Source organism: Armigeres subalbatus, chromosome 3 (assembly GCF_024139115.2).
Source record: "Armigeres subalbatus isolate Guangzhou_Male chromosome 3, GZ_Asu_2, whole genome shotgun sequence".
NCBI lineage: Eukaryota > Metazoa > Arthropoda > Insecta > Diptera > Culicidae > Armigeres > Armigeres subalbatus.
In genome coordinates this window covers 366,537,201-366,681,379 of record NC_085141.1, presented here as the reverse complement: position 1 = coordinate 366,681,379, position 144,179 = coordinate 366,537,201, and the positions used below count along the sequence as shown (strand labels likewise).

Sequence of the window (144,179 nt, the reverse complement as noted above, 5' to 3'; positions counted from 1 at the left end):
AAAAATATTGAAATTATTGAGATTCATTTTGGTAGAACCCTTTTTGCAAGACAATTGAAAAACGCACTCTTACCCCACCGGTGGGGTAAAAGTGCGCATCGGGTGGGGTAAGAGTACACATTTATCCAATCATGTGCTTTCAGTATATATTAACACAAATAAGAGCTAATACCATTTAATTGATGTTTAATGAGCATATATTAGGGAATGTTTAAAGTTTACGTAACTCTTAAAGGGGGAGGGGGTCCTAAAAATGTGCACTTTCATTCGAACCATTGTTTTTTATATATACAAAAAACTACAGAGGTAAAATTTATATGAGGTTTCGCGTGGCGTATACAAAGGCATTTTCCTTAAAGAAAGTCCACCAATCACGTAACGTAAAATTTGGTTATTTCATCACCCATTAACCCCCCCCCCCTCTCTTACACTATTTGTATGAATCCTCTAAAAATTATATGGATTGTCACATATCTCGCAACCCCTCCCAGCTAAACGTTCCGTAATTTATGAATGTTTCTTTTGATTAAATGAAATTATCATTTAGATATAATTGTGTTTTCGTACTATGTTTAGGTGTACAACAAGTCCTAATACAATTTCATTATTTCGCTTCAGTGCTTTGTTCGCTAATTCCTTTCTAACACCGAATTACTTCAACTTATCCTAAAAACTTGTGATAAATTCGAATTCTGTCCCTTTTTTCTTTGTTGTGAATCTTTACGCTTTGGAAGAAGTCTTATCTCGGTCGGAGATATGGGTTTGACATCATAAATTGAAGATTCATATGCGTACTCTTGCCTCACCGGTTCCTGCGTACTTTTACTCCACATTCAAGTAATGGTTTTGACTTCTTGGAAAACCAACCGGATTGGTGTTCTGTACCATAAAGTACTCTATACAATAGGTATTCGGCTTTCAAAGAAATACCTACTGGAATTTTTAAATAAACTTCTAGATTAATACAGGAATTCATTCGAAATTTTTTTCAGAAACATTTAGAAGTATTCCGTCAGGGACATCTGAAGGAATTCTTTAGGAAATTCTTGCGCAAATCCGGAAAGTAGAAAAATAATACCTTGTTTTTAATTTGGATTTAAGGCTATACCAAAAATTGTTGCTTTGGAAATTTGTTCAGAAATTTCTTAGAGTATTCATTCAGGTCATATTTCATGAATTAATACAAAAGTTCGTTCGGAATATAATCCAGATATTTTTTCGTAAAAAGAGTACCCCAAGAATTAATTCTATTAGTCATCCGGAAGATCTGTCATGCATACCTTCTCCTGCATTCCATCGTAAATTACTCTAAGTAATCCATCGGTAATTCCTCCAGTGATTCATTACTACATTCATCAAATAATTTATTAAAAAATTATCAGCAAATAAATCTAGAAACACCTTCTGAAATTCCTTTAGAAATTCTTTTGAAAATTTCTTTCAAAATTTGTCTATGAATTCTTTTGGAAAATCCTCCGGAATTTCCTTAAGGAATCCATTTAGCAATCCACCGTATTTACTTCCAGGAATTACCAAACCACAGCCGACTTCGTTGACGGCCGCTCGACAACGGACCAGATCGTACTTGCTACATGCGGAGTACATGCAGTGCTGGTAGAATCATGCTCAAATCTCACTCACCGAAACCTCATGCGCGAGCTGAGATACCCAATCGAAGCGTATTTTATGTTTACGTATTGATTTATTATCCATTACTTTAAGCAAAGAAAGTTATTCCGATGAATTTAACAAAGAAGAACACGCAAAAATCACGCAATAATGCAAATCGCGAGTCGAATCATGAACGATTCCCTGAGCCATGAGTCGGGTGAGGTTTGCCTCGCGCTTGATTTGAATCGTGGATGAGATTTGAGAATTTGAGTTTTTACCAACATTGAGTACATGCTTGTGGGCGGAACCGAGCGCGACAGGGCCCGCCTGGGACGCAGTGTTACGATAGATGGGGATACCTTCGAGGTGGTCGAGGAATTCGTCTACCTTGGATCTTTGCTAACGGCTGATAACAATGTTAGTCATGAGATATGAAGGCGCATCATCTATGGAAGTCGGGCCTACTACGGGCAACAGAAAAAACTACGATCAACAAGAATTTGCCACCGCACCAAATGTGTCATGTCATGTACAAGACGCTGATAAGACCGGTTGTCCTCTACGGACATTAAACATGGACAATGCTCCAGGAGGACTTGCAAGCACTCGGAGTATTCGAGAGACGGGTATGCTTAAGACCATCTTTGGCGGTGAGCATCTTTATAACTGTTTATGCACAGTACAAAGCAAAGAATTGCCTAGAATGAGTTTTACAATTGGCTTTCTTCAGTAGTGCGTTATGCATCATCCCCACCTAAAGGTAGCCTCACACCTCGGGAATTTGGTCCGCGGATTTTTTCCCCATGTATTTTTGCATATGCGATGTTTTCGGAATTTGGGCACGGAAAATCAAAATCCCCGCCCCCTTTAAAATACACGGGGACCAAATTCCGGCGGAAAATTTTCCCGAGGTGTAAGGCAGCCTTAAAGCATTGTTTACGTTTCGGAAAAAAGTTTCTTTGAGAGTATCGCGAGAGCGAGAGCAACACATCTGCCATGTTTTCAACTAGCAGTAAATCTCATAATTATGCGGCAGCCAATAATTAACGTATGCAATTTGTTTGGTTCAACATGAAGGCTAGAACATGTAGCCTTTTTGCATTTGCACTTTCTAATACAGTTCCCATTTTTCTAAACTTCTTCACTTGAAAATATGGTAAACATTTGGGAAATAAATGATTCATATAATAGTATTTTCGTTAGCATGTCCTTGGTAAGCGTGCTATTGGGGTAATCTAAAACGCACTCTCACAATCAGTGTGGTAGTATTTTACATTAGAATTCACGCTCAATAAGATGATTTGATTTTCTCCAATTTTCTCTATTTGTTTGCATGCTGTCTTTATTCAACGCAAGCAAAATGACTGGTACTATAAACAGCAACCCATCTTTATCTTTCGTATGTTCGAAATCAACAATCACTCGTCCCAAGTGGGCTGAAAAATTATCCACCTGATAGGGACAAGGATGCCGACATTTTGTCCATTTCTCTCGAGACTTTCGCTGGTTTTAATGAGATATTGCGGACATTCAACGTCGTTTTTTGCTTTTGGCGTCGGCTGGTGGAATAATTCTGGTTGGAAATGCAATATATGAAGATTTATAACGATAAATGTGCTCAACCGTAGCTTAATGGGCCAAGGTTTGAGCCGTTACCCCTACTCGATTGGGTCCACGACGTTAGGCATAAGTATGTTAAAGGCATAATGGACGTTTGGCATTATTCTGCCTGGGTCATTTTATGCCTAATTTTATGTCTTCCTTTAATTTCATTTTGATAGGGCAGATAACTCTTTTGTCTTCAAACTTTTTCAGTAATTCATCTATGCTTTATGTTGAAAATTGATATCACTGCTAACAAACTTTTCAAATTCTAGTGGGGCTATTTTTTCATAGGAGGGCTTACCCTTATTTATCCCCATGCATATGGGGTTGTTACAGTAAATATCTTAAAGCTATGCATATTTGCAAATCAGATCAATATTACGATCCGCTATTTCCAGGATTATCAAGTAGTGCTCCATAAATAATAGTTTTGTGTCATTAAGAACATCCAAATCTTTGACATTGGATGAAAGGTTGCTTCCATCTACCATATAAAACTACATTATTTGCATTTCTCTGCAGTTGTTGATTGATCTTACCTCATTCACTCACTCGGTCCTGAACTACAGGGGTTGGCCAACGTAAAAGTGGCTTATCCTGGGCTCCATCCATGACTGTACCAGGGGCGGATTTAGTCGGAGGGGGGCCCCGGGGCAGAAAGCCTGTGGGGGCCCTAAAATGTACAAAAATTGTTGGTTTTGGTACATAAAATTTGTGGGGCCCGGAGCCACCACCCCCGCCCCCAGAACCACCCCTAAATCCGGCTCTGACTGTACCATCAGTTTGTAATAACGGTGTAGTATAAGACAAACATTGTACAATAATATTAAAACGGATAAAATTTACTTCCCTGAGGTACTTTTGAAAAGTTTTGAGAAGAAGATGCGTAGGAAGTTTTACCTTCAATTGTCGACCAAGCTACGAACCATAACCTGTGCCATGATGCAGTACTGAAAGTGACTGACGAAACCAAGGTTCGTCGTGATGAACGTCAATTAACACAGGTAACTCAACGGACCTTTATTAGATTCACAGCACGCATGAAAATCTCTGCTTTTCGTTTAATTCCTCCCAAAGTGAAGTCAAACTACAGACACAAAAAGCCACCATAATGGTCAAGAATTCGATTCTCAGCCCCTCCACCAAATCCGGGGAACGCGCCTGATGACGGCTGACAAATCTGTTCTTCTCGGAGGCATTCCTCCAACGTACCTCGATAAATGGCAACCGAACAAAGCATCGATCATTGGATTCACAATATGGACAAAATGGACACAATAGACTCACGATGAGATGGACTGGCAACGACAACAATAACAAATTAAGGATAATCTTAAAATAGAAATAGTCGGACATTAGGGGAACTAGGTTTAAAATGCGCCAGTCAGCTAATACGAGCCATTGCATTTTCTGGGTTAATAGGCTAAATTAAGTTACATAACCGATGGCAGCTGGCGCCTAAACATGTTTTTAGATCAACAAATTAAAAATAATAGTCAAGACATTTATAATAAAATTTTTAAAAATAAATTTGTTTTTTTCCGCTTTTTGATAAAATTTAAGCTTCCGTTCCCTTAAGGATTTTCCACTAGATAAAAACATTTTTTTAAAAGTCTTTGCACATGTCTGGAAAAACAAATTAGTAAAGATTGTGCCAAGTTACTAAAAAGTTAACTTTACTACATTTTTCATAGAAAAACACACATTTTATTAAAACCTCTGCATGCAGGATAAAACGCGCCTATCTAATGTGCTTGACTATGGATGTCATAGTTTGAGAAGGGCGTGTGCCGATAATAATTTATTTTTAAAATATCATCAATTAAAAAGTAAAAAAGTAAAAATTGAAAAGTGATAAAATAAAAGTGAAAAGTGATGAGTGAGAAGTTATGAGTGATGAGAAGTGAGAAGTGAGAAACAACAAGTGAGAAGTAGGAATTCAGAATTCGACTAAAAATCCCTAAATAGTTTTATAATCAATCGTGAATTGTAAGCTGGATTTGGGATATGAGAACTGAGGAGTGAGGTGGGAGAAGCAAGAAAAAAGAATGAGAATTGAGAAGTGAGAAGCGAAAGGCAAGCAGTAAAAAGTGCGAAATAAGATGTGATCAGTGAAAAGCGAGAAGCAAGTAGTAGAAGGGGAGAAGTAGTAAGCGAGATACTTTGTGTGAGGAATGAGTAAAAAAGCATGAAGAGGAATATGACAATTGATAAATGGGATGTGAGAAGTGAGAAACGAGACGTGAGAGGTGTAAGGTACAAATTGAAGAATAGAGAAAAAAAGCAAGAATACAAACGAAGGGAGAGAAGTAAATAGTGTGGAGACAACATTTTTTCAGCATAGATTTTTAGGCATCCAATTAATCCTTTTGTACGTGGAGATGTAGAATATTATAAGTCAACGGCAGAGGTTTTCGGTCATCCAAGAAATCCATGGAGTTAGGTCCTCAGATCTACAAGCGTAACTAAAGATCAATCGGACTGTTTTAAATGTGGTACATGCCCTTTTGGATGTGAAGAATAGAATAAGTCAACGGCAGAGGTTTTCGGTCACCCAAGAAATCCCTGGAGTTAGGTCCTCTGATCTACACGCGTAACAAAAGTTCAGTTGGACTGTTTAAATTATGGCACATGTCCTTTTGGATGGTTAGAATAGAATGAGCCATCGTAAGAGATTCTGGGTCATTCAAGAAACCCCCGGAGTTAGGCCTTAAGATCTACACCCGTCACTTTAAGATTTATCGGACTATTTCAAATCTAGTACTGCAAAACCTCTTTTTGCGCCCAAAACGGGGGAGCGTAAATTGAATCAGAGCGTAAAAAGAGGGAGCGTTATTTCGAATTTAGGGCGTAAAATGAGGGAGCGTTATTTGTAATTTTGAGCGTAAAAGGAGGGAGCGCTGTTTGGAATTTGGAGCGTAAAAAAAGTTTGCAATCTTTAAAGTAAGCAAAGTTTGATATTTAACACACTTTTAGTCTGTGTGTGTGTCTTTTACCTATTTCGGTATTAGGGTCGTCCAAATTGTTTTCGTTATCATTATCGTCGTTATCATGGAGGGCTGAGGCCTTAAAATGTTCTTGGTACGCCAAGAAATCAAGAAGTCATAAGTGGTAAAGATCCTTGATGACGCACAGTAAGACGTTCATTATCATTTTCACGGCTTTAAAGTTTTTCGAGAACCTCCTGGAGCTTGGACCTTTGTTTTGCGATACATTGGATAGAATGCAACCATTGCATATGTTCATGGTCATCCAAGAAAACTCTGGAAAAGGCCTTAAGATATACACGCGTAACCAGAGCTCTTTCGGCTTGTTTCAAAAGTGGTACAACCCCTTTGTGGTACATAGAATAGAATGCGTCCATTGCATAGGTTCACGGTGATCCAAGAAAACTCTGAAAAAGGACTTAAGATCTACACGCGTAACCAGAGAACTTTCGTCTTGTGTAGAAAGTGATACAACCCCTTTGTGGTACATAGAATGGAATGCGTCCATTGCATAGGTTCATGGTCATCCAAGAAAACCCTGGAATAGGCCTTAATAGCTACACGCGTAACCAGATCTCTTTCGGCTTGTTTCAAAAGTGGTACAACCCCTTTGTGGTACATATAATAGAATGCGTCCGTTGCATAGGTTCACGGTGATCCAAGAAAACTCTGGAGTACGCCTTAAGATCTACACGCGTAACCAGAGCTCTTTCAGCTTGTTCTAAAAGTGGTCCAACCCCTTTGTGGTACATAGGATAGCATGCGTTCATTGCAAAGGTTCACGGTGATCCAAGAAAACTCTGGAATATGCCTTAAGATCTACACGCGTAACCAGAGCTCTTTCGGCTTGTTTCAAAATTGGTACAACCCCTTTGTGGCACATAGAATAGAATTCGTCCATTGCATAGGTTCATAGTCATCCAAGAAAACTTTGGAATACGCCTTAAGATCTACCGCGTAACCAGAGATCTTTCGACTTGTTTCAAAAGTGGTACAACTCCTTTGTGGTACATAGAATGAATGCGTCCATTGCATAGGTTCATGGTCATCCGAGAAAACCCTGAATAGGCCTTAAGATCTACACGCGTAACCAGAGCTCTTTCGGCTTTTTTCAAAATTGGTACAACCCCTTTGTGGCACATAGAATAGAATGCGTCCATTGCATAGGTTCATAGCCATCCAAGAAAACTTTTGAATACGCCTTAAGATCTACACGCGTAACCAGAGATCTTTCGACTTGTTTCAAAAGTGGTACAACTCCTTTGTGGTACATAGAATGAATGCGTCCATTGCATAGGTTCATAGCCATCCAAGAAAACTTTTGAATACGCCTTAAGATCTACCGCGTAACCAGAGATCTTTCGACTTGTTTCAAAAGTGGTACAACTCCTTTGTGGTACATAGAATGAATGCGTCCATTGCGTAGGTTCATGGTCATCCGAGAAAACCCTGGAATAGGCCTTAAGATCTACACGCGTAACCAGAGCTCTTTCGGCTTTTTTCAAAATTGGTACAACCCCTTTGTGGCACATAGAATAGAATGCGTCCATTGCATAGGTTCATAGCCATCCAAGAAAACTTTTGAATACGCCTTAAGATCTACACGCGTAACTAGAGATCTTTCGACTTGTTTCAAAAGTGGTACAACTCCTTTGTGGTACATAGAATGAATGCGTCCATTGCATAGGTTCACGGTGATCCAAGAAAACTCTGGAATAGACCTTTAGATCTACACGCGTAACCAGAGATCTTTCGACTTGTTTCAAAAGTGGTACAACCCCTTTGTGGTACAAATAATAGAATGCGTCCATTGCACATGTTCATAGTGATCCAAGAAAACTCTGGAATACGTCTTAAGATCTACACGCGTAGCCAGAGCTCTTTCGGCTTGTTTTAAAAGTGGTACAACCCTATTTTGGCACATATAACAGAATACGTCCATTGCATAGGTTCATAGTCTCCCAAAAAACACTGGAATAGACTTTAAGATCTACACGCGTAACCAGAGATCTTCCAACTTGTTTCAACAGTGGTGCAACTCCTTTGTGGTACATAGAATAGAATGCGTCCATTTAATAGATTCATGGTCATCCAAGAAAATTCGGGAATATGTCTTTAGATCTACACGCGTAACCAGAGATCTTTCGGATTGCTCAACAAGTGGTACAAGCCCTTTGTGGTAGGGGCCCTCCTTAGCCGTGCGGTAAGACGCGCGGCTACAAAGCAAGACCATGCTGAGGGTGGCTGGGTTCGATTCCCGGTGCTGGTCTACGCAGTTTTCGAATTGGAAATTGTCACGACTTCCCTGGGCATAAAAGTATCATCGTGTTAGCCTCATTGATATACGAATGCAAAAATGGTAACTTGGCTTAGAAACCTCGCAGTTAATAACTGTGGAAGTCCTGTCTCGTCAGAGGGCCGTCGTGTCAGGGCTGTTTAGCATCCAACCTAACACCAGGACTTGGGCTTGTGCGCTTTGAGCGGCACACGGTCGCTTTGGCGGAACCTACTTGCGGATTCATGCAGCTTTTTATAGAGGTTTACCAGGGCCCACTGTCAAACCCCACCACATCCTAGGCAGGCGCCACAACTCGCAGACGGCCTGGGGAGGGATAACTTGGGGAGGGCCTTTTAGACCTGGGGAGGGCCTTTTAGATCTACACGCGCAATCAGAGATCTTTTGGCTTGTTTCAAAAACGGTAAATGCTCTTCGTGGTATACAGAATAAAAAGCGTCCATTGCATAGATTGATGGTCATCCAAGAAAACCCTGGAAAAGGCCTGCACGCTTAACTAGAGATCTTTTGGCCTGTATGAAAAGTTGAACATGCCTTTTATGGTACGTAGAATAGAATGCGTTATTTCAAATTTCCATGGTCATCCAGGAAAACCCGGAAGTAAGACGTTAGGATCTACATGCTTAACCAGAGATATATCAATCTGTTTTAAATGTGGTACTTTTCCTTTGTGGTCCATAGAATAAAATGCGTTCATGGCATATGCTAATGGCCATCCTAGAAATTCATGGAGTAAGGCTTCTAGGCTTACACACGGTAACACGGTAGGGTAAGGTAAGGCGGTAACACGGTAAGGTAAGGTAAGGCGGTAACACGGTACATGATCTAATATAGCGCCGTTTTTTCCTTACGTTTTTATCGAAGTTATCTCGTTCCAATTTATTCACATTTTGCATTTCCAAGGAATAAACAGTTTCGTACGTGATATGAATGAAGTTAGTATACTACCTGGAACGCACGACAACAAGAACTACTTGGAATGCGAATATATCAAAATGAGGTTGCACACCTTGTCAATAACTGCCTAGAGCTAATGACAACAACTTGAACTATTTGGAATGCAAACATATACCAACAGCCTCCCGTTCGGGGTTAATCTGCAAATCATAACTGTATCGAGTTCATGCATAGTTCCTACTACCATGGAAACAACTAAAACTACTTGGAATGCATACATTCACTCAGGTGAGGTTGCACAGCTTGTTATTTTTTTCGATAAATGGCTTCATCACGGAGGTTAATCAGCGGCCCTAACTCTACGAATTTCGTAGATTACTTCGAACCCATGACAATAACATGCACCACATGGAATGCGAACATATACAGTATTTGCCCGATTTTGTCGACTCCGATTATACCACGTTTTCGACACGATTTTATCACCACAAAAGTTTTTAATTTTTTTTGTCGTTTCTATTGTTTTCAAATAATACCGAAAACAACAATAAATTTCATGAAATAACTTTCACCGCATGTGGTTTATTATGGATCATTACAGAGTGTTTAAAGTGTTTAATGCTCAATAACTACGTCCATTACGGAGCCCACGACAACAAAAAGAACTACTTTAAAGACAAACATATACCAAGAAGGGGCCACACAACTTATTTGTTTTCAAATAACTGCCTCCATTAAAGAGGTTGATACACCGACCTTGATTCTATGGAGTAGACTACCTGGAATTCACGACAACAACAAGAACTACTCGAAATACAAACATATATCAGGAAGAAGTCACACAATTTGTTTATTCTTCAATAACTGCCTCCGTTTGGAAAGGTGATCCACAGACTATGACTCTATGTAGTTTGAAGGCTACCTGGAGCCCACGACAACAACAAGAACTACTTGGAATACTAACATTTACAAAGAAGGGGTTACACAACTTGTTTATTTTTCAATAAATAACAATAAATAACTGCCTCCGTTACGGAGGTTGATCCACAGGCCTTGACTCAATGAAGTTCGTAGACTACCTGGCACCAATGACAAAAACAAAAACTACTTGGAGTACAAACATATACCAAAAAAGGGTCACACAACTTGTTTTTTCTTCAATAGCTGCCTCCATTACGGAGGTTGACCCATGGACCTTGATTCTATGGAGTTCGTAGACTACCTGAAGCCCACGACAACATCAAGAACTACTTGGAATACAAACATATACCAATAAGGGGTCACACAACTTGTTTATTTTTCAATAACTGCCTCCATTACGGAGGTTGATCCACAGGCCTTGACTCTATGGAGTTCGTAGACTACCTGGCACCAATGACAACAACAAAAACTACTTGGAGTACAAACATATACCAAAAAGGGGTCACACAACTTGTTTATTCTCCAATAGCTGCCTCCATTACGGAGGTTGACCCATGGACCTTGATTCTATGGAGTTCGTAGACTACCTGAAGCCCACGACAACATCAAGAACTACTTGGAATACAAACATATACCAATAAGGGGTCACACAACTTGTTTATTTTTCAATAACTGCCTCCATTACGGAGGTTGATCCACAGGCCTTGTCTCTATGGAGTTCGTAGACTACCTGGCACCAATGACAACAACACAAACTAGTTGGAGTACAAACATATACCAAAAAGGGGTCACACAACTTGTTTATTCTCCAATAGCTGCCTCCATTTCAGAGGTTGATCTACAAACCTTGACTCTATGGAGTTCGAACATTACCTGGAGCTCACGACAACAACTCGGAATACAAACATATACTAACTAGGAGTCACACAACTTGTTAATTTTTCAATAGCTGCCTTCATTACGGAGGTTGATCCACGGACCTTGAAAATATGGAGTTCGTAGACTACCTGGAGCCCACGACAACAACAAGAACTACTTGGAATACAAACATATACCAAGAAGAGGTCACACAACTTGTTTATTCTCCGATAATTGCCTCCATTACGGAGTTTGATCTATAGACCTTGACTCTATGGAGTTCGTAGACTACTTGAAGCCCACGAAAACAACAAGAACTACTTGCAATACAAACATATACCAAGAAGGGATCACACAACTTGTTTATTTTTCAATAACTGCCTCCATTACGTAGGTTGATCCCCATCTATGGATTTCGTAGACTACCTGGCATCAGTGACAACATCAAGAACTACTCGAAATACAAACATATACCTAGAAGGGGTCACACAACTTGTTTATTCTCCAATAGCTGCCTCCATTGCGGAGGTTGACCCATGGACCTTGACTCCATGGAGTTCATAGACTATCTGGAGCCCACGACAACAACAAGAACTATTTGAAATACAAACATATACTAGCTAGGGGTCACACAACTTGTTTATTTTTCAATAACTGCCTCCATTACGGAGATTGATCCACTGGCCTTGACTCTATGGAGTTCGTCGACTACCTGGCACTAATGACAACAACAAGAGCTACTTGGAATACTAACATATACCATGGAGGTTTCACACAACTTGTTTATTTTTCAATAACTGCCTCCATTATGTAGGTTGATCCCCAGGCCTTGAATCTATGGTGTTCGTAGACTACCTGGCTTCAGTGACAACATCAAGAACTACTTGGAATACAAACATATACCAAGAAGGGGTCACACAACTTGTTTATTCTTCAATATCTGCCTCCAATACGAAGGTTAATCATCAGACCTTGAATGTATGGAGTTCGTAGACTACCTACAACCCATGACAACAGGTAATACCACTTCGCATCCAAGTAATCTTTGGATCCCCATGTAAACCTAAAGGCCTATTCCAGGGATTTCTTGGATGGCCAAGAACTCATACTTTGATCACATTATATTCTGTGCATCACAAAGGGCAAGTCCCATATTTGAAACAATCTAAGAAATCTTTGGTTCCGCGTGTAGACCGAAAGGCCTATTCCAGGGATTTCTTGGATGACCAAGAACCTATGCTGGGTACGCATTCTATTCTATGTGTCATAAAGGGCATGTACCATGTTTAAAACCGTCCGATCGATTTTTTGTTGCTTCTATAGACTTTATAGCCTTAATCCAGAGATTTCTTGGACTATCAAGAACCTATGATGTGAACACGTTCTATTCTACGTATCACAAAGGGCATATATCACATTCGAAGCAGTCCGATAGATCGTTGGTTACTCATGTAGACCGTAAGATCTCACTTCTTGGAAGTGTGATACATGTACCATGCACAGAAAATCGTGATTTGGCTCCGTAATGAACAAGATCACATGCGCCCACCAAATAATTTAAAGAATAAACATATCTTGTATGCACACATCAACTAGTTACACGAAAATTTAGCAAAAAAAAATTAATTAACATTTCATTGCAGTAGAAACGAGAATAGGACTTTTCATAAATTGATACTTGATTGATTCTTCTGTCAGTTCACTGCTGTTTGTTTACATTTTTAGGCTGGCGCGTTTTAGCCTCGGGGTGGCGCGTTTCAACCCGCATGGTTTGAAATTGCACGAAAATGCAGCGCTTCAAAATAAAATCGTTTTCTCGGAATATAATTGGTTTTTCGTCCAAATTTTTATTCCGTATCATAGACGATAAGTTTATTTAGTGGTTAACACATTGGAAGTACATAATTTCCACCATTATCATCGTTAAATTCGAATATTTGCTTAAGGGGCGCATATTGAACGTCTCTCCCCTATATCAATTGTGCTAACTTTATGATGTTTAATTATTGTCACAATAAAAACAAACTATCGCAATAAAAGGACGAAGTTGCCTATCGTTGCTATATTCTTTTAAGGTCACTCCTATTGTTGGGGTATTGCCTGTATTTCTTATGGAGAGCGATACCACAACAATAGGACCTTAGCACTACCGCAATAATAGCATCAAAGGACTTAATTTTTTATGGAAAGATATTGATTTTTCATAATTTCGAATGGATTTTTTTTAAACAAAATGTGTTCTAGTGGTTTATTCAAAGAGCATTAACGGATCCACATTTGTTTTTGTTGCTTTAATACCCAGAATGGACTATTTTAACACTATCGCAATATTAGGACACACCACAACGATAGGACGTTTTACCATATGTGGAAGATTTGGCTTTCCTTCGATTTCAAACATACGAACATTCAGATCACAGAGAGAATTAAATGTAAATGCGCAAAATAAAAGGGAGAGCTTACCTATAACCGAAATTTTAAAAGTATATTGCAAATATGGTAAAACAGCAAGCAGATCAATAATTTTTTTACTAAACCTATATTATTTTTTAAAACAAAAACTCATTTCAGATGAAAAACGCAACATAGTTACCTAATATAAATAAAGACCTAGTAATACTCACCCATAAAGAATTGTATTCACTGTTGAATTGCGATAAATACACGATTGACGTAAATGTGACGAATAAAATATCGCTTAGAGCCAGTGAGAGCAAACACACCCGAAACAAATGACGTTGTTCCCTATTTTTAGAATAAATAATTAAATTCTTCGAAGAATTACAAAAAAAAAACAAATCAGAACTACAGCACCTTCGAATATTGGTTACGATCGTCAACACATTGCCGAAGATGGCCAATACCATCACCAGTATCACCAGCACTGTGAAAACTGTCCGCTGCTCGGTTGTAAGATTTTTCAGCGAGCTTTCCCAGTAGCCAAAGAACTGGTCCCGCTGTTGCACACCCAACTCCTGATAGCTTTCGGCAGTGAAATTACTCGTCGTGAGCCACTGAAGAGCATCGGTACTGAATTTGAACGCCATTTGCCGGGGTTTCGTTTTCCAAATGTTTAAACTGAAACTAAACACCGTCTCCAGACTTCATCTTTATACTGTTTCTCTCTCTCTCTGTACGGTTATGAAGCAAATCCAAAGCTCCGGGATCAACGTTCACACTTGAGAAGCTGAATTTATGACCAACTTTATTGGTAGGCTGCGTGTAAATGACACATTCGGTCGGTGGAAAATAGTTGCAAACGATTGGTTTTCCACGCCAATGAATCGGTTATCTGTTGGTTTTACGTTGGCTGATAAGCATCCTACCAGTGGAAATGGTGATTTTTACGGTTATCGACGGGATGTTATTGCCGATAAGCTGATTGACAATCGCTTGTACGAAGGAATAATTAATTCCTAGTGCGGGAGGAAAAAACAGCAGCATTATGTGTGGCAACATCGCGCAAGAAACCTTTTTCAAGGCTTTAGAACCTTAGCAGCATCGATCATGAAGCTCTTGTTGAGTCGGAACAATGAGCGATCTATTTAATCAAATTTTTGTTTGTTTTTGATTTAAAATAAGGTGAATTTACTGTAATCAAATCTAAAACTCGTAACGTTGAGTAGGGTTTCTTTTGATCTGAGATCACTGTATTTTGTCTTCGATGCATTAACTACCAGTCCAAGTTTTGTTGCTTCACGTTTCAGGCGTGTGTACATTTCTGCCACCCTAGGTACATCCGATTCTCCGAATGACACATTGTAGTGCATTGTTGTGCAACAGGCACGAAAGTCCATTCTCTTGTCTTAGTCCACGGCGCGACTCGAACGAAATGGAGTGTTCGCCCGAAATCTTCACACAGTTTTGCACACCATCCACCGCTGCTTTGTTCAGTCTGGTAAGCTTCCCAGGGAAGCTGTTCTCGTCCATAATTTTCCAGAGCTATACTGTCGTATGCCGCCTTGAAGTCGATGAAAAATGGTGCGTTGGGACTTAGTATTCTCATTATTTTTGGAGGATTTTCCGTACAGTAAAGATCTGGTCCGTTGGCGAGCGGCCGTCAACGAAGCCGGTTTGATGAATATCCAAGAACTCATTCACTATTGGTGACAGACGACGGAAGATGATCTGAGATATCGCTTTGTAGGTGGCATTAAAGATGGTAATTGTTCGAAAGTTCTCACACTCCAGCGTGTCCTCTTTCTTGTAGATGGGGCATATGACCCACCGGCGGAGCTAAACTGGGGCACGATGGTGCACGTGACCCACCAAAACGAATATTTTTCCTGAAATTTGATTCTATAAGCCAAAATTGCTCTGAAAAAATAAACTGATCTTCCTTGAACTTCTTAATGTTATTTCCGAACGCTCTACAACCCAAATATTTGTTTTCGCTCAAAATCACTATTTTGCTTTCTAAAATCGATCTAAATACGGTTTGGGCATAAAAAAATTTTAATTCGCGATTTTATCAATTTCGCACTTAAATTTTTTTTTTTTTTTATTTTCAAGTTTTTATCTAATCAAATAGTTCTTGAATCTATTGAACTTTTTTGATTTCTCAACATATCACGAGTTGGATAAATATTTTAGAGTGTAACATTCACCACTACAACCTTCTATTGAATGAGGTTAGTTATAGAAAAATACTAAACTAGAAATATTTTACTCTTCAATGATATACGAGCGAAAACACAGAAGAACAAAAAATTACTCAATTTTCAATAAGTTTTTATTAATGTGTAGAACTTTGAAAATTGACTTTAAACCACGTTTAAACATCCATTGAAGCCCAGAGGTGAACCAGCCAAGGGCTGAAAGCCTTTTCAATAAAGAAGAAAAAAATTGCATGGAAGTTTTTGCAAAGAAGAATTGCAAAGAAATTTTTTTTAAATCTGATCAATTGAAAATTTCAAAAAAAAAATCAAATTACCCTGTCTAAAGGCGGTCTTGGGCACTAGAGGGTTAAAGAATGCAATATAAAATTAAATGTCAATGGAATTTCTAGATGAAATTTCCGACGTAACGTAATTTCCGGAGGAATGTACGAAGGCATTCCTGAAGGAATTTTCAGAAGAATGAATTATTGGCAGTGGCTGATTTTCTACCCGCCGCTGTCACATCCAGGCGCTAAAATAGCCAGCATGAGTTAACCGCCAGAAGTTTGTATGGCGAAAGACATCTAACGCGGGTTTTCTCAACAGTAAGAACTTTTCACGAAAAACTTTTCGGTACCAGTCATGTAGGAAGGTGTCCGCTACTACGATGACCAAATATTTTTTCGATTAAGGAGCTTATTTTCGAGATATTAAACATTAGATGCCTTTCGCCATACTGATTTCCAAAAGTTAACTCCTAGTGTGCCGCTGTAAGCACACTCAAAGCAGGCGATTCATTCCTGAAGGAATTTTCAGAAGAATTCCTGGGTGTTATTTAGAATTTTTCCTAGAGTTTCGGAAAGGAAATGGAATTATTGGAGGAATTTGATTAAAGAATCCTGAAATAATTGCTTATGCAATTCAGTAAAAAAAAAGTTGAAGTGGTTCCTAATTCAATGTTAAGAAATTTTGGAAGGTTTCTTTGTAGCAATTTCCATGGGTATTCCCAAAGAAATTTTTGAAGTGTTTTCCGTAGGAATTCCAAACAATTTTCCAATGGAATATACAAAGGAATTACTAGAATATTTACCGAAGGTATTTCTAAAAGAACTTCGGAAGAAATTCTTTAAAAAATTCGTAAAGGAATTCTCGAAGGCATCTCTAGAAACATTTACAAGGGATCTTCTGAAGGACTTTTCCAAAAAAAAATCAAACGTGTTTCCGAACATAAGTTTTGCTTTCCAAGGAATTCCTGAAGAAATTTCTCAAAGATTTCTCCTTAAACAATTTCCGAAGCCATTCCTAAAATTATTCCGTAGGTATTTCTGAAGGGATTCCCGAAGGTTTATCCAAAGGTATTTCCTAAGAATATTCCAAAATAATTTTTAAGGAAATTTGCGACGGAATATCCAAAAGAATTCGTAAAGGAATTTCTGAACGAATTCCCAAAGTATAATCTGAAGGAATTTCCGACATGCCCAAATTTCTGCAAGAATTTCTTTGGACATTCCTTTAAGAATTCTTTTGAAATTTCTAAGGATTTTTTGTGAAAATCCTCCGGAAATTACTTCGGCGATAAATCCAGAAATTGCTTTGGAAATTCCTCATAATATTAGTTCGAAAATTCAAAGAAGGAATTATAGGAAAATTTCGAAAGATCCTTCTTTCAAATTTTTTTCAGTACCTACAACACCTACGGAAGTGGTTTTAGGATTCTCTCACTCACTCATGTATCCTGAGCACCCCTAGGGTACATAAAGTCAACGTATAAGCTCTGCATCCTGGGCGACTGCTCGCTTAAGCCTTGGTCAGATTCCTGTCGATTCCTTTTATTTCCTTGTTGAGGCTACACCGCCACGAGCCCCTAGGTCTGCCTGTGCTGCGATGCCCTACTACTGGATTCCAGTCCAGCGCATGCTTGCAAATTTCGTCTCCGCTCTTTCGTAATGTGTGGCCGACCCACCTCTATTCATGCTCCCTAGTTTCTGTCGATATCGGTTTTTGATGGCATCGTCGATGGAGCTCAGCATTTCGAGATCCAATTGTGAGGCCGCCAGGGCTGAATTATAAAACATGGACATCGGTTGATAAACACTTGCAGTTTCTACGTAATCTCTGCTGATTCACACTAAGTTCCACTGGCGAGATTTGGTGCGTTGATTTATCTGATTGGATCTCCATACATTTGATCCGTGCTCCTATGTCAATCTTGGTTCCACCCTCCAACGCCCAATATCCAGATATTGAACATTTTCGTCCTTCTCCACTGCATGCTCGGCTATCGTAAAATGGGAGCGATTGTTCGTATTGACATGCAACGATTTGGTCTTGTTTACGTTGATGGTGAGACCCGCCGTAGACGAGCATTCGGCCAGGTCATTCAACTTACTCTGCATATTAGAGCGCCGTTGTGTTAGTAGAGCCTCAGCAAATCGAAGTCGTTTAGATGCTCCATAGTAATTGGTTGCCAGAGCAGCCAACGGTTTAGTACACGGTCAATTGAACCCACCATGATCTATTCGATTACGATGAGGCACAGTAGCGGAGATAGAATACATCCTTGCAACTACCCGGATGGGGTCAGACCAAGCTCCGTTATGCAGGACTTTGCACGTAAACGCATCGTACTGCGCTTGGATGGGGCCGACGATTTTGTCCGGAATTACCTTGTGTCTAAAGGCGCCCCATAGATTTTCGTGGTTCAGACGATCAAATGTTTTTTCGTAGTCAATGAATACCATGCAGAGCGACTCTTGGATTTCGATGACTTTCTCCAGAATGAAACGGAGCGTAACAATATGGTCCACACAAGATCTTCCTGGGCGGAATCCTGCTTTCTGTCGTCGACGCAAATTGACGCACACAGCCAGATACCCCTTTTTTTGGGACCTTAACTAAGACGTCCTGCATTCAGTCAGCCGGAAAAGTTGCGGTTTTCAAGATATTGCGGAATAGTTGATGCAACATTTGCGCAAATAGCAAGGGCTCAGCTTTGAACATCTCTGCTGAAATGTGATTGACCCCAGGAGCTTTGTTGGATTTCATGCTTCGGATGGCTGCTTCAATCTCCTGCACCCTTTGTGGCTCATGCCTAAATGTTGATAATTGGGGCGTCGAAACATGAGAAAGTTGTTCGAAGTTCTCGAACCAACGTTTCAGCTGATCAGTTGGGTTGGTGAGTAACTGACCTGTCGCGTCTTTCACCGGCATCCTTGGATTCATCCTTGCTTCACTCAGACGTCGTGAGAGAAGGCGAATATGGCCAGTTGTTGCAGCTTTCTCCCCTTCGTCAGCCAGGGAGTCCACCCACGCTCGCTTGTCCCGTTTGCAGCAGCGTGTAACTTCCTATACCGTTGACGGGACTCGTACTTAGCTCTATCCGCCAGGTTGCATCCGTAATCCACTCCTTCCGCTGGGTGCGTAGCTCACCCAGGCAAGGATGTTATCGATCATTCAGTAATTTGCGTTCGATCATTTAGTAGTTTAACAATAACCCATTCCAGAATCTAAATTTCAAAGTGTGTTGTATGGTGGACTTCTAGTACGAAAATTTTTCTACAATTCCGCCAAATAGTTCGTTGTTTGAATTCCACTAGCAACGGAGTTATAGCTATAGTTTCAGTAACTTAGACTAAATGATAACAAAATTCCAATCATTATGTTAAAGCTACTGCAACTAGCGTAATAACTCTTGAATTCTAACAACAAACCATTAGGGGGCCATCCAGAAACCACGTGGTCATATTTTTTAAGATTTTCAACCCCCCCTCCCCCCATGTGGTCTATCGTGGTCATTTGGCAGACCCCCCCCTCCCCCCCCCCCTTTGACCACGTGGTTTTTTTCAAGTACAAAAAATTAAAAAAAAAACTCAATTAACTAAAACATATGGTTAATCCGATCAATTTTTAAGATAGACGATTTCAACTGATTCAAAATCAAACTAAACCCAGCATGGAAATTAATTTGTAATGGTTTAGAAATGTTCCAAAATATCCCCATATATAATTTTTTTTTTATTTGTTTTTGGTGATTTTTTTAAACTAGGTAATTATGAAGTTCATCACTGAATATCCCTATATTATAAAAAGAACTGAAAAGTCGTACTTTTTTCGGGTGTCATAGGCCAAACTTCTCTGAAGTACATATCCTCGAAAGTATCAAAAATCATGTCAAGAAACAAAATGTCGTAAGACATGGTATTACGGAGTTTTAGAACGACCCGATCAACCAAGTCCTGAACGATGTATCCGTGCATCGCTAAGCATCCAAGCAGGTCCATTGAGCCGATGCGATTTCATTTATTACTCAGCCTAAAAAAATTTAAAAAAATTCCATGACAATTAGGAAATTTCCAATAAAGAAATCATGGTATGAGAAATAAAAAAATATTAAATTTTCTACAAATAATGCAAAATTACAATAAACAATAAAGAATTTTTCACAAAACAAAAATAAATTAACACTTTTAAAACCAAAATTGCAAATATAGAAGAAGAATTTTCCATAAAGAAATCAAAATGTTCCACGGAAAATACAAACATTCCATAAATAAATCAATATTAGAAATAAATAATAACAAAATTTCCCACAAAATAAATATTTTTTTATTAAATTTTTATTAAATTATTAAATTTTATTAAATAATTAAAACCTTTCCACGAAGAAATCAATAAATAGCATTGAAAACTAAAGGAAATTTTTAATTAAAGAATATAAAAAAGCAATAAAATTGAGCATTTTCCATAGATTACCCTTCTTTAAAAGCGTTTGAAGTTCATGGAGAATTTTTATAAATTTAATTGCTTTGTAGTATTTTTTTAATTTTCTTAATTTTCATTGCTCTTCATTGATGTGAAAGAAACCCAGCATTGCTCAAGTGTTGCAATTGTCACAATGAACTATTTGCAGCACCGCACTCTAGATCAATTTCCGTGCGTTTGTTTTGTTTTCCTCAACAGCTGACCCAAAATTGTATTTAAATTACTTTTTTACATTTCCCCGTTAAATTCACCAACGTTTTGTATAAACAAACCTTGCGGATCCCAAAACGAATCGATTACTGGAAAATCTTATAAATCGGTCAACCCGTTCGCGAGTTAAATCGTAAGGAAGGAAATCTAATTTTTATTATATAGAGATTTTGTGGAAAAAAATATTTTTTTTGTTGAAAAAAATATTTATTTTGTGAAAATTTTTGTTATTGTTTATTGCTAATATTGATTTATTAATGAAAATTTTGTATTTTTTTCGTGGAACATATTGATTTATTTATGGAAAATTCTTATTTCATAATTGCAATTTTTGCTTGCTAGTTTATTATTGTTTTGTGGAAATTTTCCAACTATTTATGGAATTTTATATTTATTTAATACTCATACCCTGATTTCATATTGGCAATTTCCTATTTTGTTATGGAAAATTTCTATTTTTTCTTTATTAAAGAGATTTTCAGTCCAGAGCTGGCTCATCTCTCAAAATTTATAATTCTTCAATTTTATTTTGGTATCGACTACTACAGACACTTTAGGTTATACAAAACGTCCAGGAAGTCGTAATGTTTGAACTACTTAATCATTCAAGTCCGTGAACCCAGTGCTTATAAGGCCCTACAAAAGTTTGCGAACAAACCTCATTGTCATTGTGCAACTTGATGTTGACTCAAGATAATGTTGGGTACCTTGTCTCTTGGATCTCATGTAAATAGAAACTAGGATCATATGCTTATTGCATCGGATTGGGTATATACCGATGATGAGGACATTGCAAATGTCTTGATTGATCTGGTAGATATCGTGGGCTGAACTTGAGAACGTTTTGGAGTACCTTGAGCATCTCGTATGCCTGAATATTCATCACTGCCTTAACGTTCAGGATGACCCATATTATCTCAGTGCTCAGAATGATTCAAACATTTCAACTTCATTTGCATGCTCTTAGAATCGAAATCTTCCCAAGGTTTCAGATATCTGAGTTTTCAGGGTCAGTCAAATTTGAGCTCCTATATTTTTTCTGTAAAGCAAATATCTAGATGAATAATTTTGCTGAAGAAAATGGTGGCCTAGCTCTCTTTTGGGATTCTATAGACAATCAAAAACGCTGAGCATATATGACCCATCCGTCCTGGAAGGGTTGAGATTTGTTTTGGAATTCAATTTCAATCGTTATTATAACACTATTTTTTAACCTACATTGTTTTAGGAATTAGAGTGTTTTTTTTCTAGAACATTGCCACTTTTTTCATATCGTAGGAATCTCCTTAGTTCTAAGACCCTTTTATGAATTTAAAAAGCATTTTATTAAGAATTTCATGTTGATTTTTCAAATGCAAGCTTCTCTATGTCATAACCTTTTTCATACGCACTACTAGAATTTCGTGCATTTAGAAAATTTAGGTGCATAATTAAATATTTCGATCAGTTATCCCAATTGTTCAATATCATAAAAACTAGGCTTCTTAAGCCTAAATTATTGCCTACATTTATTGCTAGGATTAATTTTAAATTCCAATATCTTCTGAATTTTCAATAATAATTATTCTGAAGTTGCAAGGGAAACCCTTCGGAATATTGACGAGAAACTCTTCGGAGTCTCCACGGAAAAATCTTTAGAATTTCAACGAAATTTTTTCCGAAATTCTGTGGAAGAGTTCCGAAAAATGTCGATAGAAATTTTAAAGAACTTGAAGAATCCGTAGAAGGATCGTAAATGCATATTTACGATGAAAATTCCAATAAACATCAAATTCTGAAGAATTTCCAGTATAAATTAGAAAAAAATTCCAGCTCACTTGTTTTTAAAGAATCTCTAAACAAAATTTCAAAATCCTGGGCAAGATTTATTTTTTGAAAATCCAAAGATTCTTTTGGAGATAATCCATAGACTCTTCTGTGGAAATTTCAAATAATGCCTTTAAAAATATGGAAATGTTTTTAAAAATATGGAAATTTGAAAAAAAAAATATCCAAGAACTAAAAATCAACAGAAATATCAAAGTGTTTCATGTGGCATTGGCTGTTTAATATCCCTTGGAAATTCAGAAGAAGTTTTCTTGAAAAATGTAGAAGTCTTCTTCTTCTTCTTCTTCTTCTATGGCTCCACATTCCAACTGGAAGTTGGTCTACTTTATAACTTAGTATATTCTACTAGTTGACCCGGCAGACGTTGTCCTGCACAGTAGGCGAGAATGTGCGTTCCGAACTGCAAAGTTCGCATAGGAATCACAATTTTAGTTAATCACGGTTTGCTCAACTTTACTCGTAATTTTCGCATTAGGAAATATCATATAAACCCGTCGGAAACTATAGCGAATGTTTCTGCTGAAGAAATGGAAAAAATCCATCCAGCCGTTTTCGAGTTATGCGGATACGAACACAGACCATTTCATTTTTATATATAAGATTAGCATTTCCTCAGTTATAAATTGAATGCTTTAATATGCCAGACAGAATTCACATGGAATTTTTATCGGAGTTTTAAGGAAAATTTTTCGGAACTTACACTGGAGATGTTTTGTTTTTTTTTTTCATTAACAATTTGTAGCAAAATTGTTCATTCTGAATGCCAGCACTTTATCAGAATTGTATGAAGTAATGTCAAAGTTTTTACAGGAAATTTCTTTACTGGATTTTTCCTGAATATCCACAAGAAATTCTTTTGAAGTTTTTTTCTTAAGATTTTTTCTTGGATTATTGTAAAAACATGAACATTTTTCAAAATTGTAGTTGCAGTCCGCTGATGCAAAAGTGTCGGCGGCGTGATGCCAAAAACCATCTGCGGCGATTTTTTTTTTGTGGAAATTGAGACTGAATTGCAACCTATTTTTTCGTTTATTTTTCATGGAAATAGGATCTACGGCTAAGATGGTCAAATAACGCAGATATGCATCGGCGTTGCGACCGACGCTGCGCTACCGGTTGTTTTTCGATGCACACCTACGTCCTTTTAACGCTGAGTTGAAAAGGTGCTACGTGGCATCGGCCCTAAGATGCGGTTTGCGTTTATTGATTAAATCATTAAATTTTAATGATTTGTATTTTTTACACCGCTATTGTTATTCACCAAAAGTTTTTCGTGTAAAAAAAACCACGTGGTTCGAGGGCAACACCCCCCCTCCCCCCATGTGGCTTATCGTGGTCATTTTCCAAACCCCCCCCTCCCCCCATATATGACCACGTGGTTTCTGGACGGCCCCTAGGCAAAGTTGTAGATAAACCTTCACACTAGAAGTCTACCATACAACACATTTTGAAATTCAGCTTCTGGAATGAGTTATTGACAAACTACTAAATGATCGAACGCAAATTACTAAATGATCGATAACGTCCTTGTCACCCAGGTTGTTCTCGCTTGTTTCGATAAAGCCATTCTTGATGGCCGTCCACTGCTCTTCTACGCTGTCCCGTTCCGGAACATCCGCTGCCAGAGTTAAAAGTTTTTCAATGAGCGATTTTTTCATAGCTGGATCTTCTAGTTTGCGTATGTTAAATCGCATTACGAGTCTCTTCTCCTGCCGCTGAATCCGAGCAATACGTTATCGGATCTTGGAAGATAATGGTCAGACGCGATGTCAGCGCTGCTTTTATTCTGGACATCAGGAAGGCTTCGTCCCTTTTTTATGCTGATGCAAATGTGGTCGATTTGATTTTCAGTTTGTCCATCACGTGACTTTGTGCACTGGTCGATGGGAAAAGAGCGAACAACTTACCGTTTTCACTCATTTCTCCAAGCCCATATGACGTCCCATGACACGCTCATAGTCCGTGTTGTCAGAGTAGATCTTCGCATTGATGTCACCCATGTAAATCTTGATGTCACCTTTCGAAACTTCATCCACGACGGCATTCAGTTAACTTTAGAAATTGTCATTGTAGTGTAACTCGGCAACATCGTCGGCGCATAACATTGCTGGGGAGCGTTGTTCCCTCTAATATCGGAATATAACAATACCTGTTCCGATGGTTATTTGTGGTCTCCAAAGTTTGGCTAACGGACTTCACTCAGTCCCAGGATTCCGAGCTTCATGCGCCATGCCTCGCTGGCAAGTTGTGCCAGCTTACCTTGCTGAGCTAACGTTAAAATATTCCATGCATATCGTACTCAGCCGCTGGATGTCAGAACAGATGCTTTTGGAGCCGCACCTTTTTAGTGAAAAGACGCTCGATCAGTCGGGTCAAATTTGTTTAAAGTCCCACCCAACACCAGGACTAGGCTAGGATTACTTTTAAGAATTTCTTCGGAATAGATGTTTAAGAATTCTGCCAGTATTTTCTCACGAAATCCCTTTGGAAACTCTAGGAAGAAATTCTTGAAATTCCTTCGAAATTTCACTCAATTTCTCCAGTAATTGTTTCAAAAAATCTTTGAGGTATTCCTTCGGCCATTCTTCCGGACTTTACCAATTCTTGCAGAAAATTCTGTAGACCTTCGGAAATTCCATTTGAAATTTCTTCGAAATTTCCTTTGAACATTCTTTCTGGAATCTTTAGAAATTCTTTACGAAATTTATTTAGGAAATCCTGGAAGTTTTTTTAAGAGCTCCTAAAGAAATTTCTGGAAGATTTTCTAGAGAAATTTTAGAAGAAGAATTTCCAAATATATTTCAGGAGGAATTTCCAAAGAACAGCCTGAATAGATTCAGGACAAGAATTTCTAAACGAATTTCTGAAAGAATTTCCTGAAGAATTATTAAAAGAATCCTTGAAAGAATTTCCAAATAAATTCCCATTAGAATTTTCCTATATTTTTTTGGATTTCTACAGGATTTCCTTCAGGAACATCTGAAGAAAGTCAGTTTCGGACAGTAGTAAAACAAACAATTTTGTATCTATAATCCTATAATTAAGACTAGCCAAAAAAAAACAAAAATATCGGGATTGCTATCGATGCATCATCATACTTCTTCACGTGATTAAATGAAACAAAACCACCCTCAGATATAATACTTATGTATTTCTATTTTTAAAATACACTTCAAATCATGGTTAATGGTACAATTACATACGACTGAATGTTAAGTTACACAAGTAGAAAATATCATCGAATAAATATTCTTCCAAAGAATAGACATAATAATCGCGCTCATAAAACCAATCAATGGTACAAGCAGTGGAGATGTCGTGGGGCAACATCCCCCACTTGGGTCCTTACATGCTAAAGTAAAGTACGTGCGGCTTCCGCGACTGGGCGGGGGCAGCACCCAACCGTCCCGAAAGTCATCCTTAATGTCTACTATACAATTATTTAGTAACAACACTTTTGCCTATTTGGCGGCATGGCTCGAACCTACAATGTAATATTCATATTAGCATTTATATGGATCCGTTTATAAGAGTTTATGGCTACGATGCTGCTATCTGCTTGCACTGAGATCTCATTGGCTTTGTTACACTTGCTGCTATAATATGCGAACGCTCCAAGCTTCAGAAAACTGTATCCTTCCGGTGCGTGTCATAAATTTTACATCGTTTCTGTAATTTTATTTTCGAGAGAATTTCTTTTACTTTCGCTTCGGTTTGTGTCACAAGTGGCTGCCGGCGTCGCATCCCTAATTTATTAACGCAATACAATTTTTATTTCACTTTCTCCCGGACTCCCCGATCCAAGCTGAAAACGGTCATAGCACGTATTCTATATAGCAGGGAAATAAATCTCACACGAGTGACTGCATGTCTTAACTCCTAGCAACTAGACTGCCGTTTTGTTTTTTTTGGTTTGAACATGGAACAAAAATTTAACTGCCAATAAACGCCTTCCATGGGCAGCATGTATGTGTGATTGCATATGTGCGGTTGTGTGAGGAACGCGAAAGCTACATAAATCAGAGGACCTCCTCCTGCCTGGCTGATCTGCTGAGTCCCGGGTTCCATCGCATGGGGTGACTCAGGTTTGATCCTGTGCCAAATCAATTAGGAAGGATTTATATGCGTGCATTTTTTTTTCAACAACAATTCTACATTGTTGCTGCAGTCTGTCGCAAATCTGCTACATCCTACTTGTTATCTCGCTTTAGTCGGTTGTTTCTCCTCTCGATCAACTGCCGGTGCTGCTTGTTCTGGCCGCCGGATTTCAGCATGTTGATGCTACTGTTGCCGCGCGCATGGTTCTGCTGGTGTTGTTGGTGGTGCGGCTTCCTGATGACCGAGACATTCCGAATACGCTGCTGATGGGTGACACTGGGAGTTGCCAGATTGGAATCACCATCCCGACAGTATGGGTGGGTTTTAATCCTGGCAGATCGGTAGGGAATGCTTCGACCGTTTCCCAGGCTGGCCGTTACAAAGATCAGATAATAGTGGGCCGGTGCGAGGTTGGTGATGGACATCGATTTGGGCACAGGTTCGGTGTGGTTTCTGCAGGGAAACGAAAATGAACTGCATTTATTTTGTTTATTTTTGAAATCGAGTGTGAAACTTACATCTGGTCCGAGAAGATGCAATGCATTTGCTGCAGTTGAGGGTTGAAGTAGATGTCGCGACTTTCCAACTCACAATAGGATGGCATTTTTATGTTGCTGTAGTACTGATGTTTGGTATGTTGTTTGAATATGTAGGTGCAGTATCTAGATATGAAATGGAGAAGAAAAAACAATATTTCTAAAATGACCCAGATTATAATTTTATTTGTAATCATTACGATTATAAAAATCTATATAATCGAAACTTTCGATTATAGATTTTTTTAGAATCCAACGTGAAAACCCTAAAATAATTTTGCAACAGAATTGAATGGAAAAGTATAGAAAAATCGAAATAAAATATGAACACCTCCCAGTACCAGTTTTGGCCATGTTACTAATTTGGCCAGTTTCTCGAATAACTCCAAAAGTAAAACAATTTTCAAGGGTTTTATTAGCTCTAACAGAAGATATATCCCTTATTTTTCTTCGTTGGTGAAACTGATCGATATTTTTTGGAAAATATGTAAAATATGAAAAATTATTCGGCTGTTCGGCCACATTGAGAGTTGACGTACAGTCAATGTCAACTTCTCTCCCCGAAAAGCCAAGATAGCTGTGTGGTGTCGGCAGCCAGTTTTAATTTTTTTTTTACAAGGGAGAATGCATTTACACACTAACCCAGTACACGTGCATTGTAGTTGCCAAACTACCACACGGATCCAAGGATTTCCAAGTTGGCGAAATTCGCAAGCCAAATGGCGACTACACTTCTTCTGATGAAGAATCGTTAGAGCACTTATTTGATACGCACTTCCCTGGATGTGTCGATATAACATCTTCGGATGATCCTGATGTCTTTTCATGTAGCTATGGGTCTTGGGCTCAAGCACGTAGAATCATAACTACTGAATCGATTCAATGGGCACTTAACAGTTTTGCTCCCTACAAATCTCCAGGGGAGGATGGGATTTATCCCGTTCTACTTCAGAGAGGTTTTGAACATATCAAACATGTTTTGAAAAAGCTTTTAGTATGCAGTTTTGCTACTGGGTATACGCCGGTTGGCTCCACGCCGCCGAATTTCGTATTTTACGCCGATGTTTGGCCATCACAAAAATCACATTATGCAGTGCGTTTACATCTGCCGAACCAAGGCAACCTATCAAGCATTAATTAAATAGCTATTATACCTTTAGCAAATTTGTTTACTTCTATCCCTGTCACTTCAACTCGCTTTGGCGTGTTAAATGTTAGGTCATCCAAAAACTTCTTGGCTACAAATCTACAAATCAGTGAGCATGGCGATTAACTTCTAATCTCATATGTAGCTTCATGTGGAATAAACTCATTCTGGTCGCATTGGGTGGTTCATCATCTTTTTAAAGGTTGGAATGTTACAAATCTTAATTAGTCCAGTGCTTATACAATCAGTTTTTATGTATACAGCTCGGCAAATTCCACACAGCTGTTAGCCCAGCAAAATATAAACTGATATCCCGGCAAAAATAACGTTTGTTAGCTGGTTTTCGGCAAATAATTTGCTGATTTTCAGCAATTTTGACAGAAATCTCGGCAAAAAACACGTTTGCTGGGGCTCGGCTGATCGAATCTCGGTAAAAGTTCAACAAATTGCTGAGATCCCGGAAAAAAAATTAAATGTGTACAAACGCGGCTACAAATTAGCACCATAATGAATGTTGGATATGGATTCCCAGTCTGGTATGATTTTTTTGCTTCCCTAGGCATGGAGTATCATTGTGTTAGCCTCATGATATGCGAATGCAAAATTGATCTTTTGGCTTCTGGAGCTGGAGCACGACCAACAAATTGAACATTTCCTTCACTCTTCCTTGTAATTGCTAGAATTGTTTAAAAAAAATAGTTTCGATTTATTTCGATAAACAATTCCCAAAGAAATTTCTTGGTTTTCTTAAAATAATTTCCGGAAGTCCTGGAGGAAGTTCTGAAGGAATATCTGAGGAAAATTCGTAGTGCCTTGAGGAATTTCTGAATTTATCTCTGTTGTAATTTCTGGAGGATTTTCTGAAGGAATCTCTGTAGAAAATCATAAAAGAATTCTGCGAGGAATGTCCAAAGAAATTGTTTAAGAAATTTAAGTATGTCAGAAATTCCTTTAGGAGATCCCTTGGAAATTGCTCTAGAAATTCGTACGGAGATATCTTAAAATTCGTCCTACAGTTTTGGAAGGAAATGGTGTTGGAAATTCCGAAGGAATTACTAGATTAATTTCCGAGGGAATGGAATGTCTTATGAAATTTTGTAGAAATTTTTAAAAGTATGTATGTGTGTATGTGGTTATCCATCACCCTGGCTTGAGTCTTGCTCTGCATACGGCTCCACCCAATAGCACAATCGAATTTAATTACCATTCTGCTTTCAATGCACTTCTGTGCGAAGGGCAAGAAATGGAGGTGACGGACCCGTAGCCAGAGACACTTACGCGAAGCCCGCGGGATAGAGAGAATCTCCAACGTAATCCAACAGACTAATAAATAGATTCGCAATCCTTTTTGAGCTTTCTGAGGGATGGCTTCTTTGAAGATGGGCACGTCGAGTCCATTACAACTGTGGGGAAGTGTACCCATCTACATGAGTAGAAATTATTAAAAGTATTCCAAAAAATAATTTCTGAGGGAATTCTTTATGGAATGGTCAGTATGAATCTTACATGAATTTTTGATGGAATTTCCAGAAGAATTCCTTAAGAAATATCTAAGGGTCCTTAGAAGTTCCGAAGCAATTCCTAGGGAAATTTAAAAGAAAAACCTGGCTTCATTTGTGGAGTTTTTTTTAAATAACTTGTTGAAGAAATTCTTGATCGGATTGCTGTCGGAGTTTTTAAGGTATTTAAAAATGAGTTTCTTGATGACTTACCGAATTAACTCCTGAATATTTTTCCTAGGGAATCACTTAAGATATTTATGAACAAAAAATCTGTAGAAATTTTCTAAGGAACTCGTGCAGGAAATTCCCAAAGAATTCTTGAGAATATCCGAATATCTGTAATCTCGATATTTTGGGAGTTTTTCTTGGCAAGTATTCTTGATTCTAGACTGAGCCAAAACTGAGTTTGTTTTACTACTGTCCGGACTTTCGAAGAAATTTCTGGAGAACTATAGGAATTTCTTAGTACATACCAATAGCTATTTGTTCGGTAAATCTATTAAACATTTCTTCGTAAATTACTTTCAGAATTCTTTCGGATATTCCTTCAGAAATTCATTTATTTTATTTTTTTATTCTTTATTTTAGAGTTGATGTGATACTTTCGTGATACTTATATGACTGAAAGAGCCGATAATAGTCAAACAAAATTTATTATAGAGGTTTTCAGCCCTGGTTCACCTCTTTGAAATTCATTTAAAAATACAGTTAGAAAATCTTTTCAGGTTCTCGTTCGATTATTCTTTCAAGAATTGAATCGGAAATTCCTCCAGGAGTTAATTTTTTTCAGAAACTCCTCCAGGTGGTCCTTAGGAAACTCCTTTAATAAACTATACAAAATTCATACAAGAATAATTCCGGAAAGAATCCTCATTTGGAGGAGTTTATAAAGGAACTTTCGAAGAAATTTCCAAAGGTCTTTGAGCGTTAAACTTATTTTCAATTAAAAAAAAAACACTTAAACATAGGTTCAAAAAAAATAAAGGAACTTACAAACCAAATTTTAGAATATTTCCCAAAAGAATGTCTGAAGATATTCTCGAAAGAATTCTTAAAGGAATTTTAAAAGAAATTTTCGAAGTTCTACAGGAATTTCTGGAAGAGTTGCTAAAGGAATTTCCGGAAGAATGTTCGAAGGAATTCCTATAGGAAATTCAGAAAGCATTTCTGGAGAAAGTTCTAAATAAATTCCTCAGGGAAATTTCGAAAGAATACCAAAAATATCTTCTTAGAGTTTCCGAAGAAATTCTTTAAGATATTACTGGAAGAATTTCTATTAGAAACTCCTAAAAGAAATTCTTGAAGGAATTAAAAAAAACTAAATCAAATTCCGAAGGCTTTCTCCTAAAGGGATTTCCGGATGTATTCCTCAAACAGTGTCCGTAGGTATTCCGATGGAAATTCATGAAGGATTTTCCATGGGTATTTTCTAAAGAATTCTTAACCCTCGAGGCCTCGTGCCGTTGTAAAAAGTACAACACTACCTAAAAAAGCTCGCTTGTCGTACTCAACGGAGGCGAAACTACATGAGTGATTCAGGACTAAGCGGAAGGTTAAAGGAATTTCCGAAGATATTCTTAAAAAAGATTTCGAATGAATTTCCGAAGAAATTCCCAAAAGACTCCGTAAAGGAATTTCCGAAGCAATCCCTAAAGTAATTTCCAAGGAAATTCCTTAAGCGGCTTTTGAATAAATTTTGGAAAGAATTTCCGAAGCAATACCCAAATAAATTTTCAAGGGAATTCTTGGGGAAAGTTCTGAAGGAATTCATAGTTACTTACTTACTTATGGATCCTGTACACCTCCGGTGGTGCAAAGGGCCGACTTGAAAGATCTCCATCCTGAGCGATGCCCGGCTATCGCTTTAACCTGTTGCCAGGTTAGATTTCGGTCGACTTCTTTTATTTCTTTATTGAGGCTTCGCCGCCATGAGCCTCTGGGTCTGCCTCTGCTGCGATGTCCCGCTGGGTTCCAGTCTAATGCTTGCTTACAGATTTCGTGTCCGCCCCTACGTAGAGTGTGGCCGACCCAGCCCCACTTCCGATCCCGAATTTCTGTTGCTATTGGCCTCTGGTGACAACGACGATGGAGCTCGTTGTTTGAGATCCAGTTGTGAGGCCACCAGGCCCGAATTATATACCGCAGGCATCTGTTAATGAACACCTGCAGCCGTTGAGTGTTCTCCACTGATACACACCATGTTTCGCTAGCGTATAACAGCACAGATTTCACGTTAGAGTTAAAAATTCGTATTTTGGTGCGTTCACTTATCTGCCTGTTTTTCCAGATATTTCTTAAACTCGCAAAGGTAGCCCTTGCTTTCTTGATCCGTGCGCCTATGTCGATCTTGGTACCGCCGTCTGACGCCATTTGGCTACCAAGATATTGGAAGCTTTCAACATTCTCCACTGGTTGCCCGGCTACTGTGAAACTGGAAGGAGTCACCGTGTTTACATCCAACGATTTGGTTTTGTTGACGTTGATGACTAAACCTGCCGAGGAGGAGCGATCGGCAAGGTCGTTGAGCTTACTCTGCATATCAATGAATACCAAGTAAAGGGACTCTTGGAATTCGTTGACCTGCTCCAAAATGATGCGGAGCGTGACAATATGGTCCACACAGGATCTTCCGGCACGGAATCCGGCTTGCTGCCGCCGGAGAGTCGCATCGATCTTCTCCTGAATCCGGGCTAGGATAATTTTGCACAGAACTTTGAGAACGGTACACAGCAACATAATGCCTCGCCAGTTATCGCATACAGTCAGGTCACCCTTTTTGGGCACCTTCACTAAGATACCTTGCATCCAGTCGACCGGGAAAGTTGCGGTGTCCCAGATATTACAAAATAAACGATGCAGTAGTTGAGCGGATGTCATGGGGTCAGCTTTGAGCATCTCGGCTGATATGCGGTCGACCCCTGGGGCTTTATTCGATTTCATGCTTTGGATGGCTATTTGAATCTCTAGCAGTGATGGAGCTTTGGTATTGACACCGTTTATACGTCGGATCCTAGGCAGATCATGCTGAGGTGGTGATGGCCTGGTTGGCACTTGAAAAAGTTGTTCGAAGTGCTCGAACCAGGGTTTCAGCTGGTCTGTTGGGTCGGTCAATAACTGATCATTCGCGTCTTTCACAGGCATCGTTGCATGGTGATTAAGCGTCGTGAAATATCATAGAGGAGGCGAATGTCCCCGGTTGCGGCGGCTCTCTCTCCTTCGTCGCCCAGAGAGTCTGCCCACGCTCGCTTGTCCCGTCGACATGAGCGTTTTACTTCCTTCTCAAGAGCCGTGTATCGTTGACGGGCTAAGACTTTGGCTCCTCTGGTTTTCGATCGCTCTATCGCGGCTTTGGCTTCTCTTCGCTCCTCTATCTTCCTCCAGGTCTCATCGGTGATCCATTGTTTTCTCTGGGTGCGTAGTTCACCCAGATTGTTCTCGCTGGTGGCGATGAAGGCATTCTTGATGGCGGTCCATTGGTCTTCCACGCTGCCACCTTCCGGAATATCTGCAGCACGCGTCTCCAGTTCTTCAACGAAGGACCGTTTCACCGTGGCATCTTCCAGTCGGCGTGTGTTGAATCGTCGTCCAACTCTTTCCTCCTGCCGACGAATCCGCGCAATGCGCAGGCGTATTTCGCCGATGAGGAGGTGATGATCAGCACAGATAAAAATATGTTGTGATTTTAAATGTATTTTCATGCACATATTTGAAGCATGCAAATAAACGTAACATTCACTCGATCTTACTGTTCTTTTAAATCGAAATAAATTTAAACCGTGCTCGGTTGTAAAATTCAATCAAATTTAATTGAACATCGAGTGTTTTTATTCGTTTGTTGGGACTTGGTGCAATCTTACACGTCGTTGAATTTTCAAAACTATTTGCTGTGAGATGCGATATCGGCACTTCGTTTATTCCGTACATCAAGAAGGCTCCGTTTCCATTTTCGGCTGATGCAGATGTGGTCGATTTGATTTTCTGTAAAGCCGTCACGGGAGACCCACGTGACCTTGTGAACCGGTCGATGAGGGAAAAGCGATCGCCCGATCACCATGTCGTTATTACCACAAAATTCTGCGAACTGCTCTCCGTTTTCGCTCATTTCTCCGAGACCATGGCGTCCCATAATGCGCTCATGGTTCAAGTTGTCGGATCCGATCTTCGCATTGAAGTCGCCCGAACAGATCTTGATATCACCCTTCGGACGGCATTGAGTTGACTGTAGAAGGAATTCATAGGGTAATTCTAAATTAGTTCATCGAATTCCTTTTTCGAATTTTCTGAGGAATATCTTGAGGAATTTCTGGATTTATATCTGAAGTACTTTCCACTGAATTTATGTGCTGTTATGCGGCAATATCCTAGTGGAGGATGTAATGTAAACTTTTGCTGCGGAGATACAAGCTATAGCTATAAGCATGTTCACCCTATCAGTCTATCTGTAACTAGACCTAAACCTAAAATACAATAAAAGCATGATAGGCCTTGCTGCGTGATTTTTTTTCTCAGCTTAAAATCATTCACGCCGATTCACGCCGCCGCCGCCGCCGAACATTGCTCACGGCGTGACGCCGCCGACGCCGCCGCCGCCGGTGTAAAAATGGCCTAACGCCGCCGCCGTTCACAAATACTTCGGCGCACATGTCTAAAACCCAAATATATCAAATGGATTTACACAACAGTTGTACGACCAATTTTGGCTTATGGATGTCTTGTGTGGTGGCAAAAGGGGGAAGTGAGGACAATTCAGTCTGAACTATCACATGGCAAATATTCAACGCGTTGAATCATCTGTTTGTGATAGTTGTGAATCCGATTATGGAACTTCTTATCATCTAATATGTAACTGCCCAGTCTATGCACAATTGCGCTTCCAAATATTTGGTTAACACTTACTTAGTGAAATTTACTTCAGAATCCTGAACCTTTAGAGTATTTTGTTGTTCATAAATTTTCAAGGGTTTTATTAGCTCTAACAGAAGATATATCCCTTATTTTTCTTCGTTGGTGAAACTGATCGATATTTTTTGGAAAATATGTATTTTTCAGGGTTGGCCAAATTAGGAACTAAGGTGGCAAAAACCGGTACACTTCCCCTTGGGTAAATCCGGGTGAGATGCCACACATGTTTCAGATTCAATATTTCTTCAAAACAATCCGTTAAACTAAAACATTACATTAACAACATTATGTGAAGTGTAACATTATGTGAAGTGAAGTGTAAAATATTCACGTTACAAACAGAACGTAATCTGTTTTTTGAAAAAACAATTTCTTTAACCACCGCCGACGGCTATCACAGATATTACTTGGGCCGCTACCGGCGAAGATATCGTCCCAAGTCAATTCCGAAAGCTGCTTTACCGCGTGCGTTTGCTTTTGCTGGACATCATCGTGCGGTCGTCATCAGCATCGGCAACAGTCAACAGAATTTGTTCAAAAATCTTAGTACAGCATGTTTGTCGGCAACGAGTGAAAAATGAAAGAGAAAATTGCACTAGCACAATCCTGCTGTCACGGACGGCAGCCCATTGATTTTCCGCTTATTTGCTACAGATGCCATCTTTGTTAATAATTTTCTGCAGCAACCACCCGTCGTCGGCCGCAAGATTTTTTTATGTACAGGTTATCCGACTTGTCAATATCCCCAACTCAGCCATTTTGGATTTTTGTATGGAATTTATGCTTGTTTGTTTACGTTTTGCACTGAAAATGTAAGTTTCCCCCCCGCGCTGGTTATTCCCATCTATTGACGAAGTCGGATAACCTGTACATAAAAAAAAATCTTGGTCGGCCGCTCACTATTGGTACACACTTAAAATAGATTTCGCTGTTCGGTAATTTTTTTGACGAAAAACTTCGGTAAACATTAAAAATTACATTAAGGTTGTTTGGTTTGACTTATTTTACCGGATATTGGTAAAATATTACCGAACAAACTGTAAATCCAGATTTATTTGACTGAATTCGGTAACCGAAGTTACAGTTTGTTTGGTAAACTCAGGTTATTGCAGTCAGGGTTGTACATTTTCGGCAGCACTGGATGAAGGTGATGTTTTTTTATATCATGTTTTTATTTTCTTCCTGCTTTGAAATCAACCTCACATTCCCGGAGAGGCAGAAAAGTAAACAACAGAACTCACATCACCCACTGCGCCGCGAAGATGAAATTTACCACAGCAAAATGTACACATTCACCCAGCAAATTGAAAAAAATCACCACGCGTTTAAATGGGCCACTCACAGTCATACGGTAAGGGACGAACTGAGCAGCCTGTCAGAGCGACTTGTGAGTGGCTGAATGCGAAATTGAACCATCGGTGTTGGAAATGATTTTTCGGCTGCACCCAGTCGCACTCACCACGGCGGCGATGAAGGCGACTGCAGATTAGACTGAGATCCATGTTTTTCACTGCATTGACTGTGAAATATTGCTACCCTGATTGCAGTATATGGTAAAATAAGTACCGAACAAACAGTAGAATTATTTTTTTATTGCTGAACTACGGTAAACGAGGTTTAACTGTCAAATTGTTAAAGCCATTATTGATACGAATCCGAAAGTGTTTGCAGCTGGTGGGTGATTTATTTTTTGTAAGGAACGATCAACAATTGTCCCCTTTATGGAAAACCACGCTCGGCCGCCGATATTTTTGTTGACGATCAACTCGGTTTGTATTTCAACTCAATATTTTCTTTTCAGGATCGTCATTCAGTGAATTTTTTGTCTAAAAAATCATGCGTTCGGGATTCTTCAAAGCGGAGATCAAATGCCCCCAAAACACACGCGATGCGACTGTACTTAGGTCGCAAAGTTCTATTAACGTTTTCATAATATGTAATGGCGACAGAATTGCAGTTGCCCAGCAACGGAGACATCGCGTGTGGTTATAGAATCCTTTAGTGTGAAACAAGAATTGAAATGCGTTTTTTTACCCGTTGTGCCGTGTATGGGAAATGTGGAAGACAAATTGAATAAAATCATATTTTTAAAACCGCAACTGTATTTTGTTTCATTAAACTATAATTGAAAACATTGAACATTTATACTTTTATTCCCAAGTAACAATTTCAATGCTTCTTGGATTCATTTAATTCTTATAGCGGATTTATAATAGCAATCACCATAGCTAGTTGCTCAGTTTTATTGTCGATCTTATTGCTATCAATAAACCTCTCATAAATATGCTGAAAAAGCTTCAAACGTCAACCGCCTATTGACCTTATGAGCGGCTGTACAGTTGTGGTGGAGAGCGTACTTAATAAATCCTATTTTCATAGCTCGATCAAAACCAAAATTTCTGGTCGTAATGTGGTCAAATGAGTAACCCCAATAAGAATATTTGCATTGCTAGGGGTTTATAAAGGTGTTCAATAAGAGCAATATATTTCTAATCAAAATTTTTGATGGCCATATTGAAAATGGAGAAGCATTTTCAAGCCGGAAAAAATTATCAACGACATTCATGATAAGACAATGTTTTCACCGCGTAAAACACTTTTTTGGTCATTAATTTGTATTAGAAATATATTGGAAAGAAATATCAATATATTCAAGGGAGATTAGAGATATTGCTGTTACAATTATTTCAAATTTAGTGCCCAAAACTACATTATTTTGAGAGCGCGTGGTGTTTATCCTTATTGTTTTCCTAGCTTTCACCATGAAATTGAACGCGCACCTCATTTTGATGGAAGCACATTGTAAAACAATCCTAAAAAAATATGAATTAGTAGTCATCCTCATCATGATTTTAATCAACTCCTATGTTGTTATTATTTTTCTGCAGTTTTATTTCTTTTTTTTTTTTGAAGCTGTCAGAAAGGTGCCGCAGCCAAATTCCCTTTTTTGCAGGCGGTTTAAAAAGGTTTTCTAAATACTCTTATAACAGGTTTATAGTGGTTATCTAGAGAGGGCCATTTGACCATATCTCACACTTATAGTGGTCATCAAAAGGTTGTAGTGTAATATGGGGTTTTATTGTTATATCTTATAAATTTATCTTGAAAACCATCCCTAGAGCGAATAAAACTTGAAATGTTACTTGGGGAGTAGGCTCAGATGCCATTTCCTGACTTGCGCTGATCTGGCTCTGAACACGCAAGTGTCAACCCTCGTATGGCCTCCCTGCTTGCCGCAAGGCAGGCTTAGACAACCATGGGATCACTAAAGGCGACTACTCCAGTAGGATTCGGTGGCAAAAATCATTGGAGATGGAGGTGATGGACCCCTTTGCCAAAAGGGGTCTAGCGAGGTCCCCTATTAGAGAAGGGGAGAGTGGAGTGACGGTTGCTGTGGGGAGTAGCCCTGCTTGCACGCCTGATGAGCTACTACCAGGGATACGGGTGGTGGCCGAGCAACTCGATGAGATCATCGAGTTCATAAGCGGCAGACAGAATACCAACAAGGAGCTTGAGCAGAGCCTGTTGGTGCTTCGGCAAGCTGTTCGAGTCGCAAGACAAGAACAGGACGCTTATGTCAGGCGTGTAGCGGCAGCAGAGAAGATAGCCAAAGGTACGCAGACCAATGCCCTCTCCTCCCCTAGCGGTGTTACTGCGGCGAAAGAGGCGACCGCCCTTACGGCCCGTGAGGGTAAGAAAACGCCAAGTTCGAAGCGACCCAAACGCGCTACCATTAAGGCGAAGCGTAGCCTGGATGGTGCACCGGAGCCTGAAGGGCGTGTGCCCAAGAAGTTGAAATGCACTAGACAGGCACAAGTTGCTGAGTCACAAGCTGGCCCCAGCCAGCTATTGGTATCCGGCGAAGGGGATGCAAATCCTTGGCAGCTGATCAGTAGGGTGCGGAAATCGAACACCCCTCGACCTGCAGCTGGTCAGTAGGGTGCAGAAGTCGAACACTGTAACTCTTCGTGACGGTGTCTGTAGAGTGGACGTCCAAACGCCCTATGCCAGCTCAACCAACTTCTCAGGGTCGACTCTTTCCTGCTTAGGTGACTCACTGGTAAATCGAAGCGGAAACTAACAAAACCCAATGGACATGCATGCACTTGTAGAAATTAAAAGAGGAATTGGTACATTTTACTTAGAAATTTATTGTTTTTTTTTTCAATGGGAAGGTTTGGGGTTAGTTTTAGGATAAGGATCGTTGCGGCCGATCGGTGGGTTGGGGCCCATCATGCGAGGTGGCAATTGTGCACGACATACCTTTGGTGCTGGAGCAAACGTCGTCGCTGGTAGAAGCACCAGAGGAGGAGGAGATCGGAAAACGGTTCAGTTGGCAACTACGGTCCAACGGGTCGTCGTAATGTTGCGACGGATGCTTGATGGGACGACCTGCTCAGGCGCCGTGTGGGCCGGAAAGCTCTGCTGGCTCTGTATTGCTGGAAGTGGACCGGGTAACCTGGTAGCTGGAATGACTGGTATGGATTCCTCGTGCTGTCGATGAACCGGAACTCACGGCTGCGGCTCGATTGGACGGCCGGAGTGGCCGGAAGATTTTGATCCGGTTTGGTGGGGACGCCGCTTCGAGCCAAAACGTACGGCTGCTGGAGCACTGCAGGGGTTTGAAGGGCGACTGAGTGGCCGGGATTCACGGGCCTAGATCCACAAGCTGTCTATAGGCCAGAACACACTGCGGCGGCTTAGTCAGACGACCGGATGGCCGAAACACGGTGCGGCGACCTACCCTCCTGAGGCGCGATGGGAAATAACCCACGGCTGCGGATTGGTCGGGCGGCCAGAGTTCCCCGAATAAATAGCTTCGGCTTGCTTGGAATGCCGCGTGGGCCGGAATCTAAGACTGAATCCCTGTTGAGGCTTAAACAAGCGACTAGGTTTTCCTTTTTCTTTTTTTTAACACTTCCTAATTTTTTCCACGTCTGACTTTGTCCAACGACTAGCAACGACTCTCCACTATTTTCTGTCCCCAACTCTCTCCTCCTCAGTTTATCTCCTCCGTCTCCTTTTCTCTTTTTCGCCCGGATATGGCATTGCCCTCTCTGTTTTTTTGACAGTAGGAAGTGAACAGGATTGGGAAGATTTTACAAGGGGAGTATTTTGGGTAGTAGCGCATGCATGTTGGGTAATTATTATATACAAAATTCATTTTTGTTAACGTAAACGGTAACAACACCCCTCGACCTGCGACCTGTGAGAGACAGAGGGGAGGCCTTGCTGGTGAAAACCGACAAGGACAAATACACCGATGTCCTCAAATCGCTGCGAGCGGCCGATAGCCTATCGGCCCTGGGCCAGGATGTGCGCAGCGTCAGACGTACCAAGAACGGTGAAATGATCTTGGTACTGAAGCGTGGCGCGCAATCCAGCGGTGTAGCTTATAAAAAGCTTGCCCAGGAGGTCTTGGGTGAACGCGCTCAGGTCAGGTCGTTGGGTGCGGAAGTGACCCTCCAGTGTAAGCAACAGGACGAGGTCACGACCGCGGAAGACGTCGTCTCTACCGTCAAAGAGCAGTGCGGCACAGAGGTTGAGCGGTCCTCTGTACGTCTAAGAGGGGGATTCTTTGGTACGCAGGTAGCCTATCTCAGACTACCGGTGGCTGACGCCAAAAAGGTCACTGAGAAAGGGAAGCTGAAGATCGGCTGGTCAGTATGCCCAGTAAGCGTGCTCCAGCCACCTCCAGTGGACAGGTGCTACCAGTGCCTTGAGTCCGGCACAAGTCTTATGACTGCAAGGGCCCAGACCGAAGCAAGATGTACCGTCGCTGTGGCGAGGAGGGACACAAAGCGCAGGAATGCGACAAGGCACCTAGGTGCCTCATCTGCGCCAGTAAGAAGCAGGCCAGGAACCATGCTATGGGCGGGTCTGCGTATCCCTTCGGAGAAGCCAATCGGAAAAAGCCGTGCAAGTAACACAGCTGAACCTGAACCAGTGAGCACCTGCCCAGCAACTGCTGTGGCAGTCGGTCTCGGAGTCGAGGACCGATGTCGCCCTCCTGTCCGGCCCGTAAAACGTCCCTGCCGACAATGGCAACTGGGTGGCGGACGGGTCTAGGTCGGCGGCAATCTGCACAACGGGAAGGTACTCGGTTCAAGAGGTTGTACACTCCTCCGCGGAGGGTGTCGCGATAGCCAAGATCAATGGTGTGTTCTATTGTAGCTGCTACGCCCCACCAAGGTGACCAATGGAACAACTCAACCACAACAACTTCGCTTCAAGATCAATTATGGTGTGCAGCATCTGAGGGCGGGTGATCCCTGTCAGGTCCGTGGGTGGAAGTCCAATCACTTCGACAGCGAAGTTTTCACCACGGCCCTGGGACTGGAGGCCAACACCGACAGTCTAAGCGGGGATGCGCTGGTAGCTGTCCTATCACGCGCGTGCGACGCTACTGTGCCGAGGAAAGCCCTGCCAAGAAATGGCAGACGCCCGGCATACTGGTGGAGTGCCGAAATTGCGGCCCTACGATCAGCCTGCCTCAAGGCTAGACGTAGGACGCAACGAGCCCGCACCGAGGAGGAAAGAGCGGTCCGCCGGGAAGTGTTTCGAGCTGCAAGACTGGCCCTTAACAAGGCCATTAAGAGCAGCAAGAGAGCGTGCTTCGACAACCTGTGCGAGGGTGCCAACGCGAATTAGTGGGGTGACGCCTATAGGATCGTTATGACCAAGACCAAAGGGGGCTCTTCACCCCCCGAACGGTCACCGGACCGGTTGACGAGGATTATCGAAGTACTCTTCCCGTCCCGAGCCACAAGTCCTTGGCCTCCTCCTGCGCTGCAAGGCGCTGGGAGTGTGGCCGAAATGGTGGCTCCGGTGACGAAGGAAGAGTTACTCGCAGTGTCTAATACCCTTGCGATGAACAAAGCTCCAGGGCCTGATGGAGTTCCAAACAGTGCACTCAAGTCAGCGATCATAGCGAACCCGAACATGTTCAGGCTAGCTATGCAGAGATGCCTGGATGAGTGTCATTTCCCTGAGAGATGGAAAAGGCAGAAGTTGGTACTGCTGCCGAAGGCCGGGAAGTCTCCGGGCGACCCATCGGCGTACAGACCAATTTGCCTGATCGACACGACGGGTAAACTGCTCGAGAGGATCATCCTCAACAGGCTCACCCCGTACGCAGAGGGTACGGTTGGCCTGTCGAGTAACCAGTTTGGTTTTCGGAAGCGTAAGTCCACGGTGGACGCTATCAGCTCAGTGCTAAAGACTGCAGACGTAGTGATCCAACGGAAAAGGCAAGGAATTTGATACTGTGCGTTGGTGACACTGGACGTGAAGAACGCATTCAACAGCGCAAGCTGGAATGCTATCGCGCTCTCGTTACACTGGCTTAGACTGCCGGTGGTACTGTACCGGTCTTGCAAAGCTACTTTCAAAACCGTGTGCTGCTATACGAGACCGATGCCGGTCAGAAAAGTGTTCCTATTACCGCAGGAGTCCCGCAAGGGTCCATCCTGGGCCCGGTACTATGGAACCTGATGTATGACGGGGTTCTGAAGCTAAAGTTCCCTACTGGTGTGAAGATCGTCGGCTTTGCTGACGATGTAACCCTTGAGGTCTACGAGGACTCGATCCCCGAAGTAGAACTAACCGCAGAACACGCGATCAGCACTGTGGCGGACTGGATGAGTGCGAGAGGCCTTGAGCTCGCTCAACATAAGACGGAGGTGGTTATCGTCAGTAACCGTAAGTCGGCACAACATGCAGTTGTTCACGTGGGAGACGTCGCGATCACTTCAAAGCGGAGTCTGAAGATTCTTGGGGTCATCATAGACGACAAGCTTACCTTCGGTAGCCATGTCGAATATTCGTGCAAGAAGGCTTCGACTGCTGTAGCGGCATTATCGAGGATGATGTCCAACAGCTCAAGTTGCCTGCAGAAACTGGAGAGCACCTACCGCTTGATGTGTCTCAGGGTGATATCGGCCTATCGCACGGTATCGCACGACGCATCCTGCGTGATAGTGAGTATGATTCCAGTCGGGATGGTCATCCGGGAAGACGAGGAGTGTTTTGAGCGACGGGGCACCAGAGGAGCCCGCGAGCGTACCAGGGTGACTTCGGTTGCCAGATGGCAGTGGGATGAGTGGGATGACTCCTCGAAAGGTAGATGGACCCACCGGCTGATTCCTAACATATCAAGCTGGGTGGGGAGAGCCACTGGGGAAGTTCACTTCCATCTGACACAATTCCTGTCAGGCCATGGCTGTTTCCGACAGTACCACCACAGGTTTGGGCACGCGGAGGTCCCCGTCTGCCCTGACTGCCCAGGTGTTGACGAAACTGCAGAGTCGAGATGCCGAGATCGGCACCTCGGAGCATGGCAGAAGTGTGAATAAATAGGTGTATGTATGGACTGCACACGCCGCGCTTGGAGTAGCGCAGGAATGTTGGTTCCTATGACTACTGATACCCCGCGGCGTGGCAGAGGAGTGTGGGTGAGCATCCAAGTCAGTCTCACATGGTATTAAAGGAATGAGCACACAAATCAGTCTCACACGGTATGTTTGAGTTGAGCTAGTCTCATATGGAATGAGCGAGGTGAGCACCCAAGTCAGACTAACAAGGCATGTCAGAAGTGGGAACCTAAGTAAAACGTCCCACAAGGGATGCCAGAGCGAGAGTTAGGTCGAATGACTAGAGTAGTATGTGTTAGCGCGAACTGAATGAAAGAGATGAGCATCCAAGTCACACCCACATCTCATGATAGAGGTGAGCATACAAGTCAGACTCACAGGGTGCGACAGAGCATGCAGGGTGTGTTAGAGGATGCGATAGAGCGAGCACCCAAGTAAGACTCGCATGGGACGGGTGCCTGTGTGAGCGAGAATGAGCGAGTACGTTAAGTACTGCCATTCCCCAGAAGTAGTACTGGGAGGTAGTTACTGGGGGAAACGATGGCGGAGCCCAAGGGAGTTTAGTCTGTATTACCGGTATGGTCGACTTTGACACTCTAGCACACTTCCGTGTGGTAGTTTGGCAACTACAATGCACGTGTGTTGGGTTAGTGTGTAAATGCATTCTCCCTTGTAAAAAAACACGCACACAGACATCACCTCGATTCATCAAACTGAGTCGAATGGTATAAGAAACTTTACTATCAGATAATCCTGTAAAAAGTTCGTTTTCAGAGTGGAATGATAGCCTTTCGGTACAACTTTGTTGTGCGAGAAAGGCAAAAACACTTCGGTGATTGGCTATAACAATTTAACCCTCTAAAACGAGACGAGCCATCTTAGGGCCGAAAGTCTCGCTAATAAAGACAAAAACCCTCTACAACCCAAATATTTGTTTTCGCTCAAAATCACTATTATGCTATGAAATTTTTTAATTCGCGAAATTTTATCAATTGATTTTTTAGAATTTTATTTTTCAAGTTTTTTACCCGACCAAATATTGTTTTTGAAACTTTTAATCGTTTTTGATCTTTTAACATATTTAGAGTTTAAAAATTCCTATTAAATGCTGACTTATTGCAAATTTAAATTTTCAGAGTTAATGTTTTATTTTCCTTGTAACGAGGTAGATATATATAGGGTTTCTTACCCCATTCCCGGCCTAACATGCGTACGACTGCATTATTTAATTGATATTTATGACAGGAAGCAACCTTTTCTGAAATTTGTAGGCTGTATAATACTGCATTGGGGTTCACTTCTGCTTAAAAAATAGCTTTTCGTGCTAAATATCGTTCAAAGAAGCTTTTATTTGATTTAAATTAACGAGGTGCAGCACTCATTTCAGTCATAGCGATTCCCAATCCGGCATACAAAAAACCAGTTCCCGGCCTAAGCAAAATTTCACTCAATCTCTCAACATTTTACTCTCATTCTCTCTCGGGACGGTAGAAAATGCGATGTAAACAAAAATATGCACGTTCCACGACAACAAGATGCCAGATGGTATTATTCATAATCATTTTTATTTGGTTGAGAAGATATATAAACTCATCCGAATTTCTTCCAAATACTTTAAAACAATATTTATTTCACCTTTTAAAATCGAGAGAACTATAAATAACATGGTAACGTCAACATATTAGACAATTTTCCTATTAACGATGAAGGATCATTTTTATAATCCTGGCCTTTTGGCAGCACGGTGCGGCTAGAAGTTCTTGGGCCGAGGTGAATTTTTGTTCGGTTTGTGAATACATTCTAGAATGTATTCTAGTATGTTTAAATAAGTTCTAGTGAAACGAACAAATAAGAATAATTGAAGTGCGGGTGTTTAGAATTATGGTGTGGTGATTAACAGCTTCATGCAATGGTTGTATCGAGCACTGTGACGATTTTCAGGTAGGTGTTTATTCGATAATACCGTTTTGTAAAAGTGGAAAGAATCACTCCGGCTCAGTGGTGTGGCATCGGAGAGTGAAATTTTGAATTCTACATTTTTATTTTCTACAATTGAATCAATTAGGAGTAAAACAAGTGATAGAAAAATATTGAGTATTGTGAAAAATAAATGGGAGACTTTTAAAAATTATCAACCATAAACCTACGACTTCCAAACAGTTTAAATCATTAGTTTTCTGTGCAGTGAGCCGGGAACCGGGTCCATAGGCCCAAGTAGTGATTTACCCTATTTTAGAGTGTAACACACATCGCTGTAACGTTCTATTTGAATCAGGTTAGTTGTAAAAAAATACTAAACTACAAATAATTCACTCTTCAAAGGTATACGAGCAAAAACAAGGAGGAACAAAATATTATTCAATTTTCAATATTTTTTGATAAATGTGTAGAACATTGAAACTTAACTTCAAATCGCATTTAAACATGCATTGAAGTTTATATTATTGATCAAAATCAAAAACTTTTCGAAATCTGATCAATTAAAAATAACAAAGAATAATCAAAATACCCCGCCTAAAGGCGGTCTTGGGCATTAGAGGGTTAATTGAATGTAATTTGCATCGTTATACGTATGACCTTGGCTAATATATTTGTATAAACTTACCTTATTTTCCGTTTATCCGGTGAACTATACCAAGCAATTGTTGTAGCATGGCAGGTCCTCAGTTGTGTCAGCTCCGCCACCGTCGTATTCAGCGGCAGCTGCGGAAGATTTGCGAACTCGTCCTTGGTCGTCACCGCAATCTGTATGCGATTGGTGCGAAAGTGCTCGTCGGCTTCCGAAACCTGAAACAGATATCGTTCACCCGGAACGACACTACCGACCGTGATCACCCGCGGATAGTAGATGTCCAAGAACGGCTTCGTCACAAGTCGTTTCTTTTGATAGATTTCCAAATTGACTGTGCCGCTGCATGGCGTCACCAATAGCCTGAGGGTAACATTGCGAGGCGAACGCTTGGGCACTTTGAAACTGAAAAGCGACAAACCACCAAGCGTTGACAGTTTTCCTACAAACAGTTTACCTTCGAATAGCTGGGTAGGGCGAGATCGATTCACATGGACAGTGGCTGAACCCAACAGGTAGGATAAATTATTCTTCTGAGTGTGAACGGCAAAGACATCCAGAAAATAAGTTGAGTTCACCTTCAAACCCCTGAGAAGCTGTTTCGTGCGAACGCCAGTGCAGGCAATTGTCGTGCGTGCGTCTTGTGGAACTTTCTTCTCCTCTTCGACCGATATCCGTTGGAGCGTTTCCGCCATGGAAATGCCACATCTGGATCCATACTGAGAGTTTCCAAGCGCCTGGCAGAGGGTTCGCTGCGGATGGTCCAAGCTGATTGCCAAGCAATAGTGCATCGCGTGGATGTCGAATTTGCTCTTATCCCATTTGACTAGAAGTTGATGCCGGCGAGGGTGCTGGTGAAACTTGATGGGGGATAGTGACGTTCGGTTCAACAACGGCCACAGGTCGACGAGGCTTCGCGTGTTAAAGGAAATCTCCGCCTCACAGTACATGTCGGTGATTTCCACCCAAATGTGATACAAGCCTCGTGATGCGCATGGAAGGATGTAGTACGGTTTGCTCAGTGCATTATTGCTGGCGAGGATTTCTGGGGGTGGAAGAACGAAGTTGCGGAAAATATCGTAAAAGTTATAAGGTCAGTCACCAGCGCCAGAGCGGAGAGTAACTCACCGGTTTCGTTCTGAACGACCGTCCATCGAATTTCCCCACCCAGGCTGGGCGTGCAGGATGGCGCGATGACTATGGCAAGTGGGTTCGTTTCCGCAAGATGAATCGCATATCTGAATGTGGTGGTAAAAGACGGAAAAAGCAAAAAAGAGAACAATCAGTATATCTAATTTATACAGTTTTAATTACGGTGATTTGTCATCTTTATAGGTTTGAGGTTTTTCGGCATTGGTCGATCGTCTATTGGGGATTGGTCTGGCACAGTACGAGGAAAAGTGCAGACGATTTATCATCGCCGAGCGCAATTGCCATAAAGACGATTTTTATTTGTTTTTCTCCTTCCTTGAAAGGGTACATAACCCATTGAATTGCTTCGAGAGGGTTTATACAGAGTGTATGGGGTATCGAATTTCCGCTTGATTTTGGCAGATGCATCGGGGTAAAGGCCGCACAATTCAAGGGTGTCTCGTCTTAGTATTGGCCCTGAACTTCGAGCGTTCGGAAAATTTATTGGATAGTTTTAAACAATTTATTTAGATTTTTACATATTACAACGCTCAAGCAATGTATGGTGCATATATGCTGCATATAGATATGTGCAAGATCCAGGCACTCTTCGTTTGAAATTTGTTATCAACCTTGTCAGCAGTACAACCACTTTTGATAAGGCTCAAAACTATGTGTATATTGCAAATTTTGCGCCGTGCTCGACTCCCATGCAAAAAATATTGTACCACCAAAACATGTTTCCACCAGCTTCCCTATATATGAATGACGTCTCCACTGCAAGAAAGAGCTTTTATGGGTGTAGAAGAAGATGCAAGAATGATGTTTTGGATTGCGCTTCCGCTAATTCCTCTACAATTGGATGTGTGAGCTTTTCAGCATTTTGGTACTTGGACAAATTTGGTCCTAAAATGAAGAATCGATATGCGATTTTATATCAGGATACGATGAGGTTCATCATTCGAAACGAGTCAGTTTTTCTTCCGACTCAAAAGTCGAAAAGAACATTGTTTAATTTGAAATTCTCGCTTAACTTTTAAAAAGGACCTAAGTAACATTTTTTTTATGAATTAATTTGAATGGCGCAATCAATAGAAAAACATGAAAGTTTTTGATTGCAGTGCTCAAATTAATTCATGAAAAAAAATGTTACTCAGGTCCTTTTGAAAAGTTAAGCGAGAATTATTCAAATGCACTAGCAAAACACCACAGAGCATTTGACTCAACCTTTGACAGTTAATATATGGGCGTGACGTTTTAGGTTGATGGTTTATTCGTTCTGAAAAAGGCAATATATTCAGCAACATACGTTGCTCAGCCCAAAACATGTCTTAAAAAGTCTCAATCACAAAAATATAATTTTCACTAACTTATAGGGTAGAATACGGCATTGGCAGGGTGCGACAGTTGTTGGCACCCTCAACAATATTTGCGTTTTCCAGCAAACATACACTATTTATGAACATAATTTTGATTCAATCACACAATTTCAAGTCTAAGCTTTCATTTGAATAAGTTGTTTTTGTAAAAGTAGCAAGATTTGATGTGTTAATCACCGAAACAAATTTGCACCTACGAAATCCTTGCCATTATTGCATTGCCAAAGAAAGCAGCGCACGAAAAGCAAACTGTTACTTACTTTTTTAGATCGCCTGTTTCTCCTCTTAATTGCGTATTATGCATCTCGAGATAAAATAGAATACTGCGGTTTCCTGCTGGTTGCTTTTCAGGTAATCGCAACGGTCACTAAACACAACAGAGTCAATGAAAATCTCACCCACTGTATGCACTTGCCATGATAAACACTCTCCATGTACTCAGTGCCTCCGGTTGCCTCTCACTAATACAATCTAACACTGCTGTCATTTCGCGAAAAGCACGTGGTTTTGTTTTAAGTGGGAAAATTCTGCCTATCTTTTAACACGGCGGCTATCTTGACGTTTACCTTCGCAGTCGAGCCTGCGAGTGTAAGACCGCCGCAGCACTCTAGAAAAAGATAAGCGCGACAATATGACACGACAAATTAAGTACGTAAACTACTTTTTACACTTTATCACTACTTGATTATCACCACAAAGAGCAAATTTAAGCAATATTTGCCAGGAACAGAAAAAGTCAGTTCAACTACACTCAAACAGCTGACATCCAACACACAATCAAGTTGCTAGTCCTTCCCGAATTTGAATGTGCGAATGAATAGGACGGCATGTGCACGAACAGCAGCAAGCGTCGACCCTCGGTATCAGCGTTGTTTTGTGCGGTGTCAAAATGAATCTTCAGCTTGGCACATTGATATTCATTGATATTCAATTTGAAATCTCAAAATATGAATATCATTTCATACTGCGGTGCATGGATTCAACAATTTGAAGTCAGATTCCTAAAATATATGCATCTGTTTAGTATATAAAGTAAAATAATCATCATTTATCGGTGCAAATCAACCGCAATTCAAAATATTCATTTCAGCCCCGGTAGATATTCGTTTTTTACGCTCGATTATCAATCGGCTATTGAGGATCGGGTGGTAAATTTGGTATGGAAGTTTGACAGCATGTTGCGAGATGTTCGTTCCTGCATTGCCGAGCGTCTGATCAAAACAAACACGAATCAATGACGAAGCTGCCTACTGAACATCGATGCAACTGATAGTAAAACGAAGATTTCCGTCCTTGATATTTGCTCTATGTTTCACTAAATAAAATCGGGACTGTTCGTTTTCTTTGACAGCAGCACACTTCGGAATAGAGCGAGAGAATGTGTTTGTGAGCATATCAAACACACGCTAAGGATACGCTGAGCATATCAAACACACGCAAAAATACGAACAAAATATCCGGCGATGGCATTTATTTAAAAAAAGTGTTAAAATACAAATGCTTCATATTTTTACGCAGATCATGCATTATATCAAAAGTGATAGTAACACACAGGACCGTTTTCCTTTTGCAACTTCAATACTTTCCAAGCTCAACAAAAAAATCATAACCATTCCCGTTCCTACATAGCGCATTTCAACCATAAATAATTGCCTACTTTTAGGGTATTATCTATTATTCAACTGTGAAACGTAGTGTAAGAATGGGGTGGCTCCAGCGGCTGGATAGGAAAGTGCTGCCCATTATTCGACATATGAAGACTTACGAGGTGGAATATATTGTTAATATACTATACTACCAGAACCGACGAGCTTCGTTTCACCTAAAATTGATTAATTATATATTTTTTACATTATTTAAAAGAAGTATTCGAAATTTGCAAATTTAGATTCCATTTTTTAGATTAATTTTCGATTAAAGCAGAAATTTGTACTTTATTTGTATGGGAGCCTACCCTCCAGAAGAGGAGGGGTCTAATACCATCATAAGAATCTTTATCGTTCCCAAAAATCTCTACATACAAATGTTCATGCCGTTTCCTAATCTATAAGGGCAGACAGACAAAAATTAATTCTTATGTGTATAGATTTGGTTTTACGTAGTTTACGTCGAGCGGTCGTGTCTTGTACACAACCACCATGATTTTTTTTTGATGAAACAAACATATCACGTAAGGACCGCAAAGAGCAAGTTGTATATTTGAAACTGGTTGATAGACTTTTGCTTACGACTCTAAGGCATTACAAAAGACAAAAGATGTAAATCTTGGCAGCGGACAAAAAGCACATAAGTTCCCTTCTCCAAAATGGTCAACATTATTCAAATAGGTTGAAAATGGTAAAAGTTATGAAAATGTCAATATCTGAATACACTAGTTCCCTATCTGCCATTCACGTCTGTTTTTTGTTGGCCGCATAAGGGTTAAATTGGTTTTACAGTGTGTTTAAATGCTTTTGCCTATCTGTCTACATGACATGCATAAAATTGATGCCAAGGCTAAAAATTCATGTTTTGTTTTAAGCCAGTTTTAATAAATATTAAAGTTTGTTCCGAAATTGAGTGAAGCGAGATGAGCGTGCGGCCGATTAATATGAATGAATTTTACTACTGGAGGATAGGCATATGCGGTATTTCGAAAAATTTCGTTTCAGGTGGTTCGAAACTAAATTCCGCGGAATTTTGCGGAATTTGAGCATTGCAAAATCTGATTTCTTGATTTCGTTTCGTTTCGAAAAATTGCAAAAATTTCGCAAGAAAAAACTAGCTTCTAACGAAATTTAACGGAATTCCGCGGAATTTCGAATCAAATTTAAACTTAAACCATACTTCATATTATCAAAAATTTTGGCTGCGCCGCTGAACAAAATCTTAAAAGTGTTTTCAAAACTTTAGATTATACAAATTTTTCTATTAACGCTTGCTACATAACCCTATTCTCAGTTGACAAATACGTATGCAGTTTTCTTCTATAAAACGTCTTCAGTGCAACACTGATTCAAATTTAAATTTGGTGATATTTTTTACGCACAATATGAATGGGGAATCGATCGTGGTACGGCAGCTAGTCCGGGAGAACGCGAAGTGAAAAAAATCTACCTCGGGTAGCAGAAATTTGTTTAGCTAGTATGCAATCGATCGTGTTGATGCTGAACACGCCAGCTAGTGTTGGAGAACGCGAAGTGATAAAACTAAAGTCTGCATCGAAGAGCACAACATTATTTAATGCGGAATCGATAGTGTTGTAAAAGTTTATCAAACGAAGCACATTGATCTTGCGTTAGATTGATTTGCAACACAGTTTTCGTCTTCTTGTTTTCAAAATAACTTCGTTTACAATAAATAGTTATTTATTTATTTATCTTTATCTTCAGTATTAACTGTGCAGACTGGTTTAAAACTTATATACTAACTAAAAATTTGCCTTAATCTAGTTTTGAATATCGTTCTGCTACAATTAAAATCGAACCAATCAATGTCGTTGAGGAGGTTGAAGCAACGTTCAAGCGGATGATTTTGCCCAAACATTGTGAAGTGTCAGACAGGCTGGAAGAGCTGACGTTGGCGGAACATGAAAGTTAACTTGCTGCAAGAGCTCAGGACAGTCCACGTGGTTGTTTATAATGTCAAATGCAAAAACCCTCTGCAAATCTCCACATCGTTGTCGAAGGGTTTCAAGTCGAATCAGTTGGCATCGCTCTTCGTAGTGCGGTAACCTCAAAGGATTATTCCACGGCAATCGCCTGAGGGCAAAACGAACGAAACTGCGTTGGACCCTTTCAATTCGCGTCATCTGGAATTCATGATAGGGCGCCCACATCTGCACAGCATATTCGAGTACACTTCGCACGAGGCAGCAATACAAGCTTTTCAGGGAGTAAACGTCATCAAAATCTGCAGCGTTCCGGCGCATGAAGCCTAGTACGTCGAAAGTCTTGGCAATAACTCGTTGCAATATGTTCATTAAAATTCGGCTTGCGGTCAAAGGTAACTCCCAGGTCTTTCATGGAGCTCACACTTTTCAGTTCTTTTCCGCATGACGAGTAACGAAAGTTTATCTGCGTTCTGCATCTGGTAAAACTTATTGAGTTGCATTTCGTCGCATTTATCTCCATACCATTTAAACAACACCAGTTGGCTATGACATCTAGATCTTGTTGCAGCGCAAGGCAATCGTTCAATGGTCGAAAAATTCGAAATATTTTCAAATCATCGGCGTACATGATACAAGTCGTTCACGAAAATGATGAAAATCAGCGGCCCTAGGTGACTGCCTTGTGGCACTCCGGATGGCGTAGGATATGTATTGGATGAGACAGTGCCTAATTTAACGAAGGATGGCCTACCAATCAGGTAAGAACGCAGCCAAGTGACAATCCAGTCAGGAAAACCCAAACGTTCTAATTTATTTAAAAATAATCCGTGAGCAACTTTATCGAAAGACTCCGAAAAGTCGATGTAAATGATGTCAACTTGACATCTCTTCTCCAGGATAGAATTCAGCATGCTAGTGTAGGTCATCAGGTTTGTTACAGTTGAGCGATTTCGTACAAAACCATGTTGGTACTCAGAGATAACAGGTTTAGCAGCCAAATACATACGTTCATGAATCAGCCGTTCGAGTTTTTTAGCCAGACAATTAAGAATCGAGATTGGACGATAGTTCTCAACATTATGGGAGCTACCCGCCTTATGAATTGGAGTAACTGCTAATATTTTCCAATCATCTAGCAAGACTCCTAGCGCAGATTTAGTCACAATCAAGTTGTTGCAACCAGGGGTGGCATTGCGCATCTCGAACGTAATTCTATCGAGTCGAACATGTTTGGCATTACGGCTTATCGTTCGAGTATGCTCGAGGAGGTACAAGAATAACGAGATGTTTTGGCATTATGGATACTCGATAGCACACTGGAAAACGACTCAAGTCGAATGAAAAACACTCGTCACCTTTATATCTTTCGAATGTTGTTCGAGAGTCATTTCTTGCTGAAAGTTTTTAATTATATTTGTTATTATTTCTCTACGGGAAGAGAATAAATGTTTTATTATTGTATCTTGAAGGAAAGAATGTCATTAGTATACCTACTTTTATAGTTTCCAGACAATATGCAATCTCTAATTATCCCGAAATTCGCGTAAAAACTTCAACTATTTTTTTTTGCGGTTTTCACGTATTTCATGCCGATTTCAATAAACCGCATGAAAAATCGGTAGGGAAAATCTGCGTAAAAACGTGTATATTCGTGTGTACGTAAAATAGTTGACTTAAATAAAAAAAACGCGTAAGAGATAACTTAAGTGCATTTAACTAAAACACATGGAAACATCAAAGTAATTTATTTTCGAATCCTTCTTTAGCTTTAAATTATTTAGCTCAAAATTGGATCTGTGGCATAAACTCGGCATAATGTTTTAATCGGTTGCAACTGCTCAATAGATAATATCCCTTTTTATAGTCATTGAGCACAATTTGCTTATTTATAAATTAGCTGCCAATTCATGCCCTGAAGGATGCCTTTCCAACAGGCAACATGCTACACGCACATGAAATTACTCTTATTCTCCCTATTTACTCACATTCGCCATGTGCTGGAGGTTGTCTCTCCAGCGGCGGCATACTAAACACGGAGACAGCTATCTCTTATTCTCTCTGTTTACATTTCGTTTGACAGAACATAATCGATTGAGCTAGTACAGCACCTTTCGAAATCTTGTACTGCGACTGAATGAAGTCGAACGAAATACATAATGCCGCAATTTTTTCGAAACGAATGCAAAAACGTACGAATCGAGTGATTCGATTCGAGATGCATAATGTCACCCCAGTTTTGTCCAACTTGTGCTGCTCGGGAAGACTTTCGTTCGAATTTGATACATTGCAGATTTGCTTCAAGCCACTAGCAATCAAAGTTTCAGTTAGAGTTAACTCCTGTTCGGAAGAAGCGTTGGTTGGCAAGTATCCTTCCACTTCGTCATCATATAACCATTTGAGCCTAGAATGGTTGTCATCCCCAACTACGATTACGGTGTCACATGGGGTACCCGGATAAAAAATATCATTAAAATATCATAAATTTTATTGTTACAACACCATTTAAAACATAATTTTTACCATTGAATTTAATGGAATTTTGACAATAAAATCACATGAGAAATAATGGTTTTCCACGATAGAATGAATGGTAAATAGGACTTTTACAATTAAAAAGGGGGGTTGTTATGTATCTTTACAATAAAAAAATCGAAAATTTTTCATACAAAATTCGGAGCAAAACAATTGACTTTACGGTTCTTCAATGGGATGATTTCGAGCGACAAAACAATAGAAAACATTGTGCTTTAAATGTTTTCAATTACTGTTTCTATTGTTTTGCAATAGAAATACTACAGGATTTAGAATACATTATACTTCAATATTACAATAAAAATACAATACAATTAATTGTTTTACAAATTACTTTATTTTCCTCCGGTTGTTTAGCATATCTTTAGACGAATCCAGCGCACTACTTCCAAAGTTAAGTGGGTTGCCTGTATCTGGAGAAAAATCCAACATCGGTTTAAAAAGCGTACTCACTTTGTTCCGAATAGACAATACATATAAATATAAACCTGTGAAAATGTAAATTATAAAAGAATGTCAGTTTTATTAGAAAAAATACGTCGAGAAGAAAAGAGAAAAATACCTGCATCAGTTCTTATTACATTCCGTTGGTGACATTGGCCAATGGTAGCCAATGAACGATCAGTGACCAGCAAGCAGCAGTATTTTATTTATCATAAGCTTCATTTCTGTAAAGGAACAAGGATACATGTTACCAGGCATGTCATCAGGTATTATGATGATAAAATTTTCATTTATTTTTTGTTCGGGATGAACCACTGCGTTCATTATGTACATTGAACTTTTAGTATAAGATTACGATTACCGGTGGTGAGTATGAACAAAAGATATTTTAGTTACTAGATAAAGATTGTCGTTGTCGTCGCTGTCCGGAACATCTTTTGCTGGCGAGGATAGGGGAGCTAAATGTCAAAGAAGGAAAATCCATACGATTTGACAGGTATGTACCACACATGTTTCGGACAGCAGAACAAAGGGAACCGAAGCGACAATCTTTATCTAGTAACTAAAATATCTTTTGTATGAACCGTTTGTCAGCGCAGTATCATTACTTGACACTTTACCGGTCGCTACTAAACGCGCTGCTAAAACAGTAGCGCAGCTGACAGGTGACCAAATTGACCAAATAACAGCGCTACTATTTGATGAACTATCAAACGTCGAGCGTCACCGATACGGAATGCAGCCACCGAAATGATAACCGAAAATACCGAAAATAGTGACCGATGCGAAAAAGAGTGACTTATCTAAAATGACAGTACAGTGAGAGTGATCAAAATACTCGCGCCCAGTAATGATGCTCTAACGCGCTTCAACACTTTAGATACTCACCACGGTACAGAAGCCATAGTGATCTACCGCTTTTCCAGCAGCAGAAACTGCAATGAAAAAAAAACACTTTCTGCACCATGCAGTTTCATTATTTTCATCTCTTCACTAATATGGGGGACACACTTGTGGTATTCGTACCATGGTACAAAAATCTTGAAATGAGTGCCATACCAATTATTGTCTTCATTAAAGATAGCCTTGAAATTATTTTCTTGTCGCCTTGTACCATGGTACGAATACCACAAGTGTGTGCCCCATATAATTATAAACAAAACTGTACACGCTCAAATGAATCCAGCCATTCTCCGAGTAAAATAATAGGCAAAAGTTTTTGTTCCCTTTCATTTTTTTTGAAATCATTTTTTTATTGCAAAACATTTCTAGACCTGCAACAAGACCTGCAATATGAAAATATATACTTGAGAACCGGTATAACATTTTTATTTATTTAACAAACAAAGCTATTGTAATTTTATTGTTTTCAATTGTTATTTCATCAATATAATAAATCTATGAAATATTCCAAAATTATATTAATTCAATAACATTAGACGGATTTCCAGATCATTCAAACCGAATACTTTTAAAAATTGTTTAGTTTTTGGATGAGCAATACTAAACATAAGCGAACAATAAAAATATAATAGAATATATCGGAAACATTTAAATATATTGTTATTTTAATGTACGTACAATAAAGATCTTTTACAACCGTGAACATTTTACAATAAGCATACAATAGTTTGTATTGTTTGCCACACAATCTATTGTATTTCAATGGGTTATGTCATACAAGTTACTGTAAATTTTTATCCGGGTAGCTATGTTGACGATTTGATTTACACAGTCGGAATGCGCAACAAATTTATCGGGGTCACTGTTCGGCCTCAAGCAAATGCCACAGATGTAAACGGATTTATGGGTGAGCATAACCTACACAACAATCTGCTCAAGTGTTTCACTCTCCGGTAGATGAACCGAAAAACTTGTCACAGAGCATTTAACTGCAATGAGAGTTCCTCCACCTCGTTTAGTCGCTTACCAAGGGGCTTTCCATGAATCACCATCTCAACTAACCAATGATTCCTTTCCCGTAGGGACAGAGCATTTCTCGGTTTCTTATAACAATAAGTGTTAAACTAATTTTCCGCTCCTAATCCTGAATTGACAGTAAGGAGCATCGTTAGGTATTGGTCATGAATTGGAAACTCTGAAGAAAGTATACAATAAGAATAACTTTTTTAATCAATTTAATAAAAATTCCGCGGAAAAAAAATTAAAATTTCGTTTCGTTTCGAAAAATTTCGAAATAAGTGAACCTTGATTTCGTATCGTTTCGAAGTTTCGAAAGTAAATCTATATTTCGTTTCGTTTCGATCCGAATCAATATAAACATTTTAAATTTCGTTTCATTTCGTTTCGTTATGAAAAATTGTGTTATCGCATACCATTACTGGAGGATATAAACAACCAGCATTTGGCACCAATATATTACCAGTTTTCTACTTCCATGTCTAGTTGCTAAAGGGAGCAAACTCATTGCTGATAATAGAAATTGATATGCCAATAGAAGAAACGTTGACCTGTTACTTTATATTAAATTTACTGAGATTGTGGTAAAAGCTGCTATATTTAGTGAATACCAATCATAAAAGAAAGAGCATACAAATGTATACCAGTTAAACTGTACCTGTGTTTTGGTGTAATTATTCATTATTTTTATCATTCAATTTGGCGAATGTCTTAGACTGCCAAGAATAGGTATTTTGCCCTACTATTATCAGAATTTAGATAACATCGGTTCATTCATGCTTGACCGATGTCCTATCATTTGCAACCAAAAACGATGTAGGGCTTTAGGACCCAATTTGCACGGTAGTCTATTCTTTGGTGAGAAAAGCAAAAGCAATATATTGATATTATAGATATGTGCAAGCTCCAAGCACACTGCGTTTGAAGTTCCGTGGTAGGCGAGCGTTGTGCATCGGAGCAAGCGTTTTTTAAATTCGAAATTTTCATTCATTTCAATTTTTTTTTGCTGTGCAGGAGGAAAGTGTTAAAAATAGTTAATTATCAAATTGTTAAATAAAAATAAAGTCTGTGAAAATAAAAGATGTAAGATTAAAACTACTACTTAATTAAGTAAATAAAGGGTACAAGTGATTAGCCCTGTGAAAGTGACTCCTGCGTGGTATCCTGTGGTTTAAAGCCGGCCCCTCCCTTAATCAACAGAATAGACTTGACGCAACAGGTGAGTACTGTCCCGTCCGCACGTTTCGCTACCAGGAAGTAGGTTACATTTAGGACCTTCAAAAGTCAACTGCCGGTTTATATGGAACCACAGTTATTCCGCTCTACACGAGAAAATAGAAGCATACCACAGATGCGATGGGAACCGTTTCTCATAGGACATCCAATTTAAAATACAATTTTTCGTACACCGGTTAATGAGCAAGGTGAGTCAAATCAGTGAATAGAATCGTCAGTCCCTGCCCTTTCGAAAATGTTATGGTGAGCAACCCTGTATTGCAGCGGTTCTCAACCTTCTCAACCAATATTTTGAAAGGCTTCCACTGCTCTTGATAAAAGACTTCCGAGCTTTCGAGCCTCTTGAATGGCGTTTTTCGAGCCACTTAAAAAGAATGCTTCCTTAGTATCTTGAAAGGACGCTTCTGAGCCTCTTGAAAGTATGAAGAATTCCGAGCCTATTGAAGGGAGGCTTTCGAGGCTCTTGAAAGAAGGCTTCTAATTCACTAAAAGGTAGGCTTTCAAGCCTCTTAAAAGAAGCCTTCCGAGCTTTTTGAAAGAAGGCTCCTGGTTCTCTTGAAAGCTTCAGGTGATTACACTCTAACTTTCACCTACTCAGTGACTGAGTAAAATTGTATTGCCATCTCTTTACTTCCCACGGAAATTTTACTCAATTTCTGTCAAAACCAGGATTACTCATAGTTTTGAGTTGTCCTGCTTTTGACGGAAATTGAGTAAAATTTCCGTGGGATAAAAAGAGACAGCAATACAATTTTACTCAGTTACTGAGTAGGTGAAAGTTAGCGTGTTTACAATGAAGCCCGTGGTGAATTTCAAATTCACCACACGTTTATCTACATACATTTCCAAAAGCCCAAATCTGGCGTAATAGTTTTCGTACAGTGCCGAAACTCAAATTATGATTGTTCAGCACAACTAAGCAAACGATCTACCATTATTTCAGCCACATACGCGTTATGGTTCTGTCATCTCGTGCTCTTGAAAAAAATATTGGAAAAGCACGTGGTTTACAAAATGGCCGATTCCTGGCTTTATTGTTTAATCGCCTTCAGAGCCCCTTGAAGAGAGGCTTTCGAGCACCTTGAATAGTGGCTCAGCAGCTCAAAGCTTAAAAGTAGGCTTCAAACACTATTGGAAGAAGAATTCCGAGCTTCTTGAACGGAGGCTTTCAATTCGTTTGAAAGTAGGCTTTCGAGCCTCTTAAAAGAAGCTTTTTGAAAGAAGGCTTTTTGCCCTCTTGAAAGGAGACTTCCGAGCCTCTTGAAAGGAGGCTTCCGATCCTTTTCGAAGGAGCCTTTTGAAAAGAGGAAAAAAAAGACTTCCGACCCTCCAGAAAGGATTCTTCCGAGATTTTAGACCTCTTGGAAAGAGACATTCGAACTGGTCTGAAGAAGGCTTCCGAGAAGCGTAAAAGGATGCTTCTAATCCTTTTTTTATGTGGCTCATCTCGTATAACCTTCTAATCCTCTTGCAACGAAGCAACCGAGCTTTTTCTAAAAAAAAAACCTTCATGTCTCTCAAACGGAGGTTTCCGAACCTTTAGATTCTAGATTTTAGTTCAAAAGCATGTTTCTAACATATTATTCAACATTTTGATTAGATCTGGTAGATTACATTAAGGATTTTTTTTTTAATTTGCTCATTCGACGTTTTGTCCGTTTGATATTTTGTTCCGCAGCCTTCATACGCTGTTCTGGTTGAAGAAGGCAGGATTAAATTGGCTTTGATTTACTGATTGCCATGCATATTATGTACAAGACAAAGTTTTGAAACAAAAAATCCTTGTCATAAGACGAGTTTGTACCATCCTATAATTCCACCACTTGATTGTACCTTGACAGATACGTATTTCGACCTCAACAGTAAGTTCGTCTTCAGTGTCGTCCACGAAGTCGCCGGCCCCTATCTGGTTCTCTGTTGAATATTGTGTTCGCTATTCTTTCTTCCGACATTTGCACTAAGTGACCAGCCCACTGAAGTCTGCCGTATGTTATACAATTCACTATGTTTTCTTCTTTGTATACTTGATACAGCTCATGATTCATGCGGCTGCGCCACACACCATTTTTTAGTTTCTTCCGAGTATTGTAAGTAGCACTTTTCGCTCGAAAACCCCGGAAGCTCTCCGCCCGCATCTTTTAACGTCCATGCTTCATGTTCATAAAGGGCCACTGGTAGAATCAGAGTTTTGTATAGAGCAAATTTCGTTTCCGTCTGCATGCTGCGGGACTTAAGCTGGTTACGTAATTCGTAAAAGGCCCTATTCGCAGCAGCAATATGTCTTTTCACTTCACGGGAAACGTCACTGTCATATGTCACAAGCGTTCCAAGATAAACAAATTCTTCAACAACTTCAAACACATCACCATCAAGCACTACCTCAGCACCAACACCACGAGGTCTTCCTCTATCTCTACCTGCCTCCATGTACTTTGTCTTGGTAGGGTTAATTGTTAAGCCTATTCTCGCCCTCTCCCTCTTAAGTGGGACAAAAGCCTCCACTACTCTGCCGTAATCTGGAAAAGTGACGTAACAGCCATTTTACAACATGCATGTTTTTAATTTTTCTGTTAAAGAGCTCGATGAGTAGTACTCGTTAACACAATTTTTGGAAAATGACGTATACGTCACTTTTTCAGATTACGGCAGTACTACTCTGCGATCGATTCCAATAAGGTCTTCCTTCGTCTGCAAAGCCCATGAGCACATGCGACCGTGTGATGATAGTGCTGTTCATCTGCATGCCAGATCTCCTAAAAGCGCCTTCGAGTGCAATGTTGAACAAAAAATTCGAAAGTGCATCACCCTGCTTCAATCCGTCCAAGGTCACAAACGAAGTTGACACTTCGTCTGCAATTCGAATCCTTGATTTCGAGCCATCCAGCGTTGCACGTATCAGTCTAATCAGTTTCACCGGAAAACCATGTTCGGACATAATCTGCCACATCTCATTTCCCTTCACTGAATCGTACGCTGCTCCGGTGAACAGATGGTGAGTCTGCAAGTTGTGCACCTGAAAGCTATCAAGGATCATCCACAGGCTAAACATCTGATCCGTCGTTGATCGGCCCTCACGAAAACCTGCCTTCGCCGACGAAGGACTCCCAAGCAGTCTCAGTCTGTTAAACAGCATACGCGACAGGATTTTGTTCGCCGAGTTCAGAAGAGTGATCCCTCTGTAATTGGCACACTCACACACATCACACTCTTTTCGCGTTGCCATTTTTTTCCGCGGTGGATTCGTTTCTCTTCTGCCCTTGCTACACTGTACCACTAGCCACTAGCATTCGACTCCTAGCAACATTTTTCTCGTCCGTCACTCGCTGGCACTCCTCATCAAACCAACCATTTCGTTGGCGTCACTGTGCAGTGCCAAACACTTCCTGCCCTGTTGTAGTCACAGCTTCTTGGATAATTTCCCACAATCTGTTGACGTCGCCAGATCCGGTGGCATCTCCTATCCGCTCGTCCAACTTCTGGTGGTACTGTTCAGCAACTCCATCAACTGACAAGCGTTGGATATTAAAACGCATCGTTCTGTTGTTTCGTGAATTCGTGACGCTGGAGAGTCGCTCCCAAGGTAGTGATCCGAGTCGATATTCGGACCTCTGAAGGACCTTACATCTATAACATCTGAGAAATGTCATCCGTCGACCAGAACGTGGTCTATCTGTGAGCAAGTGTCTCCACTCGGATGTTGCCAGGTGTGTTTGCGGATATTTTTTAAATTTCTTTTAATTTCTTTATTAAAGTGATTTTTATCTAAATGATAAGTTCTTCACGGTTGTTTGCAGATATTCCTACGTTCGAAGTAGGTACTGCTCATTGCCATCCTTCTGGCAGCAGCAAAGGTTATAAGTCGCAGACCATTATCGTTGGTAGCGGAATGAAGGCTTTCCGTACCAATGACAGGGCGAAAGAAACTTTCTCTCCCGATCTGCGCATTTGCATCCCCGTCCCCGATGACAATCTTTACGACGTGTGTTGGGCACTCTCCGTAGGCCTTATCAAAGCTCTCATAGAACTCATTCTTCACGTCATCAGGCTTATCGTTTGTTGGGGCATAGATGCTATAGTTGAAGAATTTGCCCTTCATTCTCAACCCGTGAATGCGGTCGCTTATCGGCTTCCACCGGATAACACGCTTCATCTGCTTCCCGATAACTATGAAGCCAACTCCTCGTTCTGCTATGTCATAGCCGCTATGGGATCCACCGCCCGGAATTCAATTAACACGACTCGACAGAAGAAGCCATTTAAATGTAAATGAAGAAGTCATCCACTTTTCGCATTTCTGGACTAGTTCGTGTTTTAGGAAGAGAATGTTATACGTCGTTATGCATAAAGATCGTCACTAAAGAACATTCTAAGCCATATAGAAGGCAGATTTATGCAAATCGGAATTATGCAGATAAAGATTTACCTTGATCAAAAGGCCCTGGCCTAATAGTAGCTTTTACAGTAAACTGTCTCTTACTCGATATTCTTACTGCTCACTACTCACTTCTCCCTTTTCGTTTTTCAATTCTTACCTGTTACTTCTTATTTCTTACTTCTCAGTTTCTTCTTTTCACTTTTCACTTCTCACTTCGAATTTCTCATTCCTCAGTTCTCACTTCTCTCTCCTAATTGCTCACTACTTACTTCTCACTTCTTAATTCGCAATTCTCACTTCTCATTTTTACTTTACACTTCTCACTTCTTTCTAAGAGAGAAGGAGAAAGAAGGAAGAAAGTAGAAGGAAGAGGGAAGAAAGTAGAAGAAATATGGGAAAGGGTGAAGGAAAAGCAAGAAGAAAGAAAGTAAAAGGAAGAGGGAATAAGGAAAAAGAAAGGAGGAAATAGAGAAGAATAAAGAAGAAGGAAGAAGGGAGCGAAAATAAAAAATATGGAAATTGGAAGGAATTAGGATTAATTTCACAATTTTCAATTCTCACATCCAACTTCTTACCGGTCACAACCCACTCCTCACTTCTCACTTCTCGGGTCTCAATTCTTACTTATCACTTCTCATTTCTCAGCTCTCATTTATCATTTCTCACTATTCAGTTCTCACCTCTCATCCTTTACTCCACACTTCTGACTTTTCATTTCTCATTTCTCACTTTTTACTTTTCACATCTTACTTCTTACTTCTCACTTCTTACTTCACTTTCTTCTTCTCACCTCTCACGCTTAAAATTTCTCATTCCTTATTTCTCACTTTTCACTTTTCACTCCTTATTTCTCACTGCTCACTACTCACCTCTAAGCACTCCTCACTTCCTAATTCTCAATTTCCACTTCTTACTTTTTACTTCTCACTTCTTACTTCATACTTCCTACTTCATACTTCTTACTTTCAACTACTCACTTTTCTCTTCGCACTTTTCACTTGGCCAGACACCGTGTGTATCGTGCATGTGAACCGTTTTTGGCAACATCGAGTTAGCGAGGTGAAATTGCATGCGAATATCACTTCGACTTAGATTAGAGAATATCGAGTAAGGGAGGAATCGACTTACGGAGGGAACGCAGTATGCTAGATTCAAGGGACTTTGAATTTCATCGAGTAAGGGAAAATATAACTCGATATAGGATACTTTACCATACTTATTCTGAATCTTGTAGGTTAATAGATAGAAGTCACAAAAAAGATAACTGGGGCGAAAGTTTCAATGCTTTTAGGTTGGAGATTTTATTCTAGATTTTCATTCTTTTCACTACGGGTTTTTCTCCCAGTTTTGCATATTAATATGTAGGTTTGTGGTTCAGCTGATAATAATTACACCCGATTCTGGTTTTACACAGATTTTTTTTTACATGGCCGTGTAAAAAAAATCCCATACAAAATTTTTGCAAAGTTGCTCCATTTTGCATGATTTGTCGAGAAATCATAAAACTTTTTTACAAGGATTTTCGAATTTTGAACTGAAAACTTTTTTTACACGGAACGCATCCCCCGTGTAAAAAAAGAATCGGGTGTAATTCTAGATTTTTTCTTTTTTTTTAACAACAAATGTTCTTTGCGAGTTGTATATTTTTATCATACACACTTAAATCATTTCACAGATTTCGGTGAATTTTGCTTCAATTCACCGAAATCTCAACAGCAGAACTGTTCGGTAATTATTTCACCAAATTTTCGGCGATTTTTCCTTTGTTCAACTGTCAAAACCACCGAAAATCTGTAAAACTATTCACCGAACAGTTCTGCTGTTGAGATTTCGGTGAAATTTAACAGAAATCTGCGATTTATTTTAAGTGTGTACGTTTTCTACGATTTTCCAATCCGATACTCAAATCCAATGTATGAACCCGAAATGCAAATCCAATATTTCTATTTTATGAACAAAATTTTAATCCCAAACTAATAGGCTGGAACGTTTTCATAATGGAATATCAAAATCAAACATTCATATAAAATATTCAAGTTTTTACTTCAATCGCTTCAAAACGAGGAGGCCGCCATAAAACTTATTTAGATCGTGGTGCTTAAACACCGCGGATTTAAGCTAGCCACATTTTCGTCAATCTCTGATGTGCTCCTGAATTCACTGGACCTAGAATTGATCGCTGAGAATGGTACAAATACCACTAGTGTACTTCGCATAGTTTGGGACCTCCGCTCTGTTGAGTTTGAGTTTTCGTGGGAATTTCCAAAATTAACTAAAAGCTTCCAAACTGGTGAGAGTATTTCTACAAACGACAGTTGTTGATGTTTATGATGGGCATCTTCGATCCGTTATGACTCTGTTTGCCCAATCTCAATATAGTTGAAGATAATTTTTGAGGAACTATGGCGTCTGCAGACAGGCTGGAACTAAGGTCTAAAATTATGTAATGTATGTTTGCGTGGAACTGCGAAGCTGAAAGAAGTTCGTGCCTCAAAATACAATTTCCCAAACAGCATGGTTTTCCGATGCCGAACTGCATGGATTCTGTGATGTCAGAAATATAATTCCTTGGCCTTGGTCTATAAAGTCGAGAGTTGCTCCTCTGTTGCTCCTCGTCAACTGTACCACTATTGGAGCTTCTTGCAAGCAGATAATGAAAGTAGTAGGATGAATACTGTTCAAAAGCTGACGGCATATATTGGCTCGCGGGTAATGAAGGTCAAGGAAAACAGGGTTATGATGTCGATTTACGGCGATAACTGATAACTTTTATTAACTTAATTTTATTAACCTTTCCTAATGCATTAGACCGATTACAAACTAGAAAAATAATCCAAGACAATGCATAATTATTGGATGATCTATGATGAGCAATAACATTGTTTTTGCCTTTCTCGTACAACTAAGTTGTACCGAAAGGCTATCATTTCACTCCGAAAACGAACTTTTTATAGAAGCCTCTGAGACCCATAGTATTATATACCAATCGACTCAGCTCGGCGAGCTGAGCACATGTCTGTCTGTCCGTGTGTATGTATGTGTGTATGTGTGTGTATGTGTGTGCACAAAAGCTATAAAAAAACATTAGACAACTTTTCGTATAAAAATCCTTAACCGATTTTCTCGCAACAAGTTTCATCCGACAGGGGACAAAGCCTTGTTAATCACTATTTAATTTTATAACGATCGGTCATTGCGTTTAAAAGTTATGAAGAAAATGGTACATCGAACCATATAAACCCCATATAAGGTTGGTGTCCTAACTAAATGCGAGAAAGGCACCACCAACGCTAGGTGGATTAATCTGGGTTTTACCTACCAAACAACTATTTAGTATAAGAGATTCCTCCTTCTTAGCTTTGCAATTCCATTTATTCTTCTTCTCACTCCAACCGGCTTCCACCGTGGCTCCCGTAGCTTCAGCCTAACCAAGAACCGATTTACTGCACCTTCTAATCTTTTCACTATCTTTTTCACCTCCGTTGTATTGTAAATAACTTCACCGAAAAACACAACCGTGCTGATAACAACTCCAACAAAAAAGAAGAAAAATGCACTTTGTAGATGATCCGTAGTCAGCACTATTTCATTTCCACCCGAATTCAAACTATGATCATCATCATCCGGATTCAAAATATCCTCAATCTTCTCCAAAATTGTCACATTGAACATGAAATCATGGAAGAGCTTCTCCGTTATGCCCATGTCGTTGAGATTCGAAATGATCCTGTTGAACTTTGGCAACAGGGGAAACCCTTTCTCCATTATCATCTCCAGCTGAGTGGCAAAGGTATCCTGGTTGAGGCCGTGAACATTATCCTTAAAATGGCTGCTCTTGACGTACATTCGACTGGCCAGGACAACGCGCTCACCGAGAAAAACAGCTTTCAGATTTTCGTGGGATGGCTGAAAGTCATCCGAGTTGTCATACAACCTGGACACTTGCAAATCGTTTTCATCCCCATTCTGGAACCAATCTTCGTACTCCATGCGGCCTCCGATTTGGAAATTCGCCGCCAAAATTTCATCCATCGTGTCAATTTGGTGCTTTCTGGGGGGAGACGCGAAGAAGTTGATGAGCAGTGAGGTGTAAATTGTGGTGAGGTTTAGTCCGTACAGGGCGAGAGCGATGAAGAAAATTCTCAACGAATTGTACATCGGCCGATTGCTGGTTGAAATGCCTAATAAAACACACCAAGTATTGAGAAAACATGTCGACAGCACTTTGTGGGCGTGGGTTTCCGGTAGAGAAGACCCTATCAAGAACCAAGATATCGATGAAATCAGGAGAGTAAGTGCAATCAACTCCCATGTCGGTATTTCGAAAATTATTAGAAGAACTTTCCATCGACTTTCCAACCCTGCCAACTCCACAAACCAAGTGTAATAGTCCTGGTAGTAGAGTGATGTCCCAGCAAAGTCCATATGCACGTCGTAATCCGGGTAAAACGATCCGGCTATTATGTCGCATTCATCATCTCGGAGTTTCCCCAATAGATCTGACCAAGTGATGTCATCATCCATCAGTTCCCCACGCTCCATTGTACTACACGATATATTGACGTTGAACTTCATAGATTCCTGGAGCAAGCGCATAATTTCTATTTCCAATCCCGTCTCGCAACCTTCATTGATGAACGGTGAAGCCACCCTAGTGCACAGGTTAAACGTACAAGACTCCATTTCCGCTGGAACTTTTGGCATCCGAATCGCCGCAATTGCGAGAAGTCTATTCCGAAATGTCCCATTCGCCACCGTGGCAACTTTCAAGGCTTTCATTTGACCGCAATCGTTTTGTGTTCCATGATACGGATCTCCAGTATAGATGTTGTAAGTCATCATGTCCACTGCGAATGCGACCAACACGTTTACTGAATGGTGTCCAATAAACATCAAGTTAAGCACTTCCAGTGCGAACTGACTCTCGTTTCCACGATCATTTGGGTTGTTGTATAAAATCACAAACTTCCCGCGAGGATTGAACGCGTACGCGGAACTAACGTAGTGCATGGCCCGGTACAACTTTTCCATCTCGTCGGCCACAATCACGTAGAAATCAGTCAATTTGTGATCTATGAATTGTGCCCGCCGCAAGCTGTCCAACGGAAGCACATCGGACATCAACTTCAGTTGGAAGATTTGTTTCCCACCGTAAACTTTCTCTTCGTAACCAGTGTGGTGGTTCTGCAGGTAACCCAACTCGATTTCCCTTGAAGGAGAGCTCAGATTGTCCAGGTGAAACATCACCAGGTTTTGAATCTGTGCTGAATCGGTTGAGTAGAAGAAAATATCGGTGAGCAGCTCCAGGCAGTTGATGCCTGCCTGTACGGCCGTTGGACCTCGTTCGTTTTTGACACGTACGTACACGATCCCGGATGAGAACGTAAATGTTCTCAGTAAGAAAAAGGCCAAACACATCGTATGCATTGTGACGGTGATTTTATACTGACGATATCTCATGATGCATTAATATCAACCCCTGCCTATATGCTAATTGGGTCATGCAGTTTAGACTGGTGAAATATAGCGCAATTTGTTTAGGTGTCACGCAATAGGTAATAACATGTGTCACGTAATTTTTACAATGCCTAACAATACTAGGATGCATAAAGGGTACAAAATGAATGGTGTTAATTAGCCATTATTTGTATTTGAAAAAGCTTCCCCGATTAATATTATGGCAATCATAAAGTAAATGGTGTATAAAAACTTTTATAATCCTAGTCCAGTTTATTTGGTTCGATTATGAGATATTTTATTTTAATAACTTATTATCCATATACATTGAACAACCAGAATGGCAGAATAATGTATGATTTATAAGACGTTTTAGGGCCCTCCTTAGCCGTGCTGTAAAATGCGCGACTACAAAGCGAGACCATGCTGAGGGTGTCTGGGTTCGATTCCCGGTGCCGGTCTAGGCAATCTTCGGATTGGAAAATGTATCGACTTTTCTGGGCATAAAAGTATCATCGTGTTAGCCTCATGATATACGAATGCAGAAATGGTAACTTGGCTTAGAAACCTCGCAGTTAATAACTGTGGAAGTGCTAATTGAACACTAAGCTGCGAGGCGGCAATGTCCCAGTGGGGGATGTAATGCCAATGAAGAAGAAGAAGAAGGGCCCTCCTTAGCCGTGCGGTAAGATGCTTCCAGTAAATGCATTTCATTCACATTAGTATTCATTATTAGCTTGTCAAGAGTGACTATATTATTTTTGTTCCTCAATTCCAGCGGAGAGTGCTTAATGATAGTGTGATCAAGGAATATTCATCTTCATGAGGCAGCTTAGGCCCAAATTTTTAATTACAACCCATGATTCTCCAAAACATAGAATAACTAACTCAATGCTCTTCTTTTTAACTCACTCATTTAATTGCTACTGAGAATGGTCACCACGTGCCAAAAGCACAATTAGTCTTGATTACATTAGAGCTGTGCGCCGCGGCCGCCAACGATTTTTAGGCGCCGCCGCCGCCACCATTTTTAACCGCGCACTGCAATTTTTTGATCGCGCCGCCTGTGAATTTTAGGCGAGCCGGTGAAATATTTTGTGTCTTGGGGGTTCATATTCCTCCCTCGATTTGTTAGAAGAAAAATTCCGTTTAAACCCTTATACGTTTGAAAAATATCGGCTGCGCCGCTGAAATAACATGTACATCAAACCTCTTTTAACGTCACTTTTTGGGAGGACGTAATATGATGAAAAAAGAATTTTTGTTCATATTACTTTTTTTCATTTATTGCTTGGATCTTTGGATTCTTTGAAGTATTTTACTTTATAGCAATCTAAAGACCCAGCAATCCAAAGAACAAAAGATCGAACGAACAAAACGTCGAATGAACAAAATGATTTTTTTTTTCACTAAAACTCGGTTGCTTCGTTCCAAGAGGATTAGAAGCATCCTTTTACGCCTCTCTTCCAAGCAGCTCGAAGGCTTCCTTTCAATAAGGCTCGGAAGCCTCCTTCCAAGAGGTTCAGAAGCCTCCTTCCAAGAGGTTCGGAGGCCTCCTTTCAAGAGGCTCGGAAGCCTCCTTTCAAGAGGTTCGGAAGCCTCCTTTCAAGAGGCTCGGAAGCCTCCTTTCAAGAGGCTCGGAAGCCTCCTTTCAAGAGGCTCGGAAGCCTCCTTTCAAGAGGCTCGGAAGCCTCCTTTCAAGAGGCTCGGAAGCCTCATTTCAAGAGGCTCGGAAGCCTCCTTTCAAGAGGCTCGGAAGCCTCCTTTCAAGAGGCTCGGAAGCCTCCTTTCAAGAGGCTCGGAAGCCTCCATTCAAGAGGCACGGAAGCCTCCTTTCAAGAGGCTTGGAAGCCTCCTTTCAAGATGCTCGAAAGCCTCCTTTCAAGAGGCTCGGAAGCCTCCTTTCAAGAGGCTCGGAAAACTCCTTTCAATTGGCTCGGGAGCCTCCTTTCAAGAGGCACGGAAGCCTCCTTTCAAGAGGCACGGAAGCCTCCTTTCAAGAGGCTCGGAAGCCTCCTTTCAAGAGGCTCGGAAGCCTCCTTTCAAGAGGCTCGGAAGCCTCCTTTCAAGAGGTTTGGAAGCATCTTTTCAAGAGGCTCGGAAGCCTCCTTTCAAGAGGCTCGGGAGCCTGATTTCAAGAGCCTTTCTTGAGGCTCGGAAGCCTCCTTTCAAGAAGCAGAAAAGCCTTCTTTTCTAGAGGCTCAAAAGCCATCTTTTATAGAGACTCAAAAACCTCCTTTCAAGGTGCTCGAAAGCCTTCTTTCAAGAGGCTCGGAAGCCTTCATTCAAGAGGCTCAAAATCCTCCTTTCAAGAGGCTCGAAAGGCTCTTTTCAAGAGGTACGGAGGCCTCCTTTCAAGTGGTTAGGTTGCCTTTTTTCAAGAGACTCGTAAGCCTGCTTTCAAGAGGCTCGGAAGTCTACTTTCAAGTGGTTCGGAAGCCTTCTTTCAAGAGGCTCGGCAGCCTCCTTTCAAGATGCTCGGAAGCCTCGCATCAAGAAGCTCAGAATTCTTCTTTCAATAGGCTGGGAAGCATACTATCAAGAGGCTCAGAAGCGTTCTTTCAAGATGCAACGGAAGCTTCCTTTTAGGTGGCTCGAAAACCGCCTTCAAGAGGCTCGGAAGCCTCTCTACAAGAGGTTCAGAAGCCTCTAATAAAGAGGCGCGGAAGCCTACTCTAAAGGGACTCAAAAGTTTAAAGGAGCTTCCTTTCAAAAAAGCTCAGAATTATGTTTTCAAGCGGATTGGAAGCCTACTTTTGAGAGGGGGTACCTCAAATCATGCAAATGTTCAAAGAGGTACCTCTCAAGAAAAAGGTTGAGAACCGCTGGTCTATACGTATAACAAAAGATCTGTTAGCTTCTTTTTAGAAATGAAACATGCTCTTAGTGATCATGTGAATCAAATTGGCTTTGAATTGAATGCATGTTTCATTCCAAGGAATCGAAGAAGTCCAAGAATTGGAGTACCGGCCCTCAATCTATCAGCTCCATTAAGATATGGAACATGTTCTTCATTCGAATCAAATTCTATTTGAATTGAGCTTTCCGGCCACAAATTTTCATTCGCTTAATCGATCCTTTTTAACTTCTAACTATTTTAAAAATTAAAACAAAAATCGGAAAAATGGTGAACCAACATCAGTTCAATTCTTCAAGCCGGTTTGTACGAGCAGCACTTTTTCATCTTTTGGATCCGGGTTTTAAAATAGTAAAAGGGTTAAAAAAGTTGACCTTGAATAAGGGGGCATCCACAAAGTACGTCACCCGCTTAGGGGGAGGGGGATTCGAGAAGCATGACGATGCATACAAAAAATTAGAAAAATAATACAAAAAGCATGACGGTCAATTGAATTCCTGTTCCATTCCAAGCCACTCAGTTTTTTTTTGAATTGGAATGGTTCAGGTCAATACGCATAACGAAAGATCTATTTGCTTCTTTCAGAAATGAACATGCGGTTAATGATCTTTTTATTAGCATTACATATCTCACTGGGACATTACCGACTCACAGCTTAGTACTCATCATTAAGCACTTTCACAGTTGTGAACTTCGAGGTTTCTAAGCTAAGTTACCATTTTTGCATTCGTGTGTGAGGTATGAGGGAAGTTGAGAAAACTTTCAACCAGAAAGATTCCTAGACCAGACCGGAAATCGAACCCAGCCACTTTCAGCTTGGTCTTGCTTTGTAGCTACGCATCTTACCACATGGCTAAGGAAGACCTCGCAGACCTTAAGGCCTAAACTCCAGGGAATTCTTGGATGAACTGGAATTGAAACATTGTTGAACGATCATCCAATTCAATTCAAAAAGAACACAATCAGCAAAACGATTTAGAACAGCTAGCAGCTCTGAATGATGTCAATACCTATACTCCCTCCAGTGAATTCTTATATGAACTAGGATGCAATAAATATTGAAGGAATATCCATTTTTATGCTATGTCGGTAGGAACGAGGCCTTTCAAACTATTCGTGAAAACTGGAGAACGATACTTTGTATTTATTATTTTATTTGCTCGAAAGAAACTTAGAAAACGAAAAGATTGTGAGCTATTGTATTTGAACGACGGAAGTCACAATGTCGAGTAGAATCATAACTCTTAGTTGTTTGATCGAACTTAACACAGGAGTTCTCCCCTCTCCCTCCACCAAATTTTCTCGCTACGCCACTGGCTGATTCACCGGAATGGTATCTTTTTTAAAGACATCTGATTACTGATGACAGATATTTTGATGTAATGTGCCATCAGATGGTGCGATACGGTGATCAGCATTGCATTTTTGGCAATGGCAAAACCAACATTGAACCATTTCACACAGGTAGCAAAGCTAGAAATACCATAACTGGTACCAAACCAGAAAATCCTCCTGGTCTCGGAATTCTGTAAAATTCATTTCTGGAAACTCTACCATCAGCGATTCTTTCTACAGGAATTCTGGAACTACTCTTCCAGGACTTCTGAAGAATTCATACTCAAAGAAATTTGAAGAATTGAGAATTTTGGAAACTTCCTTTTCCTTCAATTCTGTGCAAATCCTCCCCCATGAATTCAGCGAAGCTCATTCTTCAGGAATTTTGGGAAGCTCATATTTCAAGAATACAGGGTTTATTCTACCTTATGAATTATGGGGAATTCCTTCCCAGTACCCCTTCACAATGTACACTGTACCCCTTCAGATATCATGGAGAATTTTTTCACCACGATTTCTTGGGCACTTTGGACCTCATCAGACCGTAATTTTTCTTGTATTCCGTACAAATTCTTCCTCAGGAATTCTAGAAAATTCCTGCTCCATGAATTCTGGGAAACTGATTTTCCAATCTTCTTTGTTCTTCCATATCCAAAAATTCCTCATCAGGAGTTCTAAGGACTTACTCCAACCGGAAATATGGAGAATTATTCCACCAAACAAAATTAAAAAACTGCAGCCTACCTTCTCACCTCAAACCAAGTATTCCTATTTCTTAAATTCTCTGGAAATCTTTCACCCAGATATGTCAGCGAAATTCTTCTTCAGGGATTCTAGGAGCTCGATATACAAGAATTTATTGTATATTGTGGTACATTCCTGCTTTATAATTTTTTAGAAAATTTCGCCTTCAGAAACTCGGGGATTTTTATCCTTTAAGAAATTCTTCTACAGAAATTCCCCGGAATACTTATTAAGAAATTATGAGGAATGGCCCCTCCAAAAGATCCCTCTCGCTCGATTATTGAGAAATCCTCTCCCCAGAAATTAAGATGAATTTCTCCGTCAGGAGTTTGAAAAAATATATCCTTCTATGTTCCTGGTGAATTTCGCACCACAGGCCAGATCTTCTCTCTGATAACTCTAAGGAATTTCTCCCTCACGAATTATAAAGTAATATGGAAAGAAATAATAGGAAATCCCTTAGACATAACTTCTAAAAATTTCTTTACCCAAGAATTGCTGTAAAACTAAAGAATTCTAGGGGTTTTTATTTTCCCAAATTTTGTATTCACTACAAGAATTCTTTGCCTAGCAGTTATAGCGATTCCCTTATTCATAAGTTCTGAGGAATGAATAATACGTGTCTTAGATTTTCTGGATAAGAAACACATGGAAAACTTCCCAGAACATGTCTGTAGGATTCTACGTATGTCCTGCTAGAATCTCTCAGTATTTATTTGCAATTTATCATCTCAGAACGAAAGAAAACAATGCGAATTTGCATTCTGAAGTGATACATTGCAAATAAATCCTCTGCTTGTCACTTTTATTTAAAAGAGGGGAAATCGGCGAAGAGAACCCTCTCTTGCAACATGCGCCCTTATTCCAGATAGAGCTTGATTTATGCATTGCTGTGTCATAAAACCAACACGATTATATTCATAGGCACATGGAAGTAACAAAAACCTACCCCGTACCATGTATGGCCTTGCTTTGTAGCCGCCAGGCTAAGGAAGCCATAAGTCGGTATTTTTGCTAGTGTTCTCACTAGGAATCACAAATTATCCTGAACGAACTATTGAAGAATTCGTGAAGTAAATTCAAGATTTTTTTTTGGAGAAATCACTGGAGAAAAACCGTTATGAAATTCATGATGAAAGTTTGAAAGAATTTGAAGGAACCTTAGGTGATTCTTCTCATGGTATTCCCGAAGAAGTAATTTTCAGCGTATGTACAACATAAATTATACTTATTGCTATTAGAGCTTGAAAAGCAAATATTTAACCAAGGTATTTTCGTTACTTACTTACGAAATTTTTGAAGGATAATTGAATCATTTGTTTGAGAAACTGCATGTATCCATTTTACACAATTTCGAGGAAACAACAAAAAACTATTGTTGAACATATTGGTACCGGATCATTCGATTTCTTCGATACAGATCAATAGTTTTTGGCAAAACTCAATATCCTACATCAACACTTCCAAAGCGAAAAATGTAAGCAGTACTCCATAATTGCTCTTTAAAGTACGTGCACAAATGCGGTCATAAATTCCTGAACAGATTTTTTTCGGACCGGATAGTCTGACAACGGCCAACGATGCATAAACTTCGCAGCCTCCCGCAGAATGGTAGTCCGAAGCACCTTCTTTCCCCGCAAAAATATCTACAAGGCCACATGGAGATCACCTAATAAAGAAACGGAAAACCAAATCGACCACGTCCTAATTGACGGTAAATTCTTCTCCGACATCACGAACGTCCGCACTTACCGCAGTGCGAATATTGAATCCGACCACTACCTCGTTGCAGTATGCCTGCGCTCAAAACTCTCGACGGTGTACAACACGCGTCGAAGTCGGACGCCGCGGATTAACATTGGGCGGCTACAAGACGGTAGACTAGCCCAAGAATATGCGCAGCAGCTGGAAGTGGCACTCCCAACGGAAGAGCAGCTAGGCGCAGCGTGTCTTGAAGATGGCTGGAGAGATATTCGATCCGCCATTGGGAGCACCGCAACCGCTGCACTTGGCACGGTGCCCCCGGATCAGAGAAACGACTGGTATGACGGCAAATGTGAGCAGTTAGTGGAAGAGAAGAATGCAGCATGGGCGAGATTGCTGCAACAGCGCACGAGAGCGAACGAGGCACGATATAAATGGGCGCGGAACAGACAAAACTCGCTGGCAAAAGCGCCAGCAGGGAGATCGAGACCGTGAAGATACGGAGCAACTGTATTGCGCTAATAACACACGAAAGTTCCATGAGAAGTTAAACCGTTCACGTAAGGGCCACGTGCCACAGCCTGATATGTGTAAGGACATAAACGGGAACCTTCTTACGAACGACCGTCAGGTGATCCAAAGGTGGCGGCAGCACTACGAAGAACACCTGAATGGTGATGTGGCAGACAACGGCGGCGATATGGTGATGGACCTGGGAGAACGCACGCAAGACATAATTTTACCGGCTTTGGATCTCCAGGAAATTCATGATTGGTCGGCTGAAGAACAACAAAGCCCCTGGGGTTGATCAACTACCAGGAGAGCTACTTAAACATGGTGGTAAGGCACTGGGTACAGCGCTGCACTAAGTCATTACCAAGATTTGGGAGGAGGAAGTTTTGCCGCAGGAGTGGATGGAAGGTGTCGTGTGTCCCATCTACAAGGCGGGTTTTATGGGCGAACGCTCCACCACGGGCCAGGTGTTCACCATTCGCCAAGTACAGCAGAAATGCCGCTAATACAACGTGCCCACACATCATCTATTCATCGACTTCAAAGCCGCATATGATACAATCGATCGGGACCAGCTATGGCAGCTGATGCACGAACACGGATTTCCGGGCACGTAGCCAGAATGTCGGACAGTAACCCGGGGAAAATGGTTCTCGACAACGATCCGACGGGTTCAAGAAGGCGAGGTGCGCTGCGGGCAAGGTTGATCGATCAGGTGGAAGATGACTTGCGGACCCTCCGTAGACTGCGTGGTTGGCGACGTGTAGCCATGGACCTAGCCGAATGGAGAAGACTCTTGTATACTGCACAGGCCACTTCGGCATTAGTCTGAATAAATAATAGTAATAGGATGCTCGTTAGCACTTTCACAGTTATTATTCTACAGGCAAACAATTAGAAGCCACGATCAACAAGATGTTTTGATTTTCTTCATTTGTTCGCATGCTGCCTTCTTTCAACGCAAGCAAAATTGCTTGTAACATAAACAGCAACCCATCTTTATCTTTCGTATGTTCCAAATCAACAATCACTCGTGCCAAGTGGGCTGAAAAAACATTTACCTGAGAGCCGTGTTGGGGGACAGTGGGTCAACATTTTGTTCATTTCACTCAAGTCTTTCGCTGGTGTAAAATAAGATATTGTGTTTCCTTTATTGGCTACATCCTCTTTTAATCGGGAAACATCTATTTTCATGGGAATTTTATTTACCTGCCATTTCATGATCTCACTCCATTTGTCGGAGGATTTTTAAAGAAATTAAAAAACACAAGAACTCCAGTGTACCGCTTAGAAAAAATCCTCGAAGCGATTCAAAAATAAAACTCCTTATTAAATTCAAAAAAATATTCCAAAAACTTTTTTAAGAAAATAACTGGAAACCGCCGCTAGCTAAAAAGGTTTAAGACGTGCCGACTAAACCGCTGCCGTCGTAGCATAAAAATAGGACAAACGCCGATTTTTTTTAAATTTTCCTGATAAATTCTTCCAAAATTCCTAAGAAAGCTCGTCCCGTAACACGGTAGATCACTTTGACGTAGTATGTTGCGGTGTAAGATCTACCAAACAGAGCCCTAGCTTAATCCATTTTTCTAGCTAGGGCAATAAGTTGTGGTAATTAAAGATTCATCGTATTTAGTCCCCGCTACCAACAGCAGTCTCAGAAATAAAACATAAGTAATGTTACCTTGCAGACAGTTGAAAGACTCGAATTCCTCTTGTTTGAGGCTAAACTGTATGCAGCGGAAACAACTTTTCAAGCAATTAGTTAAAACCTCGGTACCCGGTCCTAGGCTGAACTGACTGCTGGAAAAATCGAGTTAGGGGTACTAACTCTTCTTGAACTGGTGAACAATGGTAGTGAGAGGAACACACTGAAGTTCTTATTACTGAACAAATTCTCTTGTTGAAATGGTCTTGTAGACAGAGCTAAATCCCGGGTTTTAAGAGTTTTACTGGTGATATTCTAGAAGCAAGACAAGGATGTGGCTAGGGCTCCGATGCATGGTCAAAAACAGTATTTCTGTTCTGTTTTCTCAAGAAAGGATTGATTTCCTTTTGATAAGGGGCGCGCCTTCAATGGGATTGCTCTCTATGAAATTCAAAAGAATGTCTCTAAGATGTTCAGAAAAATTTTGCTTGGAAATTATAAAGAATTTCTCTTGGAAATTCAAAAGAATTTACTTCGAAAATTCCGAATTCATTGTCATTGGATGCGTAAAACCAGAAAAAATGTGGAGATTCAAAGGAATCTTCTGTATAAGTACAGACAATAATCACGTGAAAATTCTTACATATTTCTAAGAACTTCAAGTTCCCTTCAATCAGTAGAACTGGAAAATATTTGTTCGGGAGATTCAGAAAAGTTGTTCAGTTCAACTTATAAAACATTTTTTGAATAACTTCGATTTATCAAAGAAGATCAGAAGAATTCACCGTGGAAGTTTAGAGTATCATTTAGTAAATAAGAGAAGAAACCTGATCCTGAATATCTGATCAAATATAGAACACATGACCACCGCAAGCTTTTCTATGCCCGTCGATGCATGAGTATGTATCTTGTGTGGCAAGTACAATGGATACACTATGCCCCGGTAGTCGAGAATGTTTCCCACCCGAAAACATCCTAGACCGGACCGAGAATCTAACTCGCCATCTCCGGATTGGCAATCCTACGCCTTTGCTCGCGACCCTACTACAACATAAATATTTGCATTGTTATGAAAAAAAATATAACTTTGGCCACTTTGCTAAGAACGATTTGAACATGAATTTGTCCCAGTTTCCCAAAACTAGATGAATTTTCCCGTTGAATCCTGGAAGAATCAAAGAAATATGTTGTTATTTCACAGAGTTATGATCATTTCAATTTTGATCGAATGTCCTTGTCCCGATCATTCTGTCCAACCCCTGTACGTACTTCATCAGGGCAACAAGACCAAACTTACAAAGCCAATTAGGAAGACCATGTTGTCTTCCGGTCTTATCGGATGAAGCCGCCGAAATAGCCTTCAACCTCAACCTATCAGAAATTGGTGGGCTCTACTCGATACCTGGGAGGACAAATCTGATGTTATCATTAAAACAATTATTTTGAAGTCTTGAAGTGTGTCTAGAAAGGGCCTGGTGGAGTGCACGCTGAAGCGCCTGCAGAATTTCATGTAGGCACATTCGATTATATCATTCAGGCTTTGTTGACCTGGTTTGCGAAAGTATTCGTATATCAATCATCTCGAAGAGAGTTTTAAGATTTTTTTCTAGCCCACATCCTCATGATCGATGAGCTATCATTCTTCGTAAAAAATATCAATTTTACCACATTTATCAGACCATTGGTTGAAAACTCTTTGCCCATTACTGCTAGGTAAACAACTGCATCATGTCCTGGCAACAACGACTAAGTGCATCATTTCGCAGTAAACCACGTGGACTTTCAGAGCGGCAAAAAGCATCCTCGCCGACGACGCTGTTGTCGTCTCTAAATGGAACGAAGATGCATTTACTTCAGAGCTCAGTTCGGTTTGAAAAGTTCTCCTAGAGGGGTATGGTTGCCTTCGTTCCTATTTTTATTTTATTTAACTTTTTTTTCTAAACCCAGAGACGCATCTCAAGCGCCGTCCTGCAAAAAGGAAGCAACAAACCACTTGCGAAGACGGAACATTACTTTTGTGCAACATTGTTTGTCTTTCCTCGAGTGCTCCGGGGTAGGAAACGGTAGTCGCAATGCAAACCATCCATGGTCCTAATGACAGTAAGTGCTTTATGGCGCACAAGTAACTTGCCTTCTTCCGTTCCTCTTTGCTTCTTGTTAGTGTATTTAGTGTTCCAGTGGCTCTTGCGCGACTTCAATTGTACTTTTTATTCTTTCTGAATAAATAGAGCACTATACACTTGCACTATTTATTTTTCATGGAATCCGCATGAACGGTTGCTCGGACTAGCACATCGTTCCGTTCCGATTTTTGCACTATGGTTTATCGTCCCGGAAAGGATCATCTGCATTTTTCTGCAAAGCAGTGTATTCAATTTTTCATTCTTAAATAAATTAGTCAAACCATTTGACTGTCAAACAATCTTCCATCTGATTATACCTTTACGTAATCTACGATTGTACCCTTGAACTTGATTCTTGGTACAACTGCAACCGCGATGCATGCGTTTTCACCCACTGCTGATCGAGTTAACCACGCGGTAGTAGGGGAGACGGTGTAATACGCATATTTGTCATTTCCTACATAATTCATTTCAACCAGAGGAAAATGATAACTGCCAGTGGCTATTGAAATGTATCAACAAATAACGATGTCATAGCAAAAAAGGAGAATTATATTATTAAAACACAGAACGCATAGATGATGCATGCATGTAGGGTAAAATTACCAATAGTGGACCCCCTAGTAGCAGAATTTTGCCCTTCCAATCATAAGGAGTAGAAATTTTCAATATATTAATTCTGTTTGGTATTTAATAACAAGTTCTGCATCTCCTCTTCACGATACATGCATAAAACACTCAAATACAGGACGTTATTCGTTGAAATTAACATTTTAAAGTCATACTGAATTCGCCCTATAGTAGACCCCCTGGGGGTCCATAATAGGAAATTGCTGCCCTATAGTCGACACTTCATTTGATTTTCATGTTTCGTTTCGGGACGTTCTTCTTCCCTATTCTCCTCGTTTGTCGGGTGAAGATCACTGCGTCCAGATTTTAGGACTATTGTGATATACCCTTTTACTGTGAAATACGCAAGTTATCTCAGTAACATGTTTGTCACTGAGATACCTTGGTATCGACTGAACTCAAGACCATCTATTATTGATGAATAGAGATCCTGAGTTACAGTATGTGACTCCCCCATTCTGGCGAGACTAGCTTTATGAAGCCAACCACGTCCTTGGGGGATAAGATCCATATGTCAGCAGGCCCTAAAAGGGCTTGCTGAGAACTTTGAACCTACGTTGGGTGAGTGCACTGCAATAGCAGAGGATGTGTTCTGATGTTTCTCTCTCCTCGTCACAGAAGCGGCAATTTGAGGTTTGGATTGCTCCGATCTTTTGTAGATGGTATCTGCAGGGCAGTGTCCAGTTATTAGACCGGTGTAGATGTTGAGATCCCTTTGTTGAGACCTAATAGTTGTTGGGTTTTCTTGGGGTTAATCGTTACGAGCCTTTTGGATTGGCTCGTATGGGGAAGTGCATTCCAGTTTGATGTGATTTGACTGACCATATATTTGTTCAGTTCCATTTTACAGAGCAGTCTGAGATCCCGCAGAAGGGCTCAGGGCCAATGAACCTTTCATTAGATCCATTCCTGGCTAGCTCATCAGCAATCTCGTTTCCCTCTAGACCCGTATGTCCTGGGATCCAATATAGGTAGACTCGATTGCGTATGGATAAGTTTTTCAAAGCCAGAATGCATTCCCACACTAGCTTTGAGTTACAATTGTAGTTATTAAGCGACTTAAGTGCCGCTTGGCTTTTAGAGAAAATACATATTTTTGCAAATTTATACTTTCTCCTCAGGCATAATAACACGCATTCTAATATTGCATATATTTCCGCCTGAAATACTGTGGGCCACTGTCCTAAGTGGTTCTTCCCTATTATGGACCCACCAAAATATTCCTTTAATGGACCCTCTCGTGTTTATTTTTTTTAAGAATTGTAAAAAATCATCTAATTTTAGTATCCATAGCATTTACAATGCAAGTGATCAAATCATAGGACTGTAAGGTAGGTTCTCCCGATGGAATTTCATAGCAAAATGTTTACATTGTACTGTAATAATGCAAAAATGGCTGGAGGGTCCACTATTGGTTGGGGGTCCACTATTGGACACTTTACCCTATTTAATAATACGTAAAAAAAAATGTGTATAAAAAATATGGCTTCTATATATTATATTGCTAAACTTCTTCATTTCCATATGTTATCTCTCGGGTATGACTTGTACGGTAGAGGCATGTTAAACTACCACTAGAGCGTTTTGAACCACTGTCCTCCAGAGAATGAAAAAGTGTACTTTAGCGCAGCGTATCAAATTGCTTTTTAGTTTAAACAATTTTTTGTCGTCTTGTTTGATTAATATTATTCCAAGCTTTCTTTGGAAATGTGGATCACGGGAGGGGTTGGTTTACAACATGCAGTTACAGCGAGTGTCAGCGACCGACAACACAGATGTCATTTAGGTAGTGGGAATTAATTTGAATCGTCGTTGGTGGAACAGTTTGCCGAAGCGATGAAAAAGGAAATATTTCACTTCTGTTGATTTTTCTTCGTTCTAACTAGTTAGTGATTTGAAATGTACTCCCGTTTGTCGTTACTCGCCAGTTGGATGATGATGAAGGCGCCAATTACCTATTTAATTACAGCCACGGAGCGATACCGATTCCAGCTTTTCATGGCATAGTGACCTGCTAGATATATTCATCATTCTTACTTAACGTTTGGACTTTTGGTGGACTTTTCTTGTTCCTGTACACAACACATTTTACCGATGTATCGTTCAACAATAATTTTTTTTCTGTGGGGGCGTAGAATCAAATGCATTAAAAACTCGGTGTACTTACTTCTTCTCACGACCTACATCAACTCCTCGGCATTGAGCACACATTGTATTTACTCACATGATCTCTCGACGAATCCGTTCGATAGGTTTACTGTGTACGGTGGTTACTACTTGTACTCCGATTTCCTTTACGCCGGATGAGCTTAACAACAAGATGTGATTTAGAGTATGCGCTTTTGTTTCTCCGGAGTTAAGCGAAAGATCGGATGCCTTGAGTTAATCATGTGTTCGAGCTCCACAAACAGGTTATGCAGCCCCTCGTCGTTGAGTTTTCTTTCTGAGTATGCTTCACCGCCCACGCGCAGTGCTCCTGGTGGAATAAAGGTTCATTTAGTGTTAGCACTGGTAAAACTTTCTGATTGTCCAGTGTCCATGGTAAATCTGGTGTCGTAGTATGTATTTGATTGGCTTCTTCGCCATCTTTTATCGTTGGATCTTCCTAGTTTAACTAGAAGCGGCTGCACCAAGATCAATCAATCAGACGGTAGATGGGACTACGATTCCCTATGACCTCCTGACCAATCTCGTTCGGAAGTTTTTGTGAGAATGCTGCCATATTATCTGGGTAGAATTCGTGCTGGGTAAGTTTCAGGATTGCGACTTCTGCTGCTTCAAGTTCAGCCTTGCATAGTTGTCCAGTGTATTTTTAGTGCCTTTCAGCTGAGCTGTGGAGGAATCGGAGCACGTATGCCATTGTTCATTGTAGTCGATCCTAGAAGGAGAGGCGATTGAAATCTACAGCCAGCTCGAATGAATAGTGCCGGTGTAATCTGCGTGCATCTCTTTAGGACAAGGTCATTCATCTTCCGTTATCCACAGAACATTGAGACCGAAAAATTACTTGCTGAAAGTTCTAAAAAAAATTATGAAGAGTTCTTGAAGGAATTTCTGTAAGGACTCCAGGAGAAATTCTTTGAAAATCAGTGGCGGACATTCCACTGGACTATTTGTAATAAAACCTTCCGAAAAAAAAAATCGTGAAGGAAACTCCGTAGGAATTATCTGAGAGACTTCCAGACGAACTCCATAAGGAACTTCCGAAGGAACACCTTGAGAAGAATTCCAAAGAAATTCTTGAAGAACTATCGAATGATCGACTGTTTATTGTTATTTTAACTTCAAACAGCTACGCAGTCTTTAAGGATTAAAACAAGATTTATATTTGTCCAACGTTTCGACACGGGGTCGGGGTTGTGTCGAAACGTTGGACAAATATAAATCTTGTTTTAATCCTTAAAGACTGCGTAGCCGTTTTGGGTTAAAAAAAATCTTGAGGAAATTCATGAGGAATTCTTGTAGAAATTTCAAGAGGAATCCCTGGAGGAACTTCCGGAGGAATTCCTGGAGGAGCTTTAGAATGAATTCTTGGAGAAACTTTTGGAGGGATTCCTGGAGAAGCTCCCGGTCGAATTTTTCAAGGAACTTTTGGAGAAATTCCTGGAGGATCTTGCGATGGAATTCCTGGAGAAACATCCGAAGAAAAAGTTCCAACAAATTTCTGGAGGATTCCTGCATGAATTTCCGGAGGAATTCCTAGAGGAATTTCCGGAGGAACTTCCGGAGGAACTTCCGGAGGAATTCCCGGAGGAACTTCCGGAGGAATTCCCGGAGGAACTTCCGGAGGAATTCCCGGAGGAACTTCCGGAGGAATTCCCGGAGGAACTTCCGGAGGAATTCCCGGAGGAACTTCCGGAGGAATTCCCGGAGGAACTTCCGGAGGAATTCCCGGAGGAACTTCGGAGGAATTCCCGGAGGAACTTCGGAGGAATTCCGGAGGAACTTCCGGAGGAATTCGGAGGAACTTCCGAGGAATTCCGGAGGAACTTCCGGAGGAATTCGGAGGAACTTCCGGAGGAATTCCGGAGGAACTTCCGGAGGAATTCCGGAGGAACTTCCGGAGGAATTCCGGAGGAACTTCCGGAGGAATTCCCGGAGGAACTTCCGGAGGAATTCGGAGGAACTTCCGGAGGAATTCCCGGAGGAACTTCCGGAGGAATTCGGAGGAACTTCCGGAGGAATTCCCGGAGGAACTTCCGGAGGAATTCGGAGGAACTTCCGGAGGAATTCGGAGGAACTTCCGGAGGAATTCCCGGAGGAACTTCCGGAGGAATTCCGGAGGAACTTCCGGAGGAATTCGGAGGAACTTCCGGAGGAATTCCCGGAGGAACTTCCGGAGGAATTCCCGGAGGAACTTCCGGAGGAATTCCGGAGGAACTTCCGGAGGAATTCCGGAGGAACTTCCGGAGGAATTCCCGGAGGAACTTCCGGAGGAATTCCCGGAGGAACTTCCGGAGGAATTCCCGGAGGAACTTCCGGAGGAATTCCCGGAGGAACTTCCGGAGGAACTTCCGGAGGAACTTCCGGAGGAATGCCCGGAGGAACTTCCGAGGAATTCCCAGAGGAGCATCCGGAGGAATTCCCAGAGGAGCTTAAGGAGGAATTCCCGGAGGAACTTCCGGAGGAATTCCCGGAGGAACTTCCGGAGGAATTCCCGGAGGAACTTCGGAGGAATTCCCGGAGGAACTTCGGAGGAATTCGGAGGAACTTCCGGAGGAATTCCCGGAGGAACTTCCGGAGGAACTTCAGGAGGAATTCGGAGGACTTCCGGAGGAATTCCGGAGGAACTTCCGGAGGAACTTCCGGAGGAACTTCCGGAGGAATTCGGAGGAACTTCCGGAGGAATTCCCGGAGGAACTTCCGAGGAATTCCCGGAGGAACTTCCGGAGGAATTCGGAGGGACTTCCGGTGGAACTCTCGGAGTAACTCCCGGAGGAATTCCCGGAGGAACTTCCGGAGGAATTCCCGGAGGAACTTCCGGAGGAATTCGGAGGAACTTCCGGAGGAATTCTGGAGGAACTTCCGGAGGAATTCCCGAGGAACTTCCGGAGGAATTCCCGGAGGAACTTCCGGAGGAATTCCCGGAGGAACTTCCGGAGGAATTACCGGAGGAACTTCCGGAGGAATTCCCGGAGGAACTTCGGGAGGAATTTCCGGAGGAACTTCCGGAGGAGTTCCCGGAGGCAGTTCGGGAGGAATTCCGGAAGGAACTTCCGGAGGAATTCGGAGGAACTTCGGAGGAACTTCCGGAGGAATTCCCGGAGGAACTTCCGGAGGAATTCCCGGAGGAACTTCCGGATGAATTCTCGGAGGAACTTCCGGAGGAATTCCCGGAGGAACTTCCGGAGGAATTCCCGGAGGAACTTCCGGAGGAATTCCCGGAGGAACTTCCGGAGGAATTCCGGGAGGAACTCCGGAGGAACTTCCGGAGTAATTCCCGGAGGAACTTCCGGAGGAATTCCCGGAGGAACTTCCGGAGGAACTTCCGGAGGAACTTCGGAGGAATTCGGAGGAACTTCCGAGGAATTCGGAGGAACTTCCGGAGGAATTCCGGAGGAACTTCGGAGGAATTCCCGGAGGAACTTCCGGAGGAATTCGGAGGAACTTCCGGAGGAATTCCTGGAGGAACTTCCGGAGGACTTCCCGGAAGAACTTCCTGAGGAATCTCGGAGGAACTTCCGGAGGAATTCCCGGAGGAACTTCCGGAGGAATTCCCGGAGGAACTTCCGGAGGAACTTCCGGAGGAATTCCCAGAGGAACTTCCGGAGGAATTCCCGGAGGAACTTCCGGAGGAATTCCCGGAGGAACTTCCGGAGGAATTCCCGGAGGAACTTCCGGAGGAATTCCCGGAGGAACTTCCGGAGGAATTCCCGGAGGAACTTCCGGAGGAATTCCCGGAGGAACTGCCGGAGGAATTCCCGGAGGAACTTCCGGAGGAATTCCCGGAGGAACTTCCGGAGGAATGAAATTTGAAATTTGGAACTTCCGGAGGGATTCCCGGAGGAACTTCCAGAGGAATTCCCGGAGGAACTTCCGGAGGAATTCCTGGAGGAACTTCCGGAGGAATTCCTGGAGGAACTTCCGGAGGAATTCCTGGAGGAACTTCCGGAGGAATTCCTGGAGGAACTTCCGGAGGAATTCCTGGAGGAACTTCCGGAGGAATTCCTGGAGGAACTTCCGGAGGAATTCCTGGAGGAACTTCCGGAGGAATTCCTGGAGGAACTTCCGGAGGAATTCCTGGAGGAACTTCCGGAGGAATTCCTGGAGGAACTTCCGGAGGAATTCCTGGAGGAACTTCCGGAGGAATTCCCGGAGGAACTTCCGGAGGAATTCCCGGAGGAACTTCCGGAGGAATTCCCGGAGGAACTTCCGGAGGAATTCCCGGAGGAACTTCCGGAGGAATTCCCGGAGGAACTTCCGGAGGAATTCCCGGAGGAGCTTCCGGAGGAATTCCTGGAGGAGCTTTCGGAGGAATTCCTGGAAGAATTTCCAGAGGAATTCCTGGAAGAATTTCCAGAGGAATTCTTGGAGGAACTTCTGGAGGAATTCCTGGAGGAACTTCTGGAGGAATTCCTGGAGGAACTTCCGAGAAAATTTCCAACCCGAAAATTTCCTAGACCGAGCCGGGAATCGAACCCAGCCACCTTCAGCTTGGTCTTGCTTTGTAGCCGCGCATCTTATCACGCGGCTAAGGAAGGCCCCATAAAACTTCTTCTAGTATACTATAAAAATAAAGAAAAAAAATTAAAATTTATAAAAGTTTCCATGAACTTTAAACGCTTTTAAAGAAGGGGTTATAAATGGAAAAAGCTCAGTTTTATTTATTTTTTATATTATTTTGTGGATAATTTTAAATTTTTTATAAAAAAAAGCTATCTGTTTTGTGAAAAAAATTGTAATTGTTTATTGCTCATATTGATTTAGTTATTTTTTTTTTTTTGGTTCAATCGAAGGTAATTGCCTATTTCCGGGGATTAAACCACCCGACTTGGACGTTAATTTACAATGTTATGAAAACTCATATGTGAATATGTACGTTATGTGGAAGATATTGATTTGGAAAATGTATTGGAGGTAACCACTTTCCCTTCGATGGGACTCGAACCCATGACCCTACAGTACGCTAGACTGGTGCTTTAACCAACTAAGCTACGAAGGACCTCCGTCGGTCTTCGCAACCTAGCGGCTACTGAACGAGCTCGAGATTCCCAAATTGGACGCATAGTCAAATCACTCGCAATCCATTTCTCAAGCCAATACTTCCACATGCGTATGCTCCTCTAATGTGGACGTGTACAATACACATGTGGAAGTATTGGCTTGAGAAATGGATTGCGAGTGATTTGACTATGCGTCCAATTTGGGAATCTCGAGCTCGTTCAGTAGCCGCTAGGTTGCGAAGACCGACGGAGGTCCTTCGTAGCTTAGTCCGGGATCGGAAGTGGGGCTGGGTCGGCCACACTCTACGTAGGGGCGGAAACGAAATCTGTAAACAAGCATTAGACTGGAACCCAGCGGGACATCGCAGCAGAGGCAGACCCAGAGGCTCATGGCGGCGAAGCCTCAATAAAGAAATAAAAGAAGTCGACCGAAATCTAACTTGGCAACAGGTTAAAGCGATAGCCGGGCAACGCTCAGGATGGAGATCTTTCAAGTCGGCCCTTTGCACCACCGGAGGTGTACAGGATCCGTAAGTAAGTAAGTTATTGCTCATATCCTAATTTATGTATTGGCAACTTCCTAATTTTTTATGGAAAATGGAGATTTATTTTAGTCTGGGTTCGAGTCCCATCGAAGGAAAGTGGCTACCTCCAATACATTTTTCAAATCAAAATCTTCCACGTAATGTACATAAATTAATGACCATGTTGGGTGACAATAGCCGAAATATAGGGAATTGACTTTGATTGAATCAAATCCTCGCCGGATCGGCGGACTGCGAGCCCCAGCAAAATAATCAAGAAAATTATGTTCGAACCGTTATATATGTTCAAAAAACTGTGAAATGTTGCAAATTTCCCGGCAGTAGAAGTGAGAACCGCTTTGGGTTTCCATTTACAAACACATGTCTTCAACGCGCATACATAATTTCCCAATATTATGTATTCTCTGTTGAACTTTTCGTAGTATCACATATAGTCGGTAGTCCTGTTTGAAATTTATTTCGACCGACATGCTAATTCATAGCTGCGAAGATTTCCATGCAGCATCCACAATGTTGATATTTTATTCGTTTTATTGCATAACAATCATACGCAAGCCTCTTGAATTGGAGTGTGTCCACATGTATATGTACTAACCAATTCACTCGCTATAAGAATTGCGTGCTATATGTTGTAGTTTCGGGAAAGAAAAGCAAAATATAATAATCACTTTCCTTTTTCAGCATTAGGCGAAAGCCTAGGCCTCTGGTAAAAGAAAAATCTCAACGTAATTGGATGCGACAATCGATCCGGGGGTCACGTACGACAAATAAACAGGAAAAACTATTTCCAAGGTTGCTCGTGCAACCTAGCCTCGAGTTTCATAGCAAATATGAACAGTTTTCTCTCACAGTTTGAGATAAGATTCATATATGGAATGGCGATATCCAGGCGGTAACAGGTTCAAATGTCAAACCATGACGGCTTCAGTCGTGATGTTTCAACCAATTAATTGATTGCCGTTTACTGACTTCAAGTGATTTGCCGATCGAATAAACATGCAACCCTCCGTGAGAAGCTTTACGATTCCTTTGATTTCTTTATTTATGGTTTAAGTTCGTCTTCATGACCTGAATTCGATCGAACGGGTATTGCAATCGACGATGAACAATTCGCACCGAGTTTTGCCAACGTTTGATCCATTGCCGCGACTCAATATTGCTCAGAAATGGTGTGCGATAATTGCAGCATCAGCAAAAAATGAAAATGAAAACAAAAGCAAGATGAGAATCTGGTTCCTTCTGCGGTTACACCGGAACCATGCCGAATTTTCAGGTCGCTATCCGTTCACACAAATGATGGGTACCTACCCCAAACAGAAGAATATCATCCCGGCTCTTCTACGGCATCAACTCAATAGCTTCTGTCCATCGCCGCGCGTGGAGTGAGACCACGACGTCATCATCAACGGAGGCACAATGGGCCACACAACTAAATGGGAGTGTGGGAAATTACTGTTTTGGGGTTTTGGGAATATTTATTAATTACCTACGTGACGCGAAAATTGGCCATTTTCAAACCCCTCTTTCCTCCTATGCCACACTTTTAGTAAATATCATCAAAAATAATTCAAAAACAGATCGTCGCACTTCTTGTAACCCCCTCCCGCTCTAAGCGTTACGTAATTCATGAATGTTCCTTTTGGATTTTTTCTCAAGAGGGGCTGTCCACAAACCACGTAGACCGAAATTTCACTTTTTCAAACCCCCCGCGTCCCCCCTAGTAGACTTTCGTAGACTTTCTCAAAACCCCTAGAAGTTTTTTATAGAATACTTTGGAGAATTTTCCTGCTCAATACAGAAGAATTCCCTGGTGAAATCCATGATAGTTTCAAGCCGTAGCTCAGACGTTTACTTTAGTGAAATTCATTAAATTTTTAAGGAGAAAAGCAAGAGATTATATTGGTAAAGTAAATAAAAAACCGGAACATCCTAAAAAATCAACAAGTGAACTTCGCACGAAGCTGCTGTATAAATCGCTTTAATCAAAAAGTCTACGTAGACTTTTGGAATACCCCCCCGTCCCCCTTCGTAGAATATCGTAGACCTTTTCGAAACCCCTCTCCCTCCCTCAAGAGTCTACGTGGTTTATGGACAGCCCCAGACCTGTTGAACTCAAATTTGCCCCTAAGATGTTAGTTTTTCAGATCAATTTTACAGATATCCACCAATTCGATCTTCTTCATAATTAACTGAAAATAAGGCTCATTTGCCATTGGGCATTACGAAGCCGGAAACTTTTTGATTCAGCCATTATTATTTATCACAAGCTTTGCAATCACCGAAACTTGTCTAATCTTGAAAATGATTGACTTTTAGGTCTATCACTAACATATACAGTAGAAATATTAGTATGAAAGATATGCAAAGAAAGACGTCATTTTGATTTCAATTGAACCGTCAAAACTATAGATAGTCTACTATCTATAGTCAAAACCAACATCGATCTGTAAACTCGAGGTCCCAATCCTATCTTACTGTGTGCATTTCATAGATACTTTAAACCAAAGAAGTTTGTTAAAAGTGCTAGTGATGCCAGAACCATTTTTATGTTTATCACGTTGCCATTCCGACAGTTTTTTACTTCAACCTGTTATGGTTTTAGTGTTGCTAAATGTACAATCAGTCTAAGCTGAGTTAAATTTGAATCTGTGTCCCACAGTCAGTGGCAATATAAGCAGGAAGCCGAGGAAGCGCATTGAACTGCCGCCGCTTTCGGGACACTACACTCCTGGCACTGCGCGATGATGACGAGTCCACGATGAATGCAATAATGATGGGATGACGGGGGAGAAACGAACGAAATACAATAAAGCCACGATGAAATTACAAAACAAACATGAATGAGCAAAACCATCGTCAACACGATATTGCCCACTCGCAAAAAGAAATAAACTTCCCATTCATTGAGGGACTTGATGTGATGCGGAGTGCTTTTTTGAGATCTTCTTGAATCTCTCGCGGAAGGGGGTGAGTGTGCGGCGGAGTGGCAATAATCGTCACAACAAGAGCATCGGCACGTTCTGCGGCTGGGCCGTAAAACTTCTAAAATTAGTGAAACTATAACAGGACTTTGCGAAGCTCGATTCCTCGAGAGTTTTGACAAGTTGGAAATTATGGAGTGAGGTTTAGCTGCATTGATAGCAGATAATATCCAAAAATAGTTCTTCAATATTAGTCTACCGCATAGAGCTTACTCCTACATTTTAAATTTAATATTTCACTTTTTTAAGTATAAAATTTCGATAAAAATATAAAAATATTTGAAAAATAAATGTTTCATCTTATAAAAGTACTTCATTTCTAGGATAGCATTTTGTTGTTATAACTAATTAAACCAAACATCTTTTCTCTCCACCAAAATCAAACAAACCTAAAAATTATTATAGTCGGTTTCATTTTAAAATTATTCAGTAAAATGTCCACAAAACTAACCTCATTTTATTCTGTTTGGCCACCATAAGCTGTGGCGATTCCTCCTCGAGTACCGTTGCCGGGCCGACGGTGTCGGTCCACTCCGCGATGGCTGCCCGCTGTTCGGCTGATCCTCCGAAGGCATGCCGCGTCCGAGGACAAAGAGTATCGCGCCCTTCTCCCTGCGGGGACCATCTTTCTTTGTTCATGGTTTTGGCCGAGATTAGCAAAAACGTCGTTTGGCCGCCAACCAGCAACAGCAGAAGGAATGCTTGCGCTATGTGCGCTGCTCCTTGCACCATTCCAGTCCTACTTTTAGGCATTTTTTCGTGTACTCTGAAAAGAAAGAACCCGAACAAAGCATGAGGTATTTTTTTTGTCAAATCACAAAATGAAATAGAACTATTAGTAAAGGGCAAAAATAGCATACAACTGGTTTTGTGTAATAGGTATTACATAGTTACGCAAAGCGCGTTAGATTTAAGGAACAATATTATCTTCTGACAATGAACTTCATAAGAATTCCTGTTCTTAAGTTCATAAGAAATAAATTACAGAAATGCAATGATAATTTATATTTATTATGCAAAGCCAATTTATAGAGGGTTAATGTTCCGTTTCTTTATCTCATAGTTTCCATATTAATTAAATCAAAGAAATGGAAAGCAGGTTGAATTGTCTTTTTTGAATCAAATGGGTGGCGCAACTGTACGATCGTTTGGAAAAAAAATCGGTTGCGGAGTGTGGTCGGAAAATGTCGGCGCTTAGGCATTTTCGAACGATTTCAGTACCCTTCCAAAGCTGTCTAAGCACCAGAAATTCAACCTGGGTATACGAAGTTCAGCAAGCATTACGGTAAACAAAGGGGCAGCAGGGACTATGTCCAAGGGCTCCCTCCCCAGGCCATCTGCGAGTTGTGGTGCCTGCCTAGGATATGGTGGGGTTTGACAGTGGGCTCTGTTAAACTTCTATAAAAATCTGTATGTATCCGCAATCAGTGACCGCGTGTTGCTCAAAGCGCACAAGCCCAAATCCTGGTGTTAGGTGGGACGCTAAACAGATCTGACACGACGGCCCTCCGACGAGACAAGAGGTTTGCGCAGGCCCAATAAGCCACCTTTAAAAACAACCATTACGTACGATATATAATACGACTCGATACAATCGACAACGACCAACGGCGGCGGATAAAGGATCACGATTGCAAGTCGCTAGGCTTCACATGTTGCGACAGGATAATCTACGAAGAATTAGATCCCCGCAACTTCAACGTCGTAGCGCTGCAGGAAATCTGCTGGACAGGACAGAACATGTGGAAAAGCGGACATCGAGCGGCTACCTTCTACCAGAGGTAACAGATATTTAAGCTTGAACAAATTTTATCGACAATCTTGTGTAGACTTTTGAACTGATGTACGTTGACTCACTACTGCCATCTACTCAACTGATTGCAGAAGTACATACGGACGCAACTGATTAGCAATCGTCGAACGCAGTCAATACGTTTGACAGTCACATTTGGTTTGCGTTTTACCCAACAATGATTCAAGCACGGTGCCCCGGATCAGAGAAAAAACATGTATAACGGCGAATATTAGCAGTAAGTGGAAGAGAAGAATGCAAAATGGGCGAGATTGGTTCACTCGTGTGGACTTTCACCAATTTTAAACAATTATTTGTACAATTTGTTGTCAGAGAAGCGTATGAGTTTTTCTCATGGTAACTCGGCAACTTCACGAATTAGCTCATGGGTCTCCACCAGGGCTCATGTTTAAGCTCCCTTCTTTACAATTTTCACGTCAGAGACATTGATGAATGTCTCATGTCAAATTGCTCGTTAAGACAGATTGTAGATGACTGTGTTGTATCCGTTTCGGGGCCAACCGCAGTTGATCTGCAAGGACCGTTGCAAGATACTCTGAACAATTTGTCCACTTGGGCTACGAAGCTGGGTATCGAATTCACTCCGGAGAAAACTGAGATGGTTGTCTTTTCAATAAAACATAAGCCGGCAAAGTTCCCGCTTCAACTGATGGGTAAGACAATCACTCATAGCATGTCTTCTAAATACCTCGGGGTCTGGTTCGACTCGAAATGTACCTTCAGGAAGCATAATGTGTATCTGACACAAAAATGCCAGAAACGGATCATCTTCGTGCGATCCATAACCGTAACATGGTGGGGAGCGCATCCCGAAGATCTTATGACTTGTATCGAACAACCATTTTGTCGGTACTCGAATACGGTCGTTTCTGCTTCCAGGCCGCGGCTAAAACTCACATGCTGAAGCTTCAATGGATTCAGTACCGCTGTCTCCGTATCGTGTTAGGATGTATGAATTCGACACATACGATGAGCTTGGAAGTACTTGCGGGAGTACTGCCACTAACAGATCGTTTCGCTGAATTATCGCTCCGGTTCCTCATCCGCTGTGAGGTTCTCAATCCATTGGTCCTTGACAACTTCGAGAAGCTGCTCGAACAAAACCCTCAATCTCGATTCATGAGTATTTACCACTGGTTTATGACGCTGGAGGTAAGCCCATCTTCGGTTCAATTAGTTAGCCGTGCTAACTTTTTAGACTCTTACAGTTCCTCTGTTACTTTTGATCTGTCCATGAAGCAGGAGGTTCATGGAATAACAGACTTCCTTTGTGCGGGTCATACCTCCATTATTCAAGCAAATACGGGCACGCCAGTGAGGAGAGAAGCTTTTTCACAGATGGATCAAAAATGGATGACTCCACAGGTTTCGGTGTTTTCAACGTTTTTCATAGCGCCTACTTCAAGCTCAAAGAGCCTTGTTCCGTATATAATGCTGAGCTAGTAGCTATACACTATTCACTATTCACTCAGCGGAAATGGGATACGGAAAGCTTTGAGTACCTTATCACAACGGTCTTACACAATTACCATGGCTTGGGTGCCTTCTCATTGCTCGATCTCGGGAAATGAGAAAGCGGACTCTTTGGCTGAGGTGGGCGCTATTGAAGGTGATATTTACGATCGGAACATCACCCTCGATGAATTTTGCACACTAGTTCGTCAGGAAACCTTGAACAGCTGGCAACAGAAATGGACAAATGGGGAGTTGGGTAGATGGCTGTATTCAATTCGCCCGCAGGTGTCGAAGCGTCCATGGTTAAAAAAATTGAAAATGGGACGTGACTTCATTCGAACCATGTGTCGTCTAATGTCCAATCACTACACTTTAAATGCACATCTTTTCAGAGTGGGGCTCTCGGAAGGAAATCTCTGTGTTTGCGGCGAGGATTATCAGGACATCGATCATGTCGTGTGGGCGTGCGAGGAGCATCGTGGCCCCAGATCTGCGCTAACTGAATATCTCCGGGTCCGAGGAAAACAACCAAAGCCGGGCCTTGATCTCGAGTACATGTCCCTGGTCCACCAATTTTTGGAAGTTGCTGATGTAAGACTGTACCTAATCATTGTCTGCCCAAGGGAATGGTCTGTCGTACCATATCGAATGTCTTCCTCTTGTTGTACATTTCAATGTCTGTCGTTAATCCCTTCCGTATGTCTTCCTCTCGTCGTTGTCTCCCAAAAAAAGTTTGTTTGTCCAGTTACATATGTAAAAATGCGAGGAATGTCAACTTTGTGAACATCAGCATCGTAATTACTTAAGCACCCCAAAATCCTTTCTTTTCCTACTGTATTATTGTATTCTCTAACCTCGACTAAACCGCGAGTATTTCGGTTCCCTCAAACTAACACTAAGTATAAGAATCAAGAAATGTATTGTTAAACTTGATTTCGGCTCCGTAACGCTTCACGGCAAATGAGCCTTCCAAATAAACGAAAGATTTAAAAAAAAATGGGCGAGATTGCTGCAATACTGCACGACAACGAACGAGGCACTATACAAACGGCCGCGAAGCAGATAAAACTCGATTTTCTGAAGGAAAAAGCGACAGCAGGGAGATCGAGACCGTGAAGAGACGGAGCAACTGTACCGCGCTAGCAACACATGAAAGTTCTATGAGAATTTGAGCCGTTCACGTAAGGGCCACGTGCCGCAGCTTGACATGTGTAAGGACATTAACAGAAATTTTCTTACGGACGAGCGTGAGGTGATCCAAAGGTGGTGGCAGCACTACGAAGAGCACCTGAATAACGATATGGCAGGAAACTAGGGCGGCATGGTGACGAACTTGAAAGCACGCGCGCAAGTACGTTTTCCAGCTCCGGATTTCCAGCAAATTAAAAAAGACAGGAACACCGTCTTCGACCAGAGGTCGTACAGACTGAACACTCAACACCTATACAACGGACAGAATACATAACACCCAGTGGACCGTTGGAGAATTTTCCGATCACGAAAAGTTTCCCCCTTACCAGGCGGGAATCGAACCCACGCTCCCATGCGTCTAAACGATTGTCTTCGCTAACCGCACGGCCACGAAGCCCACAAATTCAGGAGGAGATTGGCCGGCTGAAAAACAACAAAGCCCGTGCGGTTGACCAACTACCAGCAAAGTTATTAAAATACGGTGGTGATGCATTGGCTAGAGCGCTGTACTGGGTGATTACCAAGATTGGGAGGAGGAGGTTTTGCCGCAGGAGTTGATGGAAGGTGTTCCTATCATGGGCGAACGCTCTACCACAGACCAGGTGTTCGTCGTATGCCAGATATTCCAGAAAAGCCGCGAATACAATGTGCCCACAAATAATTTATTCATCAACTGATAGAAAGAAGCTCAAAAGAGAACAACTTAAGTCACCAGCAGAAAAATCCGGAGACGCACCGTGGCAGGAAGTCGTACATACTTTGGACTCCGCAAGAAGCTCCCATCGAATAGAGTTCGCCGCCGTACCAAACTGGATATCTACCAAACGCTCATTAGACCGGTAGTGCTCTACGATGGTCGTGGAGGACTAACGCGCACTTGGAGTTTTCGAAAGGAAAGTGCTACGTACCATCTATGGTGGTGTAGATGGCGGACGGTTCGTGGAGGAGGCGAATAAACCACGAGTTGTATCAGATATTGGGAGAACTATGTAGCCATCGTTCACATCGCTAAAATCGGAAGATTCAATGGAAGGTTGGCAGGGCACGTAACCAGAATGTCGGACAGTAATTTGATTCTCTATAGTGATCTGACGGGCACTAGAAGGCGAGGTGCAGGGCGAGTAAGTTGGATCGATCAAATGGAAGGCGATTTGTGGACCCTCCGCAGACTGCATGGTTGGCAGCATGCAGCCGTGGACCGAGCTGAATGGAGAGTACTTTTATGCACTACACAGGCTACTCCGGCTTTAGTCTGAGAAAATAAATAAATAATAAACTCTCATTTTTCTAGGGTGTACAATAGAGTGATTCAAATTTTGACTTTTTTGCTCCACGATGCTTAAACGATTGCATTTGCCATTTTAATAATCCCCCTAAATTTTTAGCAATTTCGGATGTAATTTGACTGTGCACACTGTTGAAGTTTGTATGGAAATTACTGTGAAAATTGACCCTTATGTGGAAGACCGTTCCGTGTGGTGGCCCATGAACTATTTAAATATAATCAACACAATACCTACACAGAATACTTCTCAAGCTGAAAGGTCGTTGTTGTTGTGAAATAACTTCTCGTTTGGAAGCAAAGTTATGAAGAAAACAAAAATGCTCATTATTGATATTAATGTTTTTCGTGTTAAATTTTCCACGTCTCAGTATTTCCTTAATAACTTTTATTGCGAGCATCAAATCGTTTCGCAACAAAGACGGCCTCTTTCCTTAAAAGGAAAGCTTAAAAGGAAGCGTTAGAGAACGGTTTTCCATGAAAGTTACTGTTTTCATAGTAATTTTCATACAAACTTCAAACCGCGCGTGCTCACTCAATTTACATCCAAATTAGCTAAAAATTAGGGTGGGTTAATAAAAAGGCAAATGCAATCGTTTAAACATCGGGGGGCAAAAAAGTCAAAATTTGAATCACTCTAGTGTACAATTTTAACAACAATCAGAAGACTCTTGTTGAGGTTGTAGGACAAAAGGTCGAAGGTCAAAAGGTCCAAGGACAAAAGGTCGAAGGTCAAAAGGTAGAAGGGTCAAAAGGTCGAAGGGTCGAAAGGTCTAAACAAAAAGTCGAAGGACAAAAGGACGAAACGTCGAAAGAACAAAAGATAGAACTAACGGACAAAAAGTCGAAGGTCGAAAGGTCAAAGGGTTAAAAGGTGAGATGGTATAAGTGAAAATCCATAAATTTCGTAAAGCCAAAAATGGTCATTTTAATCCCCCCTTCTCCCTATGTCAAACTTTTTGTATGAAATAGTTGAATTTGTATGAATTGTCACAATTTAGGTAAGCACCCCCTCCCCTCTCTTAGCGTTACGTAATTTATGGATGCTCCCTAAGATGTCGATATTATAAAAAAAATGAGGTCAAACGTCGAGAATTAATCAACCATTTTTTTGCACATTTATGTTTATTTGTGTTTCACCTAATATTATTTCATTCTAGATTTTTTTTTCCTTTTTTTTAGTCATAGACTGTTCTTTCGGGTTTCGCATATTTACATTTATTTGTGTTTCACTTGATTATATTTGATTCTAGAATTTTCAGTTTTTTTCAAATATAGGCTATTCTTCAGAGGTATGTTGCCAAGGAAACATTTTCATCAAAGTGTTGCTAGGCCTAATGCACAACATTGCCTTTAGACTGGGTGCTTTGATATTTTCTTGTAATTTTTAATTACTCAGATTTCAAAAAGTTTCCTATGTTAATCAATACTATAAAGTTGAATACTTGTTCAAATCTCGTCAAAAAATAATTCTATACAAGAAACAAAAAATTCTAAAAACGTGAAATTCATGAAAAAACGAATTATTTTTTTTTCCTTAAATGTGTTCAGATCGGTTTTAGATAGCAAAATAGTAATTTCGACATTTTGTCCCTTCGACCTTTTGTCCTTTCGATCTTTCGTCCTTTCGACCTTTTGTAGACAAGAGGATTCTATCACAAACGCCCGTATGACATAGACCCGAATTCCATCCGCCCGAATTCTAACGCCCAAACGAAACCAAACGAAAAAACCATTTGCCCGAATGGACCATTGGCCCGAATTGGTAATACAGCCGAACAGATTTTTTTAGAAGAATTATTTCCAACTGAAGTTTTATGATCCTTACAGTTGCTTAGTGTGATCAAAAAATATATGATAGCTTTTTTCTGTTTCCATATTTTGCATTTGCTCGGATTAAGAAACAAAAGTGTATGAATCCTTCTCCTAAATAACGAAAAAACAGAGATATATAATAATTCCTTTATTTTGGCATAATCTAGATGTACCCACTCTTGCCTACAAAGGGTTTCACATGTCCGTTAGAAAAGAAACCTAGGGCTTCCAGATGCCACCCGAACCAACTGCGCCATTTTGCGCAGGAAAGAATTACTTGAGGTAAAAGTTAGTCTAAAAATAATGGAAAAACTTGAATAATTTTGTTAGTTTAAAAGGTAGAAACTCTAGTAATCAAAACGCGTATTTTGTTGGACCAAATAATTTTGTAGAAGACCACGAAAATGTTAAAATCGTGTTGAAAAGCTACATGAAAAAAAACTGTTTTAAAGGGGGTCATCCTCAGATAACCCTCATATTTCGATACTTTTAATAGAGCTTCGGAATGTTCTACAAAGTATCTCGTAATATTTTCTGAAGAGATCAATTCACTATTTATGTTTTTGGTGAAAAGAATTATTCATCTCACTTTTAAGTGAATTAATCATCAAACTCATTACATCAAAAGATGCGTCTTTCCCAAGGCTGTTAACGTTAATTAACATTTAACGGCGTTACGTTGAATCGTTGACGTTAATTTCAACGTTCAACGCAAACTTCGATGGCTCGTTAAATGCCCTGGTTATCGTTAACTCCATAATTACGTAATTACTCCACGTTAACTCCATCACTGCTAGAGATTCAAACAGCCATCCAAAACATGAAATCGAATAAAGTCCCAGGGGTCGACCGCATATCAGCCGAGATGCTCAAAGCTGACCCCATGACATCCGCTCAACTACTGCATCGTTTATTTCGTAATATCTGGGACACCGCAATTTTCCCGGTCGACTGGATGCAAGGTATCTTAGTGAAGGTGCCCAAAAAGGGTGACCTGACTGTATGCGATAACTGGCGAGTCATTATGTTGCTGTGTACCGTTCTCAAAGTTCTATGCAAAATTATCCTAGCCCGGATTCAGGAGAAGATCGATGCGACTCTCCGGCGGCAGCAGGCTGGATTCCGTGCAGGAAGATCCTGTGTGGACCATATTGTCACGCTCCGCATCATTCTGGAGCAGGTCAACGAATTCCAAGAGTCCCTTTACTTGGTATTCATTGACTACGAAAAAGCTTTCGACCGTCTCAATCACGAGAATATGTGGGGCGCCCTGAGACGCAAGGAGGTTCCTGAGAATATCATCGGCCTCATCAAGGCACAGTACGAGGCCTTTTCGTGTAGAGTGCTGCACAATGGGGTCCTGTCCGACCCAATCCGGGTCGTAGCTAGTGTGAGGCAAGGATGTATTCTATCACCGTTACTGTTCCTCATCGTAATCGATGAGATTCTGGTAGATGCGATTGACCGTGAACCAAACCGCGGGCTGTTAAGGCAGCCTATAACCATGGAGCACCTAAACGATTTCGAATTGGCGGATGACGTTGCACTACTCGCGCAACGGCGCTCTGATATGCAGAGTAAGCTCAACGACCTTGCCGATCGCTCCTCCTCGGCAGGTTTAGTCATCAACGTCAACAAAACCAAATCGTTGGATGTAAACACGGTGACTCCTTCCAGTTTCACAGTAGCCGGGCAACCAGTGGAGAATGTTGAAAGCTTCCAATATCTTGGTAGCCAAACGGCGGCACCAAGATCGACATAGGCGCACGGATCAAGAAAGCAAGGGCTGCCTTTGCGAGTTTAAGAAATATCTGGAGAAACAGGCAGATAAGTGAACGCACCAAAATACGAATTTTCAACTCTAACGTGAAATCTGTGCTGTTATACGCTAGCGAAACATGGTGTGTATCAGTGGAGAACACTCAACGGCTGCAGGTGTTCATTAACAGATGCCTGCGGTATATAATTCGGGCCTGGTGGCCTCACAACTGGATCTCAAACAACGAGCTCCATCGTCGTTGTCACCAGAGGCCGATAGCAACTGAAATTCGGGATCGGAAGTGGGTCGTGGCTGGGTCGGCCACACTCTACGTAGGGGCGGAAACAAAATCTGTAAGCAAGCATTAGACTGGAATCCAGCGGTACATCGCAGCAGAGGCAGACCCAGAGGCTCATGGCGGCGAAGCCTCAATAAAGAAATAAAAGAAGTCGACCGAAATCTAACCTGGCAACAGGTTAAAGCGATAGCCGGGCATCGCTCAGGATGGAGATCTTTCAAGTCGGCCCTTTGCACCACCGGAGGTGTACAGGATCCATAAGTAAGTAAGTAAGTTAACGAAATTCGTTAATTAACGTTAACGTTTCGCGTTAAAATCCTGTTGATCAACAGAAACCTTAGTAAAGTAGCCTCACAATATTTACATAATGTACAAAACTAGAAATCTGTACAAATAAATGAACTATTTTTGCTATGTCCATGTCGGGAGCACCCGGCAGTTTCTCTCCCGTACCACGAGCACCTTTTTAGTGACAAAATACAAGTTTGGTTTGGTTTTGCCTCCCGAAATTTTCACTTGTTTATCAAACCGTTTGCCATAACAACGCTTCCGACAATGCATCGCTTCTTGAGAAAATCAACGATGGAATCAACGTTGGCGTTGACGTTGATTCAACGCTTTTCATTGACGTTAACGTTTATTTTCAAAACATTCAACGCAACGCCGTTGACGTTAAGTTTTCGAAAAATTAACGTCAACGGCGTTAATCGTTGATTAACGTTAATAACCCTCCTTCCATTCCTAAAAACTTTGTATGAGATTCCAAATATCCAAAACTTACAGTTTGGAAGTTATTTAACTTTGATCGTGAAATCGACGAAATCGAACACTGTGCATTGTGGCCGCCATTTTTGGATTATTTCGTAATTCACCTTAAAGAAAGAACCACATTCCTATGAGCTTTACTCCGGACATTGCGAATTAAGATGTAATAAGTAATTACTCACGCTTTGCATGATACCAATCGACGGACAAGTCAACATGACTAAACTATTGGTTCGGACCTTTGATTTATTTAGGTTAATGGTCCATTCGGATAAATGGTCTATTTGGGCACATGATCCTTTCGGGTGCTTGGTCTTTTCGGGCATTATCATTCGAACGAATGGAATTCGGGTTTATGTCATTCAGGCATTTGTGATAGAATAGAACCGACAAAAGCTATTCATGTTGGTGCAAAACAGAAATGGGCGAGTTTTACCATTACCAAGTTTTTGCAATTAAGGGAGTAATTACAAGTGGAAAAACCTAAATAATATGGATTAATAAGTTGTATACAAGATGGGAATTTACAATTTTCAGTAGAAACATATATTTATGATTGTTCAACAACTTTGTTAGAGATGGAAAATGTGAAAAATCATTGGAAAAGAAAAAAAAAGAAAAAAGAAGAAAAAAGAAAAGAAAAAGAATGAAAAATATGGTTTAAAAGGGTTTCCACATAAAACCTATTAAGTTTGTTAAGAGATAGAGTCTCGATATTTTCAGCAGAGTTGTCTGTAATCTCATTCTGGTGGAAATATATTTGTTTCAACTCACTTTTAGGAGGATTAATCAGACGTCGTCTGTGGACAAACCGTATACCCAAAATGAATAAATTTTGAGTTTTGTATGTCGATCATGAAAATGACACAATAAAACACTGTGCAACCATTAAATCGATTCCATGAGGTTATTACAATTAAGTGTCAGCTAGCGGAAGATGCTTGGAAATATTACATGTTCTGATGTCCATTGTCTTCGTCGGGAGGATTATTAAACATATTTCTGAAAAGTATATAATAAAACAAAGTGTACAGTATCACGTTGACTGCTGAGATTATTGTTTTTTAAACTATCATTTATTTGGAAGGCTCAGATTAGGGAATACAATTATACAATAGGAGAGGAAGTGAATTTAAAAAGATTACTGCTATTGAAATCTTAATAAATAACTAACGAAAATTGCTTGCATCACTAATGGATACACCATTCTCTTGATGGTCCCGTCCATTGATTTCTCATGGAACCCGCCATTATTGGTGCAGCAGCTCCACTTTTGCTGTAAATGAGTATTTTTATATATTAGATAAAATTATTGTTTTCGATAGTTTTTGAGTGAAATTTAAAAATAAAATTGATTCAGTAGCATATTTACAGCAAAAAGGTTCAGCTAAAATCATCGCAAAGTTTATATTTACGGAAAATCTCATCAAAATCCTATAGTTCCAGCATGGGTGCTACCTCTACCAGGAATATGGATGCGGCCTGTGCAGTGCATGCCTTTTTATGCTGTCGACTAGCACCAGTTGCAAGCGAACTCGTGGGTCAGTACCAGACGGGATTCAAACACGAACGCATGCCTTTTAACTCAAATCCCGAACAGACTTAAATTCCGAACACTTGTGCGTGGAGATTTATCTAAAATATTTCATTATTATCGGCAGGCGAACAGATCATCGATATTATAATTGTCCAGCAATGAGATGACGTTTTAAGGTGGTTTTGAAATTTGAATCAAAGTGTTCGGAATTTGAGACAATTTTCACAATGCGTGTTCGAAATTTAAGACAAAGTTTGGCAGAATAAAATCATTCAGTATTGATAGTTTACACTAAAAAAATTTGATTATCATACACTCACAGCGACAGTTCTATTTTTTCGCTACCCGGTGGAAACAATTTTTTAAAATATTTAAATATGCATGTGTTATAAAGACGTTCGACAAAATATTTGATATTCATGTGTTTTTAAGATGTCCGAAGTGAAAAAGGTACTTAAGCGTTCGTTTATGAATCAAAACGGTATCAGTTTATCTGGGAATCCGCGATCGTGCATTTACTACCATAGCTGGTATTCCGGATAGAAGCCGTGATATTGATAACAAAACAAGATATAAACTTGTTTGAAATAAGAGTAAAAATAACAAAAAATTGCCCCAAAATGTCATAAAACCTGATATTTTGCTATTAACAAGAACAAACTAATAGCTCAAGATATTGATGGTTTGCTGTTGATAGGAAAACATGATATTTTTATGATATTTCGGTGCAATTTTTTTTTAATTTTCGCTTGTTATTTTTAATCTTATTTCAAACAAGTTCATATTATGTTATGTTATCAATATCACGTTTTACTGTTAATGAGCTATTATCGTCTATCTGTTGGAATACAGTGGAGGTAGTGTGCGACGCTTCGCTGTAGATCGAAGATGGATAGGAGGTAGGCGCCAGTTGGTTGTAGTTGCTCTTGGGTAGATTAAGGAATATTGTTATGGTTATATTGTAGATACCTATTGTGATTAATTATTTCAGTCGATAACAAACACTGAAGAAGTTTCCAAGTAGGAAACGAAATGCGTATCTGCTTGTTGATACATAAAAAAGTTAATAGTGGAAGTAAATGGAAGAATAATAGTCTTTTAACCTTTTAACCAGATACCTATTGTTGAATAAAGAGAACTGCAGCTACTGGCAGAAGTATCAGTCAGTAGCCTGCCGTGGTGTAGAGAGAGAACTCTGGTTGTTATTCTTGGTGAGGGAGTTCCCTTCTACTGCCCAACACTATCCGGGTTCGTTATATTCGCGGCTATCTGGCATACGGCAAACGCCTGATCCTTGGTAGTTCGTTTCCCCTTGTACCACATAGAGCTACTCTATATATGATTCTCAGCTGGACAAACTTCTGCGCTAAGCTGATGCTTCCAGGCTCGTTACCATACCGCTCTCCTAGTCTAATACATGGTCTACAGCCGTCTTTAATTTATAATACTTTTATAAAAATCTGGTTTGATAAGGCACAGACGCAAATTTATTTCCAATTATGAGAGAAAGTTGTTCTCAATGGTTTACGAATACAACATGCGTATAAAAGCAAGCAAACAAATTTCGTCAAACAAATTTAAATTTTTCATTTTTTCTTCCCATTTTCCGCTTAGGAATATACTATCTGCATTTCGTGTTTCAAATCTAGATCAGCAAACGGATCCCATGTGAATAGGAAAAAAGTTCCAATTGAGCACAAAAAAACGTTAGATTCATCAAAATACATGTCGAGTATATTCCCGGTATGCCAATGTGCATTGCAGCAGCACGAACGACGGAAAATTCCGCAAACGCCACGGCCAATCTCCGTCTCCGTCTATTCTATTCATACCGCATAGATTGCTAAAATTTGACACTCCATGCCAGCCAGCATTTCCGTGTTTTAGTTTAGTGTTGTAGTTTGACGACATGTTTGGGCTGTTTCGACTTTGGTTACACACTAAACAACCACCGTCTCCCAACGGCGGCCCCTGGACTCAACCGTCGTCCGTCGCATTTTGTATGCAGAAGACGGTGACAATTGGAACCCTACTCTGCAGGGCCCGCTTTCAATCAAGCCCGATGACCGAGTCGCTACTCCTAAACCAGCCGTGACAAATTCACGAGACAAAACATTGCGACTCGAATTTGTCGCATGGAGGCGCCTGATGCCAGAAGACGTTTGTAATATCAAACTCAGTGGAAATGTGCATGTAGGGGAGACAAGGCTATAGTATTCACTTTTGGAATTATTTTGAAATTATAAAATAGGAACTTATGCATGATACGGGTATTGTTTTTGTTTAATTGCAACAGTTTAATTGTTTCTTTTAATTTTGAAATATTTATATGAATTAGTAGACCCATACACTATGTTGTTTTCTGACACCAATGCGATGCTCTTTGAACCACTTCCTCCCTCATATATAATTAGCCTCCATGCACGGGTGAATTATATTTCCCGCTGCCAATAGTGGGCAAGATACAATTTCATGACACATGCAGGGAATAGTCTTTTGTTTTATAACAAGGCAAATTAAATATGGAACAGTTTAAACAATGACAGCTGGAATCATGCTTGTGAGTGAGGTCGCTTTCCCGTGAAGTGTCCCCAAACCGTGCTCTGCAATATGATCTATGAAAAGCTAACCTATATTTATAATTCCCCAGATCCATGTAAGAAGCATTCATTTTCCTCCTCGTGTGTACCCAATTAATCATTGCTGGTAATTAATCGTAAACGAATTGAACATGGCAACGAAATTGAGCGTTGCTATTAGTTTACACTTTTGCTAGTGGTGCTTAGGCTCTGTCGCTGATTCGATGAACGCAGATTTAGATTCACACGTTCGTAAATTGGGCGAGGTTCCCCTTTCCCAGATTAGCTAACTATCAATTACTTGCAATTAGGGGGACGTGGGATAAAAGTGCTAACTAGCGTTTGTAGAATGATCATACATAAATGTGTTGAAACGCTGGCTATATAAACTACCAACAAGTTTATCACGAGATAAAAACAAGAAATGAGTTAATTCCACAGCTTTTACTTACAAATACTTCCGCCAAAGTCATGAATTGTGAAATCGACTATTTTATGGAGTGCAATTGGAGAAGGAAGAAAACGCCCTTAATAAGATTATGAATTTTTCAAATCATATAAAGGGCCCCAACAAACTGGGCCTGGTTTTATTGCAAATCTGCTTCCTGCATTGCGTTTGAAATTTGTAAGTTAAGTACGCTAGACTGGTGCTTTAACCAACTAAGCTACGAAGTAACTCGGTCGGCCTTCGCAACCTAGCGGCTACTGAACGAGCTCGAGATTCCCAAATTGGACGCATCAGTAACTGTACTGATCAAGTGAGGTTGTGTAAGCTATTTGCCAGTCGGTCGTCAAGCTCAGACCCGACCGCATTGCGTAGGCAAGAGCACGCAACTCAGGTTCAGTTCAATCAAAGATAATTGCCTATTTCCGGGGATTAAACCACCCGAATTGGACGTTAATTTACAATGTTATGAAAATTCATATGTGAATATGTACGTTATGTGGAAGATATTGATTTGGAAAACGTATTGGAGGTAACCACGGTAACCAAGGGAAACGATGGGACTCGAACCCATGACCCTACAGTACGCTAGACTGGTACTTTAACCAACTAAGCTACGAAGGACCTCGGTCGGCCTTCGCTGCCTTGAATCCTGCTTCACTTTTCATGACCCCTAAGTGTTGAGAATTAGATTTCGGTGTCATGGAACTAATTTGATAATATTATAATATTTTTCTTTCAATTTAGGATTTTGATACACTTCAGTCGTTTTACTTCTCAAAATATCTAAATTTCAGGAAAAATCGAATATTTTTCCTGAAATTCGGTTAAGGTATGCCAAAAAAGGTATTGATGGAGTTTCTGAAAGAATTTCTGGAGGAAACTATGTTTTTTTTTGGGTATTCCTACAGTCATGTCTCAAAAAAAAATCTTAGAAATTCTTCCATAAAATCCTATGAAAATTTCTGCAAAAGTTTCTGATTTTAGAAAAGAATAATCCATTCAGGTACACTTTGGAAAATTCCTTTAGTAAAACATACAATATTTCTGCAGGAATTCATTCGGAAATTTATTAAAGAATGAACTTTTTTGTCATTATTGGCGAGACATTCAGCCCAAGGTTGGCTCGACTCGTAACTATTTTCCGATGGAATTCCTAAAATAAATGTTCCAAAGACTTTCCAAAGAAATTCCTGATAAAATGTCGGAAAGTGCTTATGAAAGCATATCCGGCCAATTTTTTTTTTAAACTGAAGGAATTCCCGAAGATAAAATTTTCAAATGAATTCCTAACAGTATTTCCATATGCATCAGCATTTTTAGAAGGAATTTTCGAGTGTGTTTCCGAATAAAATTCTAAAGGAGTTTTGAATGCATTTCTGAAGAGTTCGCAAAAAAAAAAGTTAAAGATCAAATCACATAATCAAACCACACATAATTGTGCGTGGTATCCTTTTTAGCGTGTATTTGATATGCACACAAACACATTCTCTCGCTTTATTCCGAAGTGTGCTGCTGTCAAAGACAACGAACAGTCCCGATTTTGTTTAGTGAAACATAGCGCGAATATTGCATAAATTTGCTCTTTGCGATGATAATCAAGTGGTGATAAAGTGCAAAAAGTGGTTTACATACTTAATTTGTCATGTCATACACAATAAAGAGGAGAAACAGGCGATCCAAAAAAATAAGTAAAAGTTTGCTCTTCCTGTGCTGCTTTCTTCGGCGATGTAATAATGGCAAGAATTTCGCAGGTGCACATTTGTTTCGGTGATTAATTCCTCAAACATTGCTACTTTTACACAAACAACTTATTCAAATGAGGGCCTAGATTTGAAATTGTGTGATTGAATCAAAATTATGTTCATAAATAGTGTATGTTTGCTGGAAAACGCGAATATTGTTGAGGATGCCAACAGCTGTCGCACCCTGCCGATGCCGTATTCTACCCTAGATATTTCGAAAAAAATTGGCGAGGGATTTTCAGAAGGTTTATCCATATTTCTGAACGAAGTCTTGACGGAATGTCCAAAGGATTTTTCGGAGATATGTATGACTGTCAGAAGTTTCTTCAGGAGTTACTTTGAAAAAATCCTTCAGGAACTTCTTCGGATATTCTTGGACCTATTGTTAGGAAGTCCTAGAACTTTGCACGGAATTCCAAATGAGTTCTTAAAATAATTTCTGAAGTAATTTTCGGGAAAATAACTTAACGCCAAGGTTTTCCTGAACAAATTTCTGAAGGAATGCGTAGAGGAAATTCGCAACTGATTCATGAAAGAAATTCCAAGGAATACCTGAAATAATTTCCGGAAAACTTTCTGGAGTTCGTTGCCGAAAGAATTACTTTTAGAACTTCTTGCGGCAATTTTCGAGGAAATTCCTGGACGAATCTCCAAAGAAATTTCTGGAGGAAATTCGAATCAATTCTTGGAAAAAACAGTAGGCATTTCATTATAAATTCCTTTGGGAGCTCCTCCGGAAATTCCTTCAGAAATTCCTTTATGGATTCCTCTAGAAATTCCTTTAAGAATTCTTTTGTGAAATCGTTTGGAAATACTTCTGGCCTGCCTTCCAGGAAATTCTTCAAAAGCTCCTCCAAAAATTCATTTGAGAACTCTTCAAGATTTTTGTCCTTAAATAATCTAAAAAAATCACCATTCCTTCGGATATTTCTACAGGGATTTCTATAAAAAAAAATTTCGAAAAAGCCTCCGGGATTCCTTTGTAGATTTCTTCAGAATTTCTTCCAGGAAATCTTTTGAAAATTAATTAGAGAATGAAAAAGCTTCGGGTGGAGTTGCTAAATGAATTTACGAAAAAAAAATAACAACGAACACTAAAAAAATCCAAAGGTATTACTGAAAGCCCAAAACCCATGAAGGCATTTTCGATTGATTTCTTGCAGTAAGTTCTGGAAGAATTCCCAGAGAGTGTAAAGGAGTTTCTGGGAGAAGTTCTGAAGAAATTCCTTGGGGAAATTTCGAAGAGATCCCTTATGCAATATCTGGAAGAATTTAATTAAAGATTTCGTGGAATAATTTCAAAGAAAAATTTCGAAGAAATTTCATAAGGAGGCATTGCTTAAAAAAAATTAAAGAGTTGCTAAACAGGTTTTGAAGAAACTCCTAATAGAATATTAGCATTAGCATTAGCATTGAGCATTTCGCACAAATTCGTAGGTGGTACAAGCCAAGACTATTGTATGAGAGTAACAACACTTTCATCCGTTACCACAGATATTGATTTGGGACTAATCGCTATCTCTTAGATGGAAGCAATACACTCTCCAATAGCCGAGATCTGTCCTGGCCACGTCCTTGCGAATGCTGAGGAAGGGGTAGGATGGTTAGTTGGACACCTACTTAAGAAAGATGCAGAGAACTCTACGACCTCTCATAGGTGCCACGGGAGGTTTTTGGATTGTTGGTGTTGAAGGTTTAACAGTAGGAATCGTTCTGGTAGAACGTGAAACACAGAAAGAACTAAGATAGAAATACAAAGTAGGATAGGGACGAGCCTGGAATTGAACCCACGACCTCCTGCTTATAAGGCAGAAGCGGTAACCACTAGACCACCGAGCTCGTCTCTTGAAGAAACTCCTAATAGAATATCTTGAGGAATTTCTCAAAGCAATATCCGGAGGAATCGCTAAGGAAACTTCCGAAGGAGATCTTTAAGGAACCTCATAAGGAATTCCTAACAAAATTTTCGTAGCAATTTCTGAAACAATTTTTTGTATGCGTTCCATAAGGAATGTCCTGAAGAAATAAGGATTTTCTGAAGACATCCGTGATGAAAATTCTGAAGGAAATTTAGTAAGACATTTGCGGAAGAATTCATATAGTAATTTTCCAAGGTTTTTATGGAAACTTTTCGGAGGAATATCTGGAGGAATTTACTAAGAAATATACCAAGGGGCCATCTACAAAGTACGTCACGCTCCTAGGGGGGAGGGGGGTGCCGAGCAGCGTGACGAATCATACAAAAATTTTAGAGGTTTAATACAAAAAGTGTGACGAAGGGGGGAGGGGGGGGGTCAAAAATCGCCGATTTTTGCGTGACGTACTTTATGGATCTTCCCCAAGTGGTTTTGGCACTTTGGGCATGTATACAAGCCTTCACAAAAGCTTATGTACCGTCGTCGGTGACAATCGGTCAAATGGGGGTGAGAATGGGACACTGTTTCAACTACTTAGAATGCTTGTAGAATAGATTGAATGTATCTGAGGGCAAGAAGACTCTATTACCTCCAGACTGCCGGTGAGAGCGGATTAGGGACAAAAGGTCGAAAGACAAAAGGCCGAAAGGACAAAAGGTCGAACGACAAAACGTCGAAAGACAAAAGGTCGAAGGGACAAATGGTCGAAAAGGACAAAACGTCGAAAGACAAAAGGTCGAAGGGACAAATGGTCGAAAAGGACAAAATGTCGAAAAGACAAAACGTCGTACGGGACAAAAGGTCGAAGGGGACATAAGTTTGAAATTAACAAGAAACTGAAATGGACAGAGTCAATCTCGCACAGTTAGCAAAAACTCTGTTTTTTTATTTTTACAATTTTTAACAATTAAAAAAAATCATTCAATAAGTACCACTAATAGATGGATGTTTGAGTCACTTCGATCAAATACACCGGCGTGTACTATACGCCGGTGTATTTTCAATGCGTGCGCCTGCGTGGCTGCGGCGTGCACTATTTTGACAGATCGAAGTGACATTCAGAAAACCTAGATATTCATGTATTATTGGCACTTATCGGATGATTTTTTTTAATTATTAAAAATAGTGAAAAATAAAGGAGCATGTTTTGCCAACTGTATAGGACAACTCTGTCTCGCGAAATACAAGCTTTATTCATTTCTTTTTAACAATCTTTTTTATCTCTTTCAGAACTATCTAGATATTCATAATATTGTCTTATGGAAATTACTCCTTTTTTTGAAAATTGCTCATTCTTCAAATTTGATTGATTAGATGAGTGCGTTATTTCTGCTTGAAGTTAAATGCATTTCATAATTAATCTTTTGGAATACACCCAACTTGTTATAAACTTGTTCTTGATAGACCATTTGTCCCTTTCGACTTTTTGTCCTTTTCGACCTTTTGTCCCTTTTGGCCTTTTTTCCTTTTCGACCTTTTGTCCCTTTCGACCTATTGTCCTTTTCGACCTTTTGTCCTGTTCCACCTTCTGTGCCTTTCGACCTTTTGTCCTTTCGACCTTCTGTCCCTGTCGACGTTTTGCCTTTTCGACCTTTTGTCCATTAGACCTTTTGTATTTTCGACCTTTTGTCCTTTCGACCTTCTGTCCCTGTCAACGTTTTGTCTTTTCGACCTTTAGTCTTTCGACCTTTTGTCATAGATTCGGTGAGTGCGATGACCCATTCTCACCCCCAGACCCATTGTCGCCCCCCGATGACGGTACCACAACGAACATAATTTGCGAGTCACCTACAGGTTTTGGTGCCCGACTGAATGAGGCTTTGGCTTAGACGAATTCCAAAGACCAGTTAAACATTTTTTGTATTACACCCGATTCTTTTTCTACACGGGGGATACGTTCCGTGTAAAAATAGTTTTCAGTTTAAAATTTGAAAATCCGTGTAAAAAAAGTTTTATGATTTCTCGACGAAGCAACTTTGCAAAAATTTAGTATGGGAATTTTATTTACACGGCCGTGTAAAAAAATCCGTGTTAAAACAGAATGGGGTGTATTTAACTTAGTAAGTAGAATAAATCTAATGCAAATTCACAACAGCTGATTCAAAAGTATAAGATTGCCAATGTCGTTCCTGTTCGCGTGACTAACATCTAGGTTACTTTGACCTGGCAGCCAAAGTACCGGTACTACAAGTGTCAAAACGATGTTGTCGGTGGAATTAAACATGCACTACAACTTGATGCATAAATTATGGCCAATTGATGCTTGTTGAAGCATTATTTTGCTAAATAATTTAAATGACTACAGCGCCACTAGCATTCTAGTACTTATGCTTCTACTTTCACAACTAATCTACCAACCTATTCAATACACAAGTATGTCACCACACTGTCTTAGAGATACCATCACTTGAGGTAGATATGAAGTTGAATTCTGACGATTTTCACCTCAACAACATTTAAGAACTATCATAACACGAGTTTAGTACAATTCCAATTGATTCCACGTCGCACGGTGGAGTAACTAGAACAAATGGCTGGCCAAAAACCCTTTCTCGTTTTTCGAACTTTTGCATAGTATTATATTTTTAGAATATTCTTCAATATTATCTCCGTTATGTGTCATTGGAATTTTTACGTTTGTTCCTTATTAGTATTAATGACAACCTATCAAAAATCATGTTAATTTGATGGTTTTTAGCGTGCCGTAAGACAAAGATCAGTTACCACTGCTGACTAATCTAAACAACACATATAATGTTAGGTTTATAGTACACAAAACATCATTTGTAGACTGCCCTAGGACCTCCATGAGTTGAAATGAATTATATTTAACATTAAGATATTATTTCATAAACATAAATAACATGGAGTTTTTGACATTTTTTAACAAACTTCATTATTAAAAAAGTAGAAGTACTCCCCCGTATTCCGCTACGAGATTGTACACACATGAAAATATAGGCTTTCATCTTTCCATTGCGGGTTAAAGATCATCCGCACTCGTCCGCAAACGAATTTGCGAGTAACTTCAAAATAGGTTGTTTTCATATTTTCCGCCATTGTTTTCAACAGTATATAGGCAGAAAAATTCCGCAGATAGCTTTTTCTGGTTTTCGAGGCATTTGACACATAGACATGATTGAATACAACAGTACCATGCTCTGTTTTTTTGTTATTCATTCATTCATTTGGTAGGCTCAAATGCTGTAGGGCGTTACGGAGCCGATTAAAAAAAACTTTTTAATACAATTTTGTAACCTAACCCTCAAATCATAATGTTAGTTTGGGGCATCTGCTACTCATTTAAATCTCTACAAAGCATAGCGAATACTCTATTATCTTTCATCTCCTTCCCACTAACCAATCTTATGAAAAATCTAAATATCAATTGTATTGAATTTGGCGATTGCATTGACAACAGATATGTAAAACTCGATATAACTTAAATACATAATACAGTCGCCTCTCCACATCTCGATATTGAAGGGACCATCGAGATAGGGAGAGATCGAGGAATGGATGGAAAATTGAAATGGGTACTTGATCCAAAAAAAGCTCGTTGCTATGAAAAACGATAACAAAACAAATGTCGTTTCCTGATGTTGATGTGTTTGTTATTGTCCAAAGATGGTCTAGTAGCCTAAAAATCTGACCATATCGACATAAGGAGAGTGAATCCTGAACAAAATATGATCAGAACCCATCGAGATAGAGAGATATCGAGAGAGGGAGGTTATCGAGATATAGAAAGCCCAAATATATATAGATCGAAGGGACTGAGGAAATCATCGACATAGGGGGAGATATCGAGATATAGAACATCGAGATGTGGAGAGTCGACTGTAGTTGATATTATGTAGACAAGTTGAAGCAAAGAAATAATATGGGGTAGAGGATAAAACGGGCAAGTGCCACTTCAAGCTAAATAGAAACAATTCGAATAAGCAGTCTACTTGGTCTTAAGTGAAGTAACCATATGAAGCAACCTTGTACATAGGACCAAAACAGGAAATAGAAAGAAACATTTCCTCTCCAAAAATAATCAATCCTATGTTATTGTAAGATGAAGATGTTTTAAGCAAAAAGTTTATGAATGACCCATAAGGGTGCAAAAACAATAGCCAGACTTTTGTTTAATCAATTTCAAATTTTACGATGCAACTGATGTTATGCCGAGTAATCAGTGTTGATTGTACGTTCTGGGTAGCTTTCGCTGCTAAAAATATAATAAACTTGTGAAATGGGAGCTGAAAATCTAATGTTTTGTTTTGAATCGATTAATGTTTACCTTTCTGTAATAGGCCCTTACCAAATGCTACGCAAGATTTTTCGTTTTCCACGTTTCCCACGTGAATTAAGGACAAAAGTGTGTGAAAAACTGAACTGTCATGGAGCTGTCGCTTCTGTATCAGTTTATAATTTCATTTTTGAACATATCAAGATAGGTAATTTCTCACTGGTAGGTGAATTTGCACCTGTAAAAATGTTCGAAAATCGATTGTTACTATGTTTTTGCATCATAAATGCAAAACCTACCAGAAAACGCCGAAATATAATTTTGGCCAGGATTTTGGTCCAGTTACCCCTTAGTGCGTCGTTGTATTGTTTTTAAGATACGTATTTCGTCCTCAAATGTAAGACCATCTTTAGTGTCTCGTACTTTACTCGACTCGACTCAAGGTAATTGATTTTTTTTATTGCGATTAGTCATCGGCGTGGCAAAATTATGATCGTCGGCGGCGGTAGCGGCGTCTACTTTTGCCTCGCTGAAATGTTAGATGTATCATCAAAATGTGGGAAATTTCGGTTTTTCCTACATAGGGACACGGCAGGTATTTCCGTCCATCGTCATAGGGGCTAAAACCATCGAAAGCAACATCCATTCGCTAGAGCTCCACTATAGCAGAACGTATCTCCTGAGCTTAAGATTTGATACGAATGAGTTTGTCAAAAAAGTGTCTTCTTTATTGGTTTTCGAGACTATGACGAAAAGACGAAAATACCTGCCTTAACCCTACCTATCCATTATTTTGACCCTTTTTTCACCTAACTTACATAATTTTACGTCTAGTTTCGTTAAGGCTATCTCAAACATGGTAAATATTAGTGAATACTCGAAAGTCGTTTTGCCTTGGGGAGGCGTTATGAAGACTCTTCCCTAACTGTTGTTGGAAAATGCAAAAAGTAAGCAACTAAAGAGAAAAAAATTATAGTCCTCATCTGCATAGGATAAAGATAATGTTGTGCTCCATTTTATCTGCAACAGATATGTTGAGGTAATTATTGTGAATTTTTCAAACTACTATAGTTTGTATATTTTAGAAGTAAAACGCAAATCATGTCAACAGATGGCTATGTTTATGTCTAAACATTGATAATTGATACATTTTGAACCTAAAACCTCATCGAATACCCACTAATTTCTGGCAGGCGATCATTATTCTATTTCTGTTGCAGTTTGGGACAAATGCTTATTGCGAGTTGAGTTTGTCCCAACATGTACAAAAGAGGACAATGTTGTTGCCATTGGCAAAGTTGTAGTTTTACATTAACTGATCACTTGGAAGATAGGGCAATTATGGGCAAAACATTAGGATCAGCATAAGGGATAAGGCGGTTCGCACATGTAAGCCTCAATGAAGCCGGGAGTTACTGATATTTAAGTTGATTTAAGTATATTTATGTCCAATAGGCCTGTTCATCATTTTCAAAAGTATTCCAGATTCAAAGTGCCACCCCTCTAATTTAATGAGTATCTTAAATAGAGTATCCTGAACAATTCCATGGAGATTTAGAGGTGTATTAAACTTTTTCATAAAAATGTTGTCTGCATGCACCAATTTTACTCCACAACGTCGAAAACGTCCTATCGTTGTGGTATGTCCTAATGTTGCGGTAGTGTTAAAATAGTACATTCTGGATATAATATCATTAAAAACAATTGTGGATACGCTAAAACTCATCGAATTAACGACTAGAACAGCTTTTGTTTGACAAAATTCCGATCAAAATTATGAAAAATCAACATTTTTCATTAAAAATTTGAATCCTTTGAGCCTATTATTGCGGTAGTGCTAAGGTCCTATTGTTGTGGTATTGATTTCCATAAGAATTGCATGCAATACCGCAACAATAGGACTGACCTTGAAAAAATGTCGCAACGATAGGCGACTGCGTCCTATTATTGCGGTAGTTTGTTTTTATTGTGATAAAAACGAAACAACATAAGCTTAGCACAATTGACGTAATATTTACGATTCTATAATTAACGAGCAACCTATTCGACTACAGCAATGTGTAAAAAGACCAACAGGTAATTTTTAAAGAATTTTTGTAATCAATTTTGTTTTGACACGGTGCTTAACCCCTCCATAATAGGTCGTTTTACCCTAATAGAAGAAGCATTAGTCGTTGTCGTTAATAGCTTCTTTAGACTATTATCTACCACTTTGTCATTGATACTAGGATGTTTAGAGGGCTTATTCTATGTTTTGTTTTGTTGTTTGTTTGTGTATTTCACACTTAACTCATTTCACCGTATTCGGTAAATTTTACCGAAATCTCAACAGCAGAACTGTTCGGTAATTTATTTTACAGATTTTTTGTAATTTTTTCCATTGCTCAACTGTCAAAATCACCGAAAATCAGTTAAATTATTTACTGAACAGTTCTGCTGTTAAGATTTCGGTAAAATTTTACCGAACTCGGTGATTTATTTTAAGTGTGATACGACACATTACATCGGAAGGGTGCATTCGTGTCGGAAAAAAAATTCTATCACTTTTCAGTAGATTTAGGCGAACAAAATTCCTGAAAACCAAAAGAAAAAAATTAGGTGCTTCTGGGGGTAGTATAAATTTTCAATATGTGCCTTATTCAATTTTTCCGTTTATTTTCTTGAAGTGTTGCGGAAGTTTTGACCATACATCACTTTATTCTGAAAAATTATCTTCGGCATGTAATAATGCAGTTTTCATGAAATATTTAATAATTGAATAGGGTAGTCTAGCAAAACCATTCAATTCATTCATTCATTTTGGACATTGTTCAACAATCAAAAATATGCTCCTTTTTTGCCGTTCTCGTACAACAAAGTGCACTGTGTACAAACAGTCCTTTCCAGGACTAAAACCATTTATCCAAAAATAGGTATGAACCGTTGGAAAAACTGTTCGACTTAAGTTTTCGAATGACAATGACGATCCTGAAAAGATCCTTTATGTCCAATAATGGCCTTTTTAAACACTAAAGCAGCTAAACGAAATTTTCCACTAAGATGGCGTCTTTATCAATTTGTCTGCCGTAGGCAGAAAGCGAAATTTTCTGCCAAGATTCTTTGGTTTTGTTTCTGTTTGTCATTGGAAATGAAATCGATTTTTTCCAAACCACCATTTTATAAAAAAGAATGTTGATCCGAGATTAATTTTCTTTAAAGTGCAAAGCTTAATCGTTTGGCAACGACAGAAAGTTGCCCTTCGGTATCAGAATCACAAGCGTGTGTCGGAGGAAGATGATGCAATAAATTTGTTTGAATGGGTAGAATCACTAACAGCAACCAAGTTATCACGCCAAACGCCGGTGCCATCGAAACAGTCATTTTTTCCTATCAACCCTTTCTATTAAGAAGATACTGGTCCTGAGAAGAACCCATTTTCTATCCCCAATGCGCCTTTCCAATAACTTACTGCAGCCAAAGGCTTGTCGGAACCTTGCGTTTAAATTTCACTTCGTGCTGTTATTGTCCGGCGACCACTCGATGATTTGTCGCGAAGACGCCACCATTTGGGATAAATTTTCAGCTTGAATTATCTGCATCACCACCAATGCGAAGGTTTTCCGTTGAAAATGCTACCAGCGCCGCAGCGCCTTCGTGCTGCTGTGTCCGCTCCACTGCGTTCGCTCTGCGTGAAATCGTGGTCGAACTGAGGATTAGATTCAAACCCGCAAGTTGCTTGATCTTGATCAGTGACGCGAAATGTCAAAAAATGTCGTGGGATAGCAATTACTAATTTGCTAATAACTTTGTTCAGAAGCTATCAACAATTCGGATTTTTTGATAACCATTTTATGCTTAAAAGATCCTAGAACTTTGTCGAACAGATCATTGTTCCAAATACAAAGTCTAAGTCATGAGAGCGAAATTTAAAAAATGTCATGACATTAATGTCATTTGACACTAACTTAGCTCTCACCCCGTCAATATCAGATTTAGAGAAATGACCTATTAGAATAAGTTATAGGGTCCTTTGAGGGCTATAATATATAAAAAACATAATTGTAAATAATGTGTGAAAAAAGTTATTAGCAAATTAGTCCCATGACATCGAAATGACATTTCGCTTCACTGATCTTGATGTCTCTGTTCGTGTGTATTTTTGAACTTTTACCAATTATAGATAATAAATAGTTGAAAATCAGTATTTTTAGACAAATACAAAAAAAAGCGTTGACTCTTTTTCGATCGAATGCTAAAAAAATGTTAATCCATCGAGAAACGGCTGAAATATTAACGTTCGAAGTCTATCATATTTTCATGACGGTCTCCGATTTTTACAATCACAAAGCGTATCCCAATATAGAAAAGACAGACGTAGTCCTGCCTCAAAATTCGGGGACATCTGAAAGTGGAAGACATATGGAAGGGAAAAGCAACTAACAGGGAGGAAACAACTCAGACTTTGACTTCAATCTCTTTCAAAAACAGGTACTCTAAATCAAGCCCGTCAACACCTCTCTAACGGATTTAGGCTGTCTTCCCCCAACCGAGAGAGCTTCAGTCAACTCAGATATTTTTCTAAATCTTCTTTCCGAAAGCCCAATATGGATCGTGTGTGCATTTTACGAGTAGTGATCAAGACTCGTGTTCAAACCTTTGAACTATAGTCTCATCGATTCCTGCCTACGGGAAAATGGAAGAAGATGGAGGAAAACTACACCAGACTGAAAAGCGAAGATAAAAGGATTGGACTAGTCATCAACACGTCGAAGACGAAGTACATGATAGGAAGAGGCTCAAGAAAGGACATCGTAATCCACCCACCACGAGTTTCTATTGGTGGTGACAAAATCGAGTTGGTTGAAGAATTCGTGTACTTGGGCTCACTGGTGACCTCTGATAACGATACCAGCAGAGAAATTCGAAGACGCATCATGGCAGGAAATCGTACGTACTTTGGACTCCGCAAAACGCTCCGATCGAATAGAGTTCGTTGCTGTACCAAACTGACTATCTACAAAACACTTATTAGGCTGGTAGTTCTTTACGGACACGAGACCTGGACGACGCTCGTGGAAGACCAACGCACACTGGGAACTATTTTTTGTGGTTATTTGGGCTTGATATTCTCAGGACGAAGTTATAATTGCCAATTATGCAGGAAAATGCAATTTTTTGACTAAATCTATCCACCTAACAGTGTAAAACCAGATAAAAATGTTAAAATACATATATTTTCAAATAAAACCTCTCGTTTGATGTACAATCTCTTGCTTAAGCTACGCGAACGATTCTATAAAATGGCTAAATTTCACAAAGTAGCAAGAAACTCGTAGTTAAAGCTCTATCCTTAAATGGGTTTTCTAACATTTACATATGAAAAAAAACATCTAACCTATTTTAACCCATGCACAAGACCCGAAAAGAAAAATGGTTGTATAAATTTGCATGCACAAAAGTAAACACTGTTTTTTGCTTGAACACTCTTTTCTCCTTAACTTCAACCTTAACCTTAAAAATTCGGGTCTAAAAAGGTGAAGTAAAAAATATAAATCACCTGTATTCTATATACCTGGCTTGAAACAACAACGATTACCATGTCCGAGTTGAAGCCCACAAAATATCATAGCTAGCCATGATGAAACTATCATAATAAGGAACCGTTCATAAATTATGATCACTTCAATTTTCGGGTTCATCCTAAATCTAGGTTGTAACAGATTTCTCTACAATGCAGAATTGATAGATAAACGATTTCAATATAAAAAAAGATATCAACGCTACTCATGGGAGACCCATTATTCTATTTGTATCTTGACAAAATGCATGCTAAATAGCATGCTTTTTACTTTTTTTAACCTGGATTCGTTATATGTGGTAATTTATGAACAAATGTTAAAATTTTGTTTTAAAATGATGAAAAATCGCATTTTATTTAAATAGCTCAGAATCTAATTTGCGGAAGTTTGCGGACGGGTTTTCACGTGGAATGCTTAGTCTATATCTTGAAGTTACACCCAAGTGTTTTATCTTTGCCGGATCTTGCCGTATAGATTAACTTTTTCTCTGAAGAAAAACATAAAAAATAGAAAAAATAGTGATTTTCAAGTGGTCATCACCTGAAGCATATAATTTATAATTTGACCATAAACATAAACAAAATGGAGACATACAACTATAATCTACTCATTGTGTACTAATAATAGCTTGTTGATAACATGTATGTTGTGTAAAAATCAGATTTTCCAAATACTCCACACATAAAGTAGATAAAATCTAATTTAATACCTCATTTTTGAGCCCTAATTATATTTTTTTACAAAGTTTTGGGTCACTTCTGAAACAGCCATAGTATGCAGAATGTTTTTAAGTATCTAAAAAAAATATAAGAATGTATAAATGTTGAAATTTTTTTTTTGGGTTTTGTCCACGAATTTGTTCTAGTTACTCTTCTGTGCATCGTTCACATCGCGAAAATCCGAAGACTGCGGTTGGCCGGGAACGTAGCCGTTCATTGCGAAGTAGGCCTTGACCAGGATGGGCGGATTTTTTCTTCTGTTCTGTCATTTTTTTTTCTTTTCAATGTCAGCTATACGAAGATTATAGAAATTTTCCAGCTTGATAGCTTACTCGTGATATTTGGTTGAACTACTCACGATTGAATATGGTGAAGATGGCGTTCTGAGGATCAATGTGGGGAGTACATCGCTATCGAGAGAAAATCGACGAAATAACGAGTTCGTCAAGTATCTTCATTATCTCTACCTTATATTTTTTTTTCGAATTCTTGCGACCTTTCACTCATCTCGTCTGATTCTGAAAACAGGAAACGGTGGTTTATTTTGTACATCGTCTTCTGAAACCAATTTTCCAGAGTTACAGTTACTCCTATTCATCTATACGGTGCTTCTATATTTTATTCTAAAATCAGCCAAAATAGAGCCAAACGGTGTAGTGACCTTTTACATTGTTCGCTCGATATGTCTTTATCTAATGGAGAATGTGTTGCAGCTATTGGTCTTCATTTATTTGGCCTTATGCTCCCCATGGTAGCTATGAAGCACTATCAAATTGTGCATCTTCCAACTTTCATCAAATTTGTTTAAACTGTTTTTATGTCAAATTGTTAGATTAGAAATAATTGAAAATCTATTTGCGATCCTTCGAGTGTAGGACATTGTGGGAGAGAGTTCTTCTCTTTTAAGTGGTTTTTCACCCTATAATGCATATTTTTCATAATTAAAGTTTTAACAATTATTTTTCGATAAATCAATGCAAAAACTGCAACTATCAAATGAGCAAATAACGTTGCAATGTATCTTTGCCAATGACCTGAGATTGGCATTTTAGTACAAATTCAAATGAATAATCGCTCACTTTGAGTTTCATAGGTCACATCACTTTCCATGGTGAATCCCGATCTATGTTTCTGATTACCCCACCCAACTAATACAATTTTCTTCCCTTGGTTATTGTGCAGATGCAGAGGTATTCTCGGTCTCTAGTAGCAATAATAATCACACACTAACATTTCCTTCTAAATTGCTTTTAATTCCACTACTTTATTGTACCTTTGACAGATACGTGTTTCGACTTAAAATAATTTTCGTATTGCTCTAGGAATTCGTATGGAGATATCCGAAATTCGTCCTAGAATTTTGGTATAAAAAAAGGGAAGGAATTACTAGATGAATTTCCGATGCAGAGCAGATACACTTTCGCGGAGCCCACGGGATAGAGAGAATCTCCTTTTAACAGTGTAATCCGACAGACTAATACATAGATTCGAAATACTTTATTTTGATAAACAATTCCCAAATAAATTTCTTGGTTTTCTTGAAATAATTTCCAAAGGAAGTCCTGGAGGAAGTTCTGTAGGAATACCTGAACAAATTTCTTAGAGACTTGAGGAATTTCTGGATCTCCGTAGTAATTTCTGTAGGATTTTCTGAAGGAATCCTCGGAGAAAATTTCGAAGGAAAATTTTAAAAGTATGTGTGTATGTATGTAATTATTTCCACTCTGGCTTGAGTCTTGCTCTGCATACAGGTCCACCCAATAGTACAGTTGAATTTAATAACCATTCTGCTTTCATTGCACTGCTCTCATGAAGGGCAAACCCGCGAAACGCGAAACCCGCAGTATATAGCGAATATCCTTTCAACAGTGTAATCCAATAACAAATTCGCAATCCTTTTTGAGACACCGAGGGGTGGCTTCTTTGAGGAAATCCATTTCAATTGTTGGGTAGTGTAGTCATTTACTTGATAGAAGTTTTTAAAAGTATTCCAAAAAGAATTTCTGATGGAATTGTCAGAATTAATCTTAGAAGAATTTTTTCCATTTCCTCAAGTCCTGAGAAGTTCCGAAGCTTTTCCGAAGGGAAATTTCAAAGAAAAACCTGGTTTCATTTGTTGAGGTTTTTTGAAGGAATTCCTGGAGAAATTCCCGGTCGAATTCTTGACGGAATTTTTGAAGGTATACTAGAATGAGTTTCCTCAACAGTCTAAAACGAATTTAGTACTTTCCATTTCATTCCACCATAGAGCTTAAATATTTTTTCTTGAGGTATTTACAAAAAAAATATGTAAAATTTTCGATGGAACTCCTACACTAAATTCCCAAGGAGTATCCGCCATCCCCATATTTCGGGAGTTTTTTTTTTTGGCATGTAGTCTTGATTCCAGAGTCAAAACTGTGTTTGTTTCACTACTGTCCGGATTTTCGAAGAAATTCTGGTAGAAATATAGGAATTCCTATTTAAATTCCAATAGCTTGTTTGAAAAATCCACCAAAAATTCTTTCGTAAATTCCTTTTAGAATTCCTTCATTTAAAAATTCTGTTCGATTTTTTTTTCATGTTCTCTTTTGGTTATTCCTTCAAGAATTGAGTCGGACGATTCTCCAGGAATTTCTTCGGAAATCTTTTTAGAAAAGCCACCAGGAATTAATTTGGACATTCATCTAAGCATTCCTTCAGAAAGCCCTCCGGAAAGGCCTTTTAATTTTTTTTTCAGAAATTCCTTGAGAACTTCTTCCAGGGAGTCATTAAGAAAATTCCTTCAGATAACTATACAAAATTCTTGCAGGAATAATTCCGTAACAAATTCTAATTTGAAGGAATTTTTGAAGAAATTTCCGAAAACAAATCCTAAGGGAATTTGAGCGTTAAACTTATTTACAATTAAAAAACACTCAAATAATGGTTTTAAAAAAATGAAGGAATTTACAAAAAAAAAAAACGGAGATTAAAGAATTTCAGAAGAGATTCCTGAATGAATTCTTAGAGGAATTTTAAAAAAAAATTTCGGAGATCAACAGGAATTTCTGGAAGAGTTGCTAAAGGAGTTTCCGGAGAAATGTCCGAAGGAATTTCTATAGAAAATTCGGAAGGAATTCCTTGCGAAAGTACTAAACAAATTCCAAAGGGAAATTTTGAAAGAATACCAAAAATATATTCCTAGAGTTTCAGAAGAAATTCTTTGAGGAATTACTGGAAGAATTTTTATTAGAAATTCCTAAAAGAAATTCCTGAAGGAATTTCTAAAAAAATCAAAATTCCGAAGGTTTTCTCCTAAAGGTATTTCCGAATGCATTCCAAAAACAGTGTCCGTAGGTATTCTTATAGAAATTCTTGATAGATTTTCCATGGGTATTTTCCAAGGAATTCTTAAAGGAATTTTCAAAGGAATTCCTAAACAAGTTTTCGAATGAATTCCTTGAGAAATTTCCAAAGTACTCCGAAAAATAATTTCTGAACCAATAACTAAAGTAATTTCTAAGGAAATTCCCGAAGGAGAAATTGGGACGAATTTCCAAAAAAATCAATTTTCAAAGGAATTCTTAAAGGAAGTTCTGAAGGAATTCATTAGGGAAATTCTAAATTATTTCTTAGAATTCCTTTTTCAATTATTCTGAGGAATATCTTGAGGAATTTCCAAACGAATTTCTGGATTTATATACGAATTACTTTCCAATGAACTTATGTGCTGTAATGCGGTAATGTCCAAGTGATGGATGTAATGTAAACTTTTGCTGTGGAGATACAAGCTATAGCTATTAGGATATTCATTCAGTCTGACTAAAGACATAAAAAGCATCATATGCCTTACGGCATGAATTTCTTTTTCTCAGCTCAAAATTCTTCACGCTGACTCACGCCGCCGCCGCCGAACGTTGCTTACGGCGTGAGGCCGCTGCTGTAAAAATGGCATTACGCCACCGCCGCTCACAAATACTTCGGTGCACATGTCTACTTAGTCGTAGGGCTTCCATTTTTCCCGGGAATCAACTTCCCGGGAAACGGGAAATGAAACAATAAATTCCCGGGATTTCCCGGGATCCCGGGAAATAAAAAAACTCTCGAAGCTAATTCAAAATCGAAGTTTCAATTTTGTAGTAAAATATGATTTTGAAACATGTATGATTTTGAAACATGTGTCCTGATAAGCTCCGCTATATGCTACTTTTCTATATTTTTTTAAAACTTTTTCAGGTTGTATCCGCATTTTTTTCCAGTTTTTGGACAACGACGGCTTCAAGAGATTCTCTTCTATTATCGCCAAAATATTCCTAACTTGAACTATTCTTATACTCGACGATTTTTTTTTGTGTATAGAATCTTCAGGTCAACTTTGAAGGATAAACCATTTTTATTCATGTACGTCCACTAGAATTAATTCATGAAAAAAATGTTACTTAGGTCCTTTTGAAAAGTTAAGCGAGATTTCATTCATCTGCTTCAAATACAAAATGTGTTCTAGTGGACGTACATGAATAAAAATGGTTTATCCTTCAAAGTTGACCTGAAGATTCTATACACAAAAAAAAAATCGTGGAGTATAAGAATAGTTCAAGTTATGAATATTTTGGCGATAATAGAAGAGAATTCTTCCATTCGAAATAAAAAAGAGCCTACAGGCGAGTGCTTGATTGTCGTACTTTAATGATCCTGACTATAACATTTTTTCAGTCAAACTATCCTTGTAATGCCGAACAGCACCTAAAAATTAAATGAAATGTTTCAGAAATATCTCAAAATACAAACGAGTCTTCGAGTTTGTTCAGGAATATAATCAAAAAGGATAAAAGGTCTTAAAGATTTTTGACAATAATAGGACAAACTTGCCAAAGCGGTCACTGCTATTCAGGGCCGGATTTAGCCGGAAGGGGGGCCACGGGGCCGACGGTATGTGGGGGCCCCAAAATGTACAAAAAAGGTTGCGAACATTGGTAGCTCTGCTGTTTCACCGCAGACACTCAATTTTAATTCGACTTCAAAACAGTTACCGACGTTTGAACCCACTAAATAAACGAACATAGATACAAACTGGTTCTTTGCCTCGCCTCTCTTCAACACGTGTTGGAATACACCGTATGATTCTGTGGCATTTTCAGTTATAACTTAAATTCTTAAACTTCAAAAGTGAAATAAATAGTAAGATGATGCTTGTAAAAAAATGTAATTGATACCCCAAAATCCGATATCATCAAATTTAAAAAATAAGACAATTATTACAAAATATTTGAGTATGTTCATTTCCCGGCAAATTCGGGAAACTGATACATAAATCCCGGGAATCGGGAATCCCGGGAAATATGATTTCCCGGGAAATCGTTTCCGGGAATGGAAGCCCTCGTATGCCGCCTTGAAATCAATGAACAGATGGTGCGTTGGGACTTTGTATTCACGGCATTTTTGAAGAATTTGCCGTACAGTTAATATCTGGTCCGTTGTCGAGTGGCCGTGAACGAAGCCGGCTTGATAACTTCCCATTCACTAATGGTGTAGATCACATAATGACTTTGTATTTCAGATCTATCACAATTGGATTTTTGCACTTCAGGTGATAGATACATGCTTTATTTCCCGGAAACGACTGCAAGTCGACTTATCACATTGATGGAATAACCATGAGAACTCTTGGAGATGGACATAAGGAGCATTTTCACCTCTGGGTCGGTCTAAAGACATCAATCACTGAGAAAATTAGGATAAGCGTACGAAATACAGTAATATCCCGATTTTATCACCCCCCTGGTGAATTTCGGGGTGATAAAACAGGGTATGTGACAAAATTGGAAAAAAATATTTTCTTTTTGCCTTTCTCGTATACTAAGTATACGGTATTGCCTTTCTCGTATACTAAGTATACGGTAAAGGCTATATGATCGCTCCAAAAACAAACTTTTTATAGAAGTCCCGGAGACACATAGTGTTATATACCAATCGACTCAGTTCGACGAATTGAGGTGATGTCTGTCTGTGTGTGTGTGTGTGTGTGTGTGTGTGTGTGTGTGTGTGTGTGTGTGTGTGTGTGTGTGTGTGTGTGTGTATGTGTGTGTGTGCGCAAAACTGCTAAAAAAATGTCACTCATTTTTCGGGCACTTATCTTCAACCGATTTGCTCGCAACAAGTTGCATTCGACGCAGAATCCTATCCCATTGTTTTCCATTTGAAATTGGCCAGATCGGACTATGGGATCGAGAGTTATGGCCAAAATACAAATTCATACGAAAACATCGCGTAAAAAATGTCACTCATTTTTCGGGCACTTATCCTCAACCGATTTGCTTGCAACAAGTTGCATTCGACGCAGAATCCTGTCCCATTGTTTCCTATCTGGAATTGGCCAGATCGGACTATGGGATCAATAGTTATGGCCAAAATACAAATTCATACGAAAAAATCGCGTAAAAAATGTCACTCATTTTTCGGGCACTTATCCTCAACCGATTTGCTCGCAACAAGTTGCATTCGACGCAGAATCCTGTCCCATTGTTTCCTATTTGAAATTGGCCAGATCGAACTATGGGATCGAGAGTTATGGCCAAAATACCAATTCATACGAAAAAATCGCGTAAAAAATGTCACTCATTTTTAGGGCACTTATCCTCAACCGATTTGCTCGTAACAAGTTGCATTCGACGCAGAATCCGGTCCCATTATTTCCTATTTGAAATTGGCCAGATCGGACTATGGGATCGAGAGTTATGGCCAAAATACCAATTCATACGAAAAAATCGCGTAAAAAATGTCACTCATTTTTCGGGCACATATCCTTAACCGATTTGCTCATAACAAGTTGCATTCGACGTAGAATCCTGTCCCGTTGTTTCCTATTTGGAATTGGCCATATCGGACTATGGGATCGAAAATTATACCATTTTTGCCTTTCTCGTATACAAAGTATACGTAAAGGCTATATGTTCGCTCAAAAAACGAACTTTTGATAGGAGTCCCGGAGACCCATAGTGTTATATACCGATCGACTCAGCTCGACGAATTGAGGTGATGTCTGTGTGTGCGTGTGTATGTGTGTGTATGTGTGTGTATGTGTGTGTATGTGTGTGCGCAAAATAATCTCACTCATTTTCAGGCACTTATCCTTAACCGATTTGCTCACAACAAGTTGCATCCGACGCAGAATCTTGTCCCATTGTTTCGTATTGAAAATTGGCCCAATCGGACTATGGGCCTCGGAATTATGGCCAAAATATATTCTTTTTTAAGAAAAATTCTCACTCACTTTTTAGGCACTTACTCTTAGCTGATTTACTCGCAACAAGTTTCATTCGACGTTTTTCAAAATCTCACTCATTTTAGTGACATGTGTACCCTCAGCCGATTTACTCGCAAGAAGTTGCATTCGATGCAGAATCCGGCCCCATTGTTTCCTGTTGAAAATTGGCCGTATCGGACTATAGGCTCAGAAGTTATGGTCAAAATACTTTTGTTTCACCAAAAGTGCGTAGAATTTACTCACTCGAAAGAAACGAGAAAGGCGCCATCACCGCTAGGTGGATTAATGTGGGATTTTTTAATTCATTCCGCAAATATGAATCATTTTATGCCTTGGAAAGGCCAAATGCGTGAACGGTACCCGTTATTTCTTGTCGAAATTGCTTACAGAATATTTCCCAGGTACTCAGAAGTCGTTCGTAATAAACTACAGGCGGTGAAAGTTATTTCGTGAAAATCAATGTTATTTTTGGTATTATTTACGAAAATAAAAAGAATGAAAAAATTTTTTGGGGTGACAAAATCGGGTCGAAAACGTGACAAAATCGGGACGTGATAAAATCGGGTCGAAAACGTGATAAAATCGGGGGTAGACAAAATCGGGGAGTGACAAAATCGGGTGAACACTGTATTCCATGCATTTCTGTTAAAGGTAGTTGTTAAGGAACGATTGGGCGACGGTTCTATTATTCTTCTCCAACAATTTTAATTATGATGGAAAATCGTTCAATAAAATGTTTCTAGTTACCCTTTACAAAACATATGACAATATAAGTGAAAATAAGGAAATCCGCTAAAAGAAATCCAAATAGAATTAAGATTGCCAAAAACTTCTGATGTTTCCATGTCAAACAGAAATATCAGATCTAATGACTCATGATATCATGAATCTAACTACAATATTCATGATCGAAGCTCCCATATTTATGAGTTAGATTCATGGTTTCGATGGAGATGACTCACGAATTCAAGAACCGTCTTAAAGATTTGCCCTCAGTAATACGAATCGTAACGCATCGATGCGTTATCACAACAAATCATAAAACAGATCATGAAATCATGATTCATAATCATGGTGTATTTTCATAACATGATAATGCGCTATATTCATGAAATCATGAGTCATATTTTCCATTTTCGGAAACGGATTTATTCCCGTGTATTTAATTACGCTTTCAAAAATTGTCAAATCAGCACTCATTTTGAAAAGTGATTAAAGATTAATTGCGAACGCTACGGTAGCATTCAATATTGAATCACAAAATAATTTACTTTTTAAATACGTAATAAATATACCTTTTTGATCGTTTTACTTCGTTTTGTAACAATAAGCAAATAACCGCGAAAAAAACTTCTGAGCAGGTTTTCACTTGATAAAAAAATGTTTTCTTCGTTCGGATCGTTAGTCAGCACAAAAAGATCGTGCTTATGTCAATATCTGCTAATGTCAATATCTGTTATTTGTCAAAAGTTACGTCGGGGTGCCGACAACCGACCACCTTCCCTTATAATTTCCTGATTTACAGTTAAGTGTTTCTGAGGCACTCCCAAAGTTATTTGCGAGGATTTCAAGGCAAGATACCATTTCAGCGTTTAAATCAAGAGGCACATTTTTAAATGTTTGAACATTTGTTTAACAATTGTGTCACACTTTTCCTCAAACGGTTACACAATTTATCTACAAAGATATTTTTGAAGTTTGATACCGTTCGAAATGTTATTTATATAGCCAGCTAGTAAATATTAAAGTTTTATCTATCCAGAATCAAATACTTTATGATAATTCATCTGAAATTATTGATATTTTGATAAATTAAAATATAAAATTACCTGTTCTTGTTCTTGTCAATCTTCGAAGAAATACAAACTTAGAAGACAAAACACATGTCCTAGTTGTGTAAATCTTACAATAAATTCATCGTTCCGTCCATGGTTCCCATTTTCAAAGAACAAGGCCACAACTTCTAATATTTCACTTCCTTATTTTTTCTCTCACAATCGATGGATACTACTTTCACTTCGTCTAAACATTTCTTCGCACCTCGCAGCCAAATTTGCACCCAAATTTCACAAAGAACAGCCAATAGCACAACGCATACATCAGTTTGACGCCGGTGTCGTTAGTGATTTGCCGCTATCTATTTTAATTGCGTTTGAATCACATGGTATGTGCACCAAGAGCGCATCACATGCAGAATTTTCCGGCGGCACCACGGCCGTCGCGCACGACCGGCTTTCCGTTTGTTTTCCCGCACTTTGCCTCGGTCCTATCACTCCCGTCTAAGCAGCACTAAGGGTGTCAGCATACGCACTGCACCGCGCCACGGATGCACTCAAGAAATTGCGAACGATGCACCGCCGCGCGTCGCGACGTCAAAGGTCAACCTGTCAACCCACAGCTGATTCACCACCGACCGTTGGGTTCTAAAATGCGTGCCGCAATGGAAGCAGCAGAAAAACTCAACCGGCAGTGACTAACTCCATGACTGCACTCGTAGACTCTCTTCCACTTCAACGAAAGACGGTGCCAAGGCACAATCAACGGGGTGTCCTCGAATCGGCTGCGATATCCTTGCGCTATGGTTGTTTCTGAGTTATCACTTCGAACTCGTTCAACGTACGTGTGTCCATATGTAGCTACCACTATTGAACAGCAAGTAGCGAAATCGAACCGAATCGTCAGGCTCGTGTGTATGCAGGACTAGCGTGGAAAATGGGCAGTCCACTGCAGTGTCCGAATGCGCGTCTTGCCGGCGCGGCGTCCGAAGATAAACTAATTCGAACTGAAGCATAAATATGTCTCAGATCCGCACATGACTGCTGCTGCTGCTGCTACTGCTGCTGGCTGTATCGAAAACGCCGTGCCTCCCAAAGGGCCATCAGTTGCGGAATACTAGTAGTAGTAGCGCGGAATCACCGCGCGCCGGCAGTGGCAGAGCATGTTATGTTGCACCCAAGTATAGTTTGCCGGGGTGCGATTGTAGTGAAACCACATCGCGTATGCCGCGAATTTTGTTGCACGTGAAAGAAGTTTCGTGTCGTAGAGTATCCTGTCGCATTATGATTTTCCGGCTTGTGCATATGTCGCACTTTTGGAGTACGTACCTATGCTGTATTTTTCTGCTTCACTCGATTTTCCGGAAGAAATCGATTCAACCAGTTTTGTTGGTAACCAAGGAAGAAAAACATAATCTTTCGCGCATCATTAGGGGAAATTATGGCTTTGGCGAGTTTTGTTCTAATGTTGTAATTTTTTTGAAGACCTAAAATGTATAATAATAAAAAAACAAAACAAAGTAAAATGTAATGTATTATGACATTACACACATTATATTATTTTGGGCATACTTACGTTTTATTTGAATCAGGTTTCACGACCGTGATTGCGACGAATGATTTGTTTATCGGCTGTATCGGTCAGTCCTATTCAAGCCCTCTTGAGTGACAGGTAGTGTGAACTCCGCATAAACCTGTCGATCGATAGAACTAAATGTAAAACAAAGCAGCATGTGAAGAGATCGTTGACTGGATCTTTTTGCCTGTCGTGGCACGTTGGTTTCCATACCACTAATCAAGCCGTCCACAACCAGGGCTTTTGGCAGAAGATTCACGCTTCGATTGTGTGCTATTTAATAGATGCCCTTTCACAATCTGTCGCTTCATACTTGATCGTGCCCTAGCGAACGGCTTTCAATCTGTTGATTTTCAATTATCTTTCGATTATCTACACCCTCATACGTTTAGTAGGACTGATCGATAAAAACCCGACCAACAAACCATTCTTACGTTTTATTTCCTACATCCCTTCTTACAACTTTTTTATATTATCTTTGAACTGTCTTTTTGGTCTTTGAACTTCATCATATTGTCATTTTGCAGCTTCGTTGAAGTATCAACCTCACGAATTCACTTTTTATGTTTCCATCGTTATCTTTTCAAGGCCCTTCTGCCATAGATTTTTGATACATCGACTTTTTGTCTCTCCGACATCTTATGCCTGGCCAGGGAATCAATATTCGAGCAACGCCCAACAATAGGGAAAGTGCACCGGTTTTGGCCAACCTAGTGCCTAATTTGGCCAACCTTGAAAAATACATATTTTTCCAAAATAATCGATCAGTTGAAAGCAGCGTTGAAACGTGAGGGAACTAATAAAACCCTTGCGAATTGCTTAATTTTTGGAGTTATTCGCAAAATTGGCCAAATTAGGAACATGGCCAAAACCGGTACAGTTCCCCTATACCATTTGTCATCAACAGACTTTGTTACTGACAAACGCACTTCGCAACAAGCCTTTATCAGAACCCGAACACAATATGACAAAAATTATTCCCATTGCATGCTCTTATTTCTCCGAAAATACGATGCTATTTTCGTAATCAGAGCTAGATTCTCGAATATTTGCATAAAAGCAGAAACTATGATAGCATAAAACTAAACATAAACATAAAACTGAAATTTGCTGTAGAGATAATGCAAAATAACGGGATGAAAAGTTAGCAACAAAGTTTTGTCTTCTTTTTTTGTTTCTGATAAAAAATTTCGGGTCTTTGTCATAATTATCTCCGACAAAAACAAAGCTTTGTCGTTGATTTTCTTTTGTCGCTTGTTTTGCAAGCGCATCCAAGAAAAATTGTTTCCCTGTGCCTGGCGTATTCCAGAGCTCCATAATCGTCGGTCTTGGGCGATGTTCCTGCAGTTTCCCCGAAAGCTTAGGGTCTTACTTTAAGTGACTCCTAGGTCCGATTCCACCGCGTGCAACCAACGTGTTCGTGGTCTTCCACGAAGTCGCCGGCCCCTATCTGGTTCTATGTTGAATATTGTTTTCGCTATTCTTTCTTAAAACATTCGCACTAAGTGACCAGCCCACTGAAGTCTGTCGTATTTTATACGCTTCACAATATTTTCTCGAAAACCCCGAAAACTCTCCGGTCCGTCTCTTTTAACTTCCATGCTTCATGTTCATAAAGGGCAACTGGTAGGATCAGAGTTTTGTATAGAGCCAATTTCGTCTGCATGTTGTATAGAGCCAATTTCGTCTGCATTTTGTCTGCATGTCGTCGGGACCTAAGCTGGTTACGTTATCCGTAAAAGGCCCTATTCGCAGCAGCAATACGTCTTTTCACTTCACCGTGTATGCGACCGTGTGAACTTCACTTCACCAGAATATGCGACCGTGTGATGATAATGCCGTTCATAAAGGGCAACTGGTAGGATCAGAGCATTATCATCACACGGTCGCATATTCTGGTGAAGTGAAGTTCACACGGTCGCATACACGGTGAAGTGAAAAGACGTATTGCTGCTGCGAATAGGGCCTTTTACGGATAACGTAACCAGCTTAGGTCCCGACGACATGCAGACAAAAATGCAGACGAAATTGGCTCTATACAACATGCAGACGAAATTGGCTCTATACAAAACTCTGATCCTACCAGTTGCCCTACTCGCCAGATCTCCTAATAGCGCTTCGAGTGCAATGTTGAACAATACATTCGAAAGCGCATCACCCTGCTTCAATCCTTCTAAGGTCACAAACGAGGTTGACACTTCGTCTGCAATCCGAATACTTGATTTCGAGCCATCCAGCTTTGCACGTATCAGTCTAATCAGTTTCGCCGGAAAACCATGTTCGGACATTATCTGCCACAGCTCATTTCTTTTCACTGAATCGTACGCTGCTTTGAAATCAATAAACAGATGGTGATTCTGCAAGCTATACTCCCGGAATTTATCAAGAATCATCCGCAGGTTAAAAATTGAACCGTCGTTGATCGGCCCTCAAGAAAACCTGCCTGGTATTCGCCGACGAAGGACTCCTCAAGCGATGTCAATCTGTTAAACAGGATACGAGATAGGATTTTGTGCGCCGAGTTCAGAAGGGCGGTCCCTCTGTAATTGACACACTCTAGTCTGTGCCCTTTCTTATAGGTTGGGCATATGAGGCCATCCAATCAGCCGGCAGGCAGTTCTTCATTCTTCCATATTTTCTGAATAATGTGGTAGATTGATTGTTGCAGCTGCTCACTTCCGTGTTTGAGAAGCTCGACCAGGATCTCGTCCTTCCCAGCAGCTTTACTGTTTTCAGCGCGCTTAATGTCTTCTTTACCTCGTCCAGCGCCCTCCTTAGCCGTGTGGTAAGACTTTCGGCTATAAAGCAAGACCATGCTGAGGGTGGCTGGGTTCGATTCCCGGTGCCGGTCTAGGCAATTTTCGAATTGGAAATTGTCTCGACTTCCTTGGGCATAAACGTATCATCGTGCTAGCCTCATGATATACGTATGCAAAAATGGTAACCTGGCTAAGAAACCTCGCAGTTAATAACTGTGGAAGTGCTTAATGAACAATAAGCTGCGAGGCGGGTCTGTCCCAGTGTGGGGATGTAATGCCAATAAGAAGAAGAAGAAGACCTCGTCCAGCGTTGGTGGTTTCACAGCTTGACCTTCGCCGACTATGTCCATCCTGCTAGTTGATACACCTTCATTTACACCATTCAACAAATCTTAGAAGTGCTCCTACCACCTAGCTGACACCATAGTCTTGTCGGTCAGCAAATTTCCCTCTCGGTCATTGCACATGGCGGGCGGAGGGCACCTCCGCATATCGTTTCTATCCATGTTCTCCTGCGCTTCAGCTATCACAATCTCTTCGTGTTGCCTTTTTTCTGTGGTGGATTCGTTTCTCCTACACTGTACCGCTCTCTGTTGGAACGGGTACGAACCACTAGCATTCGACTCATTGCAACATTTTTCTCGTTCGTCACTCGCTGGCACTCCTCATCAAACCAACCATTCCGTTGACATCGCTTTGCAGTGCCTAACACTTCCTGTGCTGTTGTAGTCACAGCTTCGTGGATATTTTCCCACAATCTGTTGACGTCGCCAGATCCGGTGGCATCTCCTATCCCTCGTCTAGCGTTTGGTGGTACTGTTCAGCAACTCCTTCAACTGGCAAGCGCTGGATATTGAAACGCATCGTTCTGTTGTTTCGTGAACTCGTGACGTTGAAAAGTCGCGCCAGATTTTTTACAACTACAAGGTAGTGATCCGAGTGAATGTTCGGGGGTCTGAAAGACCTTACATCTATAACATCCGAGAAATGTCGTCCGCCGATTAGCACGTGGTCTATCTGTGAGCAAGTGTCTCCACTGCCAGGTGTGTTTGCGGATATTCTTACGTGCGAAGTACAGGGGTTAGACAAAAAGGTTGAGATAAGCAAAATTTTGTCGAAGTTCAAATCAGCATAACTTTGCGTAGAAAAATCTGATTTAGATGAAATTGGGACCATCGGACGCGGAAACTCTTCTAGTATACTATCCCCATGCAAAAACTGATACTGGTCCTTGGCCACCGGAGATGCTCCGGGTTTTCCGAGGGTATGTTAAAAATGCATTTTTTCTTCTGCTTGTCATTTTATGTGACGTTTACTGACATCTTGTTTTATGGTTTTCCCAGAAACTAGAACTAATATGCTGACCAATGCTGGCTGCAGATCCAAAATCCAATAGGTATACACAGAGATATGGCCATTTTCGTGAAAACGGTACGGGATTGGACATACACCCTTAATAAATATCACTTTCGCAGAACATCCGGAACCTGTTACAAATTGGCCAGAGAGTCTCACAGTCCTCAAAATATATCTTTAATAAAGATCCTATATTCATCGTCTTGAGAAAACATGAATTTTGGCACCCATATATGCATGGTTCCAGATGGTGCCAAAACCGGCTCTTCTGGGAAGGCCCTTGGAACCTGCTATACGGGTGGCAGTGGACACTATCATTTTGGTAATGTTTCTGTAATCATCGTCTCGCAAAGCCATGAAGATAGATACTCATATTTGCATTATGCTGATCTGTTATCATTTCACCATGCTCTCGGGACCGTTTTTACGGAAATGGACATATTTCTGTGTAGTTTTGATGGATTCTCGATCTACAGCCACCATTGGTCAGCATATTAGTTCTAGTTTCTGGACAAAGCATAAAACATGATGAAAGTAAATGTCATATAAAATGACAAGCAGTGGAAAAAATACATCTTGAACGTACCCTTGGAAAACCCGGAATATCTCTGGTGGCCGAAGAATAATTTCAGGTTTTGCATGGAGATAGTATACTTTTCGCGTTTCCGCGTCTGACGGTCCCAATTTTATCAAAATCTAACTTGAACTAAACCTTTTTGACTAACCCCTGTAGGTTCTGCTGATTGCCATCCTTCTAGCAGCAGCAAAGTTTACAAGACGCAGACCATTATAGTTGGTAGCGGAATGAAGGCTTTCCGTATCAATGACAGGGCGAAAGAAACTTTCTCTTCCGATCTGCGCATTTGCATCACCGATGGCAATCTTTGGGCAATGTGTTGGGCACTCTCCGTAGGCCTTCCTTATCAAGGCTCTCATAGAACTCATCCTTTACGTCATCAGGCTTATCGTTCATTGGGGCATATATGCTGATCAGGTTATAGTTAAAGAATTTGCTCTTCATTCTCAACACGCAAATGCGGTCGCTTATCGGCTTCCACCGAATAACACGCTTCATCTGCTTCACGATCACCATGAATCCAACTCCTCGTTCTGCTCTGTCACCGCCGATATAATAGATGTGGTACCTGAATGAAGTGTTCGCAATGGGATCCACCGCCCGAAATTCACGTTCTCCAGTTCTGGGCCACCGTATTTCCTGGATGGCTGCCACACTTACGCCGACCTTCTGCAGCTCACGAGCCAGGAGCCCAACACGTGCGGGTTCATTCAAAGTTCTTACGTCTCAAGATCAGACTTTCCATTCGTTTTGCTTTATTCGTTGGCGGGTCTGTTGCCGTTGAATCAATCAGTTTGCTCTACTTTTGCCTTTCTTGGTAACTGTAGAACCTTCGGTAGGCTACCTTACCTATATCGCATTGAAGAGGCTGTCTTCTCGATGCTGACACGATACAGCATTGTGTAAATCGGCTTGTGAGTGACCAGCCGTTTGGGAAAAGGTCTCGGTTACCACGACAGGACAGAAGCACGTCTTACCTTCACTGCTGCTTGATGCGAAAGAGGACGAGTGTTGTTGGGGGAGCTAGGCGAAGCCTACTGCGATTGATTCAAATGTGCCTTAGCACATGTAGCTAATTATGCTGCCAGATGACTCCCACATATCCCCCCTTTCACAAAAGAAAACTCGATGCTGATGATTTTTTTTATGCTAGTTAAATTAATTTTAGGTTGTGAAAAAAATATTACAATTCTGTTTGATATTATTAATTTTCAATGGCGTTGATGTAGTCTCCCAAATACACTGGTTTTCTTTTTGTTCGAATCGGACGTTCAGACACAACGTTTCCTTTTTCACGTTGCGTTCTCTTTACCAACGGAGCAAATATTTCCGGATCAGCACTACCACGGTTATGATCAACTGTTTGGCTTATCCCGTCTTCGTTCCTCCAATTAAAAACTCGCTTGGTCTGTGACACGTGCCTTTTAATGATCTGACCGCTTTCGTCACACAAAACAAGCATTCCATTTTCTTCTTTCGTCACTGTGTACTTTCGAGAGTCAAACCGTAATTCCGCTTTCATCCGAGGCTGACGTTCTACAACAACTGTTGTCCCTGGTCTGATTCGACATTTTCGAGCCCCTCGTTTCGCATCTTTTCGCTGCTTAGCTTCTGTTTTCTACTTCAGATCTTTAGCATTAAGCAGGTAATCGAAATTAGCCTTTCCACGGCATAGAAGCGGTAGTCTACGCCTTATTTTCCGACCCGTCATCACTTCTTCTGGTGGTACTCCGGTAACGGAGTGAGTAGCTGCGTTATACGCTTGGACGGCTGCACTTAGTTCATTTTCATAGGGTGTTCCACTAGCAGAAGCGGCACTCATTGCTTTATTCACCAACTTCATGCAACTCTCAGCCAACCCGTTCTGTTGGGGATATAACGGCGTGGAGAAAGTTGCATTGATGCCACGCTCTGAGCAGTACATCTTATATTCATCTCCGTTAAATGGAGGCCCATTATCTGATTTTATAGTCTGAGGATAGCCTTCCTATTCAAACATTTCGTCCAAGATTTTTTGGGTATGCGCGAAACTTGTCGATCTCACGGGCTTAGCGATAACGTGTCGTGAACGATAGTCCACTAAAACTAGAATAAAAACTCCGCCAAATTTGTTATAGGGACCATTGAAATCTATGCCAATGGTCTCCCATACAGCTTGTGGGGCAAACACACGAGTCATGGGTGTTGGCCGTTCGGGCCTTCCGTTAGTTGCACAAACACCACAAGATGTTACCCAAGCTTCAGCGTCCTTCGTCATTCCAGGCCACCATACACGTTCTCTGAGAATACTCTTAAACTTTGCAGTCGATGGATGGCCTGAATGAGCTACCGCCAAAGTTTCCTGTCGGATACTCTCAGGTATGACCGCGCAACCCGTTTTAATCAACAGTCCTTCTCGTGTGGTTAAATCATTCCCTAGCACCTGAAACTGCTTCAAGTGCTTCGGCCAAACGCCCGTTTCCACGGCATCTATTACCTGTCAGTGAAATACAATTTAAAAGATCAATACATTTTGCCACAAGGATAAGCAAATGTCAAAGTTTTACCTCGGTAAGCTGTTTATCTTTGACAGTGGCGTCTGCAATGTCCTTCTCGGTTAAAAATTCGATTCTGTTCACTTCCAGGGAAGCAAGCTCCCAAGGGCTAACGCCGTCTTCGAACGGGTCATCCACGCCTTCATACAGCCGCGAAGAAGGATCAGCTATATTTTCACGTCCTCTTACATACTGTACGTCAAAACTATAAGGGCTGAGTCTAAGCGCCCATCCATCTGCCCTGTTCAACGCTCGCTTAGAATCCTCTCTTGACCTGTTCAGTATAAATGTAAAACCTTGTGCATCGGTACGGAGCGTAAAGGGGCGTCCTAATAGATAGTAGGCAAAATGCTCTACCGCCCATACAGCAGCAAGAGCTTCGCGCTGGTTCTGCGGATATTTTTTTTCAGTCGTCGTTAAGGCCTTTGACGCGAAACTTATAACACGTGGGGGATTCCTGTTGTCTTCCTGGACGAGAACGGCGCCGAGAGCATGCGGAGATGCGTCCGTATAAACGATGGTTCTATCCTGGTCCGAAAAATATCCTAGAGAAGTTGTGCAATGAACAATTTGGTCCTTCAGCTTTTCAAAGGCTTTCGAATGCTCCTGACCCCAATTCCAACCGTTCGAGCTGTTCGTGAGTGCCCACAGCGGGTTTGCTATGTCGGCAAAGCCTCGGATGTATGGGCTTACAAAGGAAGCTAGTCCCAGGAAGCTTCGTAGCTCGGATACGGTGTTCGGTTGTCGAAACCTACGTATATCCTTTACCTTCTCCTCGTCGATATTAAACCCCTTTTCATCGAGTTCGTGCCCAAGCCATCTTATACGCTTTTTATCGAATTCACATTTCGCAGAGTTCAACGTCAAATGATTTGCTCTAAGAATCCTCAACACACGAGCTACAGTTCCGCGAAGTTGATCCAAGTTATCAGCAAACATAAGGATGTCGTCAATATACACTATGACGTTTTCCTCTCCTAAGAGTAGTCTTGACATCTCCCGCTGGAAGATTTCCGGGGCGCAGTTCACTCCGAACATCAGGCGCGTGAACCGAAACATGCCATTTTCAGTCAAGAAAGTGGTGAGGTCCCTGGATTGTTCGTGGAGCTCCAAATGGTAAAACGCATTGGACAAATCAAGCTTCGTAAAGTACTTTGCCCCGTGGAGTTTGGTTCTCATTTCGTCCAATGATGGTAAGCGATAGTACTCTCTTTTGATTGCACGGTTCGGTGCCTTCATATTAACGACAAGTCGGAAATCGTTTTTTCCTTTAGCCACTGCCGACATGCCGCTGATCCAGTCGGGGCCGATGTCACACGCTCGATGATCCCTTGATTTTCATATCTGAAAGCCGAGCTCTTGCGCTCTCTCTGTACGCTGCTGGTACATAGTAATACGCAATTTTTGCCGGAGGTACGGACGGATCAACACTGAATTTAACCCGAACTCCTGGAACTTTTGGGAACGTTTTTTCGCAGCTATTGACGCTTAGACCAACTTTAAGCAGCCTTAAGTCGCTAGCCGTGGAGCGGCCTAACAGCGAACGGGATCCTTGATCAACGACATAAAACACCGCTAGTATCGAAGGCTTGCTGTGTCCTACTACCTCAATTATAGCTTTAAAAGCACCCTTTACAGAGATGGGTTTTGCAGAGGCATACGAGCAAATGCCACCATCATTTGTCATTTTAATGGGCTCCAGCATAGCGCTTCCTGACAGAAATTCACGTTTGAGGTTTATCCAGTCATCTCCACCTATCGTGTTGACATCCGCCCCGGAATCAATCATAAAACGAATCGGTTTTGACTTTCCTACATGGCAATGTATTAAAGTGTCTGCCAACGAAATTGCGTTTATTTCCTGGAAGGCGAAGGCAATAAAAGCAGTTTAAGTAAGGAAATAACTATAGTTTATTTGACGGCTACATGATAGACAAAAATACATTGTTATTCATTTGATCACGTTTTTACCTTTTCGTCGTTTTCATCCATTTTCCAGCCTGGTGAATTATCCCGCTCCGCGCGTAACTGGTTGGCAATTTTCCTTCGACATACTATAGCAAAATGTCCCCGTTCACCGCAAGTGTTGCAGTTAACGTTGATTGCCGGGCATGATCCGAATTTGTGAAAAAGACGGTTACACTTAGGACACCGTGATCGACGTCCCATTCCTCGGTTCCTGCGTTCGACCATCGCGCGTCTTTTCGAGTCGATCCACCTATCATCCGCTTCTTCGTTCTTTCGCTTCCATTGCTGTGATTTTCCAGGTGCTCGGACATGATGCTGGGCTATTGCGAATGCTTGATTGGGATCCGATTGTGCCGTTTCAGCAGTGTATGCCTCCTCGCGGGTAGCAGATTGTACTACGAAAAGGGTCTCATAGCCAAAAGTTCGTGCAGTTTTTACCAAATCTTTGTTCCGCATTCCTTTCAATAGTTGCGCCCGTACGAACCGGTCCTGATCTTCGCTACTATAACCGCATAGACGAACTTTTTCCATCAGCCGAGCATGGAATGCAATCGTCGGTTCGTTTGGTTCCTGCTTCAGGTTGGTGAACGTTTCATGTTCGGCTGTGACGTCTACCATAGAACGAAGGTAACTTTCGATGTTACCCACGAAAATGCCGTAACAGTCAGGTTCTTGAAGGCTCGGCCGTAGTCTAGCCGCCCGGGCTATTCCTTGTAACTTTTCTCCCATTGACAAATAAAGCATTTGAGCCCGTTTGACTGGATCATTGATATTGGAGAGGGAAACAGCAATTTCGAACCGATCGATGAAGCGACTCCACTGCTCCCACATCCTGTTTGCCGGAACGTCATTGGGAAACGGCTGTATGTTTTCCCAGCGGATACTAGCTGTGCTAGTCGTAGCTCCAACGTTAACGTTTCCAGTATTCCAGCTGTCTTCAGTCTGACGAGGCACCGTGTTAGATCCCCACATTGGTTGATTGGAACCCATGGCTTGCACTAGTTGGTCCAGAGTGGCTTGCATTTGTTTTATTTGGTGAGAGTAGTCCTTATTTCCGTCGATATTGACTGCTTTTTCTTCATCGGCCGCCTCAGCAGTTGATTCCTCAACGTTGTCGTATACACCGCCGAAGCCAGAGCTGTCGTCGCTATCTCCACCACTGTAATCATCTTGTCTTTCTTCCTGTCCTTCGATATCTGACTCGTCAGCCCACATGTCGTCGATAAGATAATCGTTATATTCCGAGTTATCCTTGTAACCGGGGGCACGTACATACTTTCCTCCAGACATTTTGGTTACTTGCAAATTGAATCTGTATTGAGCTGAACTGATACAATTCGAAATCTGTAAGTAATGTTTGGTAATAACGAGGTGCACTATCAGTTTAAGGACCATTGGTGTTCAAGAATTGAAGTCTGATAACAGTATATGTATTAATAAGAATAAACCGTTCAAATTTTCCCATACTCCAAATTTCTATTACCATTATAAAATAACTATGTAAACCGACATAAAGACATGCCTAACCTAAATCGTGCCTGAACTAAATTAGTTTTTTTATTACATCACTGCTTTGCGCGGTCGTCTCGATCCGCTACCTAGTTAATTTAACGCGGTCGTCTCGAGCCGCTTCCAAACCACCGTTCTAAAAAAAATGTATAATCGCGGTCGTCCCGATCCGCTACCACATACAAATACCAATAAGTAATAAACGCGGTCGTCTCGATCCGCTTCCTATCCACAGTCGCGGTCGTCTCGATCCGCTGCCTAACTTCCGTCGCGGTCGTCTCGAGCCGCTACCTACCTTCCGTCGCGGTCATCTCGATCCGCTGCCAATTATTATAATGGTTATCTCCAACCACTGCCTGCTACTAATCAAACATTTACAGTACCTGACTGTTCCTCAGCTCTAATATTCACTTCCGGTTTCCGATTCCACAATTACTTATACTTTTTTTTCTATCACACATGTCTCGACCAGCAAAGTAATGCGGAAAGTTCTATTCACTCTCAGACATTCCATTAAAGAGAAAAAGGAACAAATCACATGTACTGAACAACTGAAGCAGAAATAATTGAAGCAAACTTCTGTATATTTGACCGTCTGGCAGGATCGCCATTGTGTAAATCGGCTTGTGAGTGACCAGCCGTTTGGGAAAAGGTCTCGGTTACCACGACAGGACAGAAGCACGTCTTACCTTCACTGCTGCTTGATGCGAAAGAGGACGAGTGTTGTTGGGGGAGCTAGGCGAAGCCTACTGCGATTGATTCAAATGTCTCTTAGCACACGATGTTAATTATGCTGCCAGATGACTCCCACACAAGCATGATGTGCACAGTTTAGTTTAGAGTCCCTCACTGGCACTCGGACAATGATCAGCCGCCCCTTACATGGGAAACAGACGCTGTTGTGAGCCGCTCGTTAAATGGAGAACAGACGCTCGATCACATCACTGATCCTCTGGAGAGGAGCAAATCCCCCCTTCCCTGTCAGCATACGACCATAGTTCCCACCGGGGTTGTTTACCCGATCTTCCCTAAAGTTGCTCGTACCCCGGTCAGCGCCACGAGGAGGTAGGGATAGGAGTTGCTGGGTAAGAGGCTAAGGACCGTGGAATGGGGTCTATTTTATTCCTTCAGGTACGCGAAGTACCAATGGTACGCTTTACCCAGCATTCGCCGTGCCAAAATTATGTGCTTAGGTGTACGGATTTCTATGCACCACGGTAGATAGACCAAGGAATGGTCAAGGAATGTATTGTGCAGTACGAAGCTGACAAGTAGAGTAAAATTCATAAAGCAAATAACGCCAACGCCTAATATGTCAAACGACATTTTTCCTTGCAGAAAAATGTTCCTTTGCATTATTCCGCAAGGAAAAGTGATAATTGTCTCATATAAGCTGTCAAATTTATTTAAGTTGATGGAAAATGTCAAAAAATTGTCATGGCATCGCTATATTACTCATTTTCAAATAACTGTTTCCAAAAGTCATTTACAGTTCGGATTTTTTGATTAACATGTAGTAGGGGGAAAGACGGCTTTGGCAGGTTTTGTTCTATTATTGGCAAGGGGGTTTTTGTCGACCGAATTTTATGAAGTTTGGCCACAATATTCTTTGATATGCAAAGAATGTTTAGGCCAAATTTGAGCCTAGTCAGTCATAAAAAACCCCCCTGCCAATAATAGAACAAAACCTGCCAAAGCCGTCATTCCCCCTACTTAAAGGATCCTAGAACTTTGTAGAAAAGATTATTGTTTTAAATACAAAGTGTGAGTGTGAGTGTAATATCACGGAATGTCATGGCATTAATGTCATTTGACACTAATTCGGTTATCACCCCGCCAATGTCATATTTAAAGAAATCACCAGTTAGAAAAAGTGTTCGGGTCCTTTAAAGGCTACATGTTTATATGGAAAACATAATTGCAAATGACTTGTGAAAAAAGTTATTAGCAAATAAGTCCCATGACATCGAAATGACATTTCCCGTCTCAGTAATCATATTGTCCTTGATCGCTCTCGTTATCAGCAGCATATTTACTAGGTCAAAGCATGATGTGCTTGACAACCCACGAACATCAACACCATGGGTGAATATTAAAGCTATATACACACAGAATTGGAGAGATAGGCACATAAAAAACCTAGATAAAATAGCAAAACATAAATAAGTTGAATTAAAAACAAAATACTTACCATATCTGGAACGCCACCTAATTTATCATCACCCTGAATCAAATATTCGAATTGCTACTACAGCAGAGTGCTTACCTTACACAACTCTGGAGCTGGGCTCCCGGCAAATACCGTTCATTATTATCACCTTCTTCGTTGCTTCTGTCAACGCACCCGTCACCGAGTGCGTCTGGAAAACCAACAATCCACTCGAGGAAAAATGATCGCGTTCCGGTCAAATTACCCATATCTTCAGCATCCATTGATGCCCCAACCAACCACGGATCGAGTTCATAGGAAGGAGCGTGTGAAATTTGCATAACTTTCCCACCTTGATTTGATGAGAGCCATTTATCATCGGGTACAGAGTAGCAAGCGAATCCGGTCAACTGCGGTGCGTGTTGTCGCGAGGATAAGGACCCGGTGACGGTGACGACGACAGTAGGTTGAGCATATGATCAACATTGTCATCGTAGGGCTCTATTGGTGCCCTGTGCCAGGAAGGGGCAATGGGACGAAAATATTCGATAAATAGTGTAATTTTACATGCAAATTTTCACCCAGAAGTGCTGTTGACCGCCCGTGTGCTCCTCACGCATGGGCTTGTTGCACTGAACTGTTGCAATCAATTTGCAATTTTATTGAATTATGTGACGTGAGGTTGACTTACCCCTTATTGAGACAACACATGCTTAGGTATTTTTTTCAATTTGTATTGAATTAATTCTGTACCAGGTGTGCCCTATTTTTGTGGTTGAGTTATTTTAGTATTACATCTTACAACCATCAGTCAGGAAATTTTTAATCTAAAAATGTGCATCTTGATCAATACCCGGAGGTACAGGGTATCAAATCTGTGAGAATCGAAAAATATCCGGAAAGGAACCACTTACTAAGATGCCAGACACCTTACCTGTCCGCCGGTGTGCAATCGAAAGTGACAGATAAGCTTACATCCTGTGAGCGGTGAAACTCAATAATCCATATACGGAATTGAGGAATTCAGGAATTAAAAAAATTAAAGAATTAACCCTTTTATTACCGACAAAAAAAAACACCCTTACGTTACCTACAGGGTACCCGGGCACCCTTCTTCTTCTTCTTCTTATTGGCATTACATCCCCCACTGGGACAGAGCCGCCTCGCAGCTTAGTGTTCATTAAGCACTTCCACAGTTATTAACCGCGAGGTTTCTTAGCCAAGTTACCATTTTTGCATTCGTATATCATGAGGCTAACACGATGATACTTTTATGCCCAGGGAAATCGAGACAATTTTCAATCCGAAAATTGCCTAGACCGGCACCGGGAATCGAACCCAGCACCCTCAGCATGGTCTTGCTTTGTAGCCGCGCGTTTTACCGCACGGCTAAGGAGGGCCCCGGGCACCCACGGATTCAAAATGATCATAACATTGTAAATTTTTTACAGCTTTTAACGATTTTGGTTGCTACAGATTCAAGAACTTATCCGCTATTCGATACACTTTACATAGAACCGATTCGGATAATCTGGTTACTGGAATTACGGATTTACTGGGCCAAGTCCCAAAAACTGTTTAAATTGAAGATTACAGTCAACCAAATAAAGATTTCTTGCGTCGTGACTGAT

At 40.5% G+C, this 144,179-nt stretch overlaps 4 protein-coding genes and 1 long non-coding RNA gene across 5 annotated transcripts in view; all 5 read right to left on the bottom strand.

Annotated features, from left to right (window-relative positions):
- Positions 1 to 14,373, bottom strand: part of LOC134223498 (neuropeptide Y receptor type 5) — a 20,835-nt gene extending 6,462 nt beyond the window's left edge. Inside the window, exons 1-2 of the mRNA XM_062702662.1 lie at positions 13,990 to 14,373; positions 13,800 to 13,920 (exon numbers count right to left, since the gene is read on the bottom strand). Coding sequence (XP_062558646.1) covers positions 13,800 to 13,920; positions 13,990 to 14,222 — 354 coding nt within the window. The 5' untranslated portion in view covers positions 14,223 to 14,373. The remainder of the gene's footprint in view (positions 1 to 13,799; positions 13,921 to 13,989) is intronic.
- An 11,334-nt stretch (positions 14,374 to 25,707) lies between these two features.
- Positions 25,708 to 129,187, bottom strand: LOC134226348 (uncharacterized). Its single transcript, XM_062707068.1, has 6 exons — positions 128,175 to 129,187; positions 90,458 to 90,772; positions 46,826 to 46,935; positions 45,734 to 46,742; positions 27,188 to 27,331; positions 25,708 to 27,122 (listed from the first exon to the last, which is right to left on the bottom strand). Exons 2-6 carry the CDS (start codon positions 90,757 to 90,759, stop codon positions 26,762 to 26,764), a joined length of 1,926 nt encoding a protein of 641 aa, XP_062563052.1. The 5' UTR covers positions 90,760 to 90,772; positions 128,175 to 129,187; the 3' UTR covers positions 25,708 to 26,761.
- LOC134223497 (uncharacterized) lies at positions 54,683 to 55,767 on the bottom strand. Its single transcript, XR_009982596.1, has 3 exons — positions 55,664 to 55,767; positions 54,894 to 54,999; positions 54,683 to 54,819 (listed from the first exon to the last, which is right to left on the bottom strand). It is a non-coding gene; the product is annotated as an uncharacterized LOC134223497 (long non-coding RNA).
- Positions 57,827 to 67,733, bottom strand: LOC134221390 (uncharacterized). The gene is made up of 2 exons (XM_062700582.1): positions 65,694 to 67,733; positions 57,827 to 57,970 (listed from the first exon to the last, which is right to left on the bottom strand). Exons 1-2 carry the CDS (start codon positions 67,731 to 67,733, stop codon positions 57,827 to 57,829), a joined length of 2,184 nt encoding a protein of 727 aa, XP_062556566.1.
- Positions 129,188 to 138,881: 9,694 nt separating the features above from the next.
- On the bottom strand, positions 138,882 to 141,132 carry LOC134222875 (uncharacterized). Its single transcript, XM_062702018.1, has 2 exons — positions 141,089 to 141,132; positions 138,882 to 140,234 (listed from the first exon to the last, which is right to left on the bottom strand). The coding sequence occupies exon 2, from the start codon at positions 140,178 to 140,180 to the stop codon at positions 138,882 to 138,884; it is 1,299 nt and encodes a 432-aa protein (XP_062558002.1). The 5' UTR covers positions 140,181 to 140,234; positions 141,089 to 141,132.
- Between the last annotated feature and the right edge of the window lie 3,047 nt (positions 141,133 to 144,179).

Bases quoted from the DNA above. Each gene is read 5' to 3' on its own strand.
- LOC134221390 (XM_062700582.1), bottom strand. From the start codon at position 67,733: ATGCATACGATGTGTTTGGCCTTTTTCTTACTGAGAACATTTACGTTC. The intron at 57,971-65,693 runs GTGAGAAGAAGA...TGACTTTTGAAG, and splicing joins CACGGTGGAAGCCGGTTGGA to GTCCTAAATGTAACCTACTT.
- LOC134226348 (XM_062707068.1), bottom strand. From the start codon at position 90,759: ATGCCTAAAAGTAGGACTGGAATGGTGCAAGGAGCAGCGCACATAGCG. The intron at 46,743-46,825 runs GTGAGTTACTCT...TTCCACCCCCAG, and splicing joins GGTCGTTCAGAACGAAACCG to AAATCCTCGCCAGCAATAAT. The intron at 27,123-27,187 runs GTAAGTTTCACA...GTTTCCCTGCAG, and splicing joins TGCATCTTCTCGGACCAGAT to AAACCACACCGAACCTGTGC.
- LOC134222875 (XM_062702018.1), bottom strand. From the start codon at position 140,180: ATGTCTGGAGGAAAGTATGTACGTGCCCCCGGTTACAAGGATAACTCG.